The sequence below is a fragment of the Chiroxiphia lanceolata genome, chromosome 2, assembly GCF_009829145.1.
Source record: "Chiroxiphia lanceolata isolate bChiLan1 chromosome 2, bChiLan1.pri, whole genome shotgun sequence".
Taxonomy (NCBI): Eukaryota; Metazoa; Chordata; class Aves; order Passeriformes; family Pipridae; genus Chiroxiphia; species Chiroxiphia lanceolata.
The window spans coordinates 48,264,900-48,409,078 of NC_045638.1; the positions used below are offsets into that span (position 1 = coordinate 48,264,900).

The 144,179-nt window shown below is 35.6% G+C and overlaps 2 long non-coding RNA genes across 2 annotated transcripts in view; both read left to right on the plus strand.

Annotated features, from left to right (window-relative positions):
• The window catches only part of LOC116783446, a 9,812-nt gene extending 4,293 nt beyond the window's left edge, over nucleotides 1–5,519 (plus strand). Inside the window, exon 3 of the long non-coding RNA XR_004355687.1 lies at nucleotides 5,233–5,519. This is a non-coding gene — a long non-coding RNA (uncharacterized LOC116783446). The remainder of the gene's footprint in view (nucleotides 1–5,232) is intronic.
• Nucleotides 5,520–59,048: 53,529 nt separating this feature from the next.
• On the plus strand, nucleotides 59,049–81,918 carry LOC116783215. Its single transcript, XR_004355566.1, has 3 exons — nucleotides 59,049–59,059; nucleotides 66,125–66,130; nucleotides 81,843–81,918. It is a non-coding gene; the product is annotated as an uncharacterized LOC116783215 (long non-coding RNA).
• Nucleotides 81,919–144,179: the final 62,261 nt, after the last annotated feature.

A 144,179-nucleotide genomic window follows, 5' to 3' on the forward strand; every position in this document is an offset into this window, starting at 1 on the left:
TTTGTCATAATGTGGAATTTGACTAGCTGAGAAAGAAAAGCAAACTGTTATGCCTAAGCACTGCACATCTACTGCACTGTGGTGGGTCTGGCTGAGCTGGAGCATAGGAATCACTCTGCCAGCAGCCATGTTTCTCTTTGTGTGCAGTAAATAGTAGCAAGTAACTCAAATGTAGATGTGCAATTTGTTAATGTTTCAAGCTAGAGGAGAAGAATTTCTCCTGTAAGTATTCAGTTTGTATAGATAAGCAGAAACTGTTTTGAACAGGCAGGTGTGCGCATGAATAAATCTTTCATTTTTATGATCAATTCTGGTGTCTTAAATAATTAGCATATATCAAAATATCTCATGAGTAACCTTATATCTTATCGTATATGAGATTCTGAAAGATGCAGAAGCAACCTCTATGAAATATTCCTTAGGAAAAATTCCTGCAAACTTTTAAGTACTTCAATAGTATCTAAAACTTCCTAAGTACGAAAAGTATGTTTCAGCACTACTGTCTCATATACAAAACTAAAACAACTGATCTATTTGTAGATGAAACTGTGAAACTTCATGGTATGCCTCTAGAACATAACTGACATCAGAGTAGTTCTTTCAATCTCTGACTTTATATGCTTAAAGCATCATCAGTGGAAGTAAAAGGCTTTTTCTTCTGAATAATATAGTCACATTGAAGAAGTGGATCAATACATTCTAATGAGAGTTCAATTTACCATGAATTCTGTCTTCTTTATGTCCATGTCCTTTGTGCCAATCTGACCTGACTACTTCTGCCCTTTCTTAATCTCAGTTATAACGTAAAGATGAGATCCGGTTCAACTAAATTTAGGCACATAGAAAAATGTCATAGATAAGAGGTGATGACCTCCCTCTGAAAACTTTGTCTTGACAGAAGAATTTCGGTGCTTCAAGGATCTTTTACTTGGACCCTAAAATAGGAGAAAGTTAGGTACTGAAATTAGGTCCTCAATTGTGTTAACTTTGTTTTTATGTATGTACAGGCACATATTATTTGATATCTAAATGGGTGCAGTTAGAATAAGTCATGTAAGTTTTCCTGTTTCCCTGTTTTGTTTGATTTGTTTTCATTTTGTTGTTCTATTTTGTTTGTATGTCACCTATAACAAAAGCAATGCTCTGGACTATTCCTGTAGTGGTTTAATTCCTGGTTTAATCCCAACTGGCAACTAAGCACCATACAGTCACCCACTCCCCCCCGCTCCCACAGTGGGGAGGAGAACCAGAAAGAAAAAGTAAAAATTGTGGGTTGAGGTAAGAATAGCTTGATTACTGAAACAAAATGCAATAATAATAATAAAAAATATAACTAATAATAATAGCATATGAAATGAAAAAGAGGGAGAAGGAGGAATAAAATCCAACAGAAAAAAGTAATGCACAATAAAATTGCTTGTCACATGCTGACAGATGCCCATTGTGTCCCCATGTAATGATCAGTGCCTCCTGGCCAGGTCCTCCTAGTTTATATACTGAAAGTGACATTCTATGTCATTCTATGAGTTTGGCCAGTTCAGGTCAGCTGTCCTGGCCATACTCCTTCATGGCTTCTTCTTGTGCACCTCTTGCTGCCAGACCACGAGAAACTGAAAAGTTCTTGACTTACAGTAAGCAGCGCTCAGCAGCAAATAAAACATCAGTGTGTTATCTTCATAATTCTCATACTAAATACAAAACAGCGCTATACCAGCTACAAGGAAGAAAATTAGTGCTATCGCAGTTAAAACCAGGATACTAAATACTGAAGTGTTTCTATGTTTCTTCAAGTATGAGGTAGAAGAATTTCTTATTAATATATTTTTATGAAAAGAATCATGGCCCAGTTCTGCGAAAATTACAACATAGATCTCTAGACATTATAATTCACAATAGGATAACTGATTTTCTTATCATTATGTGACCCATTCTATCTGGTTTCAACTTTCACTTCAAAATCTTTACTTCTATATCCTCACTCTGATTATTCCAGAAAACAACCTGTGTTGTACATTTTTATTGTTTCTTGACCAGCACTATTCTACAAAATCCCTTCATATTGGAGAAGAGTGTAAATATTTCCCTGTTTGTGCTGAAAATGTTTGAACTAATATATCTGAAGAGTATTTATACATTGTTTCATGCTGGTGGCATATAGTTATTCAATAATGAGATAAAAATGTATTTTCTTTTGCTCTCAAATTTCAAATCATTATTTCTAGTTTACCAAGAAAACTTAGCATTTTCTAAAAGAATGTAATTGCTCTTTGAAACTTCATTTCTATTATAAGACCTGCGTCTCCAAAACATATTAAACAATTAATTCTAGACCACTGCTGTTCTTCTAGTACTGCTACAAATCAGCTGTTGTAAGCCATTTTGCTAATATACACTGATATTATTGTACCAAATATTAATAACAAGTAGCCATCTAAACATCTTATCTGTCTGTAGATAAAGATATTTCTTCTAATGTATCCTTATGATTGTAATGTATTCAAAGACCTTTGAACAAGCATGTGTCTGTTACCAGGCTATGCTAAAAATACATTAACTGTGTGATAGAGTTATCAAAGCTTGTAGATCACTGAGCAAAACCAGGAGAATGTAATAGCAACTGACCAAAATTAAATCAACAGATTATTGCAGAGATGTTGAAAGAAACAGCACAGCATATGTACTGATCACTAAAGGGATGTAACACAGATAAAACCAGTAGCAAATATCTGACTCCAAGTATAACCTAGAAGGAGAGGAAAAAAAAACACTCGACAATTTGCAAAAGCTACCATCTTGGATGCCCCATCCCGGGAAGTGTTCCAGGCCAGGTTGAAAGGGGCTTTGAGCAACGTAGTCCAGTGGAAGGTGTCCCTGCTTCTGGCAGTGGGCTTGGAATCAGATGATCTTTAAGGTGCCTTCCAACCCAAATCAGTCTATGATTCTGTGACCTTAACTTATTCTTGTGAGAAAGTGAAAGGTAGTTGATTTGCCAAGACCCTCACCTTTCCCACTTTTCTTTTTTTTTGAGCAAAACTAGAAACATTAACTGGAGCATGCTAAGGAGGAAAAGAAGGATACGCTCAACACAGAATAGAAGGGGTAGATACAAAAAAAGCTGTATGTATTTGTTTTAACTTACACATGACAAGGGTTTTCTGATACTGGCCTTTGAAAACTGGCTGCTAAAAGTAAGAAGCAACATGGTCTACTGCTTCATATTCTCTTAAACTATCCATATTCCACTTTAGCTAGATTTTATACATGAAATTTAAAATAATAATAAAAAGTCACTCACCTAAACAAAGTATATATAAAAATATTTCCTCAGTATTAAAAAGTGTTTGTTCCTTTTTCTTTTTTGCTTAGTTTTTGTTTTATTTTATTGGAGATGTATGTTAAAGGATAATTTAAATTTCTTCAAGCACAAAAAGGTTTTTCTCTAATTTTTTTCTTTTTTACACAATGTGATTAGAAAAACTGAAAGTATTACACCATTACACCATCTTCATTTCCAAAGAGAAATAGCTGTGAGACAGTGGACCATTGTATTAATTATCGGCTTGGACCAACTCAAGTCTGTGTGTGTGTGTCTGTGGAAAGATGTGTCTAAATTCACAGAGGTGATGGAATGCCATATCCCAATACCCAGCCCCTTGGAGCCTCCTGGGGCAGCCCCAGAGCAGCTGCCAATCAAAGGCAGCCGGGGAGCACCGCTCCCCACCACAGATCAGCCTCTTATTGGCTGGCACACCAAAAGTCCCACATGGGGGTGAAAGGATGTGGCCACAGGTGGCCAAAGTGGCCAAAACAGCAACATATGCTCTCCATGCTGTTCGAAACCTGACACCTGGATGTGTGGAAGCTGAACTTTCAAAGGACCCCTTGGTAACTATAATTTTCTCTTTTTCTCTTTCTTTTAATATTCTGGGTAGCTTAATAGCGGATGGGTTGGATTATGCTAAATTGTATGGGTTACCATGGGCTAAGTCAATGCTTTGCAGAATGCTTTATTTTTGTTGTATGTTACCCTTTAAACTTTTGCCAAGTTCCGTTATTTCCTAAAGTTTACCAGTAGAAGTACTCTCTGCAAAAACGTGTTCAGCTTTTCTCCCTGTGTTCTCTCTTAAGCTGTTAAAAGAACTGAGGACTCTTCTAATATATTCAGAGTGTAGATATTGGAGCCTTGTCTATTTTTGAAGTAAAACTTCATTAGTGAGCTCACAGCTTGAGATTTGAGGTCTTAGAATAACAAACTAAGCAAAGTTCTTACGTAGTCAGCATCAGTACACAGCATTTACATCAAGTCACTCCTTAAGGACAGAAATTGCAATTGACCACTGCTGCATTGAATGTATGTTGAAATTATTTTTTTAGATTTATAAAAATTATAACAGAATCACAGAATGGGTAAGGTTGGAAGGACCATCTGTGGGGTCATGTGGTCCAACCTCCCTGCACAAGCAGAGTCTTCCTAGAGCACGTTGCACAGGACTGCAACCAGATGGTTCATGAATAAATTATGGATACAAATACAAATTATGGATAAGTATACATGTAGGGATAGATACAATCTTGGAAGAATTTGTAACGGAAACTCAGGGACTTGGTTTTGCTAGGAAGGCTTTCTACCTAAATGGTAACTCCTTCTCAATTGTTTTCTTCTCCCCCCCACCCCTCGTAGCAAGAGAAGTTCTCAGCCTCTGCGATGTGTGAGAGGAGAGAGATAGCCCTAGTGTTGCAGAATGATTCAAATTTAGTAGTAGAATGGCTAAGGCTTAGTAGGAGAGTAGGCCTAGAGAGCAGCACTCCAAAGTAGTAGGTTAGCAGCCTTGTTCGTGAGAATGGAATGTACTGAAGAGGTAGGAACAATAATCAAAAGATTTAGCCAAGCATGTATATAACGATTTGTTACCTTAGATACAGTAAGGGTCTGCTGAACGGTTTCTATGGGGTTTCTATGGAGTAGGACAACTTAAACAGATTTATGATTAAAAGTAGATGATTACCAATTGTTATCAGTATGAAATATGAGTTTGTGTTTGTAACTAAGTGTAACTGCTTACAAGTAAGAACTGCACGTAGACATGTTTGTGTAAAGGTATAAAAACTGAACTGAAAATGAGAGTCTTCGGAATCCTGACTTGGGACGCTAGTCCTCAGGTTCCCGGGGCCCCGAATAAAGCACCCATAAACCGGCACTCTGTTGGTTTGTGTTTTCGTTACGGGCAACAGTTTTCTGGCGACCCAGGTGGCACTCCGGGGGTAGCTGGGGCGGCTCACGAGCTGATCCACTCCATGCCGGCAACCAGGTGATTTCTGGGGAGACATCGACCCGTGCCCGACCCCGCGCCTGCCGGACAACCATCCAGGTAAGCTCGCAGGTGCTTTATTCTTTTAGGTTTGTTGGTTGGGAGCCTGCCCATAAGACGGGACCGTGAGTTTACCCGCTGGGTTGGGCAAAGGTTTTATTGGGAAGCCTAGGCGCTGGTCGTAAGACGGGGCGAAAGCCGCGCTGAACCAGCACTTGTCACTCATAGCGAGACTTGACAAGTTGGTATAGGAAGGTATTGGTTTATACTGTTCGTATCGAACTGTTTACTATTTGTATTGTACTGTTTGCTGTTCGTATTGTACTGTTTATTGTGTGACTGTACAGTGTGTGTGACTATGATGCCTTTTAAAACCTTTAGGGCACTATCTTGTGCAGAAAATGATATCCCTAGCGATTCTCCGCTTGGTTGCTTGTTAAAACATTGGAAGGAAGGAAATTTCAGACAAGAGTTAAGTAAGAGACAATTGATTGATTATTGTAATAATGTATGGCCTCAATATGAGACAGAAGGAATGCAGTGGCCTAGGAATGGTACATTAACCTCGGAAATTATAACCCCCTTGATGCAATATTTACGAGAGAATGAGATGTGGGATGAAATACCGTATTTAGATTTGTTTTATTATTTGAAACATAAGACTGGATGGCAAAAGGAATGTGGTATGTTGGTGTTGAAAGAACTGGATGATAAATGTATAGGATGTCAAGAGCGGAAAATACGGTTTTCAGAACCAGAGGAAGATGTGTCTTTGTTAGTCTCCCCCAGCATAACTCCAAGTGCGCACCCGGGAGATAGTTTCTCTTCACGTGGGAGGGCACGATCACCCACCATGGCCCCGTTAGAATCGTCCTCGGATAAGGAAGTAACGAGAGGGCGAGAATGTGGTTTTGATAGAACTCCGCTAGCAGAACGGACTCGGAGGGGGCGAAGAGAAAGGGGAAGGAGTAGAGAAAAGAGACGGGGAGGGGGAAGGGAGACAGACGTTTCGCCCTCACCCCCTAGATTGATGACCCCTTTGCGGGAAGCAGTTGGAGCGAAGGGAGGAACAGTAAATGATTTCGTGCTGCAGGAAGATCCCGAGTGGGATCGGAATGTGTCTGGAGATTATAAAAGGTTAAGAATTTACCAGGAATTATTAGTAGAGGGAGAGTTGATAGAATTTAGAATAGATACTGGAGCTAGTTTCTCGGCAATGAATAAATTGATGGGGCCATTAAGTGATTCAACTGCATGGGTGGTAGGAGTTTCAGGACAAATAGAGGAAAAGACGTTTCTAAGACCCCTAGATATCAAATTTAGAGGAAAAGAATTAGATCATCAATTTTTGTACATGCCCAATAGTCCTGAATGTTTACTAGGAAGAGATCTGCTCTCAGCCTTGCAAGCTAAAATTATATTTGAAAAAGGAAGGGTCAAGATAGAAATTCCGGAAGAGAACTTAGCAAAAATTTTTGTTGTAAAAGAGGTAGAAAAGGAAGAGATACCGCAGGAAATAGAACAGGCTGTAGTGCCCTGGGTATGGGAAACAGGGGTCCCTGGAAAATCCAAAGCTGCTACTCCAGTTAGAATAGAATTAAAAGAAGGAGCACAACCTGTTAGAGTGCGACAATACCCAATTAGTTTAGAAGCTAGGAAAGGAATAGCCCCAATGATCTCACAGTTTCTAGTTTTAGGGATATTAAAAGAATGTGAGTCAGAGTTTAATACTCCCATTTTTCCAGTAAGAAAGCCTAATGGTAAGTATAGGTTAGTACAAGACTTGAGAGCAGTAAACTTCATTACAAAAGATATCCACCCAGTAGTAGCAAATCCCTATACTTTGTTAACATCTGTTTCTGAGAGATTTCAGTGGTTTACAGTGATTGACTTGAAAGATGCCTTCTTCTGCATACCACTGGCACCAGAAAGTTGGAAGATTTTTGCCTTTGAGTGGGAAAACCCAGAGACTGGACGAAAGCGACAGCTTACTTGGACTCGATTACCACAAGGATTCAAATGTTCACCTACAATATTCGGTAATCAGTTAGCAAAAGAACTTGAAGAATGGAAGACTACTCAGGTAAAGGAATCTCCTTTTTCATATATAATACTTCAGTATGTTGATGACATCTTCCTGGGAGCTACAGAACAGGGACTCTGTCGTCAGTTAACCATTAAACTGTTAAACATGCTGGGGCAAGCAGGCTACCGGGTTTCAAAAGAAAAGGCTCAACTAGTAAAACAGAAAGTTATTTATCTGGGATGTGAAATTTCTCAAGGAGTTCGGCGTTTGGGTGCAAATCGTATACAAGCAATATGTGCTATCCCAGTACCCCGAAATAATCAAGAATTAAGATCTTTTCTAGGAATGGTCGGATGGTGCAGGCTGTGGATTCCCAACTTTGGGCTGACTGCCAGACCATTATATGAAGCAGTAAAAGAGCCCAAGCTGACCTGGGGGACGAAGCAGGAGAAAGCATTCCAGGAACTGAAAAGAGCCCTCCAGGAAGCACCTGCCCTGGGACTACCGGACCTAACCAAAGAATTCCAGCTTTATGTCTGTGAGAGACAACGAACAGCTTTAAGAGTACTCACTCAGCGGTTGGGATCCTGGAAGAGACCGGTGGGGTATTTCTCCAAACAGCTGGACGCAGTAAGTGGGGGATGGCCGGGGTGCCTCAGAGCTGTGGCAGCGACGGTTATTCTAATTCAAGAAGCACGAAAATTGACTCTGGGGAAACACATGGTGGTGTACGTGCCCCACATGGTCATAGCAGTTTTGGAACAAAAAGGGGGGCATTGGCTCTCATCTAGCCGCATGTTACAGTATCAGACTTTGCTAAGAGAGCAAGGTGATATTGAACTGAAAATCACTAACCATCTCAACCCAGCAGAATTCCTTAGGTCTACAAAGGAAGAAGGTGTCCTGGAGCACGACTGTGTAGAGACCATTGAACAGGTCTACGCGAGTAGAAAAGACCTGAAGGATGAACCACTGACAGATCCTGACTGGGAGTTGTATACTGACGGATCTAGCTTTGTGGAGAATGGCACCAGGTATGCTGGGTATGCAGTGGTCACTCTACAAGAAGTGATAGAAGCAAATGCACTACCCCCAGGTACGTCTGCACAAAAGGCCGAAATTTGGGCATTGGTGAGAGCTTTAATACTAAGTCAAGGAAGGAGAGTTAATATATGGACTGACTCCAAATATGCCTTTGGAGTAGTTCATGTTCACGGAGCACTCTGGAAAGAGAGAGGACTTCTTACTTCTCAAGGGACATCAATTAAACATCGAGAAGAAATTTTACAATTGCTAGAGGCAATACACAAGCCTTCGGCAGTGGCAATAATGCATGTCAGAGGACATCAAACTGATCCCGGACGAGAATTTCAAGGTAATCGACAGGCTGACCAAGCGGCTAAACAAGCCGCCAGAGAGGTATGGACTCAGATGGCTCTTTTACCCGTTCGGAATAATCCAGCAATAGCATATATGGAAGAAAAACCATATTATTCACAAGAAGATGAGAAATTAGCTCAAATAACAAAAGCAAGGAAAAATATTAAAGGGTGGTACATTACTCCCATAGGACAAGTAATCTTACCTGTTAGAATAATGAAAGCAGTACTCGAGATGGAACATAACAAGTGCCACTGGGGTGCAGAAGCAATGGTAAAATTTCTGAAAAATGAGGTTCTCTCAAACCAGATGTTAACATTAGCAAAAAGGGTAAATGCAATGTGTCCCATGTGTATTAAAAATAACTCAGTGGTCAGAAAACAGGTACAAATGGGAAAGTTACAGATAGGACAGTTACCAGGAGACTATTGGCAAATAGATTTTTCTGAGTTGCCTAAGGCCCAATCCTATAAGTATTTGTTAGTATATGTTTGTACCTTTTCAGGATGGCCAGAAGCCTTTCCATGCAGGACTAATCAAGCAAAGGAAGTAGTTAAGACTCTTCTGAGAGAAATTATTCCGAGATTTGGGGTACCTCTAGGGTTATCATCTGATCGAGGGCCACACTTTACCGCAGGGATAGTGCAAGAAATATCTGCTATATTAGGAATAACATGGAATCTCCATACACCATGGAGACCGCAATCTAGTGGACAAGTAGAGAGGATGAATCAGACATTGAAGGGTCAATTAAAGAAAATTTGTCAAGAAGCAAAAATCCCGTGGCCCCAAGCGCTACCTCTTGCCTTGCTGAGAATCAGGATTAAACCCAGGGAGAGAATAGAAGTAAGTCCATACGAAATATTGTATGGCAAGCCCTATCATGCAGCTACCTATCAAGGGGATCCTCATGTGGTGGGGGATCAAGCAGTGTTTAACTATGTGTTATCCTTAAATAAAACTCTCACAGCCCTCAGAGGAGCGCTGCAGTGGAATCGACCTCTGCCCCTGGAGAATCCGGTTCATGACATTTCTCCAGGAGACCAAGTCTATGTGAAAAACTGGTCGGTGGAACCGTTAAAGGAAACATGGGACGGTCCTCGCCAGGTGATAATGACCACTTACACGGCGGTGAAGGTCGAGGGAATCGACAATTGGATCCATTACACCCGAATCAAGAAGGTTCCAGTCTCGTGGTCGGTAGAACCTCTCTCACCTACAAGGATGGTATTTCGAGCCAACCATTGAGGATCGTAGTATTCCTGGGGTTGATGAGTTTAGCAGAGACCACCGTGAGAATTGAGACCCCAGATCCTTATTTATTTGTACCAGAGTACACTGATGTGAATTTAACCTGTCTGTTTTCTGATGACCAGGGAGCTGAATTAAGAGATGTCAAAGTCAAATGGAGATGGAGAGATCAAGATCGAGCCATGACAGAAGGAGTGACGACAGTTTGGGATGCGACACAACAAAAAGGTTATACCGTCCTGCAGGTACCCAAAGTGTCTAAAGCTATGGAAGGAACATATATGTGTGTAGTTTGGATTTGGGAAAGTTTTGATTATGAACATATAGAAATACGGACAATAAACACGACCCAGAAAACGGTGACCAAAGTGCGAGTTATGCCCACTAGGAAACAATTTGACATGTGGGATGGTCCTCCCTTAAAAATCAATTGTGCCTTCCAATTTGATAATTGTCAGAAATCAGTTAAAGTAAAGTGGTGGAAATTGAATATGACAAATCAATCTTGGGAATCACAAAATCAAGGAGTTAGCTGGTGGTCTAATAGTAAGGAAGGTAAAGGGTGGTTGAATATTTCTGATCCCAGAGTAGGAAAAACAGAGGGTACATTTCTTTGTGTGGTCTCATGTGGAAAAGAAAAAGATTACGGGATAAGGACAGCAGTGGCTGTACCACATCAAGGAGTAAGAGTTAGACCAGAATACAGTGTTTACCCGGCCCAGGAAGGAAGCGATCTGACTTTAAGTTGCAAAATTTCAGAAGGACAGTATTCTGAATACGGGTGGTGGTTTAAAGGACAGAACTTGAAAGTCGGGAAGAGACATCAGATTGAAAAGAGGGCAGATGCAATAGTTTTAAAAATCAAAGAAATACGAAGAGGAGAAGACGAGGGCCAATATACTTGCTGGATAAATAGAGATGACTGGTGGGATACTGGAATTACTGTCGTCCACATAAAGACTGAAAGAACAACCCGGCAAGTAAGTAACCTGCAGATTCCAGATCGAGAAGTAGAACAAGAAAACCTAGTCGTAGGCCTAATTCGTGATTTTGGGAAAGTACAGAATGTCACAAAAATCACTGCATGTCTCCCTATGCCTTATGCTGCAGGAGACCCAATCCCATGGGGAATAATTCCAGTGCCAGAAATTCCTAAAGTGTTTAAGAATACTACATGGAATTGCAGATTTGTAACCAAAACATGGAATGAAATGACAGATGCATGTTTATTAAAAGACAAAATGACCAAAAAACAATGTGAACAGATGCCCGGATTTTTCCGATGGGTAGTAGTTGGGACATGGGTAACAGGCGAAGACATTGGCCAATTAAAGGGATCTTGTTTAGTTACAGATTTGGTAACATACCCCTGTTCTAAAGTTCCAGTTCAAATAAAACGAGAAAAACAAGAAGAAGTATGTCAAAATATTACTAGCTCTACAACTATGGAGGAGTGGCAAACGATTTGGGGACCCAGCCTACTAGAGACTTATAGTTATATTGGAAAAGTACACTGGTGTATTCACTGGAAAGGGAAAAAGAATCAAACTTATTCTGCAGGTAATAGAGGAAATCATAATTGGAGGACAGAAACACGTACAAAGGAGAATTGGAATTGTATTCGAATATACACATGCGATACCCCAGACGATGAAATAGACTTGATACCAGTCAAAACACTCTTGCAGTTAGGATGTGAATGTCGAGGATATAATCATACTATTAAAGGATCTGTGAGAAACATTGATTGTCGTACCACCACCGTTAGGAGTCCAGGAAATTTAGTGTGGGTAATGGGGCATGGCCAGTGGACCACCCACATGCCAATAGATGGTCCTGTTGTGCCTGTCACACTAGGGATACCTACTCTCTGTCCATTCTGGAAACAGGATAAGTTAACATCAGTAGAAATACAACCACGGGGAAAAAGAGAAATTAGTAAGGACATTGATGACTTGAGGTTGGGAGATTGGCATGAACCATCAGCAGGAGTTAAATTTGGATGGGTATTAGAATCTTTGTTTGCACCAATCTCAACATACCGAAACAGAGAGATGTTGTTTAAATTAATGGGGCAAACTGAAAGGCTAGCAGCGGTCACTAAGAAAGGATTTAAAGATCTAAATTTACAATTACAAGCCACCACTAGGATGACAGTACAGAATCGAATGGCTTTAGATTTAATCCTATTAAAGGAACACGGAGTCTGTGGATACCTGCATGCAAAGGACGACCATTGTTGCGTGCACATCCCAAATGTCACTCAAGAAGTAGAGAAAGATATTAGTCAATTAGAACAAATTGACGAAAATGTTCATGAATTACAAAAGGAAGCAGAACACAATTGGATAGGAGAATTATTCAGCTCCCTAGGTCTTCATGTTTCAGGATGGATATCTTCTGTTATCCAGTACGGAATATTGATTGTAATAATTATTGTTATAGCCATGATTGTTTATAAGTGTCTTTTAGGAATGATTGTAAAAGAAGGTCAACATACGAGACGCATCATGAAAGCCATAACAAGAAAAGAAGTAATCTCACCGCAAGATGGATCACCTCCTGTTCATCAAGAAACTGCAGCCTGAAGATTGCTACATTTGAGCATCCTTGCAGGAAAAGCCTGAAGAATGCTCAAAAGGGGGGACATGTTGCAGAATGATTCAAATTTAGTAGTAGAATGGCTAAGGCTTAGTAGGAGAGTAGGCCTAGAGAGCAGCACTCCAAAGTAGTAGGTTAGCAGCCTTGTTCGTGAGAATGGAATGTACTGAAGAGGTAGGAACAATAATCAAAAGATTTAGCCAAGCATGTATATAACGATTTGTTACCTTAGATACAGTAAGGGTCTGCTGAACGGTTTCTATGGGGTTTCTATGGAGTAGGACAACTTAAACAGATTTATGATTAAAAGTAGATGATTACCAATTGTTATCAGTATGAAATATGAGTTTGTGTTTGTAACTAAGTGTAACTGCTTACAAGTAAGAACTGCACGTAGACATGTTTGTGTAAAGGTATAAAAACTGAACTGAAAATGAGAGTCTTCGGAATCCTGACTTGGGACGCTAGTCCTCAGGTTCCCGGGGCCCCGAATAAAGCACCCATAAACCGGCACTCTGTTGGTTTGTGTTTTCGTTACGGGCAACACTAGCAGACACACACAGATGCCTTGGGAAGGCAGGGGAGAAACAGAAAGGAGAAGAGGGGCCCTGAGAGGTGGGAACTTGCCTTTCCCTCCCTGAGGTCCAGTGTGCAAACTCACTGTTAGGTTTTTTGTGTTCTGGCCTTCTAAATAAACTTTTTTTGGATTCTTTTCACTGCCTTGGTATTTCTGGGGGTACATATGTGTCTCATTATACACTATGTAACACTGATTTATGGATTTTTTTGCATCATCATACTCAATCCCCATTTACCTTTGTGCACTGTAGCATATATTCCTATCACACAGTCTCATCATGGAACTGGATAGGAATGTGTTAATTCAATAAATGCATCCTGATTTACACTTGTTGTGGATCTGGCTCAAACCATTTTCAAAATACTGGTTTTAGCAGCTTTATGACATGAAAGTTCTGGAAAGAATTTCGCATTACTTACTCCATAACAGGAACACTTATGTTTCTGAGTAGATGTTTTCAGTTGGACTTAACAGAAGTCACACTTTTGCATAGCTCACTACATAGCTAAAGAAGCTTAAGAGGAGAAATTGCTATAGAAAGTGGGAATTACATTGAACAAATTTTATTCACTCTTTTGATGTAATGCCATAGAGACAATTGTTTCCATACCCAGATGTTCTCTCTCTGAGGTGTCTATACTCCTTTTTGTTACTACCAAATGTAAAAAATAGTATCCTCTAAATGGTGATTCCTCTGAATAATAATAATGATCTGCCATTTTTTATCAAGCACTTTTTACAGAACTTTAAGGAATAAATTATCTCATCTAATGTCATGTTGCATATGTAGATTTCTGGGATAATGCAGTGGGTTGACCCTGGCTGGATACCAGGTACTCACTACAGCTGCTCTCTCACTTTTTTCTGCAACTGGACAGAGGACAGGAAAAAAAAGACCAGAGGATTCATGAGTTGAGATAATATCTGGGAGAGGTCACTTACTGATCACTATCAAGGGCAAAACAGACTCAAAATAAATTTATTACTAACAGGATCAGAGCAAAAGAGTGAGAAGTAAAATAATCTTAAAAACACCTCTCCCCACCCCTCCTTCCTTCCAAGTACTATCTCCTCCCCGCTGTGGTGGAGGGAAAGGGGTTACAGTCAGTTGTTGTTCTTATCACTGCTCAGGGAGAGGAGTCTTTCCCCTGCTCCCATGGGGTCCCTCCCACGGGAGACAGTCCTTCACGAACCTCTCTGGTGTGAGTCCATCCCTTGGGCAGCAGTTCTTCACAAACTGCTGTCCCGTGGATCACTCCTCCACGGGGGGCAGTCCTTCATGAATGATCTGTACTGTCATGAGTCCCCCACAGGGACCGTAGGTCCTATCCGGGAAAAACCTGCTCCAGCATGGGTTTCCCTCTCCACGGGCTGCAGGTCTCCAGCAGGACCCTGTTCCATCTTGGGCCTCCCATGGGGTCACAGAATCCTTTGGATAACCACCTGCTCCAGCGTGGGCTTCTGCATGGACTGCAGGTGGGTCTCTGCACCTCAGTGGTCCTCCATGGGCTGCAGCTGCTCCACCATGGTCTGCACCATGGGCTACAGGGCCCTCAGCTCCAGTGCCTAGAGCACCTCCTCCTTCTCCTTCTACACTGACCTTGGTGTCTACCTTCTTGTTCACATGCTCTCATTCTGCTCTTCCCTGACTGGAATTTTCATCTGTGCAACAACCTTCTGTTCTTAAATATGTTATCACAGAGGCGTTACTATCCCTCTTGATTGGCTCGGCCTTGCCCAGCGGCAGGAAGCCTGTTCTGGAGCCGGCTGGCATTGGCTCCACCAGAGAGGAGAAGCTTCTAGCAGCTTCTGGTAGAACACACCCCTGTAACACCCCCACAAAAACCCAGTCACAGAAACCCACTGCAGATAATAAGAGCAAATTTTAAAGCAGTTGTGTTTCCGTTTAGAATATATAAAGCATTGCAGAAAAAAATTATAAACGGGCTGAAATTAGTAGCTAATAATTTTGTGACAGCAAAAAGGCATCTGCTATTTTGGAAGCACATCTTATTTTCAGTGGGGAGAAGGACATTGATTCTCCCTAGACAGAAGCCAATAAATGATATAAAGGAGCTAGAATTTTTTAGTTTAGTCAAGGTAAAAGTGTTCAGAAATATATGAGAAAATATTAACATAGTAATGAAAGAAGAATCTGAATAATGGACGACTGAATAGAATCTTAAAAACCTTTTAATTTAGAAATATAACCCTGAATTATTTTCAAGGTTTCAAACCTACAAATCTAGATTTCTTTTCCCACAATATATATGAAGACTATACTACATTCATTGTTTCTACATGGTAAAATGGCAAAGAAGTAATAACTAGAGACATCAGGATTCTCATGTACAGAATTTTCTCATTGTTAATAAGTTTGTGTCCTTCCAATCATTTGTGCTGTGCTTATAAGTGCATATGTACATTAAGTTCACGCTTTCTGCAGCTGGTCTGGCTGAAAAATAACTGCGGAAGAATGGCTGGGAAAAAAAAAGTGCATTCAAATTTACAAATCCAAGCACAAGCACAAAAGATTGAATTTAACTGCTAAGGGTCTCTGCTCTCACATATGCATTCTTACAGAACTGCTTTATTATTATATGATTTTACGTACGGCTATAAGATAGATTTATAGAGATGAAAAATGTGAGTACTAAGTACTTAAGAAGTAAATCATGAGAGATTTCTGTTTCATCTCATTGTGTTCATGAATTAATTCACTCTTCTCTGTTGCTAAGCAGGTTGACTGTATGCTTTGTTTTTTGGTTTTTTTCCTCATATACAAGAAGTGGAAAAATAAAATGGTGCTTCAGATTTTTTACAAATATCAAAATTTATAGTTACAGCATACTGAATCTTCAAGCTCTTTCAGCCTTCAGTATTCAATATTCTGTCACTGAAAAGTATTTTTTATTTTTGTTTAAATCTGATTTTCTATAACTGAAGGTACACTTTGTCAGTAACAAGTGGAAATGGCACAAATAAAGAAAGATCATTTTTTTCCCCCTCAAGATCCCTTACGTTCACCAGAAACAATAATAAACATTGAGGAACACAGCATATTTAACTATATTTCTGGCATGAAAGGCTACAGACAATAATTACCAGTAATAATCTCTGCAAATCAACGTTAACAGTGTATATGAGTATACAGGAATGCCGCAGTAAGGTCATCTCAGCACACAGCTGAGAGGGAAAGCTGGTTGTCAGTTTTAATCACAGTTAAACCCATACAGCTTTCAGAAATGGTAGCAATCTCAGTTTCTCTAGGCCTTGCATAAAAATGAGCTATCAGGGTGATTTTTTTTTTTTTTAAGATTTATTTATAGCTTTGGGCCAAAACTTTGGGTGTGGTGACTTGCCTTAGTGACATATCTGCTCATTAATTATGGGTGCTTCCAGAAATGTGCTTCACTGTGTGTGGTTGATTCTAGTGATGCTACAAGAACAACCAAATAAAGTGCTGAATATATTAAGTACTTCTTTTGTTCTTCTATCAATTATATAGGTTCTTATGCATACAAATACCTAGGACAGTGTTTTCCAGTCAGCTCAAAAAAGTGCTTTGAGATTATCAAGAGACAAAACACGGCATAGTTTTGATAAAATAAGCAATTTATATAGTTAATTTTGACTCACATTACTCTTTTAAACTTTCTGCCTGAACTACTTGACCTTCTTTAATTTTTGATAGTCTGGATTTATGTGTTTTTTTGCAGATTACTGAAAGATAATAGGATTTCTTTTTTTTAAAAAAAGCAATTTTCAATGTTTATACTTTCTTGAGAAAAAGAGACCTGAGTAATATATCTTGATAAGCAAACAATTGTTATTGTCATAAAAGCTTAATGTTACCTGCAAAATCACAATTCTCAGTAATTTGCTACATTCTTATACACCTTAAATAATTTTTGAAACAATTGTAACAAAGGTAATAGATGACAATTTTCCCTTTCTAATAATAACTATAAATCTAATTCAACTTTGATAAGAAACACTCAGAAAATAAAAAAAAAGAAAAAGTAGGAACACATACTTTTTAAAGTATTCATCCCAGAATATTTCAGTGTGGTATTTCAACAATCTTCAGAGAAAAATTTTGTGATAGTAATGTAAACATGTCTAAGAATTTCTTCTTTCCCCTTCTTAATACCTCTTTATTACCTGAATCTAAATTCAGTTATTGTGGTTAAACTAGTTTTTTTTAAAAGTAAATTTGTCACAAGAATTTTAATCCATATTTCAGAAGGGTTTTTATTTGGTTTGATTTTTTCAACAAAAAATTTTTTCTCACCGGCATTTAAAAATATAGTTATTTTTTGCTATATAGAGCTATATACGTCTTTGTCCTTTTAGTGGTCAAAAACTAAAGTAAAATTATATAGATTGTTCTTAGCCTTGACTTCACCATGTTGCAAACTATCTACATATTGTTGTTATATAGCGTATATACTATATGGTGTTGCTAACACTACCATAATATACTTCTATTTGAGCTCAGGGTAAGCCAGGATTATATTCCCATTAGTGCACTGCTACTTTATGTGTTACAGGCTTCTGCTTTCATAAAATATGCTCCTGAAAGAGTAGTAGTGATGTTTAAATAAATGATACTTGGTCTATATAGTAGCAACCAAACATTACCTTGGTTTTAAAATGCACATTCTAAAGTATTATTGGTTTTTTTAAGGACTGTCAAAGAACATGAATGTCACAATATCATTTTCCCATTACAACAATTGAGTTTCATCTTTTGTCTCTCTGTGAATTTGCAGCTACAAGTATAACATGCAAAGTTGTCGTTAGCAGGTAAATCCAAGCAAACTAGGGGAGATGCTGCTTTAAGGGATGTAGAACTTACTATAGGGTGCAGGAAAAGACTATTGTGGAACAGAGTAGAGATTCTGGAGACTGTACAGCAACTTTTATGGAACAGGGGAGGGATCAACACCAATCCAGAAAGAAAAAGTTGGGAAAAAGGGGGATAAAAGGGACAGATTGCCTATTAACAGAAGCTGGTCATTACACCTGTCATCCTGAGTGCTAGTGTGTCTGTCCTACATTCTTACTAAATCCTATTTCTATCTGTCTTCTGTATCAATGCTCTTCTTATGTTGAGTCTCTGTGTGTGAACATCACACTGGACCAGCCAGTAAGTAGGACCAAGTGCCAGCTACTGGGGAATGTGATGCTCTGTATGTGTGTTTGTGTGAAACGGCTAGGAAACTTTAAGCTGGTGATCTTCATGAATTGAGAATAAAGAGCACACAAAATAGTGGGATAAAAGAAGATAGTGAATAAAAACTTAAATAGAGTTAAAAACTTAAAGTACAGAAAAAAAATCTTTTCCTTTGACTTCCTAGGAATTTTTACTGGGAAAATACCTCTCTGAGTCTAAATTCTGAACTTTTTCCAAATCTATAAAAACCCAAATATTTTTCAAGGATTAAACTGGCTGTCAGTGGCTAAATGTCTGTTGTTGAATAATAAAACTACATTTTTATCTAATCATATCTGTACTCCTTTGATAAAAAAGACTCCACGGAGGACTGATAATCCTGAAAGTTAACCACAATTCCTATCAACTTCAACTATTAGAATTTCTCTTTGGGTCTTTTCAGTTGAGAAAATAATTTTTCTAATATTTCCATTAACTCAAAATTTTATACAAAAATCTGGTTAAAAAACAAGCATTTGTATAGGAAAAGAATCTGTTGTTCCTGGGTCAACTGTTTGTGTCATATCTTTGTATTTATACCATGGATCACAGAATCACAGAAGACTTGATGTTGGAAGAGTTGTTTGAATGTCATCTGGTCCAACCCTCCACTGTTTAAGAAGGGCCACCTAAAGCCAGTTTCCCAGGACCATGTCCAGACAGCTTTTGAATATTTCTAAAGTTGGAGACTTCGCAATCTCTCTGGGCAACGTGTGACACTGCTTGATAATTTTCACAGTAAAAAAAGTGTTTCCTGGAGTTTGCTATTGTGACAATGACCGAGTACTGGAGCAGGCTGACTTTAGGGGTTATAATGTGTGTGTGTGTGTATATATCCATGTGTATATACACATATATACAAAAAATAGATGTAGTGGCTATATGCTACATATTATAGAAGTAGAAATCATCTATATATAGGTGCATATGTTACAATGTCTATATAAAAGTTGCATATGTCACACCAGTGTACAATTAAAAAACCTGCCTATTTATAAATTTTTTAATTACATACACCAGTATATTCAAACAAAAATATATTGTTTGCAATAATCACATTGATATTAGGATTTTCTGAGCTAAAAAAAAAATACACTTTCACACACTTTTTACTAGTCTTCTCTAAGCAGCAGTAAATTTTAATACTAGTGATACAACATAAAAAAATCAGTGTTTATTTAAGAGTAAAAAAGAAATATAAAAGTGTAGACAGTTGCAAGTATGAAACTTCTGTAGTGTGCATCCAAATACAATAAAAGCCAAGTGGCTACAAATTCTACACTCCATGTAGTTACTAATGATTTGGAAAAAACCTAGATCCAGAGAGTCAATTTTTTTCCGTTAGACAGAACAAAAGATTATTATTCAGTATTAAAATAGTATTAATCAAACACCTTTAGAATTTCAAACAATGCTATTTTCACTATAAATTTATCTGGTCTCAAAACTCTTTCAAATATTTTTCCAATTAAAAATTTTAAATCCCGTTCTAAAATGGAAAAAAATGTTGACCTTTATGTAAACTGCATCCACTCATCTATAATTTTTAAATTTATATTTTTTTAATGATCCATATGAATAGAAAGTATTCCTACTGATTTCTTTGACCACTAATTGTATTATTCCAAAAAGAAATGTTTAAATTTCTTTTTATTTGTTTTGTGGTTGGTTTTGTTGTGGTGTTTTGCCTCTTTTTTTTAATTTATTTTCTCTTTAGTCTTAAATATAAAGGGAGTTGAGATTTCCTTCTCTGAGACTAAAATCAAATTGAACTTTTAGAAACATATTGTTTCTTATGTTATTATAACAAAATATAATTAACATATTATAGTATGTTATTATAATATATTACTTTCCCAAAATGTAATATATATACAGTTATATGTAACTTAAAATCTGTGCAAGGGGGTGAGTGAGTGTGTGTCTCTTTGTGCTTCAGTAAAAGTTACTAGAGAATACAATTTCATCTTTGGCTAGTAAAATGTGTATTGTAAAATGGAAGAACTATAAGCAATATGTGAAGAACAAATAGCCAATAAAAGCCCAAAATTTAAAACATTAATAAAAAATAATTAATCAACATTAACAAAGTTGATGAAGGATATGTATATGATTTGTGTGCACATGCCCATGTGTATGAGGGAATTGTCCCGCTCTACTCTGCGCTGGTGCAGCCTTACCTCGACTCCTGTGTGCAGCTTTGGGTGCCATAATATAAGAAATATAAAAAGCTACTGGAGGGTGTCCAAAGGAGGACCGTGGAGATGAAAAAGAGTCTGGAAGAGAAGCCATAGGAGGATTGGCTGTGGTCACTTGTTTCTTTAGCCTGGAGGAGACTGAGGTCTCTCTCTCATTGCAGTCTACAACTTCCTCACGAGGGGAAGCAGGTCAGGAGCTGATCTCCTATGTCTGATGACCAACAGCAGGACTGAAAGGAATGGCACTAATCTGTGTCAGGGGAGGTTTAGGTTAGATATTAGGAGGTGGTTCTTCACCCGGAGGGTGGTTGAGCACTGGAATAGGCTCCCCAGGAAAGTGACCACAACACCAACATGCCAGAGTTTCAGAAATGTTTGGACAACACTTTGGGATTGTCCTGTGCACAACCAGGAGTTGGACACAGTGATTCTTGTAGGTCCCTTCCAACTCTGGTGATTCTATGATCTCCTAATTTCCATTATTTTCAATACAGGAGGTTTTACTCTGTAATAGGAATGAAAATAATTTTTTTGTCAGTATATAAAAAAGTTTTCAACTCCACTGAAGACTTCTAGAATGTGAAATCAAATACATGAATTACTTTAACAAAAGCAATTCAAATCAATCCCCTAGTTCTATGTAGAAGGAGGGGACAGAAAATAAAGTCTAGATATGTTTATTAATTTGTTCTCTCTATAATGAGATGGATTAACACTTAATTACAATCATTAAATTGAACCTTTTAAGAGTAGGTCTTATGCTCAGAACTACATTTCAATTTCTTTTCCAAACACAAATTAGACTTGAACATACTATGTTCTTGTACAGTAAAAATGGCTATATGACCTTTACATTTTCTAAGAACTCTTCTAATTGTCTAGGTGTGCTACTTTCTAATTACTCTTACATTATATGGAGACTGTAAGACTCACAGTGTCTTTCATATGAGTCGTATAGTAGAAAAGTCCAAAAGTAAAATAAGTGAAAATCAAAAAGAACAGCATGCTTTGAAGTCTTACTCTAATGACCTACCTTCTTGCCTTTTCACATTTCAGTAATTGGAAAGTTCAACATAATTTGAACCTGGTCAGCAAATACTTATATGAAGTTATTAAGGAATTAAAAGTTTGCTTCAGTTATATGAGATGACTTTACCTTACCAAGTTTTAACTCCCCACAATAAAACTTTATAGGCTCGCTCAAAATGCAAGATTTTGGAGGTTATAGCTCATAACATCAGACCAGTTTTCAGATTTATTTCCAACAGATTTCATCTGAGAGATATTTTGAACATGATTATGAACAAGTCTTATATTTCTTTTCCTCTCTTCGTAGCTAACAACCTTTCCCCCCTCTGTCTCACCAATAACTGCTCTAAAGAACTCACAAGAGGTCTTATAACTTCTGTCAGCAAGAAGAGGTCTTTTTATCCTTTGGCATGTTTCCAGAGAGACGCAAATTGTGTTAGGCAAGTCATTTGGGCCATCTGTGTCTGACCGAAATCTTAAAGACAAAGAGGAAATGATATGTAAAATTAGTGATGGGCCCCTTTTTTGAAACACTTGCTATTTTTGAAGGTTTGCTGCATCTTTTGGACCTGGGACACTGCAGACAGATTGCTAAAGTTTGTCCAGTACTGCAATTACCACTCTTTGCAACAGCTATAATGCCAAGGAAAATCTTGAGTAGATGGAATGTAGTCAGAGATCACTATGGGACAGGATGAAGGAAGTTGAAGCCTGATGGTATTCTTTTTTAAAACAACTAGAAGAAATCTCTTCATCACAGAAACTGACTCTTAAGGAAAACTTCAACAACCCAAATTTCATAGAGAGAGGAGTACGGTGAGCTCAAACAAGGTAGATGCATTCCAGTGGCTGGGAGACAAATACGTGATGCACATACTGGATTGACCAAAAGAAGGACTTGCATCACGGAGTCTTCTAATCACAAAGGAAAAAGCACTGGCCAAAGATGTGTTAGTCAATTGGCTACTGTGACCATAACACAGTGGAGTTTAACATCCTCAGGAATCAAAAGTCAGATGAAAGACCCTAGGCCTCAAGAGGATGGATAATGGTTTCCTCAGGACCTGAAAAGCTGCATTCCTAGCAGGGTTGCCCTGAAGTGCAACAGAGCCCATGAGAGCTCATGGAATCAAAGAATCATTAAGGTTGGAAAAGATCTCTAGAATTATCAAGTCCAACTGTTAACCTGGCACCATCATGTTTACCACTAAACCATTTTCCCCAGAGCCACATTGGCATGCTTTCCAGGAATAGTGATTCCAACACCTCCCTGAGCAGCCTATTCCTTCAAGAAGTCTTCAAGGACAATGTCCTTAATACACAAGAGCAGTCCATCTTCAACAGCAAGAAAAGAAGCAGTAATAGGAAAACTCAGCTTGGCCCAGCAGGGAATGTCTGACAGCCTGAAGGCAAAAAGGAAGTGGATTGATGGTGCAAAAGGGACAGATTACTGAGGATTATAGATCACTAAGGAGTTTAAATGCAACACATCAGCATTCACAGGGGAATCAGGAAGACCAAAGTTCAACTGGAATTGAAATTGGTAAAGGGTGTGAAAGGAAATGGGAAGGACTTGAGCAGGCACAGAGGCAGTGAAAGCCAAGGAGAATACCAACCTTCCTTCTAAATTCCAGACCAGTACTTTAATATGGATGGCTCATATCACCTCAGTAAGAATACCCCTTCTTAAACTGCCCAGGCTATTTCTTTCTTTACTCTCTTGATTTCTCACAGTTCTACTACAATGTGAAAAATTGCATGAAAACAAGTGATATGGTAAAATCTAGGTAATATAAAGGCATATATGATGTAGTCAGAGTTATTGCATTTGAAAGACAGCATATGTACACAGCCTTTTCTTCAGAAAAAAAAAAAAAGATAGTGTTATTCCTTCTTCCTAGTTAAAAATATTGGTGGACAGTGTTGGGAAAAATATTTGAACATCAACTATTGAATGATGTTTGTGAGTGTTTCATTTGTGACCCTTTGAATAGATACTTTTTTAAAAGAAAAGAACAAACTCAGTCATTCTCAAGGTATTGGATACATATAAAATAATAATAAGAAAGCTCAAAATATTTAAGTTGATTTTAAGGGAAAATTAGTTTTTCCCTAGAAATTAATAAAGTCCATAATTTTGTCTCATGTTTTTCACAAGACTTCAGTCTTTAGGCTTTTCCATTCATAAACAGACGTCAATAAATCTGGTTTTACTAAATGCAGTCTACTTGCTCTGTTCAGTGTCTGTCTCTTAAGCACACATTTATATCTATGTATGTACCAATTGGTATTGTCACAGCTAAGCATCACATCAGGGGAAGTGTTGGCAGCAGCAAAATCATGACCGAAATAGAAAGTGAAAAGAATTCATTTTAGCAGCTGCAAGTCATTCTGTTCCCTGTATTCAGACTTGTTCTACAGCTAGTCACAGCACAACCAGGGATAAAATTATTTTCTGCATACATATTGAATAGAAGATAGATAAGATTTTTGTAATGGAAAGAAATATATTAGAATATAGTGCTAGTGCTTTCTATTTTGTTCACAAAAAATGTAAGCTAAATCTATATTTCATGTTTCCATTATCTTTTAGTTGACTGTGTAGTTGTAATTGGCACACCTGTCTGACTGGATTTATTTCTGAAGTTTTACACAAAATCATCAGTAAAATGTAGCTTTTTAGTCACATTAGCTTTGGGGATTTTTTGCAGAAAAGATTGCCTTTCTGCAATTAGTGGAATATTTTCTTTCACAGTACATTGTTTATTCCCTAGTAACAGTCTGTAATGCTGTAATGCAAAAATGCAAAAAATAACCTCAGAGTAACTCAAGTTGAATGTTCTTAAGTATCCAAAAAGTCATATAACATGGTTTAAACGACTGACAAAAGGAAATTATTCTCTATTCAGTACCATGTGGTTTAGAGTACTTTATGCATTATTCCAGTTATTTAGTACCTATTTAATTGATACAATTTAACCAGGATTTTTTTTCTGGCATTTGGATTACTGGAAGAAATGTAGAAGAAGCAAAGGTTAAGGATTAGTATCTGACGTTTCTAACTTCTCACTCTCTTTAGCCTCTTTTACTTTCATAGGAAACTTCTGGAAGATGCAGAGATATTAATTTTTAGCTTTTATCCTCTTCCATAGAACTTGATTTGGCTTGTCATTTGACAATGAAATTCACAAAGACAGTTTTCTACTAATTAGTAGGTATTTGTTATTATTGATAAAATAATGAAGGATGATTAGCTTAATGCAAAAAGATCTACCTACATTAAGGAATATTATTTACTTGCAGGCATATGCACTTGCAGTGTAAAGCTTCATTATTTTGTACTTCAAAGATTTATGAACTAATGTATGGAAAGTTGTACTTAGTTTGTAATATATTACAATTCCACAGTGTCAGTAGCCTTCACTTATCAAGGGTACAATTTGTTCCAAATGAACTGAGTAGGAAAGCAATGGGGAACATTTGAGAGGCAAAAGAATGGGAAGTCTAATTAGATGAACAGAATAGTCCATTTGTCCTTATGGCTTCTCTCCGATTATATATCCATTCGGAATTTCTACTCACCAGTAATGTTTTTAATGGTTTAATTTGGAAAGTAATAGCAAGCGATAAGTAAAAGACAGTCTCTGTGATAAGTAGCTATTATAGTGAGTATTACAGTGTCCATCTATTGTCCTCCCCAATACCTGCAGGAAAATTCACACTCCAAGGTCACATACGTAGAATCTGTACTTCATGCTGGGAAGCACTGTGTGTTCAGGAAGAGCTCACACAAGCCATCACACTAAGAAAGCAGCAGAAAAGACACAATGCAACAAACATGAGTCATAAATTAATTTCTTATGGAGACGGAAGCTCTGTAAAACTGTTAGTGTGACAGTAGGCATATTTCATCCAAATTCAGGTGTCAAAACATAAAAATTCAGATGCATGAAAGTCTTGCTTTTCAAAGATGATAAAGGACATGACAGTAATGTAGTCTTGCATTTAAATGACCTAAGAAAATTAAGTTTGAAATCAATTTTCTGTATAGTAATAGCTTCATGTAAAAAGTAGATTCACAATAAAATTAAAAAAATAGAATCTTAGTCAGTTGCTGTCACATCAATAACGTGACACCAACAGGCAGGATAGCCCACAGCTGATCATTCCTTCGTCTTTGAGAAAATTTCTGTTGCCTGGGAAACAGAAAAAGAGCAAGGGACCATGGAGCTCAGGGACTGCAACTTCTGTGTATAATAACCAGGGGCTTAGAGAAGTGAAGCTTTTAAAGTCATTATTTGTCCCTTATGGAAGCTATACTATCAAGGACTGAGTTTGCAGAAGTGTCTATAGATATATCCACACAGAATCTGGAATCTTCCTCTCTGCCCTGTTGTGGTGAGACCTCACCTGCAGCACTGCAGCCAGCTCTGGAGTCCCCAACACAAGAAAGATGTGAACCCCTTGGAGCAGGTCAAGAGGAGGGCACAGAAATGCTCAGAGGTCTAGAACTCCACTGCCATGAAGAAAGGCTGAGAAACTTGGGGTTGTTCAGCTTGGAGAAGAAAAAGTTCTGGGGAGATCTTGATGCAGTCTTTCAGTTCTTAAAGGGGGTTTATAAGACAGAGAGAGACTTCTACCTGGGCCTGGAGTAACAGAACAGAAGGTTACGGTTTTACATTGAAAGGAGAGATTTAGATTATCTATAAGTAAGAATTTTTTTACAATGAGGGTGGTGAGGCACTAGAACAGGTTGCCCAGAGAAGCTGTGGATGCCCCATCCCTGGAAGTGTTCAAGGCCAGGTTGGATAGAGCTTTTAGAAACCTGATCTTGTGGAAAATGTCCCTGCCCATGGCAGAGGTGTTGGAACTAGGTTATATTTAAGGTCCCTTCCAACCCAAACCATTCTACAGTTCTACGATTTCCCCTTTAGGTGTTTCAGTTAAGAACTGAAAGTTATAGACAAGGCAAACCTATATTAAAAGATACTGCCCTGATCTTTCGCTAATTTTAAAGTTTACCTTGGAATAAATTTCTTGTTTAGCTCAAGTCACAAATTTCAGTGTGTTCCCGTAAAGTTTTGCAACTCAAAATTTAGAGTCAAAGGGTGTGTTCAGCTCTTTTATTTCCTATTATGCTCAGCTGGAAAACATTTTCATACGGAATACATGATTTATATGATGATAGCAAATTCCTGTCAACTGCACTAGAATATCGGCCTTTCACAAATTTTGATATATGACATCCACATGCATTCCAAGTGATTGTCTTTTGTAGACCTGTGTCCTAGCTATTGAAACATGGGGGTTTGTGGTCTGTTTTGTTTTTTTTTTTTCTAATGGACACATATATTTGTTACAACACTTGCATAATTGACTTTTTTTTCGTGTTACTAATTGGATTGCACTACAAAAGAAATTGGGGGGGTGGGGGAGGTTGGCACCCAATTTTTTATCACTGTTTATTTCATTGAACTTAGAAGATAACAGTGGTAAAATGCTTAAATACCTTCAAGTATCTGTGTTTAGATAATTACAGTGCATCACAATTACTTTCCTCAACTGTGCCTTGGGTAACCTTGAGCTAATGGTTCACAGAATAAATTCAGTCCATAAATACCTAGACTATTTGATTGTCAAAAAAACATAGGGAACACCTGTTACATGTGCTTGTTAGATGATAACACTATCAATAACTGCAAACAACAATGTAATATCCATAGCCATATGAAGTAGAAGTTGGGCTGAAGTATTTCTGTCTACTATGCTGAAGCCAATGAAACTATAACTGTTTTTGTAACAACCAATACCACAACCTTTAGCACACAATATAGCAATTTTCATAATATTTTCTCTTAAAGAGGAAATTTCCTCTTAAAAAGAGTTGGATTAGATAGGAAACAGAATACTGACTAAATTTTGTTTAGGTGCAGTGCCATTGCTTTCCAACAGAGAAAGCTGAACAGGTATAATTTAATAACATAGTTCAATTTCTATATAAACTGAAAATAAATTTATATACACATTTAAGTCTGGAGTGGGGAAGGAAGCAGAGGGACATACTTGCATCATTTAGGGCCTAATTTACTTTGGTCTATGCAGGTGATTATAATGAAATCCTACTTAACACGTGACGTTTTCCAATGTAAGAAAAAATATCAACACTTCTCAGCTGTTCATGTGCAAAAAAAGATCAAAGCCCTATATTAAGTATCTTAAATAAGACAATCTTGTCATGGAACACATTGCAGTTCAGAGACGAGAAATTTAATTGGTCATGGAGTAAACTTGTCTGCAGCTGGTAAAATGTTCTGAAAATGCTAGAACTGACACCTCTCCTATAAGGATTTTTTTCAATTTTTTTTGTAACTTTTCAATAAAGCTTTTATTTTCTTTCTAATGGAAGTCAGAATTAACATCTTAAGTCTTCGTCTTCTACTCTGGACATTGAGATTTTGCACTGTTCTCCAAATAATTTTGTTTACATTCAAATATCTATTTATACTACAGATTTATAGTTCATTTCCTATACATGCATGTAATTAAATTAACCAACGATCTGACCACAGAAGGAACATAATTATTTGCATTTATTTGAACACTTCATTACAATATCTTGTTTATTTGATATTGTTTAATCTTTTCCCCTTATCTTCCTTTAATATTTAGATTACTATGTGCTTTGACACAGTCCTTTTTAATCCTGGCATGACAATACATCCCACTTGCACATTATCAAAATAAAAAGCCCTAGATATACAGAAATGTAAGATATTACATTTTTCTATTACCAGTTTAAGTTTTTATTTACATAATTTATTATTCTCTCTATGCATTCTATTACTATCTCAGCTAAACATGATAAGAATTAATACTAAGATTAACATTAAATAAAATTTTTATTGAATCTATTTTTCTGCAGATGAATAGTACACACCACTACTAAGGATGCTTCAATTCATGACTTTGGTGGGCTGAACTCAGTCAATTGCCAGATGTCAACATAGATGCTCTCTACACTCTCTCATTCCACTTCTCAAAAGGACAGGAAAATAAGATGAAAAATCACTTTTCAATTATCTTCAGAGGCAAAACATCACCTCTTCATTCTAGACTCAGCTTCACTCCTTCATTCCTGACTCCTCTACCTCCTTCCCACCCTGCTAAGTGGCCCAAGGCAAGGGGAAGTAGAGATTGTGATGAAGTCCATACCAGCTTCTGTCTGACGCTCCTTCCTCCTTATTGTTTACCCCCTTCAAATGGGTCCTCCATGGGCTGAAGTTCCTTCAGGAAGTATATATATGTGTTTCACCATAGTTTTCTCTGAGAGCTGCAGAGGAATGTCTGTTCCGTCCCGTGGAGCACCTCCTCCCCCTACTTCTTCTTCCACATTAGTGCTTGGATGGTTGTTTCTCACACTTTTTTTGCTCCCTTCTCTCTCTCAGATAGAACTTTGCTCTTTCTTAAATACACTTTTACCTGAGGTACCATCATCTTGACAGAGGGGCTCAGCCACACCCTGTGGTGGATCCATTGCAGCTCTCTGGAACAAGCTGTTACCAGCAGAGCGCAGCCTCAGCCTCTCCTTACAAAAGTCCTGAAACCTCCATCCCATAGCCTCTTCTACAAATACCTCGACACTGACACTAAATAAAAGGACCAAAATACAAACTCTTTATATTTCTCTGAACCTCTAACTCTCTTATTTTTACATTATTCATTTTATAAAAGGAAATTTTATATATTATGTAACAGGAGGAATAGAGAAACTTAATAAAGCTACTGGTACTATTACATTTGTAGTTTTTCTCAAGTATACTTGGAAAGTTAAATATGAAAGTTCTTTTTTTTTCATTTTGCAACTTTTCAAGGTTAATCAAGCTGTCAGAAAGAAATTGCAAATACATGTGCCTGCACTCAAGAGTACAAATGTGCAATCACAGCAGGAAAAGGAATATGTTTTCCACTTGGTTGAAATGCATTTATCACAAGAGTTCTTAAGGAAAATGGTCTGTAACTTAGATGTAGTTTTAAGTCATTTTAAAAAATATCTTCTCACACTATGTTGTTAATGCCATTTCGAAATACTGCTTTGTAAGGGCATAAACTAGGAATGAACTTGTAAATAAAAGAAATATATAGCTAAATCATATTTATTTTCTCTGTTTTATCTCTGTCTTACACTGATTCTTAGTACTACCTTTTTCAAAAATATAAGTTTGTCACAGCCACCACTGACAATTGCTTATCTAATTGGGCATACATGCAATCAAATTGCATGCAATTTAACTTTTCAGCAGGTAACAAGATGAGACATAGACTTGGCCTAGTGAAGATGGTTAGTGAATTTAAAGAGAAAAGCATTTATTTTCAATTAATTCCCCTTTCTTCTTGAAAGTAAGTTAAGATCAACATCATTTAAACAACCTTCTCTGGTTTTGCATGGCTAGCTATTCAAGCTGGCACTGTTAAAAATGAACTCTCTTTCTTTACTTCTTTCACCACTAGTATCTTACAACTGTTTTCTTTCTCTGGACTGATCAGCCGAACTGTCAACCAGTAGGAAATGCGTGTAAGTTCTATTGTTGTAGGAGCCACTATTCAAAGAAGAAACTACTTTCTTTAAAACAGTACAAATTTTACCGAAGCAGCAGTGAATGAAGAGTCCCTTAGCATAAGAACAGATATCTTAGTCAAATCAGAGACATACCTAATCAGGTAATTGGTATTGTTAGTGACCTGCAGTGAACAGTTTATCAAAAACCAGATGTTGATTCAATCTTATTTTGCACACCCTTCCAAATATCAGTTATGGCTAGCAACTAAGCTTTCAAGTAATATATAACTAATATATGTCTTTTTCCTGGAGCTCTTTACCACCACTATATTTGTGTGATTATTTGAATACAGCACCAAAATTCAAGCATTAGAGTCTGTAGACTACAGACTTGATGAACTAGAGGGAATAATAAAAGGAGAAAAAAAAAGAAGAAAAAAGGAAACAGTAGCAAGACAAAAATCTGACTTTGAGTGACATACAACTGAAGTTTCTTATTTTTGTGTTTATTATTCTCAAGGGGCCAACATTCACTTTTTAAAGAAGAGTAATATGATAAAGGTGCTCTTAGTTGTTTTCTAAGTCAAGTAGTATTTCAGTGTTTTTCTACAGGCTATTTTAGGCTTTCTGTCTGTTATCTGATTCCTGGCTTTGTTTCCACCCTGCTATTCTCTCAGCGTTCTCTCAGTTTGCTCATATTTGCTCTGACTTGTTCCACTCTCCTTTTCCGCTGTCCCCCCACCTGTGTCAACTTGCCCTATGTTTGTTGTTCATTGAGGAGATGTATTTATTCTGGAAGGATCTAATTGTCTCAGCATAGAGCTGACAAGTCATCAAATTAAACAGGCTTCTTTCTTCCCTGATGCTCAGAAATACATATCTTTTTACCACAAGTTTTTTCTCTTGCAGGCACTTTGGGATCCAGGTGAGGGTAATTTTCGTCCTAAACTGCAGATTACTGACTTCTTCTGATGCACTTCACACTTATTTACACTGAATTTGATTGACTACATGAATAAGATGTAGACAAATAGGAGATGGCAGATCATGCTCAGCTTCAGGTAACAGTATCACCAGCTACTGACAGACCCACCTCCCCCAGGTGTCAGTATGTATGTCCACTAGTCAGATAGGAGCAGTATCTTATGCTGGTGTGAGCTGTCAGGTGCTGCTATGTGTGAATTCCAAACTGATTGATAAGCATGGATGCAAAAAGAGAGGGATTCTGTCACTTTTCTTTAGCTAAATTGGATCCTAATATTAAAGGATAAAAAGCAAAATTTCTTTTGTATAGTTTACTGAAACTAGCTGAATGACTAAGGTTAAAAGCCACAAATGAATGTTCCAAAGAATTTGACACCAGGGTCAGAAGGTTAACAAAATAATAGGATACTTTCATAAAATATCCCTGAGCATTCACACTGAACTTTTGTTGATTTATTTTGAACACATTTTTTTTTACATCCCCAAATCAAACTACAGAATCAACTTAGTCAGAATTTTTGTACCCACATATTCTGTTTTTTCATCAATCATCACGCTTCCTTTCCATTTTCTATTCTTACACTGCTTTTCAAATCCTGCCTCTTTCACCTAAAGCCTCACAATTTCTGTCTTCTCCCCATGTGAAAGACAGCAATATTCATAGCCACAGCATTCTTTTCTTCCCATCTCTATGATAAGGCCCTTTCTCTATATGTCCTCTCCCTGAGTATTTTTCACTGTCACTTCTCTTCCTGAATTCCAACTTCAGTTTTCTCAGTAGAATGAGCAATTCTTAATTCCTTCCTTGTATCTGATCTTTCCATACTGTTCTCTTTGTGTCTTGAATACTCTGCACATCTTTTTAGTCTATTTGTCTTCTCCTGCCACTGCTACTGTCAAGCTGCGTATGCTTTGTCCCCTCTCTCCTTCACATGGAATTATGTGCCTGCACTGTAGTGTCCTTCTTCAAAACCAATTCTTCTGTTATTGCTTCCTCATTTTGTGACACATCATTCCCTAAAGAAAAGCATCAGTACATTCTTCTAATGAAGTAGTGTAATATTTCATCATCTTTATTTTTCTAGTCCTCCATCTGTTTCCCCTTTCTCCTTGTCTGTGTCATTCTAATGGACACAGAAAGCTCTCTGAGGCATGGGTAAAAAATTCCTATGAAACACTGCATGAAACAAGTGAAAACCTATACAATTTTCAAAACAAAAAAGATTTAAAATTAGAGATGCTTCCTTTAAATTTTCTGTTTCATCTTTATGATGAAAATTACACAGCTACTAAATCAGGTCTATCATTATCACAGAAATAATCAAATATATATAATGTAGAAACCATCTGCTAAGAACTTTCTCCATTTCAGTTTTACATAAACCTCCTTATCATAATTTTTAAATGATTTTTTAGGTAACATAGGAGTTATCATAAACACTATCTGTTTTCAAATTTCCCTTGAAAAGTACTAAATGTGTTGTCTTGTGCATTGATACTAGTTTTTTAAATTGTTCTCAGTATTGTGGATGGATAGCATGCTAAAATGGATTGTTCAAATATAGTATCTACAAAACCCAATACTTTTATGATGAGTTTAACTGGCTTCTGTTTTTCACTGTCCAGATCGCTCAGAAATTTGTCAAAATAGTTTTGCAAATACCTTAACTAAATACTGAAGTTCTTGTTGATAGGTAATTTTCATTCACTAAACCAGTCTCACTGACGTACATGCTCACAAGAGACACAGACCTCCACTAAGGCCTCAGGGGGCAGTTTACTTTTGCCTTACTTGGAGGCTGTTAGGCATTGCTTCGGATCTCTGATCTGAACAAGTTGAGTACCAGTTATTGAATTTCAAATAATGGTACTACTTCCATGTAAGGAAGACTGGAAATATTCCTACATTTTAGTTCCTAATATGCATTAGACACTATTTTAGGGACCCAATCAGCTTCACCTCAGACTTTTCACCTGTAAAATATGATATATATGATGGATTTTTACACATTCAAAGAATCACAGAGCTCTAGATAAAAAATATGTATTAATAATAATACACATTATTATATTTTTGTCTGGAGCAGAAAGAATACTCAGATCAGTAAAACTGTTGTCAAAATTTTGATGAGGATTAGTACTCTGAAAACAGAAGAAAGAAAATAATCATGATTTCAAGCTGCTCATCTCATTAAAATGTTGTTCCTTTCCTCACAGCCAATTTCTCAACAGGCTGATGAGCCACATATACCCCAACAGTCAATTTACCTCTCCCTTCGGGGTTCTGGCTGTGGGAACTTAGTGGTGGGCTTTGAGATTTGCCCTGTCCTCTTCAATCCTTCTATCAAAAAGAAATTAAAGATTAATAAAGGAATAAGAATTGTCATATGAACAAATGAGGGTTAGGTGAATAAATTATTTTTTAATATAACATGAAGCTTCTACCAAACTCCAGTAATTTAACTCAAGAATATATGTATTTCTTTTTCTTATCCTACGTATTAAAAAAAACCAAATTACTATATTTTTCACCAATTGGAATGTTATAGTTCCTGTTGGATGTTATTAAGAGTGTTAAGGAAAATTCAGTCCTCTCAAAACGAGGACTGTTTTTTATGGAAAACAATATCAATTAAGTCCTCTGACACTGAATGAACCCCTCTTTCTTAGCAGTTTGACAAAACTACCTGAAAACATCCTAGAAGTAGGTGAAGATTTAGAAAGCTTTAATGTCTACTTGTTTGGTTGCTGACCTTTGCACAGAATTTCTAAACAGATTCTAAAGATTCTTGAAGCAGGGACAAAAGGCCCGGAATCATCCTCTTTACTATCAGTTTTCAGTATATGTATCTTTTCGGTGGTCTCACTCTCTGAGAGTGAGTATGCATGCTCTTGCTCTGGCTGTTATAAAGAGGTCTGAGATTGGTTTCTAATTCCTGCAATAGCTGACTTTTATCAGGACTATGATTTTCAAGGGACAGTTGCTCTATTTGTTCTAAGTCACTGTAAAATATCTTGAGCTTCCTATCTAACAGCTTTCAGCTGCAGTTGCATATGTCTCTGTGAGAAGTCCCATACTTTCCTATCACTCCTGAAATTCTGCTTGCAGGGCTTCTTAAACTCTTTCCTGTTCTACTATCTTTCTATTCTTTTCTCCTACATGCTACCAAGGGTTTGCATCCATGCATGACCTGTGTATTTTACAGGATCTCACTTCTTACACTAATGTCAGAACCTAATGGGCTATGGAGGCTGCAGATGTATAGAAATAATGACTATGGTTCATAGGTTTCGTAGGGTTCATAGGATTCCACAACACATACGGGGGCTTTTATCCTCTAAATTTCTCTACTTTATTATAGGTTATCATAAATGCCACAAAAAAAAATTACCTCTAGCAAGTATAATATGTCAAATATCAGACCAACAAATACACTTATGATTAATCAAGGGAATTTATATATAAATATATTTATATATACTTATAATACATATAAGGCTATTACAATTTACTATCAGTAATCAATAACATCATCTCAATCACTAATATGGTAGCAATAATAACAGTAGCAATTATTCAAATATCAACAACCACATAGCATGCAATATTAAAGATCTCTACAAAATTATAATTAACGAAACAACTTACCAACAATATAATAGCAGATATACTTTTGATAGATTTCTTATATGGGTATATAGTATTGGTACCAAGTGAATTAGATAGATTTTAGAAGGGGGCAAACCACCTCAAAAGGGAGGACAAACTGACTCCAGACGGGGACCCAATCATACCAGAGATACAAACTGAACCAACCCCAGCAGTGGGCCAGAGGGGATAGCAAAAAAGTAACAATATAACTTCACAGATGATCCATATAAGGGAATTGGAATTTACTAGGCGTCCCTGGTTAAAGTCCAAGATCTCACAGAGAGTTTTTGCATAGAATTCAGCCTGTTTAGGAAAGGAAAAGTATGTGCAGCATGGGAAGTTCTTTGAGAGAGAGACTTCATTTTGGATAAAAATTAAGTCCTTTCTATACAATAGACACATTAGAGGAATTAGGGCATCATCACTATGAACAGCCAATAGATGCTGTTAACTTCTATTTTTCACCTGTTACAGCCAATAGATGATGATTTTTCTATTCTTTCAGACCAATTTTATTTTACCACACTGTCTCCACTTTTTTAGATAAATTACCATTACAGTATCTTGGGATTTACACTTTTCAATGGTATCTCAAGATGTCTTTGATTTCTATGTACCCAGCTGTACTTCAAAGATGCCAGCTACAATTTTCAAAGATGTTTCTGGTTCCTAGCCCCAGTTCCCAGGCTTACAGCTCCCAGGTTGGCAGACAATTGCTATCAGTACTTTTCAGCAGACATTTTATTCTGTTCAGTAATTTTCCTCTTCTAATCAGACCATCTTCGTGACTGCTCACATCAACAGTTAAGTCCTCCATCTCCGCTGAAAATAAATGGATCTTTGACAGCTACATCAAGAACATTAAATGCAGGTGTTTGTCAACCTGCATCAGGGCCTAGTTGAAAGTAAAACAACTATTCCTATTTGAAATCACTATCATTTGAATATGAAAATAAAACCCCAAGCATACCCAAAGGTATGCACTAGTAAACTTATTACTTTTTTTTCATCTAGTTTGTGGGAAGTATTATTTCTATGCACTATTATAGTATAAGTTCTTGTTCTCTCAGTAAGCATTATCCCATCACTTCAGACCAGAACACTTCAGAATACTTTTACAGTCAGTTCTAACATCTCTGAGGCCACTACATAATGTCAAGAAATAAAATCATAAATTTATAGAATATCTCAGGTTGGAAGGGACCTGTAAGGATCACTGAGACCAGCTTCCTGCTGCTCACAGGACTATCTAAAACTAAATCATACGACTAAGTGGATCGTTCAGATGCTCCCTGAACAGAAATGGGGCAGCTTATTTTATGCCTTTTCTATTCAAATTCTAATATTTGTGTTTCTTCAGAAGTTGTAAGCTTAAGTGATATTATTCTTATCTCACTGATTGTATGTTTTACTCATATATTCGAGATCTGATATTAAGACAGAAGTTTTATCTGTCAGCCTATTAACGCCTTTGTGTTGTCCTTGTTTTGTTTTTGCAGCACTGCCTGTATAGCACGCAGTGTGACTGACTACATAAAGCCTACCTGGAATTATAAATTGCATCTTAAGGCAGGTGCAGTCATTATGCCTTGGTAGTCCCATTCTTCAATTGTTGGCTGAGCTTTTTTCCAATGCATCACATTTTCCTCTTTGACTATACACTAATCTGTCCTTACAGAAGAAACAAGACTGGATACTTCAGTCTCTGATATTTCATCCAAATAGATAGTCAGGATGCAGCCTTGAGGCCCTGTGGAAATTTTGAAGCTGACCAGGTTCGTGCTTAGTGATCTTCACCATCTCCTGGCTCGTCTGGCTAAATAACAAAAGGCTAGGGAACAATCTCTGCCTGCAAAACAATCATGCATAGTGTTTTGTAAAAAGTGATTAGACCTAATCCCCTATGTATCAAATGCATATTAGAATAAGATTGTCAGAGCAGTTAATGATTCCGCTTTAGAATATTTTCATAATTTATAATTCACAATTATTACACAGATTATATAGACATAGAAAATTATTTTAACTAACATCTTTGGCAACAAAGAAAAACACACTGTGTTTTTTAGAAACACTAAGAAGCATTCTACTAAGAAATTTTAGGGCTATGCATTTTCAAATTAAAGTGTGCATAAACAAAAGCTTTAAAGCTTAAATGTTTAAATTCACAGTATAATAATATATATGTGAATAGTAAACCAAATCTTGAACAGTTCACCTATTTTGTTGATATTTTATGAACAGGTTGCATGACACTAGGTTGAAAAATATTTAGTAGTCTGTGAGAGAGAAATACGCATTCTCTTCAATACCAGATTTTTGGAAGTAATTTGTCTTGTTTGTTCTTTCATGTAAAATTATCCAGGTGTTTTTTAAAGGTATAGTCTTTATTTTATTTAAATATATAATTATCTCTTTTGTGACTGATGCAATTAATTATAGTTATTACTATTATGGTTGTTTACAAGTGTAATTTGTATGTAAATTTAATTCTGAATTATTCATCTTGTTAAATTTGATCTTCCCGATAAGGTCTGAGACAATAAATCTCTTATATAATTGTATTGTTTTCCTGTTTTATACATAGACATGCTATTATTTTATTGATTTTTCTTAATTTTATGAATAAATACACTTAATGAAAACAGCAATAATGACTGAAACAGATCTGAAATACCGTTAGAAATAAACACCAATTTTAATAAAGGGTTTAGTTCCCAAATCTGAAGGAGTCAATCTAATGGAAACCTGAATTCTCTTATCTTTGCTTTCTATTAGAAGCACTATAGGATAAGCAAAGAATATTAAACCAAAGAATGACACCCACTCACCCCCTAATAATTCTAGAAATGGAACTGAGGAGTTTGTTCACATTTTAGGTAGCTAAGTTTGCTGTCAGGCCACAAAATCAGATTTTCTCTCATCTGGCTTTTTCCCGCAGGGTTGGCTTCTGTGAGAAGAGACCATGTAGGGCAGAGCCCGTTTTAAGCCTCTCCAAGTTGGATGTGTGGCTGACCAAAACTGAGCCCATCAGCAATGCTCGTGGCATCTCTGTGATAACATATTTAAGAAAGGGCAAAAAAAGGCTGTGCAGCAGCTGGGAGACAGAAGAGTAAGAAAATGTGAGAGAGACAACTCTGAAGACACCAAAGTCAGCGAAGAAGGGCGGGGAGATGCTACAGGTGCTGGAGTAGATTTCTTTGCAGCCCATGGAAAAGACCGTGGTGATGTAGGTTGTCTCCCTGGAGTCCATGGAGGACCACAGTGGAGCAAATATCTACCTGTAGCCCATGGAGGACCCCATGGCTTTCTGGCAGGAGCTGTGACCCCATGGGGGTCCCATGGGGGACCCAAGCTGAAGCAGTCCATGTGGAAAGGATCCACGCTGGAGCAGTTTTTGAAGAACTGAAGCTCTACTTTGGAATACTTTGTGAAGGGCTGTGTCCCATTCTGGATCAGGGGAACAGTGTGAGGAGGAATGAGAAGCAGAGAGGAAGTGCCGTGAATTGACTGCAATCCTCATTCTCCATCCCTCTGTGCTATTTTGGGAGATGGGAGACTCAGGAGCGAAGTAGAGTCTGGGAAAAAAGCAGGGATGGGGAGAAGGTGTTTTGGATTTGTTTTTATTTCTCATCATCCTCATTTCTAATTAAATGACAATAAATTAAATTATTATTTCCCAAATTGAGTCTGTTTTGCCCATGATGTTAATTGGTGAGTGATTTCCCTGTCCTTGTCTTCAGCCACGAGATTTTTGTCATATTTTCTTCCCCTGTCTTCATGAAGTGAGGAAGTAATAGATTGATTTGCTGGGCACCTGGCAGCCAGTCAAGGTCATTTCCTTCAGAAAAATATATGAACCATATGTACCATGGGTTACTACTTCACCCAGGCAGCTAGCTGCAACCATAAGTGAGGTCCCTAAATCCAAGAATGATACACTTTCAGACATATCTCCCTGCAACTTAAAAGCTTATTTTTACCCTATTCTATGCCATTTAATTCTCCCATGTCTCTACAAAAATTTTAAAAGCTTAATTTAGCACTGTGAATTCAATTCTTGTAATGAATTTTCTAACCTCTAGTCAATGAATACATTATCAAGCATCACAGTGCCTTGTTTCATTCTAGCTTTAGCTTTCAATTTTCTTTGTGAGTCTATCTCTGCTCCCAGAGATCTAATTGAGTAAGTTAGATAAAAATTTATCTGTAAACCATCAGTCTTCATTCCACATTAGCAGTGGATCATAAGAGAAAGTTAGCAGGTGATAGATTTTTGAGGAAGTTAGTTAGCTTAACCGCCATTTGTGTCTCTGGCAATATATTTGTTTAAAATACTGAATAGCTGAAAATTAATTAAAAAAAAAACCTGGAATTTAGTGATAGGAAATGAACGTGACTAAAATCAGTGTCAAAATTCCGTGATCTTGACTATGTGCATCTAGTTTTAACAGGCTATTATAGATCCATAGACAGAATATTCTTTATTGTCTTGACTACACTACCTTTGGAAACTCTACCACTAGCATTAGGTGATCAAATTACTTTTTAAATTGATAAAATATACATTTACAATATTTTGTAAGCAGCAGCAGCAAGGTATTTTCCTAAATAAGTAAATAAATCTTAAATAAATCCATCCATTTAATGTGTATTTTTAGTGTGTATCATCATACTTATTGTTTCCAGTAAAGTATCCTTCTTCTCTGGAAGTATTATGCTCAGCTGAAACCACTGCAGTTATAAAACTTTCAACTGTTTAGTGATAAAAGTCATTCTCTAAGACTAGAGATGTTTCCCACTATAGATATTAAAATAAATTAAAGTTTGTAAAAGCTATGAATACAATGAACTTCTGCCGGGAACAACTAAAGACTTATTGCATTTTTCAGAAGTTCTTTTTTACCTTGAGACTGTTATATGAAGTAAACTGCCAAATAAAAGCAGCAGAAATGCATTTCTACGATCTTAGTCCTTTTTTTTAAACATTAAAAAAACTCCAATCATTTTCATGAAAATAAAAGCCAATATTAGAAACTTAGGATGAATTCGACCCTCAGCACATAACCACCTACTGCTTTATGGATTTTTCTGGTTCAGAAGGGCATAGGTTGCCTGCAGTTCTTTTGTAATATAGATGAGTCTTCTATGGATACCTTAGATACCCTAGAAAATTTCACAGATATTGGGTAACTGAACTAAGCCCTTCATAGCTGTGATGACCTTCACTGAAAATAAGGCCAAAACTGGAGATGCTATGTCTTCTCTTGTAAAAGAAAGATAAGTAATGTCTTCTCTTGTAAAAGGGTAAAAAATAAAAGGGAAAATGGAAGAGTTAATGTATCATTATATGTGACAGATTTTACGTGTCGCTCACACATATTGTTATGAATCTTCCCATGATACTTTCAGTTCTCCACATACCTTCAGTCTTTAAGCAAACAATACTCTAGGAAATCCCCTCTTCCTGGGACCATAAGAATTTCCATGGGAAATGCATTCATGATGGTATTAATCTTATTTATTTCAAACATCTTTGGGTGGATTGCATTGCTCTCTACAAGTACTCTACCTGTCATAGAGGCCTTCTAAGGACAAAAGACAAAATTGAGCTTCGTTATTCATAGGAGTACGGCATCATCCAGAGCTCCCAAGGATTTTCACTTGGTCTCTACATGCTACTGCATAAAGTCTGGAACCATATAGAAATATTTTATTATGAACCTGTCCCATGCTGGAAACCTTAGGACCTTTCAAATGGCAGCAGAAGACTCTGTCTGAGCAACTGAGTTGTTTCAGATGTCTGAAGTTGCATGACAATTCTCACCATAGGAGCAGATGCTTCAGTAAGGAAGCTCATCTGTGGTTCCAAACACTGCTTTGGAATTTTGCCTAGGAGTTTTTAACAGCTTGCGGAACATGAGATATTTTTAATTAAATAACAAGGACAAAGTGAACCAACATTTTTATTGATTGTTTCTAATTCATAAAATGTGGGCTGGATTCAGTTTTCCCTACAAAAGTGCCTAATGCCATTTGTAACACTGTCTCTCTTGTAGCTGGTACTCTGGGTTTGATTATGCGTCATAGCTTCTTTCAGACCTTTCAGAAACCTTACCATATTGAACATAGAATTAGACATTTACATATGAGTCAGTGACTTCATGTTGTCGGCTTTCTTGCTTGTATTTGTATCAAGGTTAATTGTTATCACATCTATTTCACACGGAGTTACATACTGTGTTACAATGCTGACGGGTTTCAGACATGAGTGTGTGTATGTCTGAAAACACAGGCATCTGCGGTAATATTTATAAAAGATCAAAACCCTCTGAAACCTAAATTTCTAACAGACCTGCAACTGAAGCAATGGAAAACCATGTCTCACAAACTTAACAGTTACTCAACTACATGAAAGAGAAATTTCTGTATCAGAAATTCTTCAGATTCATAACACATGAAACAAAATCTCAAATAGCAACTTTACATGATGACAGAATGTAACCAGTCTAAAAGAAATCAAATCCCTCATCTGTAGGACAGTGAAGGAAATAAAGTACAAACAATATTACCAAGATTCTCTCTACATTCAATTTTCTAAAGTAAAAATATATAAAGCCACCATGATTGACTTTTATTTTAGTGAATGAATTGCTGATCAAAGAAAAGAAACAAACAAGCCAATGCAGTGATTCTGGAAAAAAAAAAGAAAAAGATATATCTGGCTATTAGAAAAAAGTTTTCATTTGGAAGTCTTAATAGGAGAATATATGAAGTTACATCGACATAAAAAATAGTAACCAACATCAATGAAGAAATGATATCTTTCATTGTGTAAGAGAACCAGAGACAAGAATCTGTGAAAACTTGAGATTGATCTTGTGGTGAAAATAAAAAGAAAAAATAAAATCAATAAATGCAAAGTAATGCACAAGACAAAACTTAATTAAACATACATATTTGACATATCCTAGCAACATAGACATAACACCTAAGTTTATAGAATCCCAGAATGACAGAATGTCTGAGGTTAGAAGTGACCATCTGGTCCAAATCCCCAGCTTAATCAGGACCACATAGAGCTATATCCAGATGAATTTTGAATATCTCCAAGGATGGAAACTGCACAATCTTTCTAGAAAATCTGTTCCAGTGTTCACCCTCACAGTGAAAAAAAAAGTAAAGTGTTTTCTTGTGTGTGCAACTACTAACAGACTGTGGGAAATACCAGGTGTACACTTCTAGTGTGTGTGTTTGAGGAATGAGAACTACACTAACTTTGTGACTTTGATAGAAAAAACAGTAACTGCCTAATATTTGTTTATTGTGCTGCTTCAAACATTAAAGTGCATATGAATCACTAAAAGAGAACATGAGGAAGGAAAACTACTGACTAAAAAGGCATCTATTTCATGTACTAGACATTTGGGGGCTAAAATTAGACTACATTTTATCCTACATAGGCACTTAAAACTGTAGAAAGTTTGACTGGATGAGAATGGTCCCAGTTTTTCACAACAATACATGTGAGTATGAAAAGAACTTGCTGATTAATATGCCCAATACAACAAAGATATGATATTAAATATTAATATATTCTCCTCCACTCCTGCCCCTCATGCTTTCTTAGTCTAAATCAGGTGCAGTTTGTTTTCTTGCCTGTGTAGTCCCAAGAAACTGTGCTTCATATAACTGTATGTATAACCTCTTCCAGAAGAAAGGTGTAGACATTCAAAGTGGAGGTGTTTTGACTTTTCAAGTCACTATTAATGTGTGAAGAAGCCTGGTTCTCCTGAGCAGGGCTGAACACCTGCCTGACAATTGGCAGCGGTGAATGAATTCCTTGTTTTGTTTTGCTTGCATGCACAGCTTTTGCTCTACCTATTGAACTGTCTTTATCTCAAGTCATGAATGTTCTCACTTTTACCCTTCAGATTCTCTGCCCCACCCCACTGGGGAGACCTGAGTGAGTGGCAGGTGGGGCTTAGATGCCAGATAGGGTTATACTACAACCTAGTGTCATTTGGCTTCAATGTCAAAGAGCAGTGTATGTGTCCCTTTTATTAGCACTACAGACTGTGCTACAATTAAAACCCCCAGTTTTGCTCATTAAATGTCTTTTTTTAGTTGAGTTTTCTGCAAACATAGTTTTCTTCTTTTTTAAAAAAACTAATATTCTTACAGAAAAGATTTCATGTTGAAATCTGTCATCTACTAAAAGTGGAAAATTTCAGTGTGCTGCCCATATAACAAGCAAAATATGCATTATGGAACATAATTTGCTTTAAATGTGCACCAAGAACAGCAGACTGCAATGTTTCAAAAGAAAGCGTCTTAATATTATACAAAAATTGTCAATTTTCCAAATATCAGATTTTTCTTCCCATATTATGTTCAAATTGCAAAAAACCTATGTGAGCTTTTGAGGCTAGAAGGACCATTACGGGCCCTATTTATTCATAATACTCACCACAGTTTGTCCCATGTTATTAAAAGAATAGTAAAAATAAGGGGAAATGGGTTTTAACAGCAGGTAACAGTGCACATAGATGACATTTGTATAGAAGATTAAATAGCCAGCAACTAATTGTGGTAAGTCCTAGTGTTTCTTCTGAATAAAACCTGAAAGTTACAAGGATACAAACATTTTCTGTTATACAACTTTTCCTGCTCTATTCAACATTGGTGTGGCCTCACCTGGAGTGCTGTGTGCAGTTCTGGGCCCCACAGTTTAAGGATGTGAAGCTCCTTAAATGAATCCAGGGGACAGCAACAAATCCAGTGAAAGAGATGAAAGGAATGTTCCATGAGGAGCAGCTGGAGACTCCGCTTTTGTCTAGTTCGGAGAAAAGGAGACTGAGGGACCTCATTGCTCTTCACAGCTTCCTAAAGAGGGGAAGTGGAGAGGGAGGTGTTGATGTCTTCTCCCAGGTATCCAGTGAAGGGACACATGGGAATGGTTCAAAGATGCCCCAGGGGAGGTTCAGTGTTGACTGAACAGGATACCTAAAGAGATGGTTGATGCCCCATGCCTGTCAGTGTTTAAGTGGCACTTGGACAATGCCTTTAACAACATGTTTTAACTTTTGTTCAACCTTGACTTGGTGAGAGACTTGGCCTAATTTAAGTCTCTACCAACTGAAATTATTCTGTTCTGTTCTATTCTATTCTATTCTATAGGAATATCAGTATTCTTGGATATCTAAAGAGAAGACCATTCAAGTCATGCACTACATCACAAATATATCTAAGTAACTATTTTAAAGCAGATACCCTCTCAAGGTCGCCAGACTAATACCAGCTTGCTTGAATAGGGAAGAAAAGTCACACGTTATAAAAGGAGGTTTTCAAAACAACATGTTAAAAGTCACATAAAAAAGTTGTTTGCAATTATTTATCTATCACACAATTCCACTATTGAGTCCTGTTAGAATTTTGCAAAAACTTAATTAATATACAGAGGCATAACTTATATTCATTTAAAAGTTCTCAGATGTCACTATATAAGATCTTGAAAAGATTAACTTATCTATCTACATGCTACTCTGAAAATAACATTATTTCAGTAAAGAAGTGCTGGGGTACATTTTTCAGGAAATACAAAATCATTTAGATGCTGCTATTTAATCTAATCAACAGCTTTGTATTTCTTTAGTACTGAAGGGAAAAGCTGTATTTTGTTTTGATTTTCACATGGTAAGTGGATTATTTGATGCTTGTAACAATTTGGTTTGGCTGGCCTAGAGCTATGTAAGATATTTGCATTTTTCTACTTTGTTCATAAAGTTCAACCGAAAAAAGAAAAACAGTTTTCCTTTCATCCCACTTTTTGAACAGAGTTAAACCCAAAACTCTGTTTGACTCAAGCTTTTATATTGCTATCAAGCTGAAAGAATTACAGAGAATACTGCCAATATATTAAAAAAAAAAGAACACAACAAAACCAAACCAAAAAAACCAAAACCAACAACAAAACAAACAAACAAACAAACCACAAAAACCCCCAAAAACTCATATTTGAACTAAAATAAGAGAGATTTAGATAAGATGTTTGGAAGAAATTCTTTACTCAGACGGTAGTAGTGCACTGGAACAGGTTGCCCAGAGAAGTTGTGGATGCCCCCTCTATGGTAGTATTTAAGGCCAGTTTGGGTGGTCCCTGATCTAGAGGCTGGCACCCCTGCCCATGGAACTAGAAGACCTTTAAGGTCTCTTCCAACCAGGCCATTCTGTGAAATGCTGACTCATTCAGATTTCCTCTGATCAAATATTTCTTAGTCCAGAGTTAGCGGTGTAAAATCATAGCTCCAAACTTTAGTTACTATTATACATGTATTTTAGTTCTCAGAACATTGTTCTTGAATATAATAAAGCAGGTTTGAAAGACACACTAAATGGAATCCCACCAAGATCAACCCATGTTGTAATAACCACTGGTATGACAGTGTACTTGGAAGAGAAATAGAATTTACTCAGTTTGCAGAAGATGCAAAACTAGGTGTTAAAAATAATCTTTATAAATTGCACTGAGATCTAAAATCAGCAAAACAACATTCTGTGACAGCAATTGCAGAGTGTTTTACTTAGCAGGAATCTCACAGATGTAAAATATTGAATAGATGAACCAGTAATTTTTGGCTTCAAAACTTTATTTATTGCTAAATTGCATTTTTTTTTCAATCCTGGGGAAAATGTAGTGAAAATACCACAAGAACACACATTTGCATAATACCTAGAGTATCATTTACAGCTTTATCATTCAACTTAATCTAACTGGCTATCCATTAACTTAAGCTGAAAGAGGTTTAAAATTCTAACCTGGACAAATCCCTGGACTGGGAAAAGAGCTTGACAGATGAGCTCCAAGAGCATTGCCCATGGTGTTTCTTGCTGTTATAGGTCTGATCATACCAAGTGCTTAACTTATTTTGTGAAGTTTTTGCTGTTGTTAGTTTCCACTGACTGTCTCATTTCACAAGAATAAGGAGGAAAAAGGAGGAATTTAGGTATAGTGCCTAAAAGGCAGAAAAAGTTATTTTGTGATATGTGACACATCTGAATGTAATACATGTAATTGTTTAAAAACAACAAACAAACCAAGAGGGTTTTTTTGTCATGTACATAGCTCAAGATTGCAGTGGAGAGTATGTCTTCAATCCTAAGCAGTCCCCATTTGTAAAAGTGAACAAATACAACATTTGAAATTTACTTTATTTCACTGAAATTTTCTTTATTAAAAAAAAACCAAAAAAAACAAATTTTTTTTTAAAAAGTACCAAAATGCCATCCTGATATTTTTCTTTGCTAGCAAAGGGCTTCCCCTCCTAAGGAGACATAATAATGAGTAACAATCAGAATAAGAATTCCTACTGGCAACAGAAAGACCAATATTTTATTGTGGATATTAAGAAAGCTAAGAAAAAAATCAAACATTTGCTATGGAAGTTCTTACAAAATATAAACAGATATTTTTGAAAATACATTATTTACAATTAGAATAGGATTACAAAACAATGGTTCTAATAGAAAGACTAGAAAATCAAATAAAAATCAGCATTTTTTAGTTCTGAATGTTTTAGAGTAAGCAGAATGCAATCATATTTGCAGTATAAAATGTAAGTGTTCTTAAAGAAAGTGTGTATATTAAATAAGTTGTAGTTACATGAATATATATATGTGTAATATTATTTTAGGTTTACAAGGCATAATTAATAATGAAAATTCCTAATCACACTGGGGGAGGAGCTTACCTCAAGATATACTTAACAAAAACAACACTATGAAGACGTTGTTAATATGACTGTCTGCCAATACGTCTTATTTTTCTTTAATATAAGAACTGCAAAAAAATAAGAACACTAAAAACCTGGGGAAAATTGAAAAAACTTTTCTTTGGTAAAGATCAACAACATTAATGACTCAGATCTGTTCTTTTCTTAGAAGAAACAGATGTGAAATTTCTTATGGTTTCATTTTGGCATATCAAAAATTGATCATAGACATTGATAACCATATCATTTTTAAAAAGAAACAAAAAATAACCATGAAGTCCAAGGTCTCCTTTCAACAGCACGAGTTCCTCCAGGTACTATATGCTTCTGGAACTCAGAACAAAAGGAGATATATTTACCAGGAAAGGGAAGACTGTACTTTCTGCAGTACTAAGTTATGATTTAATTTGCTTTCATTCTCTTGTTCTACACACAGAGAAATATTTTTCTGAAATATTTTTCCACACACCCAACTGTCTCCACGTCACTGTAACTCACACTTTATTTAAGAATAAGGTAATTTGGTATTTACAGCCTGATACAACCCTGAGACAACTTTCCTTTCTGTATCAGAGGATGTTGTGATATCTCTCCTTGCTGCCTCAGAAATTAAGGGTCACTCTCCTGATACCAGAGGTACAACAGTGATTTAAACAGCCAGTTACAGCTGAAAGGTTGTTTGGGAAGATGTCATCTCTCCTGTTGGATCTTTGTTACCAGCTACCAACAAAGGCTGAATGACAAGAAAGTGACTGCATATCCTCTCTTTCAAGTTGAAGAGTGAGCTTAAACCATGACCTTCATAGCCACCTCCCTAAAGATACTGAAGAACATATGTCAGTCGCAGCCCACATGGTTTAGAAAGCTACCACATTTCAAATCTGCAAGTATCAGTCTTATTGTATGTAATCTTATATACATACAATATATGTATGTATTTTGTTAATATAAAATATTAACAAAAATTGGATTATTATTTAGTATGCAACCTTGGAAAAAATTAAACATAGATTTGATTAAATTTGAGCTGTTACATAAAAGCAGTTTGGCTGAAATGCATTTATCTTTATGAATAGATTCCAGTTGCCAAAAACCCCACAAGTTGTGCAATTTGAGAGTAATCTCTTTTGTTCTGCATGGTCTCCAACTACTGCTCAAAAAGCATGTGAGTGCCCCATTGGTCCAGTATTGTAACTATAAAGTGCCTTAGAGCACACGGTGTGAATAGATGCCCACGTTCAAGCAACTGTATCCTGTCGTAGATGCTTACGATAATAATTTCTGGAGTACAAGTCACTCCACTCAATTAAGATATGTACCTTCAGATTCAATTAAATTGCTTTAAAACACCAATATCTCATTACAAAGGAAAATGACATGATTATTGCAAATGTATCCGCAATATAATTAAGAGTCTAGAGATCTTTTCAGCTGACCGGATGTAGCTCCTGCTTTAAGATGTGACAATTAAAGACTCTGTTCAGTCGCCTTTCTCTAAGATGCCATAGAATATCTGAAATAACCCCAAACTTTTCTGGAGAAACAGCTTGACAGGTTAGATGGACATCCCTAGAGCACGTAAAAAGATTTAAGTTCCGGCATCTGAACTAAATACCTTGTCTTTTTATCGCAATCTGTTAGAGTAAGTCATATATTTTTTCAATTATGAAGAAGTCATGAGTAAGATCTATTATTAATCTTGACATTTTTAATCTGTGTTAAGAAGCATAGAGTCCCAAAGAAATGGTGAACTGTTAATAATAATCAATACAAATGCAACACAAATAATAGAATAAGGAATATACGGTGTAAATTCTTTTTTTTTTTCTTTTTTTTTTTTTTTAATGTCCTGGAGTAGTGATAGGGGACAGAAAATAAAGCGGTTTGCAAACTGCTGCGCTTTATAAAAGTAGTAGGAAGAGGGATTTCCTGAAGAAGTGGTAAACGTTTTGACTTGTGTGACCATATGTTTGGTTTTGGTAGCAACTGTAGACTTTGATGAGTATCCTTGAAGATTTCAGAGTTATTTGTAGAGTTGTTACTGTCAAGGGATTCTGAAGAGAGAGTCTTGGTAGGCTCTCTTGATCCAGAGACTGGTACAGAACTTGTTCTGCTTTGAAACTTGCGTATTATATCCCCTGACCAATTTTCTTCTCTTGTTTCAAAGAATTTTCAAGAATCAAACTGACTTTCAAACTGTATAGTTTTGGCTAGTTATACTTGACACACATTAAGCTCTTTTGTTTCTGTATACTATTACTGGCTGTCGGGTTCTTAGGAGGGGCTTCTTTGCTTGTTGTGGCACTTATTTTTTTTCTTAACATTTTAATAGTGGAATAAACACATATCTCACATTCAAAAACTATCAAACAATTAAGCTAGTTCTGTCTTCCAAGCATGTGAATTGGATGCCATGTTTCATTTAATGAGAGACTTTTGGCTGATGATTTTGCTTACAATTGATTACAGTGGTACAAGACCAACAGCTTAATGCTGTGAATTAGTTCTACTAAACTGACAGTAAAAAAAGAATATGTCAAGACAGCTAAGGAATGATAGGTTAACTGTAGGTCTTCATATACTAATGGAATAGGTGTTACTCATTTAATACAAATGTAGCAATACAAATATGATATAGAAAACATCATGTCAACAACAAAAGCCTCCAAGTATGTAATTTGCAATTTTCACTTTATCTGCTAGGTATCCTATCACAGAAATAAATGATATTTACTTAACAGAGCTTCTTTTTGACTGTACTATATTGGTCATTTCTAACCCTTAATGTTTCTCAAAAATAAGACTCAAACAATATTGTTATTCACTCCTTTGTGTTCCCTTTGTCCTCGATAAGCACTAAAGATGCAGGTACTGCTTCAGTTAACTTCTTAAATATTCTAGAGCAAACACAGTCAGACTCTGTTAATTTAAATACATAAAACTTTTGCATAGTGTTCTTCCATCTAATTCCTGTTACTAGTCTGCAATCCTAATCTATTCACTGTAATAAATATTAAAATTAATGATGTTCAAATATGGATTTCATATTGTATCCATATAAATGTGCATTGTCTAGTATACAAGAGAGCTGGACTGAAAGTGAGTATAGAGGGAGGGGAACAGTAACTGTGTTCATTCAATCTGAAGAAGATACCATGGATCAATTAACGGGAGTATGCTCTTTTATCTATGGAGACTATGGAGAGTGTTGAAAGCTTGCTTCAGTTACCACACAGAAGTAACTACTAATTTTTGCAATATCCTTGGGTGTTCCAGCTGGCATCTCTGGTGTAGTATTGTGTAGTTTTGGCTGGAATAGAGTTAATTTTCTTCATAGTAGCTGATATGGGGATGTTTTGGATTTGTGATGGAAGACAGGGATGGTTTCATTATTGCAGAATAATGCTAACAGACAATCAAGGTCTTTGCTGCTTCTCACACCAGTCCACCACTGAGTTAGATTGGAGGTGCACAAGAAGCTGGGAGGGGACACAGCTGGGACAGCTGACCCCAACTGCCCCAAGAGGTATTCCATACCATAGAATATCATACTCAACATATAAAGCTGGGAGAAGAAGAAAGAAGGTGGGCATTTTAAGTTAAGGCATTTTCTTTTCTGAAGCCACTGTTCCGTGTGGTGGAGCCCTGGATTCCTGGAGATGACCAACCATCTGCCTGCCCACAGGCAGTGGTGAACGAATTCCTTGCTTTATTTTCTTGTGCGTGTGGCTTTTGCTTTACTTGTTAAACTGCCTTTATCTAAACCTAAGGTTTTCTCACTTTCACCCTTCCCTTTCTCTCCCTGATTCCACTGGGGGGAAAAGTGAGTGAGTGCCCATGTGGTACTTAATTGCTGCCTGATGTTTAACAATGACATAGCATAGCATGTGTTAGAATGGAATAACCACATCCCTTAGTTTGCTGGCTACATGGTTGGTGATGCATTCCAGGAGATGGTTTTGCTTCATTGTTGGAAGTGGTTATGATTAGTTCACGGTTCAACTGCTCCAGTAGCTAGTCACATCCCAGTCTGTACTGCTGGTTGGGATTAGTCCAATCAGAATTTCTCATTTATCTTTGTGAAGTCTAATGCAAATCTTCTTGGGTAAATCTTGCAGCCTGTTGAGGTATATCTCTATTCCTTCTGTTGCCGTGGGATTTATGGTGCTGAAAAAATCTCCAGAGCAGTTAATTAGGGATGAGATAAGAAAGGGTTTATTTGCCAAGGCTAAGATGTTACAAGACGTGTGCCAGCTGTGCCTGAGAGGTTACATTTTATAATACCATCCATCCAATCCCAGATGTGTCCACTCTGTGGCCTTTACTCTGGTCTGATCCGGGTCCACCCCCTTAAAATGGGCCTGGGGTGTATTTTGGGACCACCTACTTCATCACCTTCACCATCATCAGAGCACAAAGGATACATAGTTACCTAATTCTTGACCGTATTCTGTGGTTTAGGCCCAGATATGCTGTTCTGTCAACTGTCTAGGCCTTGCCTTGACAAAAGACTAAACATTTCTATTAGATTTGGGGCTATGAGTGATATAAGGAGGATAGAATGGGGTAAGAGAGTTAAGAAATGTATAAACAAGGGTACTGGAGAAAGGGAAAGGGACAAGGGGCAAAGAAGGGAGGATTTCTGCTTTTAAAACCTACTTGTAAAACTTACAAGTCTTACAAATATTAGAAAAATAAAAAACAATTAGGGGTTTAAGGCATCACTTCTTTTCAGTATATCTGTGTTCAGATTAGATTTATTTTCCAGTAGATAACCAGGTATTTGAATCTCTTACTACCAGCATGTATTAAAAAAAATCTTGTATCAATATAACTCAGCATTTACTCCATCTAAAATAATTAATGTTTTACATTTTGCGTTTTAAAAAATAAAACTATGACATAATAGAGAATTTACCTGTTCTGAGTCAAATAAAGTGATGTAGACATACTATGGTTTCTTTCAGTATCAAAGGGATTGATTAATTTCAAGAAAGACATCCAAATAAGTCAAAGAAGTAATTCTGTGGACTTTATTTTGCTATGACTATCTTAAAAAAAACCCCATTATATCTTTGGTTCCTACTAATGTCAAACAAAGTCTAAATTTTTCTCACGAAACCTGAAAATAGATTAGTCAATTTTTATGTTCTTTTGAGTACCAAAGTAACTTTGGAAGTTCCAAAAACATGCAAAACACTTTAATTGGAAGAAAAAATTAAAGTACATTTTCCTTATAGTTAGAACTAGTGACCAGCTTCTCTAATATTCTAACACTGTGTTTGCTTGCAAATTACATTTTCAGGAGAAACTGTATATAAACTGAAGGAAACTTGCTTACATTTTCAAAAATAGAACTGCTAATTTAAAGAACATGACAAAAGTTCACCGTCAGGCACTTCCACCCTTTATTATTTTCTGTAGTGTACAGTGAGGCTTACATAGAAGTACTCCAAGTGGAATGAGGGAAAATGATATGTCAAGTTGCCTCTTTATGTCACAGTTAGCTGCTTCAGGTATTTAGGGTTTGATTTGATTTAATTCAGACACTCAGATTTAGGTATCTACAAGTGATAAAGGTGCTTGAGCTCCCATAATAGTCACAAAGTACACACAGAGTCCATATCTTCCTCTCTGCCAAGACTAAAGAGCTACTCACCTAATTGTAGGGCAAACAATGTGTCTGTTCCGTCACATGAATACGAGTACCTTTTGCAATCCCCCATCTGAGACATTGTCAAGAACGTTGTGGATATAAGGGACCTGTAGTATTTTGGAAAGGCAGTTAGATGCTTGACGGGATACTTCAAAGCATTCTGACTATCTGTAGATGTTCATGTGCAGTTGAACAAAGTCTGTACCTTTGATCTAGTAAAGTTACCAGAAAATTAAAAAAAAGATAAAAAAACCAAACCAACAAAAAATAACCCCTCAACTAGTTCAAAGAATACATACTTCTAGAATAAATTGTTGCTACTTTTTAAGATATAAAATTCTTCATGCCTGAAGGCAGAACCCAAAACTTCTTTTTTTCCCATAGAAAATTATCTAAATAAGAGGAATGACTGCATTCTCATTTTTGTTCACACACATATTCCCACCCACACAGATTCACTTTTTTGCTTCTATATAACAAGAGGAATCTTGCATTTCACCATCTCATGAATCAGTTACAGAAAATATGGTTATTTTCCTTACCTGTAAAGATATCTCTATAACCTGATATTAAAACTAAAAGCTGGACATACAAACAGGAGACTGCTTTTTTTTGTACACTGTTCCCTGTACAGTTTCCAAAGCAGAAAACAATAGAACATGGTTTAGTCTATTATTTTTTCCCCAATTCAACATTATTTTAGAAGATAAGTGCACCGCATTGTTAATCCTTTAATCCAACAACTAAAAAACAAAAAATTCTTGAGTGTAGCTATAAAGAAAAATGGGATTTAAGGATTACTAATATCTATAAAAACATATACATATATATTCATGTACATAGTGTCTTCAATTGCATATAAACAATCTAATATTCTAAGTTTATAAGCTAATTCACTTTCCAAGTAACAGGATAATGATCAGTCTATAAAACTCTGGAAAAATCATAATGATGAAGTGAAACAAAAAGTCACCACAATTTTTTCTGTAACGCATGAGACCAGAATCAAAATTTTATTTTTATATTCAAAAATTATGTAAAAATATATTTATAATAACTATGTCTGCTTTATCACATCTTCCAGATTTGTGGATCAAGATACCTGTATATATAGTATTTTCAGATAAATGAAATACCCATACTTTCAGAACAGAGAATGATACATATTTAAAATAAATGTGTTCTAGTCTCTAAGACAGCTCCACCAACATGATCATTCCTAAATAAACTCAATGAACAATGAGATGTAAGATACTTTTTCCTTTAAAAAAACCTAGTAAATTCCTTAGTGAGTAAAAATGATACATCATTGCACAACAGTTTAAATCGATTATGGATACTGCTCTGTGGGAAAAAATTCCTCCTTTAAATTTAGAAAAATGACAAAAACTCACGAAACAAAGAAACTGTATCAACAAGGAAGGATTTATTCAGTGCACTGGGTCTTATCTCACACCGAACTCCCGGGGGAGAAAAGACCTCTTGAGTTTAAATTTCATGCATTTTATAGTTCTACAAAATCTCACCCCTTTTCAGATCAGTTTAATATATTCATTTTTGCCTAAAAAGTTTTCTTTTCTCTGAAAAGGGGCTTTCCCCTCCTTCTGATTGACTGCGAGGCGTCCTCTGTCAAAACGATGGATCTTCCTTTGTTCTTAGCCCAAAGAAAAGAACCCCTGTGTTCAAAATTGGCCAAATAGCCCAAAAAGATTTTAATTTTTAGGAACTTTATATTTGCTTTATCCTGACCACAAAAGAGCCCTGGTATCTGGTCCAGTTGGGAACTGGATACTTCACAACTTCATAATGCACCTATAATTTTGTTTGTAATAAAAACCATATTTTTATTTCTCATAGGCATTTCTTAATGACAAAAAAAAAACAGAAATAAAATAATAGCTATTACATTATTATATTATTGTACATACTTTTGTTGTTGTTGTTAGTGATATTTATGCTGAATTGCATTTGTTAAGATTAGAAGCTCTTTTTCTACATATAAAGAAATACATAAAGATTTAGACGATCAGAATTTTCTTACATTTTAACACATGCAAAATGGAGTTCTGGTAGAATTTATATCCTCCGATCTGATGCAGCAGAAACAGCAGTCCACCAGTACTCAGTTTTGGAAGCCTGCAATCAATAAATCCCTTTTCCAAGTAATCTAAAAGTTTCCTTGGTATACAAACTTAGCTATTCAGTCTAAATTGTTGAGTTCAAGTATTTGGGAGTAAAGCTGCAACAAAATGTCAGTGTTAACCGGAGTTCAAGAAGAAAATACCTAAGTCACAGAAAGATGTGTTTTAACAAGCATGATGATAGCATGCTTAACACTACACTGGCAAGGTACAAAAGCATTTCTTCTGGAAGTGCCAAGCTAATTACAGCTGCAGCATACACCCACATTGACAAACTACAGTAATGGCATTTCTACCAACCTTTTTGAACAATAGGTTCACACAGAGTAGGAGACATGGATTCTCATCTGCTTGTAACTGAAAGGAATAGAAGCTGTAGTTCCCATCTCCCAAATGAGTGCACTAGTCACTGAATTAACAGTAGGAATGAATAGAAGGAGAAATGTTCAGTGTCCAGTTCACCAGCTGAAGTGGGGTCATTATGAAAGAGAAGAAAAAAGGTACCAGACACTGCAAGGCTGATGACTAGACTTTTTCTCAAACAATGCAAATACCACCCACTCTATATTGTTGATGAGGAGACAATGGTGGTAAAAAAAAGTAATTTACTGGGTACTACAGAATGCACCAAAATCAGAACATAGGATTATAGTCACATATTTGAGTAAACTTTTGGAATTACAGTCAATTAAGGGAAAAAAAATCAAATACAGTTTATTTGCAGTCCAAATGTCTGCTAAACATCTGAAATGATAAACAGGTATCAAATTTTTTTGTACTGTTGGGTGTTTTTTATTTTGCTTTATTTGAGTACATTAATTGTCATTAAGAAGTACATGATATTTTTAATATTTTAATTGTAATACATTTGGAAACTATCTCTTAAACCCCAAAATTATAAACTATGAGTCACATGCTCAACTGAGTATAGAATCATAGAATCACAGAATCAGCTGGGTTGGAAAGGACCTCTGAGATCATCAAGTCCAACCCTTGATCCCCTACCACTGTGGTTACTAGACCATGGCACTAAGTGCCACATCCAGTCTCATCTTAAAAACCTCCAGGGACGGAGAATCCACCACTTCCCTGGGGAGCCCATTCCAATGCCTGATTACTCTCTCTGTAAAAAATTTCTTCCTAATATCCAACCTAAATCTCCCCTGGCAGAGCTTAAGACCATGCCCTCTTGTCTTACTGATAGTTGCCTGGAAGAAGAGACCAAGCCCCACCTGACTGCAACCTTCTTTCAGGTAGTTGTGATGAAGTCTCTCCTGAGCCTCCTCTTCTCCAAGCTGAACAACCCCAGCTCCCTCAGCCTCTCCTCGTAGGACTTGTGTTCAAGTCCCTTCACCAGCCTTGTTGCTCTTCTCTGGATCTGCTCCAGCACCTCAATATCCTTCCTGAACTGAGGGGCCCAGAACTGGACACAGTACTCCAGGTGTGGCCTCATCAGTGTTGAGTACAGGGAAGAATCACTTCCCTGGTCCTGGCTACACTGTTCCTGATCCAGGCCAGGATGTCATTGGCCTTCTTGGCCACCTGGGCACACTGCTGGCTCATGTTCAGCTTCTGGTCAATCCAACCTCCTAGGTCCCTTTCTGCCTGGCTGCTCTCCAGTCACTCTGTCCCCAGCCTGTAGCACTGCATGGGGTTGTTGTGGCCAAAGTGGAGGACCCAGCACTTGGCCTTATTGAACGTCATCCCGTTGGAATCAGCCCAACTCTCCAGTCTGTCCAGGTCCCTCTGCAGAACCCTCCTGCCTTCCAGCAGATCAACACTCCCCCCCAGCTTGGTGTCATCTGCAAATTTGCAAATGGTACACTCAATCCCCTCATCTAAATCATCGACAAAGATATTAAACAGAACTGATCCCTGGGGGACACCACTAGGGACCAGCCGCCAACTGCATGCAGCACTGTTCACCACCACTCTCTGGGCCCGGCCCTCCAGCCAGTTTCTAACCCAGTGCAGAGTGTCCCTGTCCAAGTTTCATCCTCATGATTCTGTTTTATGCTTAAAAAATCTGGTAATTTTCCAGGCTGACATTTCTAGCATTTTTTTTTCGTTTTAAGATATCTGACTTATTCAAATCCTTTTTATGAATGAGAGTAATTTAATCTTGTAGGAGCCTTCCTTCTAGTAATTTAAAATCATTAGTTAAAACATTTCTAGATTAGAAAAGAGAGATACAGATAAACATTTAAGAAAATATATTCATTACCACTTCCAGTCCATTTTACTTTCTGGAAAACAGGGCCTTTCACAAGTTAATGTATTAAATTGTTATGTTGATTATTTTGGAAAAAAATAGATGATATTCAAGTAATACAAGATAGATTTACATTATGTCTGTCAGAACCTATTCTACTATTCTACTATAGCTAACCTTCCCTATGTATTTGTCAAGATGCCTCCTTGGAGCACTGTTTTTTATTTATAAGTAACTGACAACTATATTTATATTCATTTACTATAATGTAGATTAACAACTCTTTTTTCTGATCTGAACTAACTTCCAAACTATATTTTTCTGGAAAGTTACAGAAATAACATAAAAATTAAAACTATCTCCACTGCAAACAAAGTTGGCAAGTGCCATTGCTGAAAGAGACCAGGGAACATGAATGTTTCTTTAAAGACAAAGTAAATGGGTAGTTGAGATAACAGGTTTTTATAAAAAGACCCCAGATTTTCCTTTTTTCAGATTACTCAAAACACCTTTCTTGAAATACTTTAAGGACAATACCATCCTCAAGTGAAATGTTCTATGGTAAGAGCTGATGCTAATAACAAGTAGAATCTGTAGACAAGTTTGCATCTCTTCACAGTTTATTTTGTACTCACGATTTAGTAAAATATCACTGTGGAATACGAGCTGGAGCTGCAAAGAATGGAAGGTAGGTTGTTTTAACACAGTATTCCTTTAGGCTTCAAGTGAACTTCAGGAAAATATTTGTTTTCTGTTGTTTGCTTACTCTAAAAAGACTGCCAATTTTATTGCTTACAAAGAAAACAAATACTTATGGAGTTATACTACTCAGCAATTTCTAATTCAGACTAAGCTTTCTGTATCGTACTATTTCTTAAATACTTGTTTGTTGTGAAGTCTATACTTGTCATAGGCATGTCTTTTTCATTGAACTTGTTTTAATCCTTGCCTTTGTGAAGATTCATCTAGGGTTTTATGACTTCATTTTCATTTCTTTTCACACTGACTGAACTACTACAGAAAAAAAATGAGTCATATTCGCATATGACAAAACTGTCTTAATGCTACAAATTCTTCGACGAGTCAACCTATTTCAATGGAGAGCAACGCTTTTCCATTTAGGAGACATATGCACCTGACTCCTCCTATGATGCTTAGTATAAAACACTTGTTGCTGGTCAGCCATGACAGGATGACACCAACATCACTTTGGTCTTGATAATGAAATGACACAGTAAGGTTGCAGACTGACTGTCAGCCTTTGTGCCAGTATATCTTCACCTGCAATGTGGAAACGTTAAATGGAAACAGAGCTCATGGAGGAGTTTGAAATATATTTTTTTTCCAAAACAATTTTATTGATGACCACAGTTGTCTCAGGTCAATTGGACTGGTTTTGGCTGGGATAGAGTTAATTTCTTCACCATGGCTAGTATGTGGCATTGTTTTGGGTTTGTGCAGATAACAGGATTGATAATATAGTGATTTTTCATTACCATATGGTATCATGTTCGGTGTATAAAGATGTGGGAAGAAGGTGGAAGGGGAGATGTTCAGAGTAACTGCATTTGTCTTCTCAAATCACTGTTACATGTGATGGAGCTCTGTTTTCCTGGAAATGGTTGAACACCTACCTACCTATAGGAAGCAGTGAATCAATTCCTTGTTTTGCTTTGCTTGTGTGTACAGGCTTTGCTTTACCTATTAGACTGTCTTTACCTCAACCCATGAGTTTTCTTCATTTTTACCCTTCTGATTCTCTACCCCACCCCAGCGGGGGTGGAATGAGCAAGCACCTGGGTATGGCTGAATTGCCAGCTGGGGTTAAACTGCAACACCAATATTTACTTGTAGAATTCGTTGACTCCAATGGTACTGGAGTGATTACACCAGCATTTTTTTTCTTCTTTTTCATTAATCACAATCCTAGTCCATTTTTATTTCACCACAATAGTGTTAAAAAAACCCAGCAAATTCATGTGGAATTATACAGAGAGAATAATAGCAATGCATTTTGAAAAAAAAGTCTAATGTTTCATTAGATATCATAAAAAATTTTCACAAATCATCTCTTTTGCTGTTTCATATTCAGGCAAGAAAAATCCATGATTTAATTAAGCTGAAGGACTCCAAATATTTTTTTTTTCTTTTTAAAGTGTTCTTAAAAGATCCAGCAGTTTTTGTAACAAAGGATGATTCAAAATAAGCTTTCTTAAGCATCTTTGGTAGCCAGAAAAATTACCTTCAAAGTGACTAAATTTTTCAAATTTGCTGGATGGATTCAACAGCAGAAATAGGAAAATAAAACTTTCATTGAGCTAAAAATGAATAATGTAGTGTACTATTTGTTACTATAGCCTGAATATTTCCAGAAGCACTTGGCTGACTTGCTTCAGAAAGATACAGGGTTAAGTTGAACATTCAGAGGGATCCAGTATGTTGTAGTGACATACTATATCCCAGTTGAACTTCAGCTGCAACTCCAGAAAGATTAGTTTTTTCTCTGAGACCTTTATTGTCTCTTCCAGCCTCACACACTTATTCTACCCAATGTCTCAAACAAAGTATGTCTCCTATAAGTGACACCACTCTGGTTCCCAGCCTAGAGAGAGGCCAACGCTCTCCCTGAATCCCATGGTAATGGTAACTTGAGGCTGGAAGGACCGCTGGTGACCATTTGGCCCAGTCCACCTAGGACAAGGGTGTGGTGGGCCCATTTTTTATCAGGAGCCAGCCTATCTGGAAGCAGGTTACAATCATTAATCTGCCAATCAAGAAACAACTAGCAGAAGCTGAAAACTTCCAGAAGCCTTCCCGCTAACTGGGTGGTTACCACTGAAGCTCTGCAATTGGAAAAATCAAATCATTTCTTGCAATCTTGTGCAGCTAAAAGAGAAAAAGGGAAAACAAAAAAAGGAAGTGGAAGCACAATAAGTATGTATGTGCCTGCATGTTAGTGCATATGTATGTGTGTTTATAACTAATGATGGTGGTCAAGATTAATAAAAGTAATTAAAAAAAGAAATCTCTCAATTGTGCCAAAAAAATCAAATCTAACTTTTAATTTACTAACACACCTAAACGTATCTCAATTAGAATACACAAGCAGGGGAAGGGTGGGCAAGGGGCAGAGAGGAAGAGGAAACCAGGTCTTCTTCATTTGTGTATAGTGACAGGACCAGAAGCACTGTGCACAAACTGTACCACCTGAGCTTCTCTCTGAGCATTAGGAAACACTTTTTTTTACTGTGAGGGGGACTGAAGACCAGAACAGGTTGCCCAGAGATGTTGTAAAGTCTCTGTTCTTGGAGATTCCTTCCAATCTCAGCCATTCTGTGATCAGATTCTGTGTTACTTCTAGCAGAGATGAACAGCTTTCATTGCAGTCTTATCAACCTAAGTCTTCAAAACCTCACTATCTCTATTTATAAACTGCCGTCTATTGTAGTAGCTAAGCATAATATTTCTTTTACAAAATTGCTATGAAGTTCTACATTCTTAAAAAAGACCTGAACTGGACAACGCATTGAGTGAATGAGTTTGCTAATCACTGATTAAATCCACTTGAAAATATGGAAGCTTTATCCAAACCTAAAACTAAAATTTCTTAATCAGCAGTATGGTTGCCAGTTAACTTCTTATGCATACTCGTAAGAACTCCAATGACGTGGTTTAGAAAGAGATTTTACGACAAAAACAAATACAGAAATTGTTTGGGCATTTCTAGTCATCCAAATTACACAGTGATCAAAAATATCTCCAGGACAAGAAAAATTCATCTCTGGATGGATACTGGTTATTTGGTCTCTGTGTTTCCCTAAGGTGTTTTACTTCATTAATGAGACCACTAATTCATCTTGGAAGACTTCAGAGAGTAAAATATTCACTTCCTTCAGCAACAAATTGTTTATGAAGTCAGACGACCTACAGAAAATATGAATTTCAGAGACAGAAGATTTGTTAAATGTTTTGAGGTTATAATTGCAAATGCCACCCACATGTTTAAAGTTCTACAGCTATTTTATCAAAATTAACTGCAGAGGCACTCTGTTTTTTCAAGAAGAATGTATATCAGGAAATACCTGTCATCATCATCTTCCCATTATTTTTTTTTTAAATTATTACTTTTTTCATTTTTGAAGATGAAGTACTTAGTAAAAGTATTAGGATCTCCATCCCTGTGTGCATTGAGAGTAGCTTCAAGAACTCTCTATGGAGAATGGAAGTTTAAGAAAATATCAAAGGACAAAGGATGGCCAGTAGAATTTTAAAATATGTTGCTTTTGGAGAATTCTTCAAAGAACTACACATCCCCATCCACTTCTACTGTGACCCAAGTTGTTACAGTGGTGGCACAGCCTGGTACCAGCAGGGTAGATCTCCCTCGGGGCAGGGTGGGTGGTGACAGGCCAGCCATGACTGGTTGGATTTGGTTGGAGCAGATGTTCTCCCCCATGCTGCTGGCTGACATGAGTGGCAGCTCATTTTATGCCCTTCACTGGTATTTGCCAGGCTGCTTTGATCAGTGTCAGCGTCTTTCCCCTCCCCCCCCATTACTGTTTTTTCATCAGAACTGTTTTATTCTTGGTATGTAAAACTACGATTCAGAAAAAATTGACATTCTATGATGTAAATCTGTTTGGTTAAAAATATCCTTTTCTACACTGCCAAACACATGTACACTAGCAACGTGCAGTTTAGCAAAATTCATAAACATGGGACATAAGCATATAATTGAGTACACTCTTGCTAGGTAGGGATTACTTAATTAAAGTCAAGCTTTAACTAGGTTCCTTCCAGATGATTCAAAAGGCCCTCATCATGCCTACTCTTGTTGATCCCAACCTAAACAAGTTGTATGGTGCTTCAAGACTATTAGTCTTGTTTCTCTGCTTCTTGTTTGGGATGCTTTAAAGTCTGTATTTGTTCCCTATTTGTTGTTACATATAGAAGAAGAAAACAGCTTTATACTTTATATTTTATATTTTATGCTTATTTATGTTTAGATGTGATGGGAACAGTTCCAGGTGTGGAGAAAAACATACAGCAATTGACAGGATTTTATTATATGGACCACCCAGTTATTATATGGACTTTACTGCTATTATGTGGTTTCATTGTATTCACACTACACAGTGCACAGCCTGGACATGCCCAGGTTTGCCATGAGTTTGCCTGTTCCCTGCTTCCCCCGCTCCTCCCCCTTTTGCCCGTGTCCCTATCCTGGTTTGTCCCCCCACTTGTCTGTCTCATGCTCCACCCTATGTTCTGGCCCTTTCCCCTCCCGAGCTGATAAAAGACCGCGTGCACACATGAATAAAGGATTCTACTGACACCCTCCATTGTGTCCCGGACCCGTGCTGTGCCACGGTCCCAACCCCCCTTCGGACCGCGGCATTTATATTTATACATTTAACCTGATTAGCACATAATTATAGATTATAGAAGTGTATAAGGGAAGATGGAGCAGATGTATTGTTGTCATGACAGAAATCACAACAGATGTAAAAGAGGTTTTTCTAGATGACAGTGTTTAAGAGAGTGGAATTTGAATAATACACACCAGGACTGGAGATCCCTGCAGAGGTATCATGCATTTCAAGTACAGACATGCATATGAACATGATGAAGGAATAAGAGGAATAACAAAGTGCAGATTAGAAAACCTCAGCATATTCTATGATTCTATGATTTAACCCTGTGACAGAAGACAGAGAAAAGGGAATTTGTATGTTAGAATCATAGAAATATAATATCATAGAACCTTATGATTGGTTTTCCTGCCAGAAATTAACAAGAATAACGAGGAAAGTAGTGTGGAATTTAAAGCTCTTAGAACTGCGAATTTGTCTGCTATGAGATGTGCAACCTTGAAAAATGTGTATTTCATGTACATGCACTCTGTTAGAAGACATAAACACAAAGAACAGGAAAAAGTCTAACACGTTGCAATTACCTGCAGTCACTTTTAAACATGTGAAGTTTTAATTACAGTATAAGAACAGTATTTTAATTTTATATGATAGAAACATATACACATATATGACTGGTCAGCAACTGCTCCAGAAAAGCTTGTAAAACTACTGAATTGCAGAAATATTAGGAAATAACTAGGAAATTCTATGAAAGAAGTACATACTTATAAGACTATAACTCATTAAGACAGCCTAATTCTAATGAAATGAAAATTAGAACCATTTGATATGTATCTAAAATCCAGGTCTTATAAATAAAAAGAGTATTAATCAGCATATAATTGAAATTAGCTTACTTTGAAAAGCTTGCTGAAACAGTGTAGGGAACAAGAATATTTAAATGTTTTGTAGTACTGTGATAGTATTGTCAGACACAATGCAGTACAATTTTACATAAATATGTGACCAAGACCAACAAAAAGGCAAATAAAACCATGTAGTTTCACTTATGAAGCATGAGAAAATATATAAATAGGGAAAAAGAAGTAAAAATTACAAGAAGAGCAAAGAACAAGAAAAGCAGAAGGCTTGTTTTAGGATTAGGATTTGGAATAGATGGAATTCCTGCTGAGCACAGAAGAAGCATACTCAGCAAAACTAAAACCAAGAAAAGCATCATTGGGAGCACATGACATATCCTTTCTGGGAAATAGACTAGAAATAAACCCAGTAATGACTGAACAAAAATGGAGAAGATAAAAGATGAGCTCACTTTTGTACTGATTTTCTTGCCAAAGAGGTCTCAAACCTAATCATCATGAACTCTATAACGGAGTACTATCACAGACAGTAGTCCACAGTGTTGACTTTATGGCATGGTTCTATATACTCACTGCTAATTTATGCTATTATAGCTAGACTTTGTCAGTTTTGTATATGTAACATTGATAATGAATAATTTGTAAGAGCTAACCACTTTCATCAAGTGTACTGTATGTAGATTCACTGAGTATTTTTTTTAAGACTGATTTGTCAGTCTTTTAAATGCTTTCTTCATAGCAATCTATAATTCTCTAATCATGTACACACACATATACATAGTTGCAACAAATGCTTATTTCAATGAAAAAAAAACAGTCTTGACTGATTAGTGTGGTGGTTTACTCTGTCATAAAATTATCAGATAATGAAGTAACTCTCAGGTGAGACTGGGAGAGCTATTAATTCTTTATCTTATTTTCACTCATAGTAGCAGTCATGTAACTACTCCTGACCTTTCTGGCTATCTCTGTGTACTGAATGTAAGAGAAAACTAAAGTCACTTCTCCTATCTTAGGTTTTTGATAGGTATTGAAACAGTAAAATGAAATTTAGGCAGAATACTTGCTTTTTACTTTAAGAAGATATTGAGTTTCAGTTCTTGGATTTCTTAGGTTAATTTACAATTCAGAGAGTATGAAGTACTCTGAACAGGAAACAATGACACTTTTTATATATTTTGAAATACGTCCCAGGAATTCAGAAATAGAAGATCTGTAGAATTAGGTTTTCTAATTTAAGTCAGACTACTAATATTTTCAGTACAAAAGCAAAAAATCAGTAAAACACATTATTGTTGATTTAAGCAGGAATGTCTTTTTAATATGAATGTAGCAGTTTTTTAGATTTTATCTTCTACATGCATCCGCATAAGCTTTCTCTTTTTATCAAGCTTCCAGCATTTACAATTTTTACATTTTCCTTTGGCTTTCACTACGTCTGTTGTGCTAAAATCCATAAATGATTTTTCTCAAAATTACTCTCTCTTAACAGATTACATTTTTTCCATTTTTGTCAAAATTTTATTTAGCTGTTTTCCTGTGCTGGTGCTTTTCTTATTCTAAAGACATTTGGATAAGCACATTACCATGTTTTCCATTACAGAATTCACTATAGTTTCTCTTCACCTTATCTATTCACTGCCTGGATGAACAATTCTTTGTAATGTAAGCCAAAATCTTCACCAAGCTATTTCTGTAGTCTGGATTAACCCAGGAATTCTATCTATTTCTTTTGGCTGCACAATATATAGTATCACTATGAAGACATCTCAGAAGAGAACAAGGTGATATCATATTCTCTGCTTTCATTTTTTCCTCAAGGCCTTACCACTCCATTTTAATTATAATTTTTGTTATTATTTTACGTCAATTTCTGTTCTGTACAAAGCAGCTGTTCAAGCTTAACAAAAAAAGATTTGTTACTCATCTTTGTTAATTTAAAGCATTGTTATTAACCACTCCATGGCTAGGCTTCGTGAATGAAGATTTGGGAAGGGCTCTACCCACATTTGCTACAAGCGCACTGGTGGCTAAAAAGGCCAATACGAGATAGACAAGTCCGGTTGCAAAAGGCACAGCGGAAAGACTCCTTAGGTGGTATATTCTGCAAGACACGATTCTTTCTGCACTGTCTTTTCTCCTTGAGTATGATCCTGCGTGCGTCCTCAAAGGAACCAGCAGCATTAGAGATGGTGTGTCTCCAGACCTCCTGATTGGAGGCCAGAGTAGACCAGTTATGTTGATCAATATGGCCAAGGCTGAGATGTTATTTCAGGGAGTCCTTGGATCTCCTTTTCAGGGCTCCTCTCTTGCTGCAGCCAGTGGCAAGCTCACCATAGAGCAAGATCTTAGGGAGGCAGTGGTTCTTCATCCTGGAGAGGTGTCCTGCCCAGCGCAGCTGCGTTCTCAGCAACATGGCCTCAATACTTGTGACTGCTGCTTGTTCTAGAACAGATGTATTAGTTACATAGTCTGACCAGTGGATGTTTAGAATTGTACGGAAACAGAGTTGATGGAAGTGTTCTAAGAGTCACAGGTGGTGGCGGTAGACAACTCATGATTCGGACCCATATAAAAGAGTAGACAGCACAATGGCTCTGTAAACACTGATCTCTGTACTTCTCTTCAGGTGTTTATTTCACCAGACTCTTTTATGGAGTTTTCCAAAGGCACTATATGCCTTTGATAACCTGTTGTTTATCTCTCCGTCAATTTTACCGTCCGAGGAGATGAGGCTACCTAGGTAATTAAACTGCTGGACTGATTTGAGCTCTGATTGGCCAATGGTGATATGGGGATGATGGAAGATTTCCTGAGGTGCAGGTTGATAGAGAACTTCTGTCTTTTTTAAGCTGACTTCCAGCCCAAAAAGCTCAGCAGTGTCTGCAAAGAGGGATGTTAAACGCTGCAGAGCTGCTTATGTGTGGGGAAGAGGGCGGCGTCATCAGCATAAAGCAGCTCCCGGACAAGATGATTTAAGATCTTAGTGTGGGCCTTCAGTCGCCTTAGGTTGAATAGGCTTCCATCAGTACGGTATCGAATGTAGATACCGTCTTCTTCATCAAGGTTTACCGTGACCCTTTGGAGCATCATGCTGAAAAAGATTATGAATACGGTTGGAGCAAGAATGCAGCCTTGTTTAACATATTAACCACTACAGCATTACCTATTGTGCCTAATGAGGCTTGAGACAAAGCTTAGTGAAGTCAATAGCAAATTTTCTATTAAGTAAGCACAATGATGCAGAGTATAAACTAGAATTGAAGTGAATATTCATTTTAATTTTAAATAAACATTTAGTATTCAACTGACTTCTAATAATAGCAATAAGTCAAAAAATTATTAATGTCACTATTTGGGAAAATGGAATATTTTTGTGTATTTGATTGGTGGGTTTAAGCTACATTCTTTCCAGAGTAGGAACATTAAATCTTACTTATACATCTAAGCATAATTTTTTTAAAAAATAACATGTAAACTCTAATACCTTTAAAAGACAAACAAAATTTCCTCTGCAAAAAGTCAAGCTGCTTGAATTGATTTCTTTGTAAGCATCTTTGTGAAAACTGGGAAAAAATGAAACAACATTAGTATGAGTAACAAGAGAAAAGACTTAAGATAGCCTTTACTCCTTAAATAATTGACTACAATGCTTCTATCCATAGATGAAAGAAATATCCATGTTTTGGACCAATATCCAAATGGAGCTTTTTGTTTTGTTTTGTTTCTTTGCTTATTTGTTTGTTTCACCAATTAACTACTTCTTATTTCCTGTTCAAACTAATTAATATGCTTAATATTATAAGTAATCCTGAAACCTACTGTCATAAAATATATTTAATGAAGATTTGATATTTCCATATGTACTGTATGTCTCAAAATGGACAAAATCACAACTAAAATAAAAATTAAAATAGGAAATATTCTAGTAAGGGAAGATTAATAGAGGCGTAATGAGCTTCTCCTCTATAGATAAGACCAAATTTATATTTATACAGATGGCAATATTTTTTAATTTTAGATATGAGATTGCAGTGGCTTAAGTAACTATTTTACAAACGAAAGTTTGAGTCTTGCTTTGTTACTTTAATATTAACTTGGGAAATATCAGTCATAATTTAATGTAATATCAAAAGATACCCTCATATAAGAAGTATGAAGAAATATAAGAAATAAGAAAATTCTGAAGCTCTATCACTATTTTTGTATAGCTAGTGTCAGGGAGGTGAAGTAGGTTACATAAAGACCAGTAAGAGTAAGCACATTATTTAGATCTTTCTCTCAGGAACATATATTGATGAGTTTTCAGTATATACATGTCTACACGACATTTGGATGTAGTGAGCTCTCATAAAGTCTATAAATATAATTTCTGCAGTACCAGTCAATCCTAACAAACTATAATTAATCACCTAATTACAAATAGTAGTTGATATTACTTCTTTTCTATGATTGTATGGTTGAAAGAAAATCTGGTGTGATATCTCAAAATGTGCATATGTGAATTTGGATGGTTGATTTACCATCTGCACTGAAATGAGAGTAAAAGATGTTCAGAATGTTTAAAAAAACTTATGCCATCTAAACATGAGGAGAAAACAACATTGAATATTTTTCGTCCTTTTATAACTGTGAAAGCATCATGGACTTTGTTTTGTACAGAATAATTTTGTATATATTTCCATAGAGATAAGCTGATACATTTGTCATTTTCTACTCCGTATATTATACTGTGTAATATTTTGATTATGTTTTGTAACTGTGAAAGCTTTTTGTAGTAAATCTGGGTATAAAATACTGAGAATGTTTAGACATTCTCTTGAAATAGGCTTATGTAAAACAATATTTGGTGGTGACAACTTGTGATCTTAAATATTAACATATGTGCTTTGAAATGATAATTTAATAACTATTCCCTATTTGAAAATTGTTTAGTAACAGTGTTTAAATGGAGACGTGCAGGAAGAGTGCTGATCTTCTTTAAGTTTTTTTCTCGCAGTGGTGTTTGTTTACTTCACTATGCCTTTTCGTTTCTCAAATTATCTCAGGAGATATCACAAATGAGGGGCATAGAAGAACTCCACATTAACATCCTCCGTAAAATACTCACCTGGATCAGATTCTTCAAAGCTTAACAATACTGCATAAAATAAATTGTACTTTTCTGTTTTTCAGTTGTTCAAATTCTATAAATGCATTTCATTACATGAAAATTCTATTGCCAGAGTTCTTGATGATTTCTTTCTTTAACATCTATAAACATTCAATTGCTATCCTCATAGGCCTGCCTGTCTACCTTCATTACAGGTGACAGTGGTATGTATGGAACTCTTTTCTGACCATGGTTTCATTATTGTGTATCTTCCTAAATTTCTGCTTATTTTAGCAAACACTTGACAATTATAGACTCATAGAATGATCTGGGCTGGAAGGGACCTTTAAAGATTATCCAGTCCAGGCCCCCTGCCATGAGCAGGCACACGTTCAATTAGATTATGTTGTTCGAAGTATGTTCCCATACTTTCAGCTTCCTTGGGAAACCCATTCCCAAATGATTCCCAAATTTGGTTGCTCTCCAGCCTCTCATTCCCTAGTCTATACACACAACCAGAGATGCCCCATCCCAGGTGTAGAATCCACCACTTGTCCTTGTTAAACTTCATACAGCTGGTGATTTTCCATCTCTCTAATTTGTCGAGGTCTCTCTGAAGGACCTCTCTGCACTCAAGGGAGTCAACAGCTCCTCCCAATTTAGTGTCATCAGCAAACTTACTTAGTATTCCTTCAAGTCCTGCATTCAAGTCATTAGTGAAGATGTTGAAGAGAACTGGGTTGAGGATGGAGCCCTGTGGAACCCCACTAAGTACTGGATGACAGCCTGATGTTACCTGTGAGCCAGTTGCTCACCCATCATCACATAACATGGTTATTCAGTTCTGCGCTGGACATTTTGTCCAGAAGGATACTGTGAGAGACAGTGTCAAAAGTTTTGCTGAAGTCCAAAAATATTACATCTACTGGCTTCCCTTGATCAGCTAAGTGGGTTACCCAGTGGAGGTCTAAATAACAAAGCTAACACGATTCCAGTATGGGATATAACTAGAATATTTTATTGAATGCGAGAACACAATTTAAGGACCTCATGGGCTGGACATGTTAATGAGGGGGATAAGCTATGTTAATTAGGGAGTGATGAACTAGTCCCAGCTGTTCTAACTAGGACAACTGTACATGATTTCTTTAATGTTCTTAAGCAGAGATAACACAAAAAGTAGATACGTGTAGTCTTTTTCTTAGTAGAGTGAAAGTGCATGAATAAATAGCACAATATTATAAAGCATGACACAGAAAAGGAAGGAGTCCATTTTTCATTACTTTTGTTTTAATCCTTTTCTTCTCTGAAGAGGAGAAGCTAAAGCTGAAATGGAAGACATTAAGGGTTTTGTTTGTTTGTTTGTTTGTTTTAACTATTTAAACTGAAGCATCTTCTTACAATATTTGAACAAAAGTTGTAAGTGACTTGTAAATGTGCTATATTTGTTTTTCTTTTACCTATAAGGGTTTTATCTCAAAAATAAAAGCTCAGTAAAAGGCAGACTTTTACATTGTTTACCCTCAATTTTAAATATGAAATTGATTAATCTTTTTTTTTTTAATCAACACATGAGGAAAGGAAACAAGATCAACTATTAAATGCAGAACAAATTAAGCTGACATTATTGAAAATAATTGAAAAAATCGTTGGGGGCAGAAGGGAGCAAAGGAAATTGCACAGAGAAGGTGAACAGCATTTAACTATGAGAATATTGCAGCTACAAATGAGCCAAGTTGTACCCAGTGTGTAGTTCCTTGACAGATGAAAATCCATTTTTGACCTATTGTTCAACTACTTTCAGAATCACTGTATCAGCTAGATACTGAAATAGGAAAAAAAAAAAAAAAGTGGTAAAATCCATCTGTTCATCTCTATCTTCCCTAACTGCTAGAAACAGAAAATGTTCCTCTGTTGTGCCTCCCACCCTCAGTAGCAGTCATTATGTATAGGAGAGCTAAGATAGCACTGTAAACTGAAAAACTGGGATGAATACTGTATAAATGAACTCTTGTTCTTTAACGCTGTCAAACTCTAAATCTTCATTCTCCCTGTTCAGCAGTTTTTTTGGTAGTTGTAAATTTGGGGCCTTTTTGCAGCTAAGATGGTATCAGACTGCTTGCTCGCCCTTTTCTTTCTTTCAGTTATCTGTTTACTAAGATAGCTCTCACATAGCTGTTCTGCCATGGCTCTGTTTCCAGTTGATGAAGCACATACATTCTTGGAAGGAGACAGTTCTACTTTGAATGTAGATGGACTACCTGAGTATCAAAGCTGGTAAAGAAACATTGTAATACCAGTAATGAATGCATTGGCACGTTCTGTCAGAGGTTTACTTAAGCTCAAAATTTAAATGTGTCCAAATTCTAAGTACTACTATATTACTCCTAGGATTAGGAGTAACTCCTAGGATAGGATTTTCTCTATTTATTAGAAAAAATAAATAATTTTTTTTCTTATTACCCACAACATGCTACAGAGGAAAGCAGAAATGATAATATTTCCTTTAACTCCTGAGTGCTGCTACACTGTTCTATATTGTGAATTTTCCTGACTATGAGTTTTACATTTAATGTTTTTTATTGTCAGTACTTCAGCATATTTTTCATTTGGTGTGACCATCATTTGAATGTGAGGGAGCATTCAGAGGTTATACTTGTTATATATACCACATCTAGTTATAAGATCTGAAAAGACCCCTTTTACCTTCGTGAGACTAATTAATTAATTAATTAATTAATATTAAAATTTGTTAGGATATCTTATTTTCATGACATCTGGAGGTTTTTCTCATCATTATTTCACAAATAACATAGTCTCTATAGAGTCTTCTGTGTTGACACTTGGTGTCTGGAAAGTAATTTTTTCTTAACGCTAAGAACTCAATGTGTTGAAACACCTTTGTTTTTAAGCATATGCATATTTTGCCCTCAGGATTAAGGCAAATATTCCTTTTTCTTCAAAGGAAATTCCAAAGGGAAATTAAACTAAATGAACCATATTTGACTTGTGAAACAAAACAGATTGCATGGCATAAGGACCTTTGCTTCACTTATTTTTTTTTTTTTGTTTCTAATGAAATAGTGCTTCATTTTACGTTGGTCACAAGAATACCATCCAACATCAGCATTAAAAAAGTGAGCCTGAAGATTAACAATTTTATTATTATGTAATCAGGGGAAAAACATAACAAGCATCAATACGCAAAGTTTATATTAGGATTTGTTCTCAGGGTTACTCTGCTTTTGTTTAACCTCTTACATTAGCTCGATTCACTCAAATGTATTAAGGACTTATGTTTATTTCATTGTTGTCTCATTCTATAGGAGTATAATCTTATGGATGTTGATATGAACATTGTTTTGACTGTTATTTGATTTATATGCCCCGATTTCTTATCCCTTAAAGTGAAATTATTACAAATAAAAGAAGTTATCACGCACAGGAAATACCCTGAGGCTGAAATCATACATTTGGCAATGGCTCATTTCTGTTTCAGACTAGAAGTAGAGTGGTATCTTGTTCTTCAGGTTTGTCTCCTCAGAGTCTATTTTTTTCAGAATCAATGAGACAAATAATAATATCAGATGATGATTAAATGAATTAGTTTCCATGTAATAACTGAGTGAAGGACTTAGCACAGGACAATCAGTTTTTAATGTAATTCTTTTTTGTTGATACGTGGAATTAAAAAAACCCAAACATTTATGATTCATGAAGTACAGTCACCAAGCAAAATTTATCTTGGTATCTTGTGTCAATGTATTGGTGTCACAGGCAGAATGAGAGATCCAGACAAAGTTTTTTGGAGAAGCCCTCCTGTTGCGTCATGAGCTGCAGAAAGGACCCCCTTGCTTCCTACACTCCTTCTCAGAGGTGAGACTAGGTGCAGCTGGATCCAGTCACGGCCCCAGACATAGCCAGTGATTTATGTCTAAAGGATTGTATAGATGTAATTAAACCTTTATACAACTTTGTCTTGCAGGATCAAAAAGAGTAACCCAAATATGTTTATATAAATAAATAATTTATTTTAATTGATTATGATAATAATTAAACTAAAAGATCTTAATCAGAATTATTTATTACACAGTACGGATAGTTATAACTACTAGCATAGTGCACTATTTGTTAAGCAATATTGAAGCAATCATATTAAAACTAACAAAAACCCACAGCTATTAGGTAGAGATTGATGTTACTCACCCATACCAACACACCCACATCCCAAGAAGGGTTATGCAAGAAGAACCTACCATTAAAATGTGGGAATGGGCTTTTGTGGTATAAAGTAATTTACTGTAAGTCATATGTCATATGTCAGGCCAGATGTATCCATTCATCATCTTTAGATAAATTATCAGTACTGTTACTCACTGGTTTCTGTATCGGGTACTTTATCAAGTCTGTCACATCATCACTGGTGCCAGTTTCTGTGAGGAGACATTGTTCTTCTTCAGGGTATTCAACTTCAGGGTTGATAAGTCAGGCTGTTTTCAACATTTTTCAACAGTAAAAGTAATGTGACACCCCCTTCTCAATTCACCACTTATAGCTTTGCAAATAGGGTATTTTTCGAGTTGTATTATCCCTACTTCAGACAGAGCATCCTGCTACAGCTGGGTGCAGGTGCCCAGATGTTGGCAGTGGGGACCACAGGGCCTCTGTGAGGAGTAGCCAGGGCTGCACCATGCTGGACACAGCCAGTTTCAGCCAATTTCAATGGACCTACCACAGCACATGACTGAACTCCTCAGCCGCACTTGTGGCATTTAGGGGAAATCAGGATAAATGCTACCCAAGCAGCGCAGACCAATTGAGAAGCAGCCCTGTGAAGACTAAGGTCAGAGAAGAGCAGTAGGAGGAGGTGCTTCAGGTGCTGTAGAAGGACTGTCCTGCAGTCTGTGGAGCAGGTGGACATGCACTGAAGGAAATTTTAGTCCATGACGAGCCCATCAGTAGCAGGCTCTCATTTTCTCCTCCTGTTCTGTTAAGGAGGGGGGGTGGGAGAGCAGCTGGGTGAGTGTCTGACAGCTCACCACAGTCAATTTTCTTTTTATGTCAAACCCCAGAAATATTGCAAAACAGTGGTATAGCACAAGCAATATATTATTCCCTGCTGATATCCCTAATTAAAATGATATAGTATGCATACAGTACCGAAGGTTTGAAATTGTCAAAACACATAATTATTTGGTGTGGATTTCATCAACAATTCTAGTTCTACTTCCTCTAAACTCAATTTATGGAGTTCAGGGCTGTTATTTTATCTTTTAATGAAAATATTTCAAGACTTAAACCTTAATTTTTTGTTCTGTGTTTAAACTGGATACAGGTCTCTGATTTTCTTTAGTTTCTCATACATTTCCTCGGTTGTATGTCTTTATACCTCTATTGTTCCTGTCTTTTTAATGCCTCCTACCTCTCCATATTCTGTGCTACCCCACCATTTTCTTCTTCTCAGATACAGTAGATATGTCATAAAGTAACATTCCATGCAATTCAATAATGCAGAAATGAAACATTGGAATGTGTATAAAGAACATTATTTTCTCCTTTTCTTAACTGTCAACACTACATTTTTTAATCATCTATCATCTCCATACAAGACCTGGTCTCACCCACATGAATCTAACTTCTGATGACAGTTACCGTCTCAGAATTAATACCTATATTTCATCCAATCCTTCCAATGCCACACAATTCATGTTAGTCTTTCTACTATTCATAAGTGACAAATCAATTGTAATTCAATGTAATTGTAGTTTAAATCAATTTAACTTTAGTTACTTTATCTGCTACATCTCTTAGCCATAGAAGACCAAAAAAATATAAATCTTGCACCTTCTCCTCTCAGCTAGGTTATGAAAATCAAGGGAAATTTTAAATTTCTAATGTTTATAATACAAAAGGAGTACAAATTTTTCATGTCTGCAATATTCAGGGATTTCTTAAGCATGAATCATTCAGAACACTGGTTCACTAAGTCCTAAATGCAAAAGTTCAGCTTCTTTCCTCCCTAAAAATTCTTAAATATTCTTTTTTTTTCTCCTGTGTCTTGTTCCAGATATTTCTACATGAAAATACCAGGGGGTTCATACCCCTCTCATCCATTACGCATGTACCCAAAAACAGAACGATTTGTGCTTTTCACCTTGTTAATGATAGTTAGAAATTTTATTCAGGGGATATGTAACCAATTTATTTCACTGGAGTCACAGAACAAGTTGCTTGAAGTCCTACCTACCTGTTAGTCTTATCAAAGTCTTAACAAGTCTAAGCAAGAAGTTATTAGTACCATCAAAATGATACTAACACAGTTCAAATTATATGTCGCCAAAATAGATATGCGTGAGTTTTAAAAGTGTATAAGTTTATGAGTACATTTATTTATAACTAATAAAGATAGATAGATAGATAGATAGATAGATAGATAGATAGATAGATAGATAGATAGACAGATAGATAATAATTCCTAGTATCAGTTCCTTTCCCTGCTTTCATCCTCACTTTTCTTCTTTGCTTGTGGTAGGTCTTATGGTCGATGTTTCTGTTTGAGAAGGGTCTGTATGGGGAGCCATCAGCAACTTAAGTCCTTCGCTGGCAGCAGTAATTGGTTCAGATCGTTTCTTCTTCCACACACTAGGATCTATCTTGGATCATTTTAATTTGTCTGCTAACATGTCTTACTCATTGGTTCTTACTCATGTTCCTTACTCATTGGTCTGCAAGTCCATAATGTATCCAAATGGTCTGTATATCATGTGCTTTTACACAGGTTCAACCTTGTGCTTTTTGTTGTCTCAAAAAATTATTTTGCCCATATCCAAAGACTACATTTATTTGATGACAAGAAATTAACATTAGTGAGTGGTGTATATATCTTGAGCCTCCTGTATTATCCCATGCCTGCATTTTCAAGGCCTTTGTTGTCATCCCATCCTGAAACTCTATCATACTTATTCTAGAGTCTCAGGTATTTCTTTCCAAAAAATGTGCTATATCTGTTAGTTACTAAAAGCACACCGTGATAAGCATTATACCACACATGGGTATGAAACAATAAAAAACAAAAAAAAGTAGGTAATATATAGCTAGATAATTGCTGTTACAAGTTAAAACACATCTATAGACAGGCCAAAGAAAGTCCAGACAAAGCCAGGCAGGTTTTGGAATCTCATTTGTCAGTTTAGTAGAACCTATTGGAAGCAACAACTCAGTATTTACGGGATACAGTGTTATAAATAACAACACTGGGCATTAGATTAGCAATACCTCACTACTAATTCCAGCCCATGGTCTTTATTTCCTTTACACAGCTACTGCAACTACTGTCAGTTTAGCGTAGGTGAAATTCATTAACCACACAAATAGAAAATAGGATTTTTAATGTCCAAGTGTACCAGTATTTCCAAAATTATAAGTTTAGATTTTAAAAAAGTATATATATTTTTTATAAATGTAACAAATCTTCTGATAGTTTACATCTATTTTTAGATGAAGAATAGTTATTATTTTCTTCACCTGTTCTATGAGAATTTCAAGAATTTTTTAAATTAGTATCCCTTACACTTCAGGTTTGCTAAACTTCTCTAATCCCCACAAGTGTTCAAGACCTCTGTTTTGAAGTTAATATTTTTAAATACAGCAGATTACAAGCACAATTTTTTTGTATATTGATAACAAAGGTTTTGATTAACTATTTAAATAGACATTTGAATGACAACAGTTCGATATAGTTTTAACTGTATTGTCTCCTTCTGTGTACTTAGAACAGAATTTTCTTCAGAGTTAAGCAAGCTGTGAAGTCTCAGGAAACAAGTCATCAGAATTTGATCTTATAATGGAATCTTGTTTAAACTTTATTTTAAGTACTGTTATCTCTATTTACCATTAAATTATTTCAGATGTATTATCTGTATTTGTAAAAACATCGATTTTCTTTAAACAGAAGGCTGCTTACCCAGTCTTGAAACAAGTAATTTTAAGAATTCTGGAACTAATGAATACTCCCCTTGGGATGGATTGAATCTTCATCTGGTAGTAGCCATTTCTATATAGAACTATATATGACTACAGGAGCATCCACAGATGCTCCTTGTAGGATGAACATCATCCTTCTTTCACACAGAAATAAATCAAAACCAACTCATCAAATTTTCTTCCTCTCTTGCAGGTCAGTAGTCTTGTGTAGTCATGAATCAAAAGTCAAATTATGTCAAATTGCTTAGTCAGATTATTCTTTAATCTTATCCTTTGTTCTTATAATTACTGATGTAATGAATCAATTTTTAAGGAGACATTAGAAAATAAAGTAACAAGAAGAAACTGTCATCAAAACAGACCTCAGAAATTATTGTTAAAATAAATCTATGTTTATGAGCACATATAGGTACGCATGTTTGTATGCATAACCTGGGGTTTTTTTCCTGATTTTGTAATCTTATACCTGAACTGCTTCAGGCAGGTTCTTCTAGTAGAAGGAAAGGTGAGAGAGATAATAAGTTTTGAATTAGTGAAACACATGATAGGCGAAAGAACTAATAGAAGATCCCACAGAATCATACAGTAGACACAAAGTGTCAAAATTACACATGAAGAAACGAGAACTGCTACAGAGGACTGTTGAAGACAATAGTGATGCATTGTTTGTGTTCCTCAAGACAGGGAAAAAGCGCAAATATCATTCAAAGTCTGTGGAACATTTTAGTTCTCATGTACGTGAATAATTCAACTTAGTTTTTTTTTTACATTTGCTTATAAAAATTTGAAAGGATAATAGAATAAGACTCATTGTTTGATAAATATTTTTGGATATTTTTTACCCAGTTATACTTGCTAATTAACAGTACAGACTCTAAATCCCCATACTTTACCTAATGAAAGATATAACAGCACATTGATTTCTGCATTTGAGCATATTCCCTTGTACTTTGTGTATAGGTCATAGCATTGGTTGTTACTGAAGGAAACAATATACTGTCATCAATCCAGTATTTAATTTCTGCATGATTTATGTCGTAGATAGACTCAACAAAGAAATGGTGTTTTGTCGTACAAAGGGTACCTCAAAATATACAACTGTGACTATATCTGATATCAGGGAGTACTTCACTGTTTTTTTCCCAATAAAAATAAAATGCTTCTAAATCGAAGATTAAGCCTCAGGGTAGTGTATTTTTTTTTTCCCTGTGCATAAGTTGAAAAAATACCCTTCCATTAAGGACTGTGTATCCTCTCCAGCTTTATGGTTTTGAAAGCCTGTTATTCAGAGAAAATTAAAAATAAAATAAAAAAAGAAAAAATACTTTTTCTAATTGATAAGTAATTTAGTTCAGGGGAGACTTGGTAAACTGAGTGCTGAACTGTCAGATATGGGCACTGAAGTCTTGATTATCAGAAAATCTGTGTTACTACTTTTGGGAAAAAATACGGATTTTTTTGGGCTGTTTCAGACTCTCTGCTTCTAATTTTTTTTTACCAGCACAATCTCTAGGTAAAAATATATTGTACATTGGTTTCTGAAGCTGCTGCAGATAAAACTTCACAAAGGAATTCTCTTTTGAAGGGATAATTTATGAACGGGAAACTTTTGCAACTTATTCAATGGTTTCATGTAGTTTCTCTGATTTCAAGAATATTGATTTGGAATCTAGGTGTCTTTTCAAGAATTAAATATCATGTTATACACATTTCACATTACATAATTATAGCTGTAGTATTATATAATTTTACATAGATATACTATATATTTGAATATATTTTAATATATATTCACGCACTACCATCTATTTAATAGATGTTCATACTAGAAAACATATATTTATTGTATGATTTGTTTCCTTCTTACTTCAGTGATCAACAGTGTGGGCATGAAAAAGAAATTTCTTCCACAGTTAGTGAAAATAGTTATTCTGGCAAGAAGGAGAATTCTGGCAAGAATTTTTAGACAAGGTGGCATAGAAATGCTCATTTCTCTCTACTAATTTTAACTCAACAACACAACCACATATGATCAGATAAGTCCCAGTTTAAGCTTCTACCCTGTCAAATCAAATACCCTTCCATCACTTAAAGTATGTTTCCATAAACAGGCATCCTCTTTTCACTGTAAACAATTCCGACTATCTTACAAGTCTTGTAATTTCACACATTGTCCAAAAGTGCACTATTTTTAATAATGTCCAAACTCAGTCATTCCAACAGTTTTCTTTCTATAGCAATTTCAAATGTATTTTGGAAAATATGACTGATTTAAGCCACTTAATTGTTATCTTCAAATAGATCTTAAAATATAAGGTATGTTAAATTGTGAGATGCCCTGCAAATCCTAATTCTTATCAAAGTCTGCAGCGCACCCTCTGTAGGCATGAGAACACAAAATCCACTGTTTTGCAGTGGACCAAGATATATCTTCTCCTCTTAAATATTTCCTTCCAGGGAACCCACTCAGGTGGAGTTGGTGGGTGACATTACACCTCTGGCAATAGCTTTACTGCACTCCTAATAAAATGTCCTTTATATCTTTAACCACACAGAGATTACAAGTAATATGCAATTTGTTCGAGAGAAAGGCTCCATGAAAAGCTGAAACCTTTTTTTAGGATTTTTTTGTGTTTTCTGTGTTTCTTATTTCAAGTACACACTTTCACCTTATCAGCCACGGTACTGTTATAATAGTGCTCAGTGAAGCATGAGCCAGACAGCACCTATTAATCGCACCATTTGGTCTCTGTCCTATTGAACATGACCATAATAAAACAAAATAAAAACAAGAAGAAAGCCTCCATCAGGCAGAAAAGAAAGAAAAAAATAATTTGTTACTTCAATGCCTTTTCCCACTCTGTATTCTATTTGAAATAAAATCGTAACTAACGTAACATAAATTAATGTAATACCTCAAGAATGTTGATAGTTTCAAAAAAAAAGTCATAATGTTTGCTAACTTCAAGAAAAGCTTCTTTACTAAGATGATAACATGAGTGGCTCAAGAGTTGTTTGTTTGCTCAGCATATTATGATTATATTTTCTTAACTTGAATGGAGACATAAAATATTCAGAATTCACTAAACATAAAGACATAAAAAAGACAATATAAAAATATGAAAACATAGTTATTTGAGTGCAAAAAATTATTTGCTATAACTGGTTTTATTGTAAGACAAAATCATGACAATGAACAAAATGACAGCCACTCAAGTGAAACATAAAATACAAATTATTTTAAGAAAATATGTGGAAAAACATAGTGCAATCAGGCTTCAAAATCAATATCACATTACTTTAAAAGATTTCTACTTATATTGGTTGTCAGTTACGTTGTGCCGTATAATAGCTACAGGTTCCTGTTTTGTATGGTTACAGAAAAGCTACTGTATTCACAATATATTTCCTCTCATATCTTGTTTGATTTATGTACTTGTTGTTCCAGAATGTGGAAAACTGTGCTCAAATGAAGAGAAATAGATGAACAACAATAAAATCCTACCACAAACCACTCTATAACTAAGCAAAATTTTATGGTTATAGTTAATTGTAAACACATGAGTAATATCAGCCTACGTTGTTCAGCCTGTAAGCAAACATTGGATTCTTCCTGAAGTCCCAAATGTTGCAAAACTTAAGTAACTTCTCAAAGTGTCAAAATAAATGAGAAAGATATTAGTAAAAGTGGTGATATTCAGTATCTTCATGCACATAGAAGGACATATAAAAGGCAACTTGAAAGGATCTAGACATTCAGTGATTTTAAATAACCTGTGGGAACTCCAGAAATAGATCTAAGTGTTATTTTGGCAGTGTAGGCATTATTTCAGCAGTTTGGACATTAAAACAGATGAAAACAGCTATCAAAACAATTTCTTAAACTACGTGTTAACTACCTGAAAGCAGTTAGATTATAAGAACTTAAAATAAATAAAGCTGAAAATGTATTACCATCTAATTTAAAGATGCATCCTAACATAGAATATTATGTGTAATTATCTCGGGTTATACTAGAAAGACAAAAGGTACAAATAAAAGCACAGAGTATTATTACAGTTATTTCATATATGAAAGCCCAAGGCTATTAAAATTCTTGCTTAGAGATGAAAATTTGCGTACATTCTAACACAGTAATATAAAAATATATATTGCTGAACTCCTGCTTACCTACATTTACTTATTTATCATAATTTAAGTGAAAAAAAAGTAAAAGGAAAAAAGATCTGAGCAAGAGGAGACTGTTGGATAGGAATTTTATAAAATTAATACTATTTTTAACCTCACAGAAAAAAATAACTCCCTACTATTAATAAAATTATAATACTGAGGGCTACAAGCCTTAGCTGAAATAGAAAAAAACCCTATTGGATGTATAACAAGCATTCTTTATGTAGACCCATTAGGAGAAAAAAAAAAGTTCAATACTGAAGTCATCCTCTTCCTCCTAAAGACTGGGAAATTTTCCTTATGGGCAAATGGAAAGGTATTTTAACATCCTTCTGTAATCTCTGGAAAGTATTTTAGGCTTTTGTCTTCTGTTTAAATCAGATGACATTGTCCTGTAGACATCAAGGAAGATTTAATATATTAAGATTTCCTGTATATTTTGACAACAGTTTGTTAATAGTGATTGTCAAAGACAAGTTACAGAATGACATGAACAAACCTGAAAAATGTCTTATCTTCTATATTTGTCTGGAGTGCCTCTTATTCAGTCTTAATATCAAGACTATGTTGCATGAATTTATAAGTGCTTTTAAAAATAATTAATTTACTACCAAACCATACGACCTATACATACTCCGATGATGACAAGACAGAAAAATACATACCTGACCAAACTTACTCAGTTTTATCAAAATATATTTGAACAAGAATATATTAGAAATTAATCAGTACTAGAAAACAGTTCAATAGCTTTGATGGTTTTTATCCAGAAAAATATTTTGGACATATTTTTCCACATATACTTCCCCTCACTCTCTCCTTAGTAATTCTCTGCCCTCTGAGAGGAAAATTCTGCATGCAAGCAGTGATGCTGTGTGAACCAGGAGGGGGGAAAGTAAAGTATTGTCTCTCTGAGAAAATGAAGTGAGGAAGAAGTACAGTGGTGAATCAGAGTGTCTCAAATGCACTGTGGTAGGAGGTGATGGAGGCTTGCAAGCCATTGCTGCATCAGCTGTTGAGAAGACCTGGGAAGTTCCCAGTTTTCCAGAACTATCAGGACTGGTGATTCAAAACATTACTAAAGGAGTGAGAGAGATTCCTATATTCTCTTACAGCCCCTCAAGTTTACCATATCACATCCTCTAAACACTCCTTCATTTGCATGAGGAGTTTACTTTTAGTATCTATACCTTCACAGATTAAAATGTAAACCCCCATATCTATTAATGACTTACTTTAAATATTCATTAAGTTTCACCATGATAAAAGTGTGAAAAAATCCCAATGATTTTGTAATCAAAAGTAAAAAAAAAAAAAAAGGCATGCAATATAACTCTTTCAAAGTATATTATCTGTCATTGTCCTCAAATAGTGTCCTTTTGTGATATATAGAAGAAGATGAAGCATACATAGAAAGCATGCTATAGCAACCTCAGTACTGTTTACTATGACATATTTGATAAAGTAACAGGCAATAGCAAACCATAGCATGTTTTGGTAAAAATCCAGAGGGTTTTTTGTTTTGTTTTGTTTTAAATGTAGTTATAGAATACTAGGTATGCCTCTTAGTTTCCAAGAACAGTGTACAGGTCTGGGTTGTGTTTTGGTTGTGGACAGTTTGTTTTTTCTTCTATTACTTTTGTAAAGAGTTCTGCTAGCTGTTTGAGGCCCACACTATTCCTCTGCTATCCCTTGGAACTGTCCTGATCTTTGTTCATTCTTTTAAGCAGTTGTGCTGGTTTAAAAGTAAACCAGCGGGAGAAATGAACCCACCTCAAGAGAGATCACAAGTCTGAGAAAACTGGTTTTAACCCACAAAGACAGATGTGTAACCCAGCATCCTGGAACAAGAACAGAATGGTGTTTGTTAGCCTCTGTACGTAGTGATAAACTAGGATAGCAGTGGAAGCAGTTTTTGACCCACGTGAAAGATTGGTATGTAAATCAAATGTTTGTGTTAGGCCTGTTTATCTCATTATAATAATAAATCACAAATGGTTTCCAAAAAAAAGTGCCCTGCGTTGCAACTTTTTTTTCTTTAAGCATAACTTTAAAGATCAAAATGTAAGATGAAACACAAATCCGCTTTTGTTGACTTGTATCCTTTGTGTATTATGAAAAATGAATTACTGGAGGCTTGGTAGGAATACATTATGGGCTATATTATGGCTCTGAGAGGCTGTGGAGATCTGGAGGAAGAAGTAGATTTTAGGTTTTAAGTCTGTGAATCTTGTTAGGACATGCTGCTTGTGACTTAGGATGTCTTCTATGGGGAAGTGCAGAAACCTCAACATTAGAACCTGGTTATGATAAATGGATTTACATGGATCTTGAGAAACTTCTCCTGGGAGCTGAATTTTATCAAAGTTACTAAGAGACAAGGTGTTCATTAAAATACTGAGCTAATTTCATCAGATTCATCAACACTGAAAAATTTTAGTTCTGGTTTGGAAAAATAAATGTATTTCGGGATACTATTTAGGGAGACACAAAAGGAAAAGCAATTCTCCCAATCTAGGTGTCTACATATCCACTGTAACACTAGATTCTTTATGGAAGCTGAGACCTCTAACTGGGAGGTCTGAAGTAGCTTCACCACAGTGAAATAGCACACAGGGCAACTGTGATGGGAAAAAATCCTTAATGTTGTTGCACACATTTCATTTTCTGCCACGTTGCATATGATCAGTAGGAAAAGAAATCCCATTAGTTTATGAAGCCACTACTTCACTTTCATTCAAACCCCTTATTAAAACATTACTGTGATGAGGCTCATAGGAAGCTAATCACTAGGCAGGTGGCAAACCTGAATAACTGTGATTACTGATGCTACCTTGCTTAATATACCCATAATTTATTCAATGAATTCTGCAGTTCATCTCACTAATCTAGTCTGGTTGATCTCTCAGAAGCTTTTGGGGACTGTGATTAACATTTTCTGGAAGCTCAATCAAAAGGACAAAAGATCTATCTTCAAAAGAATTCATAATTTTCAACTTTTTCTCCTTTCTGATTTTTAATTAGCTCAAGAATAAATTTACTAACTTACTTTTCTCTCTTTGTATTCAGAAAATCAGAAAGAAACAGGGATGTTATAATTTCCTGTTTATGTTATATATTGCCCTACTTGACATCTCTCATCACTATTTTGTGAAATTTGTTGAACCAATGTGGCATAATGTATTTTTAAAAAAAGTATTTTGGAATACTGAAAGTTATAATGAGAAATACCTTTTTCCCCAAATAATGATTAAGGTATCCTGCATGATATAAAATAATATAGGAAAAGTTTATTTGCCTGTATTGTGCTGAATTTGTAAGAAGAAACAAAAACTCTAGAAAAACAGAAATAAACAACAATAGTTTTAGCATAAAAGTGACGTGAAATTTTAGCATTTATACAAATCAGACACTTATCTAGAGGACTGAACATAAAAATTGTTTAAGCATTTTTGTGGTTCAAATCAAAATATTAAAAATATTAAAATATTAAGATTCAAATTTTGGCTCTAGTTGTTGGAAGGCTTGTACACAGGCATACGAAAATACAGATTGGATTCAGAACTGTACTCACTTTCCAGACTGTGATAGATATTACAGACAATAAATTACAGGTATCAAAAGCCATACAAGTACCAAAAATATGGGAAAATTCTTTCATGTATTAAAATTCTCAGTGGCACTTTTTTTTCCTGCAATGACTAAAAAATAGCACCGAAAATGGTAAATTGTACAGAAAATGTACAATATTGCATGATTTTCTACACATCAGGGACATCAATTAAGATAAAATAAACTGAGAGTTTACTTTTTTCTTTCTCTTTTTGTTTTTATTCAGAAATTGAATAATGGATTACTTTCCAGTTCCTAAAAAAGTATGTAAAAAAGTAGTAAAAAAGTAATTTTACCCTCACTGTTCTTGAAAAAAATAAGTTATATATGTCTCCTCCACTTTGGAGTTTTGACTCTCAGTTTAATGATTATTTTGTTTATGGAATGACATCACTCTTTTGCACTTCAGCTTTGAACAACTGCTGTTATTGCTTAGTATAATCTAATCAGAGGGAAAAAAAAACCTCTTCAATGAGTTTAGAACATTATTAAGTGGTAAAAAAAAAAAAGGGTGCTACTATGATGAGAGAAAATTTATAAGAGAATGGATTAATAGTAATGAGATATGAGAAAGACATAAGTACAAGTGAAAAAAAAGAGAAAAATCTAATTTAACTGCTACAAGAAAAAGAAAGGAAAAAGAGAGACATCCCTTGCACTAGGCCCAATGGGTTTAAAACAGATATAGTATTAAAGACCAAAACCAGTGGAATGCAGTCACCTTGATTTTAACTTTATTCTGTTAATCCCAGTGACATAAGTAGAGACAGTATGGTGTAAAGACTTGTAAATAAAAGAAATATGAGGACCAAGTAAGAAGAGATTCCAAGCACCATTTAAAGTAGACATGCAAGCTGTAATAAAATGAAGAAGTAGGAATACATTTAGGAATAAGCAGTTCAGAAGTAACCTACGACAGCTCCTATCTGTATATATATAAATTACAAAATAGACCATTGAGGAAAAGAATCTAAAAAGACTTTTTTTATTTGACAAATTGAGTTGTCAGAATTGAATACTTAAGGAACACTTGCTGTAAATCATGAAATTAATTTTATGAGAAAAAAATTATACAAAGACAAAATTAAAAATTCAGCTGTTTGAGTTGAATATTTAATTTATTCTTAACGGAAAATCCCTTAGATGCAAAGCCAGAAATGGCTATATCTAAAGACACATATCAAATTTTTGAAACATTTGAAGTTAACTATAAATAAAAGTTTTCATGAACTATTTTTCTGTAAAAAATATAACCAGACTTCCAAGTCAGACTTCTGAAAATTTGAAATCTAAACTCTGAAACTAACATGAACCCATCAATAGTATGAAGTCCTAAATACAAGAATGTGAATGGTAGTATTCTAGAAAAATGTTATGTAGGTATCCAAAACAGGACCCACATAGGATAATAAGTAGTTGTCTAGTCATTATACTCAGAAAAGGAAAGAAGCAAAAATCCTCTTCTACAATTAAGAATATTAATTCCAGAGTAGGAAGTCTAGTTAATGCATTTTTCCCTCTCCTTTTTCTCCACATTTTTTCTTTTGTAGCTAGAGGAGTGCTCAGAATAACAACTAAACTTTAGTTACCAAAAGGGAAAGAAAATGGTAATTCAAAATTATTTGAGAGGAATGCTGCTGTTTTCAAATAAAAAGAATGTTTTACACCTGTTCTACTTAAGAGATTTATCTTTATCAGGGACCTTCACAGTTTGGGCTCAAATAATATTATTATGGCATACATTGCTGAGGGAAATATCATATATATGCTTCATGCCATACACTCAAGAAAAAAATACATAATTATTCTAACTCTCTAATTAAACTAGGATTGTTAATTCACTAAGTGTAGAAACACTGCATCAGAGGATAGACAGAGAATCTGTGAATTTCATTAGGCTTTTTAGTTTGACTGTAACAGGGTTGGAGGGACGAACTGTTGGTTTTCCTTTTTTTCAATCAAAGTAAATCTAATGATTAAGGAACAACAGTGAAGGACAATAAAACCAGATTTGTAAACTGCTTCAAAATGAAGGACAAAAAAAGATAAAAATAAGTGTTTGATTTTTAAAAATACGATCCTTTTGATTTCTAAGTATTCCCTGTCTAAAAACATCAAAAAGGAGTAAACTCCCAGTAACAATATCGTGTTATAACACTGACCAGGACCACTTTGACACATTAAGCCTTATTTGTTTTGATGAAAATGACATTTACCAGAAGCTAGAAAATCTTTCATCTGATTTGGTTTCCTTTAATGAGTTTTTGAATGTAAATCCAAGGAGTATTTGAAATCCTCAGTATTAACATTTTAAGTTACTACTTTACTAACAACAATTTTGGTCTCAACAGTGGTGAAGCTAAAAATATTTATCTAAGAAACTACTGTAAGAAGTGGGTAAAGCTATACTGTAGCTAAGAGAGAAGGAAATGTGGATGATACCGCAGTCTGCAGATCAGAGAAATACAAAAAACAACAGCATGAGACACTTTAGACTTTAGACCACACTTGATAAGTTCATTCAGATGAGTGAGGATAAAGTATTTATATATGTAGAGTTTTTGATATGGATGTTATATCAAATATCAAATTCAATTTTTGTTCTGGAAAAACGTGTTTTATCAGTAGATTTCTGCAAAATTTTCAAAGAGGTGTCAAATGCCATATGAGTAGATTCTTAATGAAAGGCTATGAAGAGTCTAAATAATTATTCCGGGGTGTTAATTAGAAAAAATATGAACTTTTATGACACTTCTGTCATTTTTTAATGCTTTGATTTCAGATCAGCATCTTTTTTCCCACTTTAAACCAGTAACTTTCATATTTATATGATAGAATTCCTAGAACATCAATGGTACTTGTCAATTAATTAAATGGTTTAATTGGTTTTGAGGTCACAGCTGAAAATTAATTTGGCCCCTACTATATAATTTCTTATTTTCACAAAAAATTGTACTGTCAGAAACCTGTTCAAGGACAGATGTCATCTGTTACTCAAGAAATGCATAAGAAAACTGTCAGAGACATAGTAAGTCCTTCTGTGAAGTTGCTGTGAGAAGTCACTCATAGTGTTTATGTCCTTTGCAAACTTTGTTGGTATGAATTTTCAGAAGTAGTTCATTCAATAATATAAACATACATCTTTCTATATTCCTAAACAAAATTAGAGCTAAGTGAAGACAGAGATTTTGGGATTGCTATGTAATAGAATGTCAGGCAGGATTAAAAACCCAACCAAATAAACAAAAAAACCCTACAACAAACCCTACAGAAATCTGACATATGGCATATAAGAAACAATATAGAAAAATAATTAGTGGTATTATATTCAAACAATTGAACTGTGAAAACTCTGAAAGAATTCTTATAAAAAAGGCAATGCAAAACATTTTACTGAAATAATTTTATATAGGTGACTTTACGCTTAAAAGAAACTTTATGCTTAAAAATATTGGAAAAAATACGCAGTGGGGAAACCATGAAATGTTCAGAAAGGTAAGAAATCAGATGTTTCCCCCAAATCAGACTTAGTCTTGTAGCAGGAGATAATATCAGTTTCAAAAATGGCTGAAAAAATCCCCACACACATGCTTGTACAACAGGTAACAAACAGCTCCTAGGAAAAGTTAATTTCACTCATTGACTTATTTGCTATGCCAAGCTCCTTTTATTCTGTTGGGTCTGGTTTGGGGGTTTTTTTCAGTAGTTTAGACATTAACCATGGTTCAGCACTTGATGCTGTTAGTTAGAAAAAATATAACTTGGCTAATTTTCTCAGGCAAGTGATTTTTCTGCAGACTTCAAACTCTTCAGCAAACTTCCTAATGCAGAGAAATCTTTCACGAAACATAATAGGTCTATTATGGAATTGTATCAAATAGCCCCCTGCAGTTTTCACTTGGTGTAGACATGAAAGCTTAAGCAACATTGCTAGATTGATTGAATTTTGCTTTGAAGTGAGAAGTTCATTTGAACCTGAATCTCAAAGAAAAAGTCAGAGACTGCAAGACTAAGATGAACCAAAACTAGTGAGTAGGAATTATATAAAAGTTCTTCCGACCAAACTGCAATTTACATTGCTCTGTTTGTAACTTCTTTTCAATCCTCTTCTTATTAATTTATTAGTTATTTTCAATTACTGGAAATCAATCTTAACTTTATAGTTAATTTCTGTCATTCCTCAGATGTACTGAAAATATTTTAAAAGAAATTTTGCAATGATACATCGCAAGTAAGGAAGTTAGAAGCTATCTTATGCAATTATCTGTTGGATATTTTTAAAAGAAAATATACATATTGCTAGAGGAAAATACATCATATCTGAGATGAGGCTGCCACAGCCTCATGTCCTCAGGTCCAAGCAGGAAGACTGATGCAGGCACAAGCACACAGGGCACACACATAACACCACATACCAGCCACACAGATAACAAGCAGGTCCTCAGAGGACTTCACATGAACACCAGCAGCACCGACAGCTTCATGCTGCTCCCCTCTCTGGCTTATTGATCCCATCAGGCAAACCCTACTGTGCTCTCACCCTTAGAGGCACAGAGGTGTTCTGACACGCAGATTCACCTGGGAGTCCCAGGGAGACGGAGCTGAGTATCCTGGCAGAATATTATCTGGTCTCCACCTCCTGGCATTGTCCCTCTGAGCTCTGTGGATGTGTGTATGAGCTTGTATCATGTAACCCAACATGTTCATTCAAAGGTGACTCAATTAATCTTCTTTACAGTAGAATAAGTATCTTACAAATTAATGTGAAAGGTCAAATTTAGAAGAGTGTATTAGACTCAGTATTAAATTTTCTTTGGATAAATTCACACTTATTTTAAAGAGAGTCTTTGGTCTGAGAGGTTCATCTAATGTAATGGAAAATTACTCATACGCTGACATAAAATTCTTCAGGTCTGTCCTGTGTTAAGTATCACTTGAAGAGACCAGGAAAAAAAAAAAGAAAAAAAATTTAGCTGTAATATTATCTTGAATTGTTCTCACAAAATTCTTTCTTTCTTCTTTGTCATGAGACTTTATTCTGATTAAATAATGCTTATTTGCCTATACATGTCTACTTATATATATATTTAGTTGTTTTTTTGATGAAATAAAGTTTAACAATGACAAATCCTTCTTTGAAAGTTATAGTCTATACAATGTTAAAATTTTTCACTAAACGGATGTGAGATTCTATTATTAATGATATTACAATAGAAATATTATTTTAAATAAAGAATGGATATATTTAATTACAGGAGTCTTATCTACAAATTAGTTATAGCAGGATTTCTGTTTTTACAAGTCACTAAAATTTGCTGAAGTAATTTCCTGGAGTTTTGATTAAATTGTTTCTTAGGAATTACACACTTAGAAATTTCTTGTTTCTTGTAACATACAAAACAGTGAGAAACCATTACCATTGAGAGTTGTTATTATAATGCATTATCTCCTACTGCATGTCACCTGCGGTTAAATAGATGCCTATCACTTACTTCTTGTACTTGAAATATATTTGCACCTGTTTATATTCTCCACATGAGTATTTAATTCTTTATGTCTATGAATGTGCAAGATATTACAGCAATAGGTTATACCTTTAAAATTCATGGAGTTTGAAAGTTTCCAATATTTTAATTAAAGCATTTTCCTTGGAGAATGTATAAACTCAGAAATTAAACATTTTATTCAGAGTTTGTAAGAATCCTTAAAGTTTGCGATTACTCATATCACTCCATTTGGACATTTACACCAATGACATCTCTCAGATGAGTTATTTATATAATGGTTATGTCACAAACTTACTCATTAATGATAAATTATTTTAATTCTGTTTTTGCAATGGTTGCAATGGTTGCAATGGTTGCAATGTTTGGCTTTTACTTCCAGGACATGAACGCAAGGTTTTTTTCATATGTCTGATTTTTAGTATTGATAGTACATTATTTGCTCTAGAAAATGCCCACATAAATAAGCTAAAGAACATGCCTACTGGACATGTGAAAATGTAGTTATATTTTTATGTATATATTCATGACAGATCTTGAATTTCCAAGCAAGTATAGAGATTTCAAAGAAAAACAAAAAACAAACAAAAACTCCAAACAACAAAACCAAACAAAACACCCCATAAACAAACAACAATCCCCCCAAACAAACAACCCCGCTCCCCAAAAAAAAGGAAAAAAACCCACAGCCTTACCTATTTTGGATGTTGACTTCTTTGAAAGGAATTTTTTACATTTCTACACCTAACATCTTTAAGAAATTTATCTTAATATGTAACCCCTTTTCCATTCCATGCCTTTTTTTGCCAGCATCTATACTTTCTGTCCTGGTTTTGGTTCTAATAGAGTTAGTTTTATTCTTGGAAGCTGGTACAGTGCTGTGTTTTGGACTTAATATGAGAATAGTGCTGACAACACAACATTTTGGCTATCGCTAAGTTGTGTTTACCTGAAGTCAAGGACTTTTCAATTTCCCATGCTCCTCCAATGAACAAGTGCACAAGAAAACAGGAGGGAGCACAGTCGGTATGGCTGACTCAAACTGTACAAAGGTATATTGCATCCCACAGAACATTAAGTCCGGTATCTAAGCTGGGGGCGGGGGGGCGTTGGCTGAGAGCCACCACTCACTGCTCAGGGACTGGCTGGGTGTTGGTCAGTGGGTGGTAAGCAACTGCATTGCACATCATTTGATGTTTTTGGGTTTTATTTCTCTCTCTCTTTCATTGTTATAATTATTATTATTTATTTATTATTATTATATTTCATTTTATTTTAATTATTAAACTGTTCTTTTCTCAAACCTGTCCTAGTTAGAACAGTTGGACCCAGTTCATCACTGGATGGGTGTAACCCAAAACTGTGTATTCTATAGCCTTCCAGGCCGTTTCCCAGAAACTGGTATCAATAGACTATTTACACCTTCTGTCCAGAGCAACCTGACTGCTCAGGCTATAAACTAGGTGTTAAAAGACCTGCGAGATAGGAGGGTGCCTCCCTGTCCTCACACTCTTTTGTGGAACTCCCTGCTCTGAGGGAAGTACTGGGCATTCCTACCTGAACTGGAGAATATATAATCTTGGAGTCTTGGAACTTTTTTTATCACTTGTGGGATCCAGAGGAAGACTGTAGATCACCGCTCTCAACCAAACTGCAGACCACCGCTCTTGACTGGACTGCAACCACCACTTTTCAACCAGACTGCAACCATCACTCTCGACCGGACTGCAATCACCACTCTTGACCAGACTGCAATAGCACTCTCACCAACAGGTTTTTCCCCTCTCATTTTACTTTGGACTCAGGGGGGCCAAAGAACACCACTCTATTCATGCTCCAGGGTGCTGGGTTATACATTTGGGTTTTGTGGGTTAAAACCAATTGTTTGTCTGTATAATCGTACTTATTGTATTATTTTATTAAATTGTTATTCTGACTTATAATCTCTCCTTTGAGTTGAGTTCATTTCCCCTGCTGGTTTACCTTTAAACCAGCACAAAACCAAAAGTTTTTACTTTTTTCTGATTCTCCTCCCCATCCCACCAGAGGAGTGGGAGATAGTGAGCAAGCAGTTGTGTAGTAGTTATTTGCTGGCTGGGCTTAAACCACAGCACATACAAAGTCAAAGAATCAAGCTAAACATGAAATATTATGGGCTGCACATTTAGCTTTGACAGCGGGTTTTTCTGTTACATGTACCAAAAAAAAAGTTTTATCTACTTGAAAACTCATTTACTCATTTAGAGCACATCAAAGTGCTCTAAAGCTATTGCCTCTCTATGAGAACTTCATCTGATTTATGTCTTTAGACCAAATCCACAGCAATGCTACTGGCTGCCGCAAGAGAGGAGCCCTGAAGAGAAGATACAAGGACTCCCTGAAACAACATCTCAGTCTCGGCCATATTGATCAACATAACTGGTCTACTCTGGCCTCCAATCAGGAGGCCTGGAGACACACCATCTATAACACATGCAAGATCACTCTCGAGGAGAAAAGACAATGCAGAAAGAAATGTGTCTTGTCAATACCATCCAAGGAGTCTTTCTGCTGTACCTTTTGCAACTGGACTTGTTTATCGTGTATTGACCTTTTTAGCCACCGGCGTGCTTGTAGCAAATGTGGGTAGAGCCCTTCCCAAATCTTCGTTCGCGAAGCCCAGCCATGATGATGATGACAGGAATGATATTATACCGTGAAAAGCAACTTACAGTCTTGCAGGTATGGAAGTCAGACACATATAAACTACAGAAGTAATATCTAGGAAGCCTAAAAATTCAAAGACATTAGATGATTTAACTATATCTATGCACTACCACTTTTGATGGGCTTCCGGTCACCTTGTTTTTGTCATTTGCAATCAGGCAATGGGCAAGCAATGACAATATGTTATATATGGAATACATCACTGAATAGAGAAGGTAGTTGATTAATTTGGTTTTGGATTAACTTGTCTAAATAATATGAAACTACAACAAATTCAATGTTACTAGGAAGAATTTGTGTCATAAAAAAATATGCAGATTGCTCAATTTGCATTTTCTACAGCCGCTCTTACACAAATGCCTGACTCAAGTGCATCTTCAAAAACAGTCAAAATATTACACCATTTTGTGAAAATCAGACACATTTGGAGAAGCAGGTGCTCAATGAAAAGTCTCTCTCTTCATTAAAATAGCATTGCAACATAGATAGCTAGGGTTGGCAGTAGTCACATGGGAGAACCCAGATTTCCATGTGGAAGCAACTCTGAAATAACTGTCTAAATTGGCATGTTCTGACAATCCAATTTAAAAACTTGGAGGTTGTAATCATGACATTAGACATAAGGAATGTTAGACTAAAAAAGAGCAGATTTTAAAAGTCAAATCCAAAGTATTAAAGAATTTAATTATACTAAGTGTTCAAAATCTAAAAAGAGAGAAAGAAAAAGATAATTTTTTAAACCTGTGGTTTGACAGAATGTAAAGCCTGTGTGCCGGAAGACATGTTGGAACTAGAAGTATTGCATAGGAGCTCAGAAAAGGCCAGTAGGACTAGGGACATTATTGTCCCTCTGTACTTGGCCCTGGTGATGTTACATCTTGAATCCTGTATTCAGTTTTAGGCCCCTTGCTACAGGAAAGTATGGAGCATGTCCAGAACAGGGTAATGGAGCTGGTGAAGAGTCTGGAGCATAAGTCTTATGAGGAGCAGCTGAGAGAGCCAGGCTTGTTTAGCCTGGAAAACAGAAGACTGAAGGGAAGCCTTATCCCTCTCTCCAACTACCTGAAAGGAGGTTGTAGCAAGATATGGATCAGTCTCTTCTCCAAGGTAACAAGTGACAGGACAAGAGGCAATGGCCTCAAGTTGCACCAGGGGAGGTTTCGATAGGACATTAAGAAAAAATTTCTTTACTGAAAGTGTAGCCAAGCATTGACCAGGTTGTACAGTGAAGTGGTAGAGTCACTATCCTCGCAGGTACTTAAAAGGCATGTAGCTGTGGTGCTTAGGGACGTGGTTTCTTGGTGGACTTGACAGTGTTGGGTTAGTAGTTGGACTTGATGGTCTTAAAGGTGTTTTACAACCTAAATGATTCTATGATTCTATGAAGAGGAAATGATACTCCATCTAATAAAAATAAATTTTGGTCCATCGAGAAATGCAAAAAGTTTTTTTAAATAAGAGTTTGATATAGTCCAGTCATGGTTATTTTATGTCAATGCCACAAGCACACAATACATTGTCAGATGAAGTTATGCATTGTCTTCCTTAACTATAATAATGCTAGATTCCTTCTGAATAATGCATGGGCTTGTGGTATCTAGAAATAAAATTAAAATTAATCAATAGCTGTGGTTTAACCAAGCAGGCACCTAAACGCCACACAGATGTTTGCCCAGTTCCCTCCCCTTATGGGATGAGGGAGAGACTTGGACCAAAAGTAAAATTCGTGGGTTGAGATAAAGACAGTTTAGTAGACCGGAAAGGGAAAGGAAAAATCATAGTAATAATAACAGAATTAGAATATAAAAAGCTACTAGTTGTTGAGGAATACATTGTTTAGTGCAGGTATCTCAGTGTGCGAGCTGCAGGTTGAGCTTCGGGTGTCAGGAGCCCGAGACAGGACGCCAGGAGCTGGCAACAACCCTTTGCGCAACAAAGGGCACAGGGACCTGTGGCACCAGCCAAGTGACCAGACACTCAGAGACACATCAGGAGCTGATGACTCTATAAGAAGACCTCAGACTTTCGTGGATTTAGACTGTGAGGGTATAAAAGCCCAGGGATTCCTTTGTTCAGTGTTGCTCCTCAGAGGCACCAACTCTTATCTCTTATTCTGTTGTTGCATCATGATTAAATTATTTTAAGGATCCAGGCATCTGAGGGTCTGCTATGAGGAATCTGGGGTCAAGCTGGTAAGGAAACCCTGTCTGACTGTGAGAGCAGTGTGTGTAGGGACTTATGTGGGGCACCTGTCAGCTCACTGGAGACACAGGCTGCCAAGGGTGGTGCAGGCATGACTGTCATAATGACTCCTGTATGCTTAGACAGGAAAGTTTTCCTAACAGTGATGTGCAGTTCAATGGCTCACTACCTGCTGACTGATGCCCAACCAGTTCCTTAACAACATCCTCTGGTGTGCTTTGCCCCCAGTTTATATACTGGGTATGATGTATATGGTATGGAATTATCCGTTTGGCAAGTTTGGGTAATCTGCCCTGTGTGTGTCCCCTCCCAACTTCTTTTGCACCCCTTTTCCCTTCAGTTTTCTCACTGCTCAGGATAGTATGAGAGGCTGAAGGAACATTGACTTAGTGGGACCATTGCTCAGCAACTACTAAACATCAGCGTATTTTCAACATTATTCTCATCCTTAATCCAAAGCACATCATTATCCCAGCTACTGGGAAGAAAGTTAACTCTATCCCAGCTGAAATCAGGACAATAATATATTTCACCTCTTTTGTAAAACAAATATTTGATGCTTCAAGGATCTTTCATTATTAGTAGTGCTAGAAACCATAAAGGTATTCCTTTTCTTAATGGATACCTATGGAAAAAATAATCTCAAATATATGATACAAATATAGACCCCTCAAATGCCACACTTTATATACTACCCAAAACTGGCCTCATATTCAATGGCTGTAGCCATCCATTATCCCCATTAGAAATGAAACATCTCAGTCTTGAACATCACCGCAAACTCCCTTTCACCCGCACCCTGCTTATGAGATCAGTTTCCAGTCTAGCATTTTATGTTTGCTTACTATAACCTATTGTGCTCATTTACACTGGGATAGAGTTAATTTTCTTCATAGTAGCTAGTACAGAGCTATGTTGTGGATTTGTGAACCAATTAGCTTTGATAACAGTGATGTTTTAACTATTGTTGAGCAGTGCTTACACAGGACTTTTCTGTTCCTCACAGTCAATGTGTGGGCTGGGGGTGAACAAGAATTTAGGAAGGAATACAAATGGAACAGTTGGCCCAAATAATCAAAGGGATTTTCCATACCTTATGATATGATGCTCAGCAATAAAAGCTGGAGGAAGAAGAAAAAAAAAATCACAACATTTGAAGTTACAGTGTTCATCTTCCCTAGTAACAATTACTTAGAATCATAGAATCAACCAGGCTGGAAGGGACCTCTGAGATCATGAAGTTCAACCGTTGGTCTATTTCCCTGGAGATGGCTGACTACCCTCGAGAAGTGGTAAATTAATTTCTTGTTTCCCTTTTGTTGCACTCACAACTTTTGCCTTTTGCTGTCGCTATTAAACTCTCTACTATCTTAATTCATGAGATTTCTCACTTTTACCCTTATGATTCTGTCCCTCAACATACTGTGGGCCAGAGAGCTGTGTGGGGCTAAGCCTACCAAGGTTAAACCATAACAACTGTATTTCCCACTCTGGTTCATAGTACTTTATGAGACAGCCTGAAAACTCACTGTTTTCAGGTCCATGCTGTCAGGTACTCCCACCCCCCTGCATTGACTAGGGAATGCTTTTTGAAAGGACAGGACTGTTACTGAATGCCAGGTACCAAGTTACCTGGTGATATGTGCTCTCTTCCTGCTCTGAAGGGACGAGGAGAGGCAGCACCTTTCAATAATTATAAGAGGAGGTTTCAAAGTTTCATATCAGAAGATCTTGTCCAGGTTGGCAAACAATGAATGACATCACTATATCTACAAAAGTGGAAGAAAACTATTGTCAAGGGCAGCTAGCAAATTATAAATAATTTTAGGGATTTGAACAGATCCATTTATTATTTTGATCACCTACAAAATTAATTTTAGTATCAGGCTCTAGGACCTTGACCCACAGATGACTCCAGTGGAAGTGAAATAATCATGTTAATTTATTTTTGTCTTAGCTCATTTCCTAAGTACACACTTTAAATTACAATCAGCTAGATGAGTAAGTTATGTAAAAGTTAATTGATTTTTTGCAATATTTAATCAAAATCCACCTAGAGCAAAAATGTAAGCTAATACCTAAGATCATGCCTTAAATTACAGCAAATCCAATATGTATCAGGTCAACATCTAAATATTCCCTGGAAACATTCTTCTTCAAATCTGCATATCCTCTTCTTTTTTCTTTTCCTTTTTTTTTTCTTCAAAATAAGGATAAATTACACTAAGAATAATTGCTGTGTGAAGAACATGTAATTCAAAATGCTTGAAGGTTTTCTAGACCCAGCAGTAAATTGCTAGTATTACAAATTGATTTCCCTCTTGCATCTCATATCCTAAAGTGAGATGCTACCTGAAGATGTCCATGCAGGAAGACCTGTATATTCTTTCATTCCCCAAATATCTAGTGGAACAAAAAGAATATGAAAAGACATCTGGTGAAAGAAATATAGTCACATATGTTTGATACTGACATCTTTTCAGGGAACTTGTGCAAAAAGATTTTCAGAAACTGATGTAGTCATAGTTATCAGCTACATTAATCTGCTAATTAGGAAATCTGTAGAGGTTTTTCTTCAAAGGAAGTTCTCATGGGTAAAATCTGTTAGAATACAATCTTTCTTAAAATAGATCAAGATCATTAATAACAACAGAGATATATCTACAAAAATTTTTCTTTGTACTAGGAGAATCAGTTCTAGGCTACTTCCTGTGAGACTGGTTAACTCTTTTTGACTTTAGTGCTATAAATTGCATCCTGTAAATCCTCATCCAGTCTTTGTGATTAACATATAGGAGAATGAGACTGAATCTGTAAACTGCAAAACTGATGCAGAACTACTGAGAAGTGCTAGAAGTTTGAGGTGATGTGTAAATTAATACATCAGAACACCCAATTATGTTACAGAACAGGACTCCACTTGAAGTAGTGTCCACACACAGGCATGAATCATTGTCCTGAAAGAAATGGTTCAAAATGAAAGAAATGGTTCCAAAATCTGCAGCTGACTAAAGAATCACAGCAGTTGCTATTTAGCACTGTCTATATCCCTGTTTCTTATGGGTTTTAACAGCATACGACCACACACTAGCATATTAGATAAAACTGGAAAGCAGAAGTACAGAGCAGCTTTCTTCCTCTGTTCTTCACGTTACTGCAATATCCTGGCACTTCAGAACTGGTGTGTTCAAAAGTGTTCTAGCTACAAAGGAAAATAAACTGTGAGTTTTCTGAAAAGCTCTCAGTGGGATACATTTCAAACTTCTTTTTCTTATTATTTGAATTAAAATAGATTTGTCAATCACAACATTTCATAAGAAATCAATTTTATCTAAAAATTTTTGATTTAGGGAGGGGGAAGATAAGAAAATTACTGGTAGACACACATAAACATTGTAAGGATGAGAAAGAAAACTTGTGCAGTACATACTTAAAAGATGGTCTGCTACAGGGACAATATAATAATAAAAGAGTAAAAATGTTTCTTCCATCTTTCTTTTTTTTTGCTTATTGAATATAATCAAAGCCTATTTTCCTTTCTACATCCATGAATTTACAAAAAAATACTTGTCTCTCTTTTTTCTTTTGACTACTTTCTCCAATTTCTTTGTAATAAGTATATAAATATGTATTTGTATGTATGTATATATTCACATATAATTGCAAAATTATATTTTGCAACAATTAAACCCTTATTTACCTGAAAAATTTAAAGCCTTAATGGTAAGCTAAAAATCCCTAAAATAGTTTTATGGAATCATAAACCTTAACACTTACTTGTATGTTGCTTATCCAAAAGTTATTATACAGTCTCTGCTGAAGAACTAGAATCACAAACCAGAAGAACAAAATTCTTCCTAATGTAAGTCTGTACCGCAAGTCTAACTCCCAATTTTGAGATCTCAAGAGCTTTTGAGATCACAATGTAATTATTTATCTAGAAGAGTGAGAAGAGCCTGGAGGCCATTCCTGTGAAAACGTGGTGCTTAGTGTTTCACATGAGATGAAATAGATGGTTATCTCTAAGTACTAACTGAAAAACCCCAATTAAATTTGACATTGGTTACATTAATCCATATGAGAGAACAATTATGATATTTATAAATCAGGATCTATGAGCAGAATTTATAAGTATTTATCTACTTTGCATTTAATAATTTATAGAACTGAAGAAATATTTATAGCATCTGTAACATAGAGGTGTAACTACCTTGGTAGTTCATATGGCTGGCAAAGTCTTACAATAACTGATATTGGAAAGGCAAGAAAGTACATTTCTAAATTGATAAGCAGAATTGGGATTTCAAAGATAAAGACAGATATCTAAACTTAGACATGCATACATAAGGAATATGTGATGGAATTCCACACTAAGATAATTATCTAAGATATTTGGAATGAATGATGTTTGGTGGAGTTTTTGCTGCTTATTCACTGAACTCAGACCACAGATTTTGGGTATGATTTTCAGGTAGCTAAGATAAGATGAGCTAAACTCCATCTCCATTAGAAGTTAAAGAATGGGTGAGATTGGAAGGGACATGTAGAGGCCATTTGGTACAAGCCCCTGCTCAAGCAGAGTCACCTAGAACTGGTTGCCCAGGACATGTCCAGGCAGTTTTTGAAGGATGGAGATTCCAAAACCTTCCTGGACAGCCTCTTCCAGTGCTCAGTCACACTTACAATAAAAACTTTTGTGACATTCAGACAGAACCTCCTGCATTTGAGTTTGTCTTCATTGCCTCTTGTCCTGCCACTGAGCACCACTAAAAAAAGCTTGTCTCTGTCCCTTCAGGTACATATATATATACATTATGTGATCCCTACTTGAGGCTTCTCTTTTCAGGATGAATGATCTCAGTTCTCAAAGCCATTCCTCATAGGAATCTTTGTGGTCCTTATCTGGGTACTACCGAGTAGTTCCAAAACTAAACTGTCAGAAAGAGTTTTAATTAAAAAATAATTTTCCTCCCCAAGCTCCATGGGCTGACTTTGGATTTCTTTTCAAGAAAAGTGCACCTTGCTAGTCATAGCTTTTAGTCCTAGCCGTCCCCTGGAAAACTCCAGATTCATACGATTTTGCTCAAGTTGAGAAAACCCTTGACTTTACAACTTGCAAGACTAATGAGTGTTCTGACAACCAGATTTCATTTTACCAGATTTTTTGTTTGATAACAAAAGAGAAAAAAAGAAAAAAGAGTGTTTACAAACAAGAAAACCTCATTACATTTTGGGTTTAATTCTGGGCAAAGGAAGATTAGTATGTATCATGGGTATCTTTGCAGGATTTTCCTAAGCCATGTCTACACTGGAACACTGAACTGGGTGTTAGGTTGGGAAACTCATGGCCAAATTTAACGTGCCCCCCCAAAAAACCCAGGGCAACACATCACATCAAGTTCAGCATGTAGAGTTGCCAATATTCATGTGAAAACTTGTTATTAGCCCACCTATGCCCCTTCAATATTTTTGATGTACCTGATTTGTGTAAAACTTTTGACCCACTTGGAAACATACTATCAAAGGTCCTACAACATCAGTACCAACACTGATCACAGCATTCAAACCTGAACTTTCCAAAGAATGTTAGCTGGGAAAAGAATTATATGTAGTCATTGTGAAGGTAGCAGGAAAAAGAGTTAGTAGCAAGAGGCAGCATCACTACAGAATCTGTATGAAAACACAAAATAAGGTCAGTATTACATTTCAAAATGCTGATTTTGTTGCTCAGCAGAACTTACACCTAAACACCACAGAGCATATCACATAAATTAGACTAGCACCTTGGATATGCATCACTGTATATCTGGTACATTTATTCACAAGATCGTTCAGACATTTTATGGTCATTATCAGTCATCAAGCCAGCTCAAGCTCCCACACTAAAAGCCCTGCCTTCTCTCAAGGATGTCTGTTGGTCATGCAGAAAAATTTAAAGCTAAAGGATTCTCTTTCTGGACCCAATTAAAAATACTCCAAAACCACAGGAAGCATTTCTGTTTAGACAATGCCAACATGGAACAAAAGCAGAGTGTTCACAGAAAAATTCAGTTAAGAAGCAAACAACTGTCTCTGCTTTTGTCCTAAAAGGTACAAAGATGGAAAAGAGAACAGGGGCCTACATAACTGTGCCCACAAAATGGAGGGCTTAATTACAAAACAGCTTTTAAAATTACCTTTAAATAATAGTAAGTAAAACAACAAAAGCACAATTACAGGAAGATATAGTTCTAAATTACTAATAAAAATATAATAATGAAATAGATATTGTGTTTTAAAGGCCTGATCTGGTCTTTTATGCCTATCTATACCCTTAGCAGGTGCTTCCCTTCCTACACAGCTGCTCAGGAGCTACAGCTTTAGTGGACCTATTGCTGTGGATGCTATCAAACGCCTGCCTTTTGCAGGCATGCAGTGTCATATACTGGCTCTTTTCCTGGTGTAACTGAAAACCACAATTTTAGCCAGTGAAACAGACTGTGGGATAATTTTCTTGATGCTCAGAGAGGCAGGCTTATGAAAACGTCCTGAATATATGCCAGTTCTCTCGATTTTCTATTGAAGCAGTAATTGTTTTATAAAATTCTTAGTATCAAGATTTTTATTCTTTACTTTAGTAGACTGTGAAGAACACAACCATTAACTCAAATCCATTGTCATATGATTCATGCCATGTAGAAAGTTTCTGACTAATGACCCTTGGTTAGCTGTCTCCAGTTGCCTTCCAGATATTTTTTGCAACCATCATCTCTTCTTTCTTAGAATTTTTGGTATTCTACAAGATACTGAAGATTTTGTAACTGTAATAGCTCCAATGGTGCACATATAACTCCTTAGGAGAATGAAGGGAGAGAGAGAAAGAAGGAGACAGAGAGAAGGAGGGAGAGGAAGAGAGAAACAAAACAGCAATGGACAAAGAAACAAATCAGATTTGATCAGTGTCATTTGGAGGAATGTCTGTAAGCACTTTACTCTTTCCTTTGTGCATATGTCTTTGCCAAGAAGCAGAAGGGTAGTTTATTGAAGTCAAAATGGCTTGCTATCTCAATCCCTCCTCATGAGAAACAGAGGAGGACACCCACGTATTCTTACGATGACTGAATTTTTTTAGAGACGTTACTGTGAACCAGCAGCTACTTAGACAGAAATTTGTATTCTCATAGGATGGAGATATGTGAGACCCTAAAGAATCATATCTGTTAGACTTGAAGAGACTGCCATTCACAAATTCCTCATTCATTTCAACAGTATGAGTTGAAATTTTGTACTGTGAGAGTTGCTGCCCAAGTACAGCAAGAAGAGCGAAAGTCCTAACATCATGTTGCCTTCCCCTTGCATGAGAAGTATCCTAGATGTATTCCCTTAGCCATTTTAAGTATTCCACAGCCTGCACAGTCTACCAAGTTAATCACAGCTTCCCTTCTACAATAAAACAGTAACAAGATGTATTTCACCTCAGTGTTGTGATACTGCTTCAGTTTAAGAAGGCACAGATTTATCCAAGTACTCTTGTTACCATAAATGTCACTTCTGTTGTCTGCTAGATATTCTTTGCATCAACATCTGTTCTAGTATCACACATTTCATTTGCAGTAGTGTCATGTGTATTCCTTCTTCCTTTAGTGAATACTTCTATTTACTTGCATTTTGTATTTGTTTATTTGAGAGCTGTAAGTTGTTGTTCTTTTTCTTTTCACAGGAACAAAAGCTGCACAGAACCCCCTGAGTCAGCACAAAAGAGGCTTAACTAGGCTGCTGTTCTCTGAAATTTTCCATGGTATTCCATAGTTAATCATCTATATATTCATTAAAAAAACCTTCCTTCTGTTTTACAGAGAAATTAATTTCAAAGCACAGTATTTTTATTTTTCCACTTTCCAGCAGACGGTCTTCTTGTACATCATCTTTCTTTTGATTGTCTGGTCCAGACAATAAGGTATAATTATGAGTGCAAAAGAAGCTGAGATTCCTTAATGCAATTTTTGCAAGAACTGATGTGTGATCACTTGTACCAGTTCTCAGTAATTTTTTTAAGTTCAGTATTTATTTGGACCTCCCTAAAAGTTAAGTTTCTTGTAATAATTGCACTTACAGAGATTCTCCATTTTAATGTAGCATAAATTAATGTTCTCTTTAATTTGAAATATAACATGACATTATTTGCTTAATAAGTTTCAGTAAACTTCAAACTTTGTAAGATAGATAGATTCTATGAGGGCGTTTTGGCTGTGTTCTTGTGAACTGTCAGTGTGACTGTGAATGGTGTGACCAGATGTGTATTTTTGTATGTATGTCTTGCATAAGTCTATTTCTGAACATGCCCATTGGGAATTCATGCTCAGCCTTCTTCCTGGTTTGATATGGGTATGTGAAGTTGAAGTAGTCTTTTCTCCATTAGACTTCTGCATTTGACAGATCCCTAATACAAAAATATATATTGAAATAAAGATCTCAAATAATATTTCATTACAGTTTAAGTCTGAAGGATTCATTTTTATATCTGATTTATTTTATTTTTGGTGTTCTCAAAATGTTTTGTTTTTAATTCTAGCCTTCTTGATTTGTTTTTCTTACACTTATATTGCAGGTTTAAATTTTAATTATCATAATGTTTCGTTTATTTTATAAATTCAGAGATGTTTATTTTGAAGGAACCAAAATGGAGCTGCCAGAACAATATATACAGAATACATATCAGAAAACTATTCCAGAATAAAATGTGCAGCCTTCTGTGTTGTAATATTTCACCAACTGCAAAAAGAAATTACTCAATATCTCTCAAAAAAATGCTGTTAAATTTTCACTTTTCCATTGGATGGTTTTTGTCTTGTTTCCTCCACAAAAAAAAAGAAAAACATCAGTGTTTAAGAATATCCTATGCAATGTTTTTTTGAACACCTTTATTCACAAGACTTTTCTAAATGTAATCATGTTTACTCTGCTAAATATAAAGGCTGAGGAAGCACATTTGAGTGATGAACTCCTTCCTCGTCATTTGCTTCCTGTTTACTCTCTGCCTCTGTCTCACGCTGTTCCAACAATCATTTGTCCAAGATAATGGCCAAATGTACTTTAGGGGTTGTTTCACTGTAGGGTCACTTCTGAGAGTTATTATGAATGAGGTTGTACCAAATGATTCTTTGCCTGTCCCAGGCACCTCAGTATCTTCGAACAATCTTTTATATACTTAAGCTGCACTCCAGTCTTGCAGAAGGTAGCCTCAGTTTTGTAGCATGAAAATAGCCACTCTTGTGTACTGCATAACAATCCTCTCTCTATCCTAGATGTTTTGAAATGAGAGAATAAAAAGCCCTACTCATGAAATGTTAAATATGTTTTAGGTTTAAAGAGGTATTATGTGGTTGACAGCAAGGATTAAAGGCTGAGTGTGGGCATAGTGAGTCTGCTCTAATGGTGTTTCAGCTGATTTCAGTATAGATGGGCTCCTCTACTTTTTTGGGGGACTCATGGACAATTTCCTGGAATAAATGCATTTAACAATACTGATGTAACTGTCCATGTTTATAAGACTTCAACAAGATTTATCTTCCATGATGTCATGCTGGTACAGAGAGATATGGGACAGAGAAAACATGACACTTTTTGCATGAGAAGTCTTGCTTTACAGCAGTCCACTGTGAAAGATTGATCTTACTGGTCTGCAACAATAGTGAGCGGAATCTACCTTCACTGCTTTTAAAGCAGCAAAAAGGATTCTACAAATACAGCTTCAGCATTTATTTTAAAGAATCTTTGTCCAAAGTTTGTTAAATAAGGTTTTACTATGAATATATTACTTTCCCCATAAAGTTAATGAATATATCTTACATACTTAGATGTGCAGTCATATGTATTTTCCCTGATGCTTAGACCCTATGGCAATTCCTGCAGCTATGCGATCTACCTAGAATTACCTCATACTCTTTTAACACTAATGAACTTTACAGAGTTCTTCCCAGGTTGGTTTCCTTTATGACTGTTTGTTGTTTTTTTTTTATTATCTCATGTTTGGATCCAACCAAAAAACTACTAAGTGCAATAGTTTAATTCTGTTGATTTAAGAGGAATCTTAAAAGCAGTTCAGACAGTTATTCAATCAGGTGTTGATGCACTTATCTTTATTTAGGATGTTCCCTTTAGTCTGAGACCTTCCTTCCTTTCTACTGCCCTTCTCCACTCCCCTGCCTGGACCAAAATTTGTAATCACACTATTAAGAGAAGCTACTCTTTGCTGTAATTGTAGGTATTTTCCACTAGATTTGATTTGATTTTTTTTTTTAATGGATGTCAAATACACCTTACATGTGTTTTAACATTTTGAATTCTGTCTTCTGTGTCCCTACCATAATGCAGTATTGGACTTAAGAATCAATCCATGCCAAGGTTAACCCAGAACATAGACATTGTGAAGAAAATAAAATGTACCTCAGTCAAAGCCAGTACAGGTAAATTCTGATTAGTGAGGACTGTTAATGTGGGAGGCTTAAATAACTAATGGATATGAGGCTTAAGGTAGTTTTGCCTCTTTAGTATTTCCCTACCGGATAGGTCTGATAATCTTTGTTATAATTCTTGGTTATGTTAATTGCCTGAAGCATGTAGCGGTTACCATGCTCTGTTTAGGGAAGCTGGGCACGAATACTTGTCTTGGATTGTCCTTCTCAACCTGTATCTAGAGCTACTGATACGGTTTGATATAATCCATAGTTATTTACCTGCCTACCTAAGAATATTTAGTGAGAACTGTGCAGATAATATATTTCCTTCATTTTATGGTTGAAGAAAATGCCATTAGTGAAAGTTTTGGAACAGTCTCAAACATATTTTCTTGAAATAAGACAAAAAATATCTCAGAGAATATTTTGGGTTCTGCAAAATGTTTCAGTCAATCTGAAATGTAATAATTAATTTATCTAGAGGTTGTAAGCAGATTTTTTTCAAATATTTTAGAAACTGGGAAGCTCAGGATGCAAAGATTTAAACAGTTGATTTGATGAAATTAACATTTCAGTATTTCCTCTTTATGTATTTCTCCATTTTTACTACTGCATTTGATCCAAACATGTATAGTTTCAGTTACCCTAAACTTTGTTTGGAGGAAAATATGCTGTTAAGTTATTTATAATGTCTATCAATAGAGACTGGCCTATCAATAGAGATAAACTCAAAATAAGATCAAGAGTCAGATATATTCATACAATCTTAAGAAAAAATAGCATATCTTTGCTTTATAAACATCTTAAAAGAATGACAGATATCTGACAATAGATATCAATTCAGTGGACTAAATTGATTTAAATTCAATATTAAATTATCATTATTATTTCTTGTGTAAAAAACAGGTATTGAGGTTATTAGGACTAAGGATAGGGAGAGCTTAAAAAATCTTTTAAAAACTTATTTAAGCAAGAACGATTTCTGTTGAATTTTCAGAAACCAATAGATAAGCTACATAATATTTTCCCAGTCTCTCTGAAGTTGTTTTTTTAATCTCATTCCATGAATATCTGTCAAAATGCATGTGAAGTATTTTAGACTGTAGTTATACAAATGCAATTATGACTGACTCATTAAACATAAAACTGTAATTAGTCTCATCTTACCATCTCATTTCACTTTTATATGGAACTTGTTCATAGCTCAACAAACCTGACTATTAAACAAGTGTAGAGTAACTGGAGAGGTTTTGGTGTGTAAATTCACCAAGATAATTTTAGAAGGAGAGTTTTCAGAAGGTTATGAATACTCATACTCCTAAGCTATCCATTTTTGGTAAAAAACTTTTGTGGAAAGGTGACTGCTGATGTTTTTTGTAAGGTCTATTCAATGTAAGTCACATAGGAAATAACATATATAAACTCTGGTGTGTGTGGTCCTTTCAAACAGACATAAAGTAATTACAGACTTTCATTATCTCTTCCAGGTCTTGGCTAGTTCAAAATGGGATTTCTTTCCTTAGTTTTTAGAGGTGTTGCCAGATGAACAAGTGTTTGTTCAGCTGGTAGGGAAAATACAACGCTTATTCTTAAAAATCACTAGCCAATGGAACCACACAATGCTTATGTTCTAGGATCACATTAAACATTAGCAAAAAGAGAAACGGGAGAGTAACCAGCCTAAGTATGCTGAGTCAGCTCTATGTTTGGGAAGCAACACCAGTTCATCAAGTTGTCGAGTATAACTTTGGGGTCTACCACAACCAGAGACTACCAGAGGGACCTCTGGGACAGAAGAAAGCATGTGCAGAGGGGAGGGAATATAAGTTAATGATTTCAGGGAAATAACTACCATATGTACATTCATTCTGGGAAAATCAATGAATATGTATGTAAAGTATAGTACATAAGCAGGAGCCTTTTCTGTACTCAGCATACACGACATTTCAGGAAATATCCCCTCGTACATCTGGCACCTAATAAAGAATGCTGGCTTCCTAATGCTACATTGGTGTTAAAGAACCTTTCACTGTTTTTCAGTAGCAGAGGGATCCAGAAAATTTGTTAAGCATTAATGCAGGGGAGAATCTCCCTTTCCATTTTTTTCTCTGGAAGTAAGACATATTTGTACCTGCCATTTCTGTCCTGAAAAGTAAGATACATTGTAGTCAGGTAGGCAGAATGACTTGAGAGGTTTTCTAGTGATTCCTTGCAAAGCCATTCAAATCTCTTCCATCCTATATTCATATCTTCCTTGCCCAAATCCCTCTTCTGTCTTTTGCTATCCATGTCGTCCATACTAATGAATTTCTTCTTAAAGTTTGGCATCATAAAATGTCAGAATGGGTCAGGTCGGAAGGGACCACCCTGCTCAAGTAGGGTCATCCTAGAGCACACGGCATGGATTTTGTCCAGACAGTTCTTGAATATCTCCAGTGAGAGAGACTCCACAACCTCTCTGGGCAATCTGTTCCAGTGCTTGGTTGCCTGCACAGTAAAGAAATTCTTCCTAATATTCAGGTTGAACTTCCTGTGCATCAGTTTTTGCCTATTGCCTTAACTGCGGTTGCTTGACACCACCAATAAGAGCCTCCATCCTCTTGACATCCTCCTTTTGGATACTTAGACACATTAATGAGGTCCCCTCTCAGTCACACCTGCTTGAGGCCTGAACAGGTCCAGCTGGCTCAGCCTTTCCTCATGAGAGAGATGCTCCAGGCCCTTAATCATCTTCATAGCCCTCCACTGTACCGCTCCAGGAGCTCCATATCTCTCTTGTACCGAGGAACCCAGAACTGGACACAGCACTCCAGATGTGGCCCTGTTAAGGCTGAGTAGAGGGGTAGGATCACCTCCCACAGCCTGCTGGTAATGCTTTTCCCAACACACCCCAGGATACCACTGACCTTCTTGGCCACGGGGGCACGTTGCTGGCTCGTGAACTGCTTGTTTTCCCCTATGTCCTTCTCTGCAGACCTTCCTTCCAGCAGGTTGGCCACAGCCTGTACTGGTGCATGGAGTTGATCCTCCCCAGGTGCAGGACCCTGCATTTGCCTTTGTTGAATTTCAGGCAGTTCTTCTCTGACATCTCTCCAGCCTGCTGAGGTCCTTCTGAAGGGCTACACGGCGGTCTGGGGTAATAGCCACTTCTCCTGGTTTTGTGCCATCAGTGAACTTGCTGAGGAGGTATTGACCCCTTCATCCAAGTCATTGATGGATAAGTTAAACAATACTTTGACCCAGTGTGAAATCTTGGGAGACATTACTAGTACCACTGATTACAACCTTCTGGGTTCTGCCATACACCCAGTTCTCAATCCACCTCACTGTCCACTCAGGAAGTCCACATTTCCTGAGATTGCGTATGAGGATTTTGTAACAGACAGTGTAAAAAGCCTTGCTGAAGTAAAGGTAGACACTGTCTACTGCTCTCCCCTTACCCCTCCAGGTAGTTGTTTCATCGTAGAAGGCAATCAGATTGGTCAAGCATGATTTAGTGAATCCATTCTGACTACTCCAAATCACCTTCTTGATATCCTGGTGTATAGAGATGGCCTCCAGAATGAGGTGCTCCATCACCTTCCCAGGGATTGAGGTGAAGCTGACTGGTTTGTAGTTCCCCTTGGTCCTTCTTCTTGCCCTTTTTTGAAGATTGGTGTGATATTTTCTTTCTTTCAGTCCTCAGGCACCTCTCCTGATCACCACAACCTATCAAAGTTGATCATGATCAGCCTTGCTATGGTGGCCGCCAGGTCTGTCAGCACTTATGGATGCAACATTTCTGTCCTGTCACCCACTGTTGTTTTTTTTTTCCCTACTGATGAATGGACATTTTCTGCATTTTTCTCAGATTCATATGCTAGAATTTCCGTAAGTCATTAATTCCTCTGTTTATATATATATATATATATATATATATATATATATATATACACACAGACATATGTATGTATATGTATATATGTCTATACACAAGACATACATATGCATATGTACATATTTGTATATACACACGTATGAGACACCCCTTTGACAGTTTTCAAAATAAATCTTTTATAATTTAGCATTTTCTGGAAAACAAAAAAATACCATCAAATCTTTATTCTCTTGAAGAGGTTGCACACTTTCAAAATTACTATAGAGCTGATTTTCTGTAGAGATTTTCTGCGTGGGTGTTTTTTTATACTGTTTGTCTGACATCCATTATTTCCCTTCTGAATAACTGGAAGTAATTTGATCATAGTACAAGAGGTGATTCTGAAAATTGTTGACTGCTGACATATAGTGATATAGAATGATTTGAGATGAGAGGAGAGAGTCAGAAATCTTAGGTTCATAAATAAAAATGTTACATATAGAAAGCAAATCCATAGGGCATATATTGATGAAAAATTAAAGAGCAGAATACATCTGGGAGGATAATTTGAGGAGAAAAAAAAAAGAATGATTCAACATAATGGAAAATAATAGAAAGAGAATGATCAAAAAAATTTTCTGAGTTGGCAAATTGGGAAAAAATTTCAGAGAAGTCATAGAGAAAATAAGATAAAATAGACACATTAGAAGAAAAATAAAATTAGATCAATTCGTAAAGAACTTAATCACTTGTGAGATTGTCTGCCCCTGGTGCACCTCTCCTACTCATCCTTATTTTGAACTGTCATCAGCCAGCTTGATGCATCCTACTGTTTTTCTGCTCTTATGTTAGAAATGCTGCCCAATAATTCAATAACATAAAATTAACTGCTCTGTCCTTTTCATACTGTGATAAGGGTGGACAAAATACTTACTTGCTTGAGTAGTTCTGAACATTTTCCAATTCATAAAAGGTTTGAAACTTACTGGGATTAACTGCATGATCAATGTTAGTGAAAAGTTAATTACAAGTCAGAAATCATGACCAAATTTTATGCAGTGGAAACTATGGAAAAAACCCAGGTATTTGTATAGATGTTAAGGACGTGGTTTTTTTAATATAGTTTTATCATAACTCAATAACTTGAAATAAAAATCTGGAAATGTTTAAAAAGGGGTATGTTGGTTTTGGCTGGGGTGGAGTTATTTCTTCACTGTAGCTGGTATAAGGCTGTGTTTTGGATTTGTGCTGAAAACAACATTGATAATATAGAGATATTTTTGTTATTGTTGAGAGTCAAGTTCTTTCCTGCTTCTCATACCATCCTACTGGTTAGTAGGCTGGGGGTGCACCCCAACAGACCCAAGGGATATTTCATGTGGCATCGTGTTCAACATATAAAGCTGGTTGAAGGAGGAAGAAGGGAGAGGGTGGAGGTGTTTGGAGTGATGGTCTTCTGTCTTCTCAAGTCACAATTATGTGTGATAAAGCCCTGCTTTCCTGGAGATGGCTGATCACCTACCTGCCCATAGGAAATTGTGAATGAATTCCTTGTTTTTCTTTGCTTGTGTACACAGCTTTTGCTTTACGTATTAAACCATCTTTATCTATACCATAAGGGTTTTTTTACTTTTGCCCTTTCAATTCTCTCCCCCATTTCACCTGGGAGAATGAGTTGGCTGTGTGGTTCTTGGTTGCTCGCTGGTGTCAAACCATGACAAGAGGGTATAGGCATTGAAACATTAATGGGTATCTTGTAACATTAACAATTATTGCTGCAAATTGTTTCAATAATTGCTGTCCCATATCAAATGTATTGGTTAGTTCTTCATCTGATATCAACAAATAAATTCACAAACTTCTATGTGAAATCATTGTAGATGGTAATCTGGGCCAGTATTCTATTAATGCTGTGCAATGGTCAGAGACCCCCAAATAACACGACAGTAACTACTTACTGATTTTTGGTAGGATCTTTCCCAAGGAAGAACTTTCTAAAATAGTTTTGATACATGTGAGTCGACACAGGCAGGCAGTCGGAATAACCACAAAACCATGGCTGAAACACAAAGAGTAAATTTATTTAATTATCTCACTAACTGGAGGATCCCGAAGCAAAATCTGGGCACAGAAACGCAAGTGGGAACACAGGTACCATTAGGCTCAGTCCACCCTGACAAGCAGAGCTTGTTGTTTGCACCAATTTATCAAGGGCCCACTCATGCATAGTTTGCCACCATGCTGTGATCTCCCCTGTTCTTTTATGATTTTTAAGCTTTGATCTCTCTCCCAAAACAGGGAGCTCAAGTATATCTGTGAGAGTGCCTCCAAGTTTCTCCAAACACCTATGTTATCTCTACACAGAGTTACTGCTGCTCAAAACAGACAGAGGATAAACAGCAATAGGCATAACATATGGGGTTTCTTACTGTGATGAAGTAAGTCACAGGGGCATTTTAGCATCTGTTCCCATACAGAAGTTAATGAACTGCACAGGACTGACTTTCACAGCACTACACCACTCTGTGAAGAGATCACCACCTAGAGCTTGTTGAGAGCAGAAGATGTAAGAGAACAGCTGGCAAGCAAGGGATCAGCCAGTGAAGAACAAACATGAAAGATGTTCTAGGAAATTAAAATCTGGCCAAGCCCACACAGGTTTAGCCCAGATATAGCCACAAAGCTTCATTGCCTTCATACAGCCTGACCAAGGACTTCAAACTTGATGGGATTTTATTACCCAGCAGGACTAAAGGATTATATGGTTGAGGTTTACCCATTCCAGAAAAAGTTCTACACCGTGACCATGGTATCCCAGCCATGGTGAAGGATGTCTCTGAAGGTCCCTGGAAGACTGAGAACTTGCAAAAGATTCCCCAGAGCTCACTCAGGCGCTGGTGTGCCCCCTTGACAAACACAGTCCAAAAAGATTGGATATCAGTTGGCAGGTTCTTGAACTTGAAACCTTCCTAAACTTACAGAAGGCGGCTCTGTGAAATCACTGCAGGCAGGTAGCTCCTCCTTACAGCTGGAGCATTCTTTCCTACTCACTGTCTCCCTCCACCCTTGTGCATCTTTCAGTGTACAACCTGCTGCAGTTTCTCCCAGTTGTGGTCTACCCATCATAGGTAATCATGGACTGCTTGCCAGCATTTATTGTAGAGGACCAAGAAAGGAGATTTTTGCTCAGATCACTGTACTTTCCACCACTGTTTGCCTTTCCCTTGACACCTAAGGACTGTTTTAAAACTCAAGCATTGACTGATTCTATAACATATTTATATATTCCTACCGAATCTGTGGCTATTATGAGATTATAGATAATGTCTTTCACTGACTTCTGCAGACTGCTTTCCATCCTGACATGTTTGTTGCAAATCTTATACAGTGTCATTAATTAAGGAAAAAGGGAAAGGAGATTTGACTGTTTCTGTTTTTCTCTTCTCATTAAAGTGCTTTTTTGTCTGTTGTGAATTATTCCATCTTCTCTTTTAGTTAGCACTAACAGCTCTACAAAGGCATATATCTGCTTTGCTGATGTCTTGATCATGATTGAAAAATCAATATTTTACATTTGATTTTTTTTTATAGGAGAGGTGTATTTCTTAGTCTTATATATAAAAATATATCTAACATATATTTTTAATTCAAAATTGATTATTCAGGTTTTTTTCTGTCTTACATAACCTTTATTTTTGTTTTTATTCTATGATTTCCAAACACAGATTGGAAAGAAAGCAAAAGAATAATGGGAAAACAAAAACATAAAGAAAGTGGATAATAATGAAAAAAGTTCACAAGCTAAGGAAAATTAAGAGAAGGGTAAATCTGTAACAGGCTATAATCAATGAAAAAAAAAATGAGAAAAAAAGCAATGTATTCTTAGGTTTACACTCTGAGTCCTAGAAGAAAAAAGAGAGCAAATACATTGAGTTAACTGAACAGTTCTAGAACTGTTCTTTGTAAGCTGCTGGTCAATGAAAATCAGAATCAGTTTTCTAACTATAGTGCTTAAAAGGAAAGGTGGAAAGCATAATGACCACTGTTCATGAGTTACATGGATTGCCAGAAATTTTTTTCTTAATTTGCCACATGCCAATGTGACAAATTTTTGTAATTCAAAGAGCACTACGTTTATGTGGCATTTTCTGCAGTTGATGACACAGTTTTTATAGTGTATGCTGTAGTCAGTTATACAAGACTGAAAATCTCAAGATTTTCAGGCAGTACCAGATTTTAGGTAACATGACTTTAATGACAGTAGATTCAAAACACCTAAGACACTTCCAGTGAAAAGAGAAAATTTTCTGTCTATTCTGAAATATTCCAAGACACCTCTGTTTTCCTTATCTCACTTTGCTTCTGACAGAAGCAGACAGACAGACAGACAGCTAAGTAGCATCTCATGATGCTGATCAGTGACAGCATTTGGATTCGTACAGCTTTGTGAGGCTTTGTGGTGCCAGTATTGAGACAGCAGTAGTGTTTTTCCAAAAGAGTAGATACAGACTCTCTGTGGCCCTTACTAAAGTGATCTAAGAAGAGAAAGCACTTGCAGTTTTCTTAAACAGCTACTAGGAAATTTGTGACTGTAGTGAGCTGGCTCCAGCTGGCAGGTAACCCCTGACCCAACTCCTTGCTCACTTTTCCCCAGTGGGATGGCAGAGAGAATTGGAAGAACAAAACTCAGAAAGGGCAATGGGTGAGATGAATGTTTGATAGATGAAGGGGAACAGAACCAACACCTTAACAAATAAAAAAATCCCAAGTCATGCTAACACAATTGCCACCACCTCCCACAAGCAGACTGATATCCAGTCAGGCCCTGAGCAATAGCTATGTTGAAAAAACTCTCTCCTCCCTGCAGTTTTATTGCTGAGCTTAATGCCATATGCTGTAGAATATCCCTTTGGTCAGTTGGGATCAGCTGTCCCAGCTGAATCCCCTTCCAGCCTTTTCTCACCCCAAGCATACTCTCTGGTGGGAAAAAGGCCTTGATGCTGCATAAGCATTGCTCAATGATAGCTAAAACATTGTGTTATCAACACTGTTATGGTGACAAAGCCCCATATGAGCTGCTATGAAGAAAATTAAATCCAGACCAATCCAGTGCAGTTATAAAATCCATAACCACAAAATAAAATGCAAGAGGCCAAAGGTCAATAGTTGCACCTCTAACAAGAAGTTCACAATCATCTAATTTGAAGCTGATCTAGTCAATAAGCTTACTCTAAAAATGAATTTTCTGCTTCTCAAGTACTCTCTTCTAAGCTATGTAACTGCATGTGTGAAACCAATTACATTCTGACAACTTGTTCAGTAGAGAATATCTCATGAAGAAGTGTAACTTAAGAAGTTACATGTATTAAAAATCATAAGCCATTGTCATGAAAATAACTCAGCAAAAGTATGGACATATATGTTTTATAAAAAGAAATCAAAACCAACTTCTTTTAGAGATAATTTTTTATTCTAATGAATTTTTATCTTTACTAAAATGGAAAAGGGATTTTTTCAAATATTTAAGCAAATTTTTTTTAGAATTAAAAGCAAACGTTTACTCAAAAAATAAGGCTTAAATTATATTTTTACATCTTATGCCTTACAAATCAATCACACAAAAAAACTCTCACATAGGAAAGGCGACTACATTTAAAGGAATTTTTCTCTAAAAATACCTGAACAGCCCCTGCTGACAATAAGGGGAAAATAAAAATGTACCTATTCTGGCTGCTAATGGAAAGAGAACATCCCCAAATTGGAAATATATCCTTACCCACTAATTCCTTTGTCATAAATTACTGATGTTTATTTGGGTCTCATCTTTAATACATGAGGTCAGTGCTGTATACAGCTTTCTAATATACAGGTAGTTTTCTCACAGATATCTTGACATAAACAGTAAAGTAGAACTAATAAAAAAAAAAAAAACCAAAACCAAAAAAACCCAGAAACATCACTCAGTGTAATTTAAAATTGGGCTCTTTAACGCTATGTCCCATGCAATGGCCATAGAATCATAGCTTCACTAAGGTTGGAGATGGTCTCTAAGATTATCAAGTCCAATCATTAACCTGGTACCACCATGTTCACCACTTAACTGTGTCCTTAAGTGCTACATCCACAGGGGTTTTTCAACACTTACAGGGAGGACAGAGATTCCACTACTTCCCTGGGCAAATCATTCCAATGGATGACCACCGTTCCAGTGAAGAAATTTTTCTTAATATCCAATCTAAACCTACCACTATGTCATAAAAGAAGATATTTAATAATACTGGTCTGAGTATGAACTTTTGGGAGATACCACTTGCTACTGGTTTCCACTCGGACATCGAATCATTCATTTCTTTAGACACAGCCATCCAGCCAATTCCTTATCCACCTAAGATTTCACCCAACAAACTCATGTCTCTCCAATTCTTTCTGCTGAAAGATTGCTGAGGGGACTATTACAACTGTTTTGTTTTATACTACGTTATTTTCTCTTTGGTTAGTATTTAGTCTATTATTGTATTTATAATTGTGATCATATCCTCTCTAAACCTTTATGCTCCTAGGCTTTCAAAAGAATAATTTTTACTTTCAGGACAGAAAATATTCTCCTCATTTATCTAATAACTTAGTTTAATTCTGTGGAGATACTCCAACTCATTATCAAGGAAAAAATATATCAATTTTTCTTTTTCTAATTTACAAGTTAAAGAAATGGGTACATCTGTAATTTCCAAATAAATGTAATTGTTCAACAGAACTTTTGTTGTTTTGAGCATATTTAAATCACCTTCATATTTCTAATTTTTTCTCCCATGCTTTAAAATCCAAAAATTTATACTTACCTGCTTTTAAACTATATTTCCATCTGTTCTTTTGCAAATTGGTTTGAAACTGAAAGTACAGATAAATGTGCTATCAAAATGTCCCCATCATTTGATGGATCTCTTTGCACTTTGGTATAATTTGGAAAAGAAAAACTGATTCAATTCTATATTTTTTTAATGCCACTCCCCCAAAATCCATTCCTCATTCCCATGCTCTTTTTATCCAATAGCTTTTCTCCTATCTCTTTGCTTTCACAAATATATAGAACTCAAGAGTTTGACATTTGTACTAAAATGTTAGCCTAAGGGTGATAAGCTACACTGCCTAGACGAACATCTCTATATTTAATTTTCCTAATGTTGCTTTTTTTTTTTTTTTAAACAGTAACTCCTATAATCATTACAATCATTTTTCCTTATTTGGGATTTTCAGGACATCACAATAGCTGCTGGTAATAGACAAACTACACATATACAAAACCAGAGCTACCATGCTTTAAGGCAAAGACTTTTGCCAAATGCTGATGCAGAGCACAATACCCCAGAAGGCACACGAGGAGGAATTTGGCTACGGACGCACAGTTCCAGAGAGAGCTTCCAACTGCTGAGTTGCTGTGCAAAGAAATATATGATATGCTGTCAGAAGAGAAAGTACAGTCTCATGGAGCCAGACAGTTTTTTCTGACTAATGCAGGGGAAGAAGATCTGGTATCATCTGCACATTCTCATTGTCCTTTTGAAACATCTCATGCAAATACACAGTAAACAATAGTTCACTTTCATCTACTAATGTGCTGTTATGTTCTTGGCAAAATTTATGCAGTACACACAAGGTCTTAAATACTATCATAAATATATTACCCTTATTAAATATTGTCTAAATGCTGTGTAATAAATAAATAAATAAAAATAAAAATATAAAATATCCTTCAGCATGAAAACTGAGCTTACTAGCATCCCCTGAATTTCAGGAATGATTATTACTTAAATTCAATATCCCAATCAACTCACAACTTTTTCTTGATTTTGTGTATAAACAGAACAACTGTTGTTTGCAGAATCTCTTCATTGCTTTGCAGATGCTGCTGAGCTCTTTGGGCTGGAAGTCAGCTTAAAGAAGACAGAGGTTCTCTATCAACGGGCACCTCAGGAAGTCTTCCATCATCCCCATATCACCATTGGCCAATCAGAGCTCAAATCAGTCCAGCAGTTTAATTACCTAGGTAGCCTCATATCCTTGGATGGTAAGATTGACGGAGAGATAGACAACAGGTTAGCAAAGGCATATAGTGCTTTCAGAAAACTCCATAAAAGAGTGGCGAAATAAACACCTGAAGAAAACACCTGCAAACACAAAGATCATTGTTTACAGAGCCATTGTGCTGTCTACTCTCTTATATGGATCCGAATCATGGGTCATCTACCGCCAACACCTGCGTCTCCTAGAACGCTTCCATCAACGCTGCCTCCATACAATCCTAAACATCCACTGGTCAGATTATGTGACCAATACATCTGTTCTAGAGCAAGCAGCAGTCACAAGTATTGAGGCCATGTTGCTGAGAACACAGCTGCGATGGGCAGGGCACGTCTCAAGGATGAAGGACCACCACCTCCCTAAGATCTTGCTTTACGGCAAACTTGCCGCTGGCTGCCACAAGACAAGAGGAGCCCCAAAGAGAAGATCCAAGGGCTCCCTGAAACAACATCTCAGCCTTGACCATATTGATCAACATAGCTGGTCTACTCTGGCCTCTAACTGGGAGGTCTGGAGACACACCATCTATAACGCTGCCGATGCTTTTGAGAAAGCACTCAGGATCACTCTTGAGGAGAAAAGATAACGCAGAAAGAATCATGTCTTGCAGAATATACCACCTAATGAGTCTTGCAACCGGACGTGCCTGTCTCATATTGGCCTTTTTAGCCATCAGCGGGCTTGTAACAAACATGGGTAGAGCCCTTTCCAAATCTTCATTCGCGAAGCCCACCCATGGTGATGATCATTTAAATACATAACTGATCTGAGAAGAATAAGAATTTGATGAGAATTCCTGTTTTTCTAGGCAAAAATAGATAAAGTTTACTTAGAAATGTAGATAGAGGTTTTAGAAATTGTTTGGACAACCTCTGTACCTCCTTGTTTTCTTACAAAATTCTATTTGTCTCTGGTCTATGCTTTCTTTATGTAGACAATAATCCCTGTGGGATATCAGTGTGCTATACACTATATGTGACAGACATTAAGCATAAAAAAATAAAAGAAAAGCTTATTTTCTTTGTGATTCAAAAGACAAAATCTTCTGTGTCCACAGAGTAAATTAGTTTTTTCCTTTTTGAGGATCTTCAAAAGTTCCTGAAAGTTTCCTCCCTACATGGAACAGGAACAGTTTATACTCAAAACAAAATACAGCTCCTCTCCCCAGTTTAGAAAGTTACCAAAATAACTTAATACCAAAAGAACTTAAATTAAGCTTCTCTTTGGTTTTTCCTGTACAGGTGCTACAGGAATTATGCTGAAAGTCTTTTGTACTGGTGATATAGGCACTCTTGAGAGTAGTTAGAGTGGAAAAAATAGGATATATAAAATACTATTTCCCATCCTTATGAAGACAATAGGGGAAAAACCAACTAATCAAACAACAACAAAAGCAAAACCTCAAAAAATCCAACCAACCAACAACAATAATAAAATAAACAAACAAAGTACCAACAAATAACAACAAATTAATTCATGTTTAGGATGTCGACTTTGCTTGGAAATTAAGGGGGATTTTAAGTACAATATTTGTAAAGTAAGCTTCCATAGGGTCAATATACTGAAATAAAAGCCAATCTTACCTGGGATAGCAGCTTTGGCAAAGAATTTCCTTTAAATCTTCAGAAGAATAGGACAATAATGAGACATATAGTGATAGTTGTCAATTCCAACACTTTCAGTCAAATACCATACATTTTTTCACAAAAAAACCAGTCATTCTAGCACACCATGCTAATAGCTACACTGATACATTCTTTGATCTTTAATTTAATTTTAAAAGGGCTTAACATACAGCTATTTCCTCATGCTAAGAAGCTGTCTTTCACTATTTTTCTTTTCAGGAGGAATAAATTGCATGGTTTACACATGGGGAAATTTAGCAGCAGTTAGTGCTGCTGTATATTATGTATTTTTTATAGCATGAATCCAGAGATAATAATTTAACAAGATAATGCAATAGAAAAGCAGTACTTGATCTCACTGTGAATATTTGAAATAGGATTTGTAATTACCATTTCCCTTGGGAGATTAAAATACTAAAGATGTGCTAGTCAGACAGACCATTCTTATGACAGTACTACATATAAAAATCTCAGTGTTTATTTTATTTCCCAGTATATTTTATACAAGCTATCTAGAGGTGACGGGCAGATGCTGATGGCATCTGGCCCAAAACGGACACTGAGATGGTGCTATCAGGATGCTCAATCTATCTGTCCTGATGTTCTCTTGATAGCTAGGGAAAGCACACTGGATCATCCTGGTGCTGGAAGATGATTTGACAAATATGGTATGGTCAGAGCCACAAGTTTGGGTAATTAGATTATGGTGATCAGTTGTAAGACAGGACCAGTTTGCAGGAATCCCCAAGCAACCCTAGTCACCTGATTTGCATTGTGTTGATTTTGGCTGGGGTAAAGTTAATTTTTTTTGCAGTGGCTGGTGTGGGACTGTGTTTTGGATTTGTGCTGAACACGGTGATGATAATATGGAGATGTTTTTGTTATTGCTGATCAGTGCTTACACAGAGCCAAGGCTTTTTCTGCTTTTCATACGACCAAACAGGTAAGGAGACTGTGGGTGCATAGAAAGTTAGGAGAAGACACAGCCAGAATAAATGACTCAAACTGACAAAGGGATATCCAGACCATATGAAATCATGCTCAATATATAAAGTGGGGGGAAGAAGGAAGATGAAGGGGATGTTTGGAGTGATGGCTTTTGTCTTCCCAAGTAACCATTGCATGTGACAGGGCCCTGCTGCTTTGCTTGTGTGTGCAGCTTTTACATTCTCTATTAAATTTTCTGTATCTCAACCCACAGTATTCTAGCTTTTACCCTTCTGATCCTCTCCCTGATCCCACTGGTGTGGGACTGAGCAGCTGTGTGGTACTTGATTGCTGGCTGGGGTTAAACCATGACAATACCTTACCACCCCTTTTCCTATTTCTTGACCTTATCTTCTGTTTGCTGAATATCTCCTTTGTCTGCCCTTGTCTATTCAGAAATAAACAGCCTATGGATTCCAGCTTTACTTTGTCCATATCCAAATTTGATTTATTTAGGTCTGGTACCTAGACCATTCCTTCCTTATGCAGTATCCCTGATGGGGTTACTGAGGTACTGCCTACCTTGCTGCTCACTGCTCTCCTGAAGGTTCACAGTGCTCCCATTCAGCTGCCTGTGATGTCTGGCCATTTCTCTCAAACCTTTCCCTTAACCACACAGTACCTCAGAGTGCTATCTGTAATTTTTGAAAGCTTCTCATTCTTTCGTTTATAACTGCCAGCAATTTTTCATCTCACGTCTAGGAGCTTCTCATACCCTGCTTAGTTAGCTTAATCTCAGGTGAGTGCTGAGTCAGTGCCCCAGACAATTGCCTGTAAGCCTAGCATAAATATCCACATTCAGGCACCAAGGGAAAAAGAACCTCGAACAAATGTTGTATTGCAGAACTGTATTTTAAAAGATAGTAGCTTGATTTAAATAAATAAATTAATTAATCTTTAAATCAAATCTAACAGCAAATATTTAGAAGACAAACTAAACTAGTAAGCAATTAATTCTTCAGGAGAGATAGTTCACAGTATTACATTTTATTATTGATAGGAAAAATAACTTATTCAGATTTAATAATTTTATCAATTAGAACATTTGAATTTCTTTTAATAAGTAGAGGAACTAGTTTTTGTCTCATTTAGGATCTATTCAGTCTTTTGATTTCCATTTTTCAAGCTAAAATTGAGAACCTTTTTTTTGATTTAGAGTAGACCGAGCATCAGTCAAATGCAGACTGTTCCAAAGGCATAGAGCTTTCGTTTGAAAGTAAGATTCGTACTGGATTCAATTAAGAAAATATAAATACTTGGCTATTTCTAAAATTTCAAACTAAAATATTATAGGGAAAATAGAGGAATTACTAAGGAAAAAAAAAACCTAAAACATACTTTTACATGTTTACAGTTGAAGAAACCATCATTCTTTTTATATAGTTTGATTCTTTTGTAGAACATTATACATACTAATATGAGATATATGTATTCTTTTTCAGTAAAACAAAAAATGGTGACAATGAAGAATTTTATTTAATCTGTGAGACTGACACTGTAAAGGTCTTAGAGACAATGTTTTACCAACATTGCAATGCCAATCTAATTCATTAATGCTAATAAATTAGTGCTGGACTGTAAGTCCCACAATAGTAAGTGAAACAGTCAAACCATCAAAATATAATACACCATTTAAATAAATTTCATTTTGGATTATAAGTAGTAGAATTAATACTGGGGTTACATTATATTTTGACCTCCAGTTGATTTGAGGCTTATTCTGCATTTTTGTGCATTCTATCTGTGGCTGAACCTTAAAGTGAATTCGTGTACAACCAGCTTCATGTCAGGGAGGTTTTTGTCTGTTCAGCATTACAAATCATCATGTAACATTGCTTATTAAGTAAAATTACATAACTACATTTATTTGCAGATTTCATGTTCCCATTTTCCTTCCCTTTGCCTCATGTATTATAAGGTTAAATTATTTTCCTATAATTTCTCAGTACAGAGTTTCCCAAGGATTTTTTTTTTTTTGCTTTTTTTGGGGTTGGATTATTTTTCCCTACTTTTAGTAAAGAGCAAATCATAGTACCTGAGAAATTCAGAAGTGTGGAAATTAAATTTTATGGCAAATGGGTAATCTATTTAAACAGATAAAAAGCTTACTAAACACTGAATGATCTATAAATTTTCATTCAATTAGCTGTAGAACTATTAGTTTTTTTTCACAAATGAAAGGCCAACGCAGTAAAAGAAAGAGTGCTGTAGATGGATAATTAAAGTGCTAGGTGAGATATTCCTGTAACTATATTTAGTTACCTCACTAATGTTACAGAAAATGAATTAAATGAAAAGGATTAAAGTTTGAAAAAAACATCTTCTAAAAAGTCTGGATTCAATCATTTTAGCTCAGGCAATATCTCCTTGGCAATCATCACAAACTTACTATACATATCTGAAATTCACTTTCTCGGTTATTTCAGGAACATAAACTTCACAAAGGATTATATAATTTCCTAATTAATTTCTGGATTTTTTAGTTTAAAATATTATAAGTACAAACATACTTTTACACTCTAATATTAAAAGAGAAGTATTCATAATCAGCAAACAAGACTTTGTGTGGAAAATCACCTGATGTAATGAAAATGTAAAATTTTTTTTGTAATGTAAGCTTACTACCAGTGCCAATGTTCACAATTAAGTTGTAAGAAAACAAATCTCATCACTTTTTTTTTCTAGGTACTTGTATTCTCTGTGTTGAACATGAACCACAGCTGCGACTTGAGTCTGGACACAAACAGTTTACTTTAGTACATGGAGATTTTGATTTTTCTCCATTTTGGTGGAAGAAGACCATTCAGCATAAAGAGATACAGTTTCTTAAGAAAAGAAAAGACTTAAGAAAACAAAAAAGTCTAAAATCTGTTTTAGTTCTCTATTCTGTACTGTTTTGTTTGATTTATTTTGTTTGATTTTTACCTAAAATAGAATACTCATGTAGTATTACCTTGCTTCCTGTACCAATATTTAAATGACAATTATGTGTTAAAAAATGCTAATGGTTCTTTATTTCAGTAATATCCAGTAATAAGTATATATTATGAAGTATTTTGTAACTTATGGCTTTCCTCATGAAAAGGGGTAGAAATTTGTCTGTAGTCTAAACTCAAGCTTCAAGCCTTTGATTTTTATGTCATTCAGGATAGTGATATTAAGAACATCCTGTTCCAACTTATCTTCTAACTAATCAAGACCGTCTATTCCACCCTAATCATTCTAATCTACAGTAAGACAAAGAAGGTTCCTTGAATCTTTCACAATAAAATCTGTTTATTAACATTCAACCTTCTTTTTTGCTCTTTTTTGAATCTGCTTCATATATTCTAACATATATCTCCAAGAACTGGGATAAGGGGCTGTAGCTTACTGCATGATACTCTGACTGATTGTATGAACTATTGCAATTTGTGGTGACGTGCTCTAAAAGATGAGGCTCAAACATTGTATGGAAAGACATTAACTCATCTCTGTATATAGCATAAAGTGGGTTTCTGTTCACAGAAAGCATAGCACAGCTGCCTAGATAAATTAGCAAAGTTGCTGGGTGAAGTGGTTTTGTGAATCATCATTCAGTAACGCTGCCAAAGACAGGATACTGATGCTAATGAACCACTAATCTGTGCAAGTGAGGTAAACTGTCAGAACTACTAATTTACATCCTGGGTTGAATCGAAGACATCATAAATTGTTTGCATTGTTGGTTTCAATTGCATTGCCTCCTGTAAAGTATTGTTAATAGCTATTTTTGATCAATTAATTGCTAATCTTATGGATAATTTATCCTAACTGATAATTTAAAATTTGCTTTTTAAGCAAATGATTTATTTAATTTTCTGATAAAGCCTACTTCAGTGAAATAGAAAAAATTCAAAACCAGAACCCATAACTCATAAGTTTACTCTATATGTAAAACAAAATATTGTAAGTGGATTTTTCCACTACCATAAGTAGATCAGTTTACAGTAGTTAGGACTGTAGAAAAATATATTTTGGAATAGGCTGGCACCGTAAGCACCATTACACTGGGGACCAACTGTCTGGAAAGCACTTTGGTTGAAAAGGACCGTGGTGGACTGTGGGGTAGCAACGAGTTGTTGCAACAAAGGTGGCCAACAGTATTCTGGACTGTGCTAGTAAAAACATCATCAGTAGGTTGAGGAAGATCATCTTTCTCTTCTACCCAGCACTGGTGAGGCCACATGTGGACTCCTGAGTGCAGGTCTGAGTTCCCCAGTAAGCGGGAGACCAGGTGTGAGTCACTGGATCAGTAAAAGTTTTATTATACTATTGGGTGGGAAACAACTTTTGCATGGAGGGGCAAGGGCAGACCTGCAGCCTCGGAGCCCACATGGTAGGCTCATGGAGCAGCTGTCAATCAAAAAGGCCTCCTGGTAGTACACCCACACCATGCCTCCTGGATCCCCTCACTCAGCCTCTGATTTGCTACATCATCCCTCGGTCCCGCCTGGGGGGCACTCAGTGCTCAGTGCCGGACGTCCCACGTGGAAGGGGTAGACACAGGTGGCCAAAGGACACAAATATAGGAGCACGTGGTCTCCACTTTCTCTCCCCTTTCCAGAGCCTGCTATCACCATGAGAAGACTCCTGACAGTAGCTATTTTTTCTCTTATTCCTGGTTCAGAACATTCTTAGAAAATTTCTCTATCTTATTTCCCTCCAAGCCACCTTGTTATTTCTGAAGCTTAAGGGATAACTCTTAGAGTTGCTTCTGCACACAGCAGTCTAAGACAGACTGGCAGGCAGTAGTTATACTGAACTTCAAAATGTGTGTTTGTATGTTTTAAATTGAACCATCAAAGGACAAAAAAACCCTACAACCAATGAACAAAAAACCCTGAACCAAACAAAAGAAAAAAACCCCAAACCTTTGATAATGTAAAAGTTCTATAAAGTAATCATGAACCTGACAACTACAACTTTTCCAGACAACCCATTTTCAAAAGCTTGATGACTATTTCCTTCAATCTTTAGTGGTCTACAGCCATATGAGCCTCCTGGGAGAAGGTCTGGTCTCTCCAGTACAAGGGTGACCTGGATATAGAGTAGTGAGTCCAGAAAAGTCTCAGGAAGATTATTTAGATCTTGGAGCATCTGTTATGTGAGATGAGGCTGAGAGAGCTGGGATTATTCAGCCCAAAAAAGAGAAGGTTTAAACACATGAGAATTAGGTTTGATGAAACTGGTAATTCTAGCAAGCCAACTTCATTACGTTATTTCTAATGTCTTCAAAAAGTTTCTAGTTGCTATAAAGTACTATCTCAATTTTATGTTTCATAGAGAAAAGTATTTTTATCAAATTTATTTTGTTTTCCTTTTTGTTTATTTGCAGTTATACTATGTTGTTCTTGCCTATTTAAAAATACTGAAATGTATAATCCACATCTACATCTTTGAAACATATAAAATGTGAATTAAAACAGTTAAAAACGTTTACATAAAACATATTTGTATCATCATGTCCATTATCATTCTTGAAATAATGTCACATCATTTTTAGTTTGCTGAAAATGTAGTTTTTAGTTTAAAAATTTATTAAAATATACCAAAGGCAGATTAAGGGTTTAGATTTTGACAGAATCTGAAACCTGATTTCTTTTCAAAGGGTCACATTTGTAAAAGAAAAGACTTCTCTAAGACTATGCTTTGCTTCTAACCTTTACTTTCTTCCTGTTCTTTCTGTCATTCTCAATTTACAATTGGGCTTTGTCAGCTCAAGGTCCAAACTCTTAAATTTGTGAAAAAATAAACGTATGGGAGAGACAAATAAGAATGATGGTATTAGTTCCACCATATACCCTTCTGTTATTAAAATAATAGAATTTAAAGACCATAATTTGTCCCCAATCACTTTTTTTTAATAATAATTGACGGATGATTTAACACTAAAAAAAATTTAATGATTACCCTCTGTTGTTATCACAAATAAATCTGGATTACCACTGCATACTTAGACTATGGAAAAAGACTTGGGGTGGAATTAATCAGCATATTTTAAAATTCATTGAAGTTTATATTGCTTTCATCATGTTTTCAAGTGTTTGGGAAGACGACATGATCAGAATGGAGGAAGTACTTGGGTAAAATAAACCTTTCATTATGTAGACAAAATACGACTGTGACAGCTATAAACTGAAGTGCATTTCTCAATAAATATTTAGAATGAGTTAACCTTAAACACAAATAAGTGCAGACCAAGCTTGTGTAAACAAGATCAGTATGTAAGCACAGTGTAACAGTTAGACAGGCCTAGTCAGTCACAACATCTGACTGTTATATAAGTATTTGTGCAGTGCTACCACTGAAGGAGCAAAGACTTGTGTAGCTGTACATAACAGGGATCCAAGCAACAAAAAAGTTGTTCAAGGACAAGACAAATGCAAGTGACGACAAAAAAGTAGATTGTCCTTCCAAGAACGCAAGTAGGACATATAGAAACGCAAAACAAATTAAATATGCAGGTGGGATCTGTGTTTTGGGAGAGAGACAAAAAAACACACCAACATTAGTCGTGAGGTAAACTTGAGAAATTAGAAGACATCTCACTTCGGTTCTGGCTTTCGAAGAGGGCCAACCAGGACTGTTGCTGTCAGAGTAGGAAGCATCACCTCAGTGTTGCTGTGTACTCGTAGTTAATACAGAATACATGTAATAAGGATTAATGGTTTTGCCAGTGTTGTGGTTAAAAATTAATAATGTGGAAGAACTATTAGAAGGGAGTATGCCGTAAATGAATTAATTTAATGGATTTTTATTTCAAGGTTTAAGACTGATTTAACAGTGTTCTAATCACTCCCATTACTTTCCTCTAATTCCCTTACTGATACATAAATATATTTGATTGCATCAACTCTGAATGGTAACCATTACAATTATTCTTTAGCTTTGTCAATTAGCTTATGTTCTATTATTTTAATACATTTGGTAAATATTGAACATACACTATCGATATTCATGTTTCAACAGCAGTTTTGTTTGAATGTTTAAGATATTTAAGATAAAATACAAAGTATCAATTATGTATAGTTTGAGATTGCTCTGGAAGGAAATAGTAGGTTAAAGTTTTAAATTCTTCACTTGACATGGTACCTGAATTATTTATTCACTTGATTTCTGTTGCCAATAATTGGAAGCTCTTCTGACTCGGTCAGGATTGGTAAAACAAAGACCTGTCCTAAATTTTTAATTTTCCTTCTCAGAATATTCTTTATGCTTTGTTATTCTAGAAAAAAAATATTAAAGAATGGTGTATGCTTCTTCCCAAAAAATACAAGTTTTTCGTTCAAAATTTCTTCTACAAAATGTAGACTTTCATACAACTGAATAGCATGAAAACTCACTGAAGAAGTTTCAGTAAAAAAAACAACTAAAACTACTAATAGCAGACAAAATATTTTATTGACTTAAAATATTTTTCACAGGGAAGGTTCTATGACATTTCCTTCAATGGGGAAGACTTTGTTTTGAGGGCTTTTTAAGACTAATCTGTTTCAAAAGTCTAATGCCAGGGTTTGTAGAATCTACGTTTAGAAGTCATTCTACAGAAGTTGTAAAATTACCCTCTTTTAAATTAGTGAACAGATTTGGATAAACTAATTGTGCTACTAGTTGATGACAAATGTATAATTTCATGGGTCATATGAAGCGTGCTTCATTCTTAAAATTTATTAAGGATATATTTATAGGCATCATATGTGTTTGTCAAGTGTTTTTTTCCCCACAGGCTTTGGTAGTACAAAGAAAAGTTTAATAACATGGTCACTTTATAATTCACTTAGCACCTGCAATTCTATAGTTAGCCTGAATCTGTCACTGATAGCACTGACAGAAAACAATAGTCCTGCATTTTAATGCATCCAAGACATCCTGCTCAGGCATACACATGCTGTAATAGCAGGTGTCAGTACTGCATGTCTTCATCTGTCCTTAGGATTTACAGTGGACTTCTCTTGAGGCCAGGAAAAAGAATGTTTACCATAGATTATTTCAAAGAGATTGCAGATTATTTGAAAGAGAACATTGGCCTGTTTCTACTCCGAATCGAAAAAGGGGTAGATGGTAGGTCTGAAACCATAATGATAGGATTAAGTAGAGCTTGTGACAGGAAAAAAAGAACTCCAAGCCCATTAGCACACTGGTAAGAAGAAAATATGAAAACCATTTCAAGCTGTATTCTGTCCTGCTGCAGTGGTGGTTTGAAATGAATGAAAAAGTTTTCAGGTATTAAACTAATAAATTTCCCCCACATGGAATGTTCTTCTTTCTCTCTCTCTCTGAAAAGTAGTTGAAGAAAATAGTTTTCTATCTTGTGTCATAACAAGTACTATTTCTTAAGTCTGAAGCAAACTGATTAAAACATTTTATCAAATGTAAGTGAGCAAATCTGTGGAGGCATTTAAGAGATGGGACAATTTAGTGCTCTCTATGTTGGAGGAAATCTCTAATGCACACAAAAGCATTCTTTTTCTTATTGTTATACAACAGTAGCTCAAAAACAGGTAGTAGCTTCTCAGCACGTTTTTATTCTAATAGATAAAAACAAGGTAGATATTTTCTAGCTGGAATAAAATTATTTCTGGTGTAGCTTCACTAGCATGAATTAATTGTTTGGGAAGACTCACAGGAGAACTAGTTTTATCTCCTCCAATGTCATTACTCTGTGATAGTGAGCATTTAATCACATAACATGTTATTAATTTTAAGAACAAGCTGAAATAAAAATAAAATTCCCCCTCCCTCGCCCCCCAAAACAGAAAAAAAGCCCTACACATGGTATTCCAACATTAGCAATTGGTTTGGATTTTTAGAATTATCTGTCCAAAATTGCTTCAACTCCAAAATCAAGGAGACACTCCGGTTTTTTGCATTGGTTTCATCTAGCAGCATGAGATACAACCTGCCTGTGGCATACACCTGTTCAGTGAGTGGTATGATGTTATTTCCAAGGTTTGTAAGGTTTATATTGATTCTGATCACATTTTAACCTTTGATTAAGAGAATTTTGAGTTCAGTGCTCTTCCAATGATACCTATGAATGCCTGAGACCCTAAAGACAGTAGGTTCCTCTCAGTTAGATAAATATTCCTCAGCGTAAGGAGTTTAGAAAAAAAATATTTTCATTAAATCTGATTGGTTTGTGAATCTCAAGCCCACTAATTAACATTATTAGCATCTCCATCTGAAATATTTTTCCAAAACATTGCATCATGAGAATCTTTTTATATACGTATTAGTAAATTGGTTCTAAAAAGTGACTTCTGTATATACATTGAACACCTTCAATGGGACTTCTCTGGTGAATTTACTCCGTAGGCCCAACATAAGTCAGTGACCATCCAAATTTATCTTTTTATACAATATCTCAGTAGAATTTGTAAAATAAATTACAGTCTATGGTAGAAGTGTTGATAGCTCTTCCAAAGAAAATATCCTTTCTTAAAGCTATAGTTGAAGGCTACAAGAAGAATTAGAATGGAAATTATGAAACTAGAGCATCACAATATAGACTATTATGTATTAGCTCATTAATTCTGGTTTTTTGTATGTAGAAAGGTTGAACTCATCCATGTATTACTCCACAACTCAGAATTCAAGTCTGGGTTTTGTTTTACTGTGCTGAAAAAAAAAGTTTATAAGGATATAAATGTCATAAAGACATAGGCTATATGAAAAGTAAACGCATCAAGGGGATTGGATATAAATAGAATAAAAATAGTTAGACCATATAAATTAAAAACATAAAGTTAACCAAGTGAATATGTAATGATAAACAGATTCTTGCTATAATGTCAAACATAATACCTGTAGCATTTCCTTTCTTCCTTCTTCTTATAGGTAGTGCTCAGAGCAACACTATATAAAATAAATTCCACAAAATAAAGATCCAAATCAATGCAATCTACAATTCTTTAAATAACTATCAAGGTAATTTTGAAAACTAGCACTGTTTAACAGTTAAAGTGTGAAGTACTGTAATTTAAAAGCAAGGGAAACAACTGGAAAACAAAACAAAAATACAATTATGGTGTGCTAAATAATAGCCAATCAATAAGAATTAATGAAAATAATATGCAATATGAATAATAATACACATGGATAAATATTAAGAGAAAATTCTTGGGAAAACATTAGAATTTGTAACTGTATTTTAAAATACAGGTACATGCAAAATATTGAAATTCTGAACAAGTTCTTCATCAGCAACATCATACTCCAGAGAGGAATGCAAAACTGAGGAAAGGCCATAGTGACATAATTTAGCATATTAAATGTGGGGCATTAATATAACCTTTTGACATAAGATAATATCAATGAAGAGCATTTAGAGAAAGTCTTATCAATTATTTAAATATTATACTATGCAACTGCCACAGAAAATATTTCCATCAATAAGATAAATGAAAAAAATGTCCATCTAGACTTTCCATGCAAGCTTGCTAATGTAGCTTGTGGTTTATCAGGATAGAGGAGGGGTTTCACTTGTACTTTTTTTTAGGTTTTTTTTGTTGGGTTGCTTTTTTTTTTGTTGTTGTTGTTTTTTGTTTTTTCTTTTTTGTTTTGTTTTCCATGAGAAATATTTGTGTTTTCTTTCCTTTGGGGATGGATGGGACACAGGTTAGAAGAATTGTCTTTTCCTCAGTTGTGTTTTGTATAAGAACTGGAAATCGCTGAAATTCAAGTATTTCTCTTGAGGTTTAAAGTTCATTTCAAAATAAAATTTATGGCAAAATCAGGGGGTTCTTAACCCATGTGGATTGAAGACACTATTTAATTCAAATTAAACCAGTGATATAACAGAGAATGTCAGTGCTGTTGCATTTCCATCTCCCCACTCACCAATATGAGACAGTCTTCTTGATTTGAAGTGATACAGGTAGAAGTGGATCAGGTTTAAAAAGAGCCCCAAACTACATAAAATGCTTTATCTTTATATATAGTCAGATTACAGATATTTCCAAAATTCTCAGTCAATGGAATGCCATGTCTTTAAAAGAACTGGCTGTGCAAAAATATGCATCGCTGTATAAGGTGCCCTGGGATATCTGAGACATGACCATCTGGTTGACAGATACAAAATTTGTGGACCTACACTATTCTAGAGAGGAACACAGGAGTACTGCTCCATGGGCAAACTATTATTGCTCCATGGGCAATAATAATTTGCATAGACAAATGGTCATTCACATGCAGCATAGTACAGTTTCTTAGGGCATGTAGTCCATTTTAGTCAATGTTTTATTGTGTCCAGGTATCTGTACATGGTTGCCAAAGATGACATAGGATTCACAGGAGGTCAATACTCCCCTACCTTGTCAGCTGGAGTCCAGAGAAAGCTATTTTACAGTAGGAATGACAATAGATGCCTGTTTATAAGTAATTAAATCCTGTCCCTGCAAGAAAATATCTAAATTTCAGCATACCTGTGTTGAACTGAATTCCCATTTCACACAAACAAATAAAAGCTAAACTTGTACTCTGCATCTGAAATAAGGATTGAACAAAGACAGAAGTAGAGATATTACACTTTCAATCTTGCATCACTAGAGTTCAAGTTCTTGAGTGTAAGGAGGTATAATATATATTTCATGTGATATATGTTTATAAAACAGTTAACACCAAGTGATAGTTTATATGTCACATTTGCAGGTATTATGACCTTGATATTTTTCCTCATATCTTCAAAGCATGACTGAAGATTCTGGGGTTTTTTTGGTGCTGAATTCTTTCAGAGATACAAAAAATTGTGTTATTTTCTGTAGGATGATAATTAAGACATATAATCATTTTGTACATACTATTGTGTTGAGTATGACAATGAAAAGGTTAAACCAGTTTTCTGGTCTGAAAATGTAAACCCAAGAATTAAATCCTCTGGTGACCATCAAACATCCTTACATGGAAGATGAAGTAACTATTCAGAATATGAAATTAAATTAAGTAACCAGATTAAGAAAGAATTAATTCTATTGGTGCAATAATTACATGGTCCGTTTATGTAATGAACTAAACCATTGGTCATCAACAGATAAAATCCCCTTCCATTTGGCAGTCATATGCTAGCTCTTCCATTTTAATACAACTTTGTTCATTTTTTTAATTCCTTAACCTGAAAACAGCATAAATAGCAGAAACTTAAAAATCTATTAATTGATATAATTTATATAATTTGTTCTATTTTTTTATATTTTATATTTTAACATGAAATTATATTCTAAAAATCACCAACTCCAGTTAAGCACAATATAATTAGAGAAAGGATACTTTTGTTTTAATGTGAAGTTGTCTGGCATGTTTACTGCAGGGTAATTGTAGTATCCATTTCTAAGGAAGTTTTGTCTCTAAAGCCAGTGGGGAATCCTGCTTAAAAATGTAAATCACAGTATGTTTCTAAGCTGTATAAAGATCATACCATTAGACTTCCATTCTTGCCTTTTTTAATTCAGTTAGTGTTAGATGCTTTGTGATTTTGTCATTACTGAAGGACAAATAGATGCAGTATGTTTTCTATGATGTAATGTAAGAGATATTACATATTATATTAAATTATTTTAATAAATAATAAATAATTGGTATCAATCTAATTTTAAAATTTTTTTAAACTCCCGAAAAGTAGGGGCCTTATGTGAGTAAACATTGTACAGAGATTTTGGATAGCTTACAGATAGTACTTTTTCTATACACATGTACATATGCCCACATATATCTTCCTCATTGTCTTTTTATATTATTCAATAAGTCTTAATCTGACTACTGGAAATAATCCCTTTCTTCCACAGTTTCCACTATGCCACAAGCCCCAGAAACACTATGACAAAAAAAACAACCAGAGGACAAAATATGATCATACTTGGTTCTAAGTAGGGTGAACACTTTATAGGTGGGGTCTCATTTGTTTTGAGTTGTTTTATTTTCATGGGATAAGAAAAAGGCTGAGTATCTAGAGCAATTATAGTAAAAAAATAGATGGAATAGGTAAAAAATAGGTAAAAAAGGAATGAGGACAACAGATGATGGCACCTCTCTAGATAATTAGAGATTCCCTTACAGTACATGGGAGACAGTTTCAAATACTTCCCGTTCTTGTTCACAAGAGACATATTTTTCTTCACCAAAATAAATTAGTTAGTTACTAATGTGCAAAAAAAAATATCTGAAATTTCTAGAGGAAAAGATAGAAGTAAAGCAACAGTCCCTCAAGCATGCTGGTATCAGAGAGACCATCATATTTCTCAGGCTTCCTTCTCCTAACTGGTATAATAATTTTGTGGTTGCAGACTGAAACAATATATTCTGCATGTAACCACCTAATGTGAGTTATGACTAAAACCAGTTATGCAAGGTAACCTATATATCTCCCAATATTGTATACTGACCACTTTGAAATTCTTAAAGAATTTCTTTTCTTACCTTTTTGTGAAATATCTATGTTTTATTATACACACTCACAGGCAGTTAAACTGATACCATAGCAGGGAAGGAGGTGATTAGGGCTCAGATTTTTAGATAGCTTGCTACCTAAAACAGTAAGAAAGCTTAAAGTACAAATATATTTTGTATATATTTGTACAGGCATTTATAGAAATCTCGCTTGTTCTTATCTGTGTCTTTACATGCTCACTTAGCTTGGAAAAATAGACCTTACATGTCTAGGCCAGCGTAATATAAGCAGTTTACAGCAGAGATGAGAGTCAAATCCAGTTTTGTTGCATGTTAGATTAAGTTCTTTAACCACTAGAAAATCCTTTGCTTTTGACCTAAAAACCTATTTAATGTAACACTTTGGCTTAAGAAAAACAGGAGAAAAACAACATTTGAGGCATTCTGTGCCGATTCATTTGACTGTTTATTGTCATCAGCCAGGAATCAGAAAGGGTATTTTTAAATGTTTTTTTTTTATTTTTTGTAAACTTGAAAACATTTTAAATAGAGTCTGAGCACAATCTTTGTCCATGCTTTGTAAAGATAAAGTCGGGTTTTTCATTTAACAGTATATTTTGTAGACACTACTAGAGATATGTGACCAGATTATTTTTTCTCCTTATCCCCCATGAGTCAGCATTCCCGTGCTTTGCCTTTTAACATTCCTTGTACTTTCTTTGCCAGCAGGCATTCAATGCTGCAAATTGAAGCATACTGGCAAACCATTTCACTTGCATGTTCAGGCCCTTTCCTCTGCATGGAGCAGAGAATGAGCTGCTGGTCCAGCTGAGAGTATCGATGTCTATGTAAGTGAAAGAAATTACTGCACTGAACACACATCAATTCTGTATTTGTGAGCATAGATTCCTGAGAGCAATTAACTACTCTAATTTAATTCTGAATGTGTCGATCTATAAGAAAATACAGACACGATCAGTCAACGCCGTACCATTCAGCTGCTCTGAACAAGGCTCTCTGGGATAATAAAAGCATATTCTAGTTTTGTATCTATCTTACATTGTTATTCTCACATAGAGTTTGGGAAAAGAGAAAGCATAAAAATATGATATTCAAATGGGAAGAGATAAAAATAGAGCATTATGTTTCACAGTGTAGATTTCTTAGTGGATGAGACTAGTTAGGGAAGGCTCTGATGCATTCTAAATGTCTTGTATGTTTCCCCATAGTTTCATTTTTGATCAAGCAACAAAATAAAAATTGACAGAGAAGTAAAGGAATTCTCCAATTAGTGGCATACATAAGCAAGGCTTTGGGGAGGCCTTCTAGTACTAAGAGGTATGCATGGAACTTCTTCCCTCATTATCCCAAGCAACTATTCCAAATTAACTAGTACAAATAAATTTGTTTAAATTTTTCTAAAATTTTTGTGCAGACAGATGAAATCTTAGATTGTTTTACAAAGAAGTAGTGGTTTTTGACAGATTTCACAGAATACTCTAACTGCAACAAGGTAACTTTGTGTCTTGCAAATGTTTCAAATATGAATGATAGGCTACCAAGGATGATTATGCTCTATAGAGTTCTGTCTAACATACCTTGAATTTCCATCACATCACAACAAACATTCTGTCGGTTTTTACACATTTATCTGAATAACTTTTCTTCAACATTCTTTAGTTCTTAGTTTTAATGTTATGTCAAAAGACAAGGAAATTCAAGATAGATTTTTTTTATTAGTTGAATTAGTTTAATAGCAAAAAGGTGTTGCAGATATTTGAAATTTGTTAAAGGTAAACAACCTGTGTAAAATAGTCTGTACTAAACTATTTTCCTTTGTGTATGATATGTTAGGTATGTTATATATTCAGGATGTCTTTTCAGTGTATTTTCAGTATTACAAACTTAGAAGCAATCTCAAAACTGCAAGACTGTGAAAAAGTTGACAGTCTATAACACAAACACATTAAACTACAGGCCTGCCACAAATTGGTGTAGATTCTGACACTGACATTGACAAGTTTTGTATATTGACAACTCAAGATGAAAGACTGAAACAAAGATACAAATAATCCTTGGCACCAGACTATTTGATAGTCCTAACTATCTTCACTGGAAAAGGAATGTCTAAGATCTTATACATGTTTGGATATTTTGCTATAGTTTGTCAAAACATTATGTCTTGTTAAATAATGGGAATCTATTTTCTTGGGGAAAATATTGTCATTGCCAACATAGTATAACTTGAATAATATTGAAAACATCTTACTTAATACAAGTCTCATTTTTTTTTCTAAACAAATGTGAAGAGAAGTTAGACTACTGATTAATTTTGGATAGCTTCATCAGGGGAAACGACATACAAAATGGGTAGATATAAAGACTGTAATCTAATGCCAAGGGCTTATATGTAGGTGCCACAAATCCTGTGGTTTTTACCAGCTTGCCCAGGATTTCAACAGGGAAGAAGTCACTCCATCTCTGGGTAGTTATATGTATATACTTAAGAGAAATTTCCGAACTTTACAATTAAAGTCTTCAAAAACCCTAACTTGAGTATCTACCATATGACAGTCAAATAGTACTTACTATTGTAATTCAGATAAGAATATATAAAAAGCACCAGTCTACATGAACCTAAGTTTTAAGTGTCACTAGGAGGATAATTAGAACAGGTTCATTAAAACATTGGTGTTTTGTAAATTTGTTTTTTCATTTCTCTGATGATTGAGATAGAAAATAATATTTTCATTTATTTTTAGATAAAAATAACAACCACAAAGAGAATATTTTTTTTTAAAAAATCCATTTTCACTAATCTCATCATGTTTCTGTGTTCTTTCTTTGTCTGATAAAGATTCATAGTCCTGATATAGTAAAATTTAAAACCTATGTGCTAAGGTATACAGAGAGCTTGCTTAGTGCTGACCTCTTTTTGATCTGCATTTCCTTGATTATGCAAGAATTAAGTTCCCCTTTTCTTCCACAAAGATTTGAACCCTACTTTCAAATATCTCTATACTTGTCTAAGTTTTATTTGGCTCCCCACCAAGTCCCCAGACCCAGCACAAAAAAACCCTCCGCAAAGAAGAAAGAGAAAAAAACTATGAAAAAATCCAGACTAATTGAATTATATTATAATAAATGTATTTGCATACATTACAGTAATATACAGTTGAAATACTATATACAATCCAAAAGGGAAAGGGAAAGGAAAGGGAAGGGAAAAAAACCCACAAAAACAAAAACAAAAAAACCCCCAGATATACAGAATCAAAAAACCCCAGGATCTAGCAAACTAAAGAATTAGCAAAAGAATATCTTACTACTTTCCTTGGGACAGCAGAAATTGCGTTGGACACCCTCCCACTAATCCGGCGTAAGGAAGAGGCTTCTCTCTTTATTTATATGTTTGGATTATGTAAAGGAATAGGATGGAATACTTCCTTTCTTCCTTCCTTCCTGGTGACCAGGAAGGAAGGTCTAATGCTTAAAACCATTACAATACTTTTCTTCAAAGTTGCATTGATATCACATTTTAATATGATGCTAGCATTACCCAAAATGTTTTTTGATGACACTTCAAAAATCATCTATCTAAAATTCATTTAATGAAAAGGTAAGAGAAATCTTGGTGGTTTTGTTGTTCATTTATTTGTTTGTTTGTTTATTTTCCAGTGCCAGAGAGGTTAACATTTCTAATGCTAAAATAACCTTCTTTGGACATAAAGAAAGAGGAGAAAGATGAGCCAGCTAAAATTAGTAATAGATGCTAACATGCTAAGAGAAGGATAAAATGATTAAATCCAAGACATAAAAGAGTCAGAAAATGAAGTGGGCTTGAATCACAATGTGGTGCATGACCTTAAAGAACAGGCATGATGAACCAAACAGAAAAAGACAAAAATATAAGATGAGGTGAAATAAATGTCTACCTAGTGAAGATGAATGACTATTAATATATGCATTTTTAAATCAAAACTTTATTTCATTGAGGGTGGTTAACCAGTTAAATGAAGACTTGGTATTAAAACAGATAAGTACAGATTAAATTAATATTAAAAAACAAACGGTGAAGAAGGCAAAAAATTACACTAAAAATAGCTGCATTTCATGATTATTATGTTACTCTGTGAGAAAACTGGCATGTTTTGTTGTTTCTGTGTCTTTCTCTTTTTTTCATGGTAATTATTACGTTCCTTGATCATGAACAAGTGCTTAAGTTAAGGGATTGATTTTTTTTTTTTACACATATGTTTACTCTGGTATTTAAGCAAGATAGGTGTTAAAATTTTTTCAATCTGAATTTTAAATGGCCAAACAACTGTCAGTGACATAACAGTTTGCGTATGAAAACCAAAACAAAATATGAAGTAAAACAAAAAACATAGGATGCTAGACACTTCAGTAATATTTGGCTTGCTGATATTGTTTTTGTGATTTTTATAATGAATAAAACATGTTGGGGTTTTTTTCCCCAGACAGATCATTTGCTTTGATTAGGACTCATCTAGCCAGTCTGTCAAGACTTGAGCTAACCATTCTTAAGTCCTCTTTTTCTTAAAATGAAGCATTAACAAAATGAAATTCACATGATCCTAAAAAAAACTAATATTAGTCAGATTAAAAATCCTAAAAATATTTTTTTCCTCTCTGTTATCAAAGGTGTCCTAAAATGATCAGCTTTGTGTTTCATTTCTACCATGTAACTATCATGGAATCATAGAATCATAGAAGGATTAAGACTGGAAAAAATCTTTAAGATCAAGTCCAACCGTCACCCAGCACCACCACTGTATTTACCACTAAACCATGTCCTCAAGTGCCACATCCACACATTTTTTGAACACTTCCAGGGATATTAACTCAACCACTTTCCTAGGCAGTCTGTTTCAATGCTTTACAACCCTTTCTAAGATTTTTTTTCCTAATATCTTATCTAAACCTCCCTGGCACAACTTGAACCCCCACTTTACTACAACCCCCTTTCAAGTAGTTGTAGAGAGCAATTGTTTGTTTTTTTGTTTTTTTTTTTGGTTGGTTGGTTTTTTGTCATGTGTTTGTGGGGTTTTTTGGTGGGTTTTTTGGTGGTGGTGGTGGTTTTTTTTTTCTCTCTATTTTCATTGACAATATATTAAATTAATTTTTCCCAAGTCAAGTCTGTTTTACCCATGTCAGTTGGTAAGCAAACTCAGTGTCTATCTCAACCCAAAAGTTTTTTTATTTTATTCCCCTGTCCCGTTGAGAAATGAGAGACCATCTGTGTAGGCATCTAGCAGCTAACCAAGGTCAACCCACCACACTTATTTATGAGTAGGAATATATTTTTTGTGGTAATACTGCGGTGCTTGGTGGGCTAAAACAACACATACAAAGCACAGGTGAAAGCACTTGGTAAGAAACTTTCCAAACTGAAAAGTACCAGTCTGTGTTTGCTGGCAGTGAGATGATTTCTGGAATTTTCTTGTAAAAAATATCCTCCAACACAATAGGAATCTTGATCAATGAAGGTTTAGCTTTATGTTAATTTTTTATAATCAAAAGCCAAGTGCTATTTCTCAGTCTCAAAAATCTCTACAACATGTTCTTTTCTTTAAGACATTGAGGCTTATATATTTACACTGAAATAGTTAACTATTACAGATATGAGGATAAAAGACAGTCTCTTGATAACAAGAATAATGAGGAAGAACAATAACGTACTTCCAGACATCTATTTTTGTGTCTTTTCACCTAAAGAGAAAAAAAATAAATCAAATCCATCAGTTCAGTTAAAATGTAATACCTCCAATACCTAAATATTTATAGAAATGTTTCATAAGTGGAAAGAAATTAGAAACCAAACCAGAAAACTGTAGTTAAAAAAAAAAGATCAAAATGAGTAAATTTTCTGATCAGTGTTAACAGAAAAAAAAATACAAGCTTTAGCAAGGTTTGAAAACATTTTTAACTATCTTTTTTGGCATCTCTACGAGTGTTTCAATCATTGTGTGAAGATATGGCAAGTTCCTACTTAAAAGCCTAAAACCACCTCATATAACATAGATACAAACCCCCATACTTTCCACAAACCCTAATGATTTTTGCGGTCCTAGCTACCTTAAAATTATATCATATTTCTTCTTTTAACATACCTTGAAAAGATACACTTGTATTTTTGTTAGTAACTAAGCTTTGTCATGTAGAAGCGTACCAATTTTACGGTATGTGAGAACTACTTATACAGAGATGATTAATTAAATTAAGGAATTCAAAGTGCATATTCAGTTTGAACTACTTAGTTTTTTAAATGAAGAAACTGAACAAATGAAATAGTGTTATCTCTTGCAGTTCAGTTAAGAGAAATAAATTTTATTATGTTTATCCAAAGATAGTAAAATATTTGGACATCTATCCTATTGAAAATGTTTTATGACTAGTAAGATTGTTAGGAGATAGTAGAACATGAAGGTTTTCACAACATAGTTCTTCCTCTAATTACATGAGAATTGTCACAATTGACTGATCCTTAGTTATTGACTTATTTGCTAAGGAAGAGTAAGTAATAATGCTGGGCAAACTCATTTACATAGTCAAAACTCCATTGCTTAAACTATTTAAATTATATTAACTAGAATCCATTTACTATTGCAGTTTCAAGAGTCCTTAGCTGCCATCTGTTGTAAGATGTTTCAACCTCACTGCAGAAAATCTACTCAACCCCCAAATAATATATATATATATAATGTTTATAGATACATAGATTAGATATATGTGTGTGTGTGTGTGTATGGGTCTCTATGAGACATGCTCAACTTTGCTCCTCGTTGAATATATAAACAGGAAAGCAGCAGCCAGTTCCCTCAACCTGGAACAGAAAATCCGGGTCCCTGAGTGCACTGGGATGGACTTGGGAAGATGGTGCAGGAAGAATTCTCTCCAAACACCTCTTAGCAGCTTCCTCTCAGGAATTTAAGACAAGGCACATCCTTTTCATTCTTTTTTCTTTTTTTTTGGCTGGTTTGAATGCAGGAACAAAAGGAAATTTACCTACGGCAGAGTCCATAACTCCCTGATCCCCATTCTGTGTATTATCCACTTGACTATTTCTAATTTCCACACAAGAATAAGTACTTGATTTTCAAAAGGAATTTAAACCAGGGTATATATTTTTCTCAATTGAGTAGAGACTGTAGTTTTCTAACACAATGACAGACGACAAATCAGTGTCTGTGTACTCCTACCATAATTTGCAAATACAGAAGTAAAGAAAAAATCAGAACCTATTATAAATTAGTCATTATTTTTTGAATTTTATTTCTAGCTGATGGTTCAAGTTGCAAATGGATACATTTGAAACAATTTATAAAAGGGCAGTTATACAAAAAAGTATTGCGTGATGAATTAGTCTCTTCTTCTACACCATCCAGCTGATTGCAAAACAAGGATGCAATTTCATGCCTTTATAAATAGCATTTCAAAAAAGGTGTAATTTGAATTTCACACTTGTCAGCAGTGATTATGATCTAGCTTAGCCTTTTCTTGTGTGAAAATGTTTTGCCACTGGATTCCTAATTTTATTAAAAATTCTGTCCTTCTGACATTGTCTTCACTTTTGACAACCACTTCTGATTAACTCTGGACTATCAAAGAGTGTTAGACATAACCCCATCAGTTTACCAGGATGGTTATTTTCAGTTTGTATTCTCTCTGTCAAAGCAGGAATAATACTTAGATTTTCTTTGATAAGGAGAAAATCTTAAATCCTTATTCATGACACTGTTTGACTAACACCACTCAGTGCAGTTGGACTACTTGTCATCCTAAGTTTTCTCAACCCAAGTTAAGGGATTAGAACACTGTGCTGACTACTGTTTCACTTGCAGAATTCCATGCATTGTCCATGTGTTTAAGCAACTGTTATATTCCATGTAAACTCAGTCAATACAATTAATATTACCTTAAGAGACTGAGAAGAAACTAGTTACCTCAATTGAAATATAAATATAAAAAACCCTTCATAAGGAAGATGTGACCTATATTCTGCTTTCATAAAAGCATCATTTCATTTGATCACTTCAAAATAACACTAATCAAATCAACCAATTGTTTTCATGTCATTTGTTACTTCTTTAAATTATTGGGTCGTCTACAGACCTTGTCAATGATATTCTTTCAAGAGTTTGAAAATTAAAAGAAAAAAAAGCCTCAAGAGGCCAAAACTAATTAGATTCAAATTATAATTAATTCAATTGCAATGTTCTGTTTTCAGATGCATTTTCAGACTTCATAGTTTTAAGTTTATCAAATGTTGCCCTTTGATTTTGCATTATACTATTCTCTTAATTGAAATGTATCACAATATGGAGTAGAATGTGTGACAGTAATCTAAATATATTAAATCAACATTACTAAAGTTAGCAACCAGATATGTTGCTTTAAAAGGAAATAGTAAATTGCTTCAGTAGACCCACTTTTGTTATTTGATTGTTATTAATTGCACTAACACCTCTGTCCCTCTATTTTTGTTATTTTAATCAAGTTTTATATCAGGTCTATATTTTTTTCACGCATCTGCATATTGGTCAACTCTCTGAATTTTTTTTTCCCCTAACACGTATATCTGCTTTTTTGTTATTACTTTCATTGATTATGTTACTATAAATGTCTAACAATGCAGCAATGTTAGATATTCCAGCTGTTATTTTTAAGAAATCTTCCCAACAAAGGTTATCTACAGCAGCTTTCCTCCTATGCTTCCTTGCTGCCTCTCAAACATTTTTCCCAAGCATTAAGTCTTAATTCTTACTGCTGTGAACTCTTCTTTTTCCTTGTTTCTATTTGGTATATTTACTGATTTTTTTTCTGTTTCTTGAATTATTAAGTTCTGTACATTGAAGAGTTCTGGGGGTCAAGGTGAGAAAAACAAAAAAGATTGAGGTCTTGTCAATAAATAAGGATAGAAAAGAAATCTCACTAACTAGAAATACATTTTGGTCACTTACATAATATTTGCTGTAATAGACCACCACAATATTTTATATTAAATAAAAACTATATCCTTCTCAAATCCAGATTCATCTAATATTTAAAATGATAGTTTCAACACAACTAGTCAGCTATGCTCAGAGGTTTGTAGAATGCAGACTCAATACTTTGACAAGGAACTGAAAAAATACAGTTGATCTTAAAAAGTCCTGCCTTTTCTTCTCTAAAAGAAAACTATTTAAGAATCTACAAGTAAAAAAAGTGAATTAAATTAGTCATCCCACTTAATTGCCAAATACTGTGAGAACTGGTCTTTTTTTTGCTTCCTCATTTTTGACATCTCTTTAGATATTTAATGAGATGAGGAAAGCTTACTACCACAAGAAACAACTAAATTTATTTCTTTATTAATTTAGCTCTTGGTGCTGTGAGATCCTGAAGGACATTTCTCTCCAAGTACAATAGGACATTATGTTGACACTTGGCTTCTTCTCATATTTAACCTAAAGACCTGTGAGGAGTTAATCAGTTAAAAATAATTATTTTAGGTCATACACAGATACAAGGAGAAAAAACACATTTGTTATAGGTTTTGAAATCAAGTTAGCATATCTGACCTTGGGAGAAAATATTATCAATTTGCATATGATAATTCCCCCTAAATTGCTTAATACAGTTGTAACTTGTAAGATTTGATAATACCACTTGTATTATCAAAGATTTTTTTCCCCAAAGCCGCTGGTCTCTTCCCCTTTCTTTAGAGCAAACATTCAAGGCACTTTTTTGTTAATGGTAACTAGATGTCAATGTCACCTTTAAAGTTTGTGTAATTTTTACAGCAGTCAATGTATTGTTCTCAACTCTAAAGTTCATGTAATTTTTTAAGTAGACACAATTTGTTTCTTTATTTTTTGCTAATGATTTTTCCACAAACGGAGATCTTCAGGTCTATTTTTACCTCTAGTGTTTGCAATGTTATATTAATAGATATATGTGAATATTGGTGCAAAGAACATTTAAAACCAGCATTTTTGAGTGGTAGATATAAATACACGGTAGGTGTCAGATACAGTATAATCATTATGGAATTTGATAATTTTCTCCTTTAAATTTGCAATTTTGCAGTCTTGTAATAAAAACAAAATATTTTTTCTTCTTTTTAAAAATTATATAACTTAATAGGAAATCCCAGCTAACTTTTCCATTATTAAGCTGCATTCTAGTTTAACAATAATTTGCTCATACTGACAAATGCCTACTGGATGAGCCTCTATTTAGTTCTAAGAAATTTCCTGTCTTTATACAATTTCAGTTTAGATGGTTTTGACAATATAAAAATGTCCCAGACTACATAGTGTCTGTAGAAGACTGTGAGGATTGTTTATTTACTAAGTATTCATTAGAGGGATTGAACTGACTTTGTTTATCAAAGAGAGAAGTTTACAGAGGAACAGGAGAGAGCAAGACAATATGGGACTTTAGCTTGTTCTGTTTAAAGAGAGATAGGAGGAGAAGTCACAGAGCATAAAATCGGGAGGAAAATGTTCCAACTGGACTCAATTATTTTTAATTTTATATAAAATGCTTTTCTTGTGAGAGTGGAGTGGAAAATGATGAACAAACCAATTTGCAAATTCAGAAAAATAGTAAGTAATTTAAATTGGAAAAAATGATGCACTGGGTGATTGAATGTGAAAATAATGGAAAATATGTAATGGATATTCAAAAAATGTATTTTTTCCTTTAACAGTTTCAAAATATTATCAACATGATGTTTATTAAAACATTTATATTCATTTCATACATTGGCTTAACAAAAATAAAAAAGATTAAGTAATGCCAAAACAAAAATAAATGTACATAAAACCAAATACATAATATATATAATAAACTTACACACATTTCTCACTCTGTATTCAAATCTGAAATTTGAGTAGCAAAATAATCCACTTGATAATTTGCTTTTAGAGCAGTATATGTTTTCAGTTCTTTTCTTGTACAAAAATGATTATCATCTTCTTTAATGTGAATTTCCAAAATGAAATGTATTTCATATTTGCAAAAAAGGTCTGTTTATATGAGTACGATTTAATAGTATGCATTATGCAAAAAAATAGCATCCATTTAGAGAAGTTTGAATGAATGGTAGATAATACCCATCTGGCAAGGTAGGTCAGGCTGATGCTGACAATGAGAAGAGGAATTAATTCAGAGAACCAGTGAAAAGTTCCATCTTTCCTTGTCAAAGAACTCTCATGCTCAGCCATCTCAGTATCAGAAGCCAAGAAATATCAGCAACTGTAATGATACAAACAAAATGACTCATACCTGCATATGAGTTATGTGATTTATGTGAATTATACTGTGATTCACTAATATATTTGATAAATGCTTGATTGTTAGTTATTAAAAGACAGGTTCGACTAGTAGTTGAACTGAAATAAATGCTTGCTGGAAGTTTTGAGACTTGCCTTGTGTCTCAGATCTATTTGAATACTCCAGTCACTGCAGTCCACTCTTCCCCATAACAGTGCAACACTGGTGTTTGGTATTCTCTTCTTAATTGGTTATATGTATTTCAAATCAATACAGAATCACAATTGTATGACTCTATCAGCTAAAGATACTCATAAGCAAACACACATTTTAAAGCCCTCTTGATCTTCCATATAAATGTCTATCACAATGCTTTTTATGAATATTATGCTCACATAATGTATGAAAAGCTTAACATGAGTGAAAAAACCCTGTAAAAATAT